At 44.8% G+C, this 144,179-nt stretch overlaps 2 protein-coding genes and 1 long non-coding RNA gene across 8 annotated transcripts; all 3 read right to left on the reverse strand.

Moving 5' to 3' along the window:
• Nucleotides 1–15,391: 15,391 nt before the first annotated feature.
• Nucleotides 15,392–72,475, reverse strand: klhl4 (kelch-like family member 4). 4 transcript variants are annotated; one of them, XM_056286010.1, is made up of 12 exons: nucleotides 72,340–72,404; nucleotides 64,701–65,183; nucleotides 48,876–49,043; nucleotides 47,455–47,591; nucleotides 46,068–46,264; nucleotides 42,786–42,998; nucleotides 38,464–38,650; nucleotides 37,412–37,636; nucleotides 34,079–34,241; nucleotides 27,097–27,309; nucleotides 18,496–18,667; nucleotides 15,392–17,227 (listed from the first exon to the last, which is right to left on the reverse strand). In XM_056286010.1, exons 2-12 carry the CDS (start codon nucleotides 65,177–65,179, stop codon nucleotides 17,168–17,170), a joined length of 2,214 nt encoding a protein of 737 aa, XP_056141985.1. In that variant the 5' UTR covers nucleotides 65,180–65,183; nucleotides 72,340–72,404; the 3' UTR covers nucleotides 15,392–17,167. The 4 variants fall into 4 exon arrangements, with proteins under 4 accessions (XP_056141985.1, XP_056142063.1, XP_056142142.1 ...); XM_056286088.1 differs by having other exon boundaries at nucleotides 27,035–27,309; XM_056286167.1 differs by lacking the exon at nucleotides 64,701–65,183 and having other exon boundaries at nucleotides 72,340–72,475.
• A 4,059-nt stretch (nucleotides 72,476–76,534) lies between these two features.
• ahnak (AHNAK nucleoprotein) lies at nucleotides 76,535–118,121 on the reverse strand. Of its 3 annotated transcripts, none has more exons than XM_056284154.1 (6): nucleotides 117,811–118,121; nucleotides 107,906–107,972; nucleotides 98,358–98,422; nucleotides 97,134–97,290; nucleotides 96,776–97,002; nucleotides 76,535–96,643 (listed from the first exon to the last, which is right to left on the reverse strand). In XM_056284154.1, the coding sequence occupies exons 4-6, from the start codon at nucleotides 97,288–97,290 to the stop codon at nucleotides 77,642–77,644; spliced, it is 19,386 nt and encodes a 6,461-aa protein (XP_056140129.1). In that variant the 5' UTR covers nucleotides 98,358–98,422; nucleotides 107,906–107,972; nucleotides 117,811–118,121; the 3' UTR covers nucleotides 76,535–77,641. The 3 variants fall into 3 exon arrangements, with proteins under 3 accessions (XP_056140129.1, XP_056140130.1, XP_056140131.1); XM_056284155.1 differs by having other exon boundaries at nucleotides 117,803–118,121; XM_056284156.1 differs by lacking the exon at nucleotides 107,906–107,972.
• Nucleotides 118,122–128,614: 10,493 nt separating this feature from the next.
• On the reverse strand, nucleotides 128,615–133,273 carry LOC130125571 (uncharacterized). The gene is made up of 3 exons (XR_008811459.1): nucleotides 132,963–133,273; nucleotides 132,427–132,834; nucleotides 128,615–129,439 (listed from the first exon to the last, which is right to left on the reverse strand). It is a non-coding gene; the product is annotated as an uncharacterized LOC130125571 (long non-coding RNA).
• Nucleotides 133,274–144,179: the final 10,906 nt, after the last annotated feature.

The raw sequence follows: 144,179 nt of genomic DNA on the forward strand, positions 1-144,179 counted from the left end.
CCACCCTCTCTCAAAGCTGGTGTACAATCAACTTTTGCAAAAAAAGAAAAAAAAATATGTTTTTTTACTTCAATCCACAATGCATTCTGCTAAGCTTTTGGGATCCAGAGAGGACAGCCTGGGTCTTCAGATTTGTCTTAGAAAAGAGCTCCATTGTTGCGCTGGGTAGATGAATTGTCCTCTGAAAACATCATCTTTCACATATTTATTCAATTCTTCATACATTTAATTTATTTGCTTTAGAGACGGTGCTATTGACACTACTCCTTCTCGTCTTTTAGTCTGTTTTGCATCGACGTTATTTTGTCGCAGCTCTTTCTATTTTCTTTTCTCTGCAAGGGACTTGGCCTTCACCATTAAGTAGCATACGAGGCACAAAGGAGGAGGCCAGGCTTGGTACAGATCTCCCCACCAAGCCTCTCTCCCTTCCATCTATAGTTCCACTATGATATTCCATCCAGGTACGATGTCATGGAGACGCTTAGTTATGCAGTGGAATTTATTGTCTGCACTGCGGCAGATTACCATTGCTTAACATGCCACATGGGAGACTTAAAGAGGCAACACTTTTTCACAGTGTTGCATCCCGCTGGCGAGGCGGACATGTTGGGGAGCCTGGTGTTTATGCATGGTTTCCTGTTTTCTGAAGGACACAAAGTGAAAGAGGAGAGAGAGTTGACACGCTGAACACAGCATGGGGGCAGGATGGGGGAGTTGCCATCTACTGCTTTTGACTGGTATGATATTCCAAACCTGTCATTATTGGGGTAAGAAGATTGCTTTTACTATTCATACTCTCTCTCTCTCTCTCTCTCTCTCTCTCTCTCTCTCTCTCTCTCTCTCTCTCTCTCTCTCTCTGTCCATCTCTCTCTCCATCTCTCTGTCCATCTCTCTCTCTCTCTCTCTCTCTCTCTCTCTCTCTCTCTCTCTCTCTCTCTCTCTCTCTCTCTCTCGCTCGCTTGCTAATTTAGAGGTACAATCCGTAATGACATGCGCCGCCTTGGCTACACGGCGTACTGCGAGAAACATGACATCTCGTCCTCGGGTCAACGTTGTAAATTTGTTTTGAGAAATGGAGACGACCGAAAGCCTCAGAAAGACGTGAGAGCCGCTCGGCTCCAGCTGGTTTTCTCATTCACAGATAGTAAAGCAGGTCTACGACATTTACAAAACCTGACCAAAAAAAACTTGCAGATGTTGGGCGGACAGCTGCTGCATGCATCAAGTGCAGATTGTACCTTTAGACTCTCATCCAAAACTGAAGCACTAATATTTTCCAACATCATTCATTTTGTTAATCGTCGTGAATTTGGTTCTGTTTCTTTATGATGAAAAAAAAATGTCTTGGATGTTTTATGATACAATTTCCAAGGGTTTTTAGACATGAAAATTTAAATCTGATCACTGATTTTTATCTGACTTTAAAACTATAACAGACATTTAAAAGAAGAATTAACATTTATAGCGACGATGTAAAACTGAACAACTAAGTGTTGCTCCCCCTGCAAGTCTCCCTGAGATGGATGATACCATTATTGTCTCCCTGCTAAAAGCAACGTGCAACTCTTTTTTTAATTTGGATTCCCCCCCCCCTTTTCTCCCCAGTTGTACCCAGCCAATTACCCCACTCTTCCATCATGGTCGCTGCTCCACCCCTTCTGCTGATCCAGGGATGGCTGCAGACTACTACATGCCTCCTCCGATACATGTGGAGTCGCCAGCCGCTTCTTTTCACCTGACAGTGAGGCGTTTCACCAAGGGGACGTAGCACGTGGGAGGATCATGCTATCCCCCCCCCCAGTTCCCCCTCCCCCCTGAACAGGTGCCCCGACTGACCAGAGGCGCTAGTACAGCGACCAGGACACATACCCACATCCAGCTTCCCACCCACAGACAGCCAATTGTGTCTGTAGAGATGCCCGACCAAGGTGGAGGGAACACGGGGATTCGAACCGGCGATCCCCATGTTGGTATGCAACAGAATAGACCACCACGCCACCTGGACGCCCCTAGACATGAATATTTAAATCTGATCAGTGATTTTGTTCTGACTTTAAAATTATAACAAACATTTAAAAAAAAGAATTAACAATTATAACGATGTAAAACTGGACAACTAAGTGTTGCTCCCCCTGCAAGTCTCCCTGAGATGGATGATACCATTATTTTCTCTCTGCCAAAAGCAACTCGCAACTCTTTAGTGGCCTTCTACCTCTCATGCCTGCTAAACACACTGTAGAATAAGTCTGCTGAGTGCAAATTCACCAAGCGGTTACAGCTCGGACTCAATAAAAGACGCGCTTCGCATCTGTGACACTGCATGTCCTTGTTTTATTGAAAGATTTGACTATTCATTAAATATCTAAATCATCCTGAAACCCATTAAAATGTGGGTCACACAGCCAGCAACCAGAGATTTGCTGAAGATGACAATCTGTTATTTGTGAAACAAATCTTGTAGCTGCTCCATTACACACGCGATACGATTTAAATAAGGACGGCGGAGGGGTTAAATTGTGTAATAAGCAAGTGTACAAATCCAACATTTACAGGGTCGACTTCTGTGTTTTGGCTAAATTTACCCTCTGAAACACCTTCAAAGTCGGTGCCATGGTACAGTACTTGTTAGTATTCGATTCCACTACCTGTATAATATAACACGGATTCCTCCTAAATAATTTAAAGCCTCTGCATTTCAAACGGAGGGTTTTAGGCATGAGCCTCAGGACGAATTTTGGAGGGAAACTTCTTTACCAAGCTAAAGGCTACGTAACAAAAGGACTTAGGATACTCTGAGTACAAGAGCCCTTCCTGCAAGAAACTGTGTCGAAAAACGAGGTTTAATCTTTTGAAGTTGTTATCAGTGTGTATATGCGACCAGATTCAGACGGTGAGCTATATGAGGATAAGAAAGCTTCAGCTTTTTTCCGCCATGGGCAGTCCTCTTGGCAATATGGCTGCCGTGTGGGTTTTTTTTTTTTCCTGTATGATGCCGTTTGCCCGGGGTTAAGCAAGAAACAAAATGTTCTGAAAATTGATTAAACCAACCCTGGCTTGCCTCCTTTCACATCCCATCTGTAGGTTGTTGCAGGCGATCGCCCAGAGCTGAGGTGCTGCTCTGTAGCACGGGTGTTCAGCTTTGTATCACAACTTCCTGGGACATTTTAATACTGTGGATCATTCTACTTCCTGTAGCTTCCATAAAGCTGTCATATTGCTCCATTATCCACGGTCGTTTTTACCATGTGTGAAATAGCCCAGTGTAATTCCCATGAAATAAATTTCCCATAGTCAGCCTTTCCAAAATGTGCATTTGAAAGCATACGTCTGTTCCGAACCAATATTTTTACTCGTACGTTGCACTACATAGGATCGATACCCGTAGGCCTGGGTTTTCAAAGTGGGGGCCGCGGTCCCCTGGGGGGGCCCCAGGAGGAGCTAGGGGGTCCGGGAGAGGAAAATGAAAAATCCAGTTTAAAAAAAACTAATAATAAAAATAAAATTAAATATATCAAAAAATAATAAGAATAATAAGAAAAAAATACTAAAAGAAAGAACTCTTGATGAATATTGTAAAGCACAAATGACAATGAATGTTTGGTTAATAAAAGAAAGAATATTGAATATAATACAACTGAGAAATTATTTGAAATGTAAATTAAATTAATATTGCATTCATAAAAATAAGGAAATATTAAGAAGCCTTATGTTTGATTTTTTTATATGTGCCAGTGTAATTAAATTTTTTCTTAAGCCATGTCGCAATAGGGGGGCCCCAGCCAGAGGCTACGGCTATTAAGGGGTCCTTGGCATCGAAAAGTTTGGGAACCCCTGCCTGTAGGTTTAATTTGCACATTCCCTCTTATCAATACATCCATCCATTATCCGAAACCGCTTATCCTGCTCTCAGGATCGCGGGTATGCTGGAGCCTAGCCCAGCAATCACTGGGCGGCAGGCGGGGAGACACCCTGGACAGGCCACCAGGCCACTAGGGACAATTTAGTATGGCCGATTCCCCTGACCTACATGTCTTTTGGACTATGGGAGGAAACCGGAGAAACTGAAGGAAACCCATGCAGACACGGGGAGAACATACAAACTCCACACAGAGGACAACCTGAGACAACCCCCAAGGTTGGACTACCCCGGGGCTCAAACCCAGGCCCTTCTTGCTGTGAGGCAACCGCGCTAACCACTGCGCCACCATGCCGCCCCGTATCAATACAAGGGTTTTGAATTATGTCACCATGTACTGTACGTTTCATTGCTTCATTATGTTCTCACAGGATTTCTGTACAACCCCTGACATTATGTACAGTGCCAGACCCTACGTCGGATAACTGCTGAGCATTCGTATGCTCTCCATCCATTCCTGGCCTTTCTATTATGGCACAGGATGACAGATGCAGATACTGCAGTGCTCTGCTTCAGGCTGTAAAGCATGAAGCCCAACCTTCCATTCTGCAGAAGTAATGGTCCACAGCTTTAATTGTCGTGGGCTGTACATCTTCACCAACAATAGCGGTAAGCAATGGGTCTGGCAAAGAAAGGAAGCTATGTCCGACAATGGAAGTGATTTAGTTCTCAAGGCAGTTTGTAAGTGGATGTTGCAGGGGCAGGGATAATGTTCAGGGAGAAAGATCATAGTGAGGTAACAGCACATCAGACACAATAGTGGTGAAAGTTATAATGGATCTCTTTTTTCCCTCTGTTGTCAAGACTAGCTATAAATTTCAGAATATGTGTCCTTCATGGAATGAAAGTATGTGTTATTGTACTCGGCATTCCATGAATAATACAGTTAAAGGCTTTGAGAGTGAGTTAGACAACGCAAACTTTGGACTGTCGGTCGGTCAGTCAGTCAGAATACAAATGACCCGACCCACCTTATTAAAAAAAAAAAAACTGATATGTTTGTGTGTAACATGATCCTTTTTTATGGCTTCATGTTGCTTTTATTATTAATGTGCTTGACTTCCCGATATCCTTTGAAGCTAAACTCTCCAAAGCCCCTTTTTTTTTAGTTCCACTTTTGTGTTTCTAAATTTTTGATACGGCTTTGCAAAGAGGTTCAAGCTATGTGAAAAATGTGTCATTGATAGGTCGCCACTTTGCTGTTTGAATTAGATACATAAAACAAGAAATAGGCGACTGTAGTTATCAAATTACTGTGTGCTCCCCAGGACAGTTGAGACCCATTAAAATGATAGATTGCACTGCGTCATGGTTTATGCAAAGGGACATTTTACACTCACAAAGCAGTCTAATTGCATTCATTCCTGTGAGAAGTCCACAAATGTTGAATCTGGATCCTCAGGAGTATTGGCAGCAAGCTGCGAGACAGCGGATGACTAGCTTCAAGCAGAGAAAAGGGGGGAGGGATGTAAATCTTGACAAACAGTGAGAGCCAGTGTCCACATCATCTCTCGCTCCAGACAGGTTTTCCCATGCATGAATTCAAAACTGGTAAAACCATGGCTGGATTCATTTTGATCTGACATCCATCATGTGGATCAATGTTGTGGCTTCAATGTACTGTGTCCGTGATAAGCTGTTCTGGCAATAAGCCCATGAAGACTTTCAGAGCCAGTCAAGAGAAACTGTTGCTGCTGGACAATTTGATGTTTTTGTTTATAAATGGTTGTTGTTTTGGGGGGGGCTTTTGCCAGTTCTTAGTCACATGAAGAGGGCTATACAAACATTTGACTTGGATTTTTTTAGATGTAAAAGAAAAACCCTTCCTGCACAAGTGCACAAGTATATATGCAGGAAGGGTTTACACACACACACACACGTGTGTGTGTGTGTGTGTGTGTGTGTGTGTGTGTGTGTGTGTATGTAAAATGTAATAATATGTTTCATCACTCATCTAAGTGACCTCTTCAGTCTCCGCTGACTGCAGGTATCCCCACCCTTAAAAACAATAAAGTGGCATAACAACCAAAAACAACGATCAGTTTCAGGATTGCCGTGACTTGTACATTGGGTAAACCAAACAGACGCTGACCAAGAGGAAGGCACAACACATATGAGCTAACACGTCAGGCCGGGATTCCACAGTCTACACTCATCTACAGGCCAGTGGCCACTCTTTCAAGGATGAGGATGCGCACATCCTTGATAGGGAGGAACGCTGGTTTGAACGGGGAGTCAAAGAGGCCATCTATGTGAAGAGGGAACGACCATCCCTGAGCCCTGTGATCGCAAACATTCCCAAATCCTCTGTGAATAGTACACATGGCCATTTAAACTCTAGTTAATGGTCATGGCAATTTGCATATGAAACCGATCATTGGTTTCGGTCGTTATGCAAGTGTATTGTTTATAAGGGTGAGGATACCTGCAGTCAGCTGAGACTGAACAGGTCACTTAGATGAGTGATGAAACATTTCTCTCTCAATAAACGCTGTGTCCAGATGGGCTGATTAAACCTTCTGTGATTTCCTTACCTGGATTATTGAGCATGCATAAAGACGTTTCTTCTTCTTCCATTATAATTCTGTTATCCTCTTTCAATGTTGTATTGTGTAAATTGTGTAAACACAACATCCATTGCACCTTGTCCGTCTTGGGAGAGAGATCCCTCCTTTGTTGCTCTCCCTGAGGTTTCTTCCTCTTTTTTTTTCTCCCTGTTGAAGGGTTTTTGGTTTTGTTTTTTTTAGTTTTTTTTTAGGGAGTTGTTCCTTATCTGATGCGAGGGTCAAAGGACAGGATGGTGTGTTGCTGTAAATCCCCTTGAGGCAAATGTGTAATTTGTGATATTGGGCTACACAAATAAAACTGACTTGACCTCTTTCGGCTTGTTTCCTGTTCCTCAGGGGTGACCACAGCAGATTTTGCCCCCCATAGCTTTTTGTCAGATGCGTCCCTCTCCCGCAGTCCAACCCTCCTCGATCACGTCCTCCTATATCTGGTCTCTCTATCTTTTCCTTGGTCTTCCTCTTTTTCTTTTGCCGGGTATTTCCAGGTCCAATACCTTCTTTCCTATACAGTCCATCCTCTCTGTACATGTCCCACCCAATCCAATCTTGTCTCTCTCAACTTCTCATCCGATCTTGAACGTCTTCTTTTCTCTTCCGGTCTTTTCTGTTCACTCCCAAGTGACTAGAAATGTTTATAGTGTGCATAAAGAGGTTGAATTCCTAGGAAAATAAGACTCTGTTGTGTCATAGTACAAATCCTACCCATATGAACCGAATGAGAGGAGAACGGACATTGAACTGTTTGCCGCGGTCATTTGAGTAGGTCAAAAGAAAATGGCGACTATCGTTAGTTGCTATGGTGACAACACGCGTCAGCGGGGCCGTAAATGGTCGTTGTTGCAAAACCTCACCTTAGCGAGTCAACGACTTGGGGGGGAAAGAGTCGGCGACTTGCTGCCATCAGTGAATCCGCGACTTGGAAAAAGAAAGAAAAACCCGAAAATATAAGTCCGTAACTTGCCGCAAGTCAGTTGCTTTGTAAGTTAGCCTGCTAAAATGGCAGCGGTTCAATTCAAAATGGCCGCCGCCCTGACCATGCTGCTATGTCGTTTTGAATGGGAATGTCCGTTCTGCTCCTACTGATTGATTGATTGATTGATTGATTGATTGATTGATTGATTGATTGATTTGGGGAATTTGAACGTTGTTCTGTATTCACTTGTTATCGGGGACAACGGACGGCCTGTTGGCTGGTGGCTTGGGGGGTAAATGAATCCAGTGCTCGTGTTTAAAACCACAGGGAGATATGGGCGTCCCACAGCTGCATTAGCGCTAATGACAACTCTCTCTCTCTCTCTCGGTGCACATTTCACAACACAGGCACAACAGGGACTTGTCTGGTGGCTTGTTAGTATCTAACCAGTGCGCACCTGCTCATTCCGTCAAAAAAGAAAAAGAAGAGCCTGTTTTCTGCTAACGTTACCGCTGACGCTTGAAAACGAGCAGCACTACTTTATGCGCCACTTGATAAGCATTTACCGGGTATCACGTCCTTACGCGTCCTTACCTTCTTCTGATGTTAATCCATTTGCTGGTGATGGGCGCCGCTGCCGCTGCCGCCGCGCTACCTGCTAGCTAGCGGAGCGAGTTACACGTGCGCGAGGCATTAGGCAGATGGGCTGTGTCTGATATCTCTCACTCAACATAATGAGACGAGAACAGGCTTCAGTAGTCCCAGGGCCTGTCTGATGGCTGGAGACACAGTGCCCACTCCAACGGAGGGGGGGGGGGACGATGAGGGAGGAGGGAGGGGGGATCTTTCCCCTCTTCAAAGATAATGAGATGACAATGTATTCAACTAACATTAGAAAGAGACAGGCGGGGGGGGGGACATTCTACAGCACTTGTCTGCCTTCTTTGATCAGATGAGAAAAGCAACTGTCTTCTTTTTTGTCTTCTTATATATCTGCGTTGGATTCATGAAAGCCCAGCTAACTATTTATCACCATCGGTGTCACTTATAGGCTATGCTATGTAGGGTAACTCCTGCAGGAGTTGATTTTTTTTTCTTTCTTTCTTTCTTTCTTTCTTTCTTTCTTTCTTTCTTTCTTTCTTTCTTTCTTTCATGCTAGGGAGGATCCCCCCCCCCCGGCTTCATCGGAATGCACAGGTATGTGGTAAGAAACCATTCAGACGGCGTGATATATCGAATTGTTAGCTGTCTCTGAATTCAGTGCGATGACCAAAAAGGGGGGGGGGGTGTTATAGTGCAAACCCAATTTGTCATCACCTGGGAAGAGGCAATGCTTTGCCTGACATGAAACTCCAAAAAGCAAGACGTCAGAAATGCCATGTTAGTAGTCTTACTTAGGCAGGCCTGACAAGGCAATCTTATCCTAAGCTGACAGTATCTCGTAGCACTTCCTTCAACTTTTTTTTTCCCCTGCTTGCAGGCATACCTTTAAAAGCTTCCCAAGACGTGCATGTAGATGGATCCATCCCCCACGCTTTGTCCCAATAGCTGGCATGCTCCCCGAAAGCAACTTTCTTTTTTCTCTCCTTTCTTGGTCTTTCCTGTCACTTTGATTTGACAAATGCATCCAAAAAAAAAATCTATAAATAGCTTTACACTTCCTCTCTTTTGGGCAATCCACCACGAGCGTTCAGCCGCCTGTCTATAGTAAACATTTAACATGATGTGTTGGTGGCAATCTCTATTCATAGCAAGCCATGCTAAATATAGGGGAGCTTATTTGGCGGTAAACAGCATTTTGTTCTTGTGTTTGCTATATTTTATGCGAGGTAATCCATTGATGAGCCATGTATGAAAGCTGTTCAATTTTATTTTTTTAAACCACTATTTGCAGGCAATCACCAACGTGCTACATGCAGTATGTCTTCACAAGCCAAAGTCCATGTTTTGCTGTAAAACCTTCCTCCCTCTTGTCAGTTTCTTTACTCTTCATCACTGAAGGAAAATGTACTGGGCAGAATGTTCTTCTAAACTGTTTGGAAAGGCCATAGACGTCCACGGGAGGTTGGACAAAGTCCAACATTATGTTTATTGCTTTCTCACACAATTGTTGTTGTTTTTTTTGTTTTTTTTTTAATGCTCGGGCATTTACCGTGCCAAGATTTCCTCAAGACTAGATCTTCAATCTTCAATCTTGCAAGTCAAAACTCATCTTGCTCTCGGGCTTTATGCTGCACTTCTTAAAAGTCAGCAAGATGTTCATTTGAAAGAAAAAATTAGCACACAAAAAAAAGGGGGAAAAAAACTTAACATCCAATTTCCCAACATTTCATCATCGTGTCTCAATAATTATGCAGGGTTATTAGCTCAAGTATTTGTCCTTGGCATTCTTAATGCTGTCTGACATTCATTATGAACAGTAATGGTATTGGAGATCTTTGATTTCCCTGATTGTGGCGCGGAAGGGGGGCTGAGCATCTCCTCTACAGTGCAACAGCGCCCTCTATGAGTCTTTCTGTGGTACTGCTCAGTCAACGCCGATCCCTCGTCCATCCCAACCCATCCTACAAAGAAACAAAGAAAAAAGAATAAATACACAGTTCTACCTCATAGTTTCCTTGAAATCCATTGTTTCAAACGACAAGGGTGCAATATCGATACGACCTCCTGATGAAAACATGGAAAACTAAACTGCTGAGGGAGCCGAGCTTATGTGTGGACCAAATTATCCGGTTGGGTGTTTTTGAATAGAATAGAATAGAACAGAACAGAACAGAACAGAACAGAACAGGACAGAACAGGACAGGACAGAACAGAATGAGTGGCTGTTGCAGCTAGAAAAGCGCCATAAAAATGCAACTTGATTGATTGATTGATAGAACAGAATAGAATAGAACAGAACAGTGTTGAATAGAACAAAATAGAATAGAACAGAATAGAATAGAATGAACCGAACAGAACAGAACAGAACAGAACAGAGTAGAATAATGGCACACAATAGAATAAAACAGAACAGATTAGAACAGTATAGAATGGAACAGAATAGAATAGAACCGAACCGAACAGAATAGAACAGAGTAGAATAATAGAACACAATAGTATAAAACAGAACAGAATAGAACATATTAGAACAGTATAGAATGGAACAGCATAGAATAGAACAGAAGAAAATAGAATAGAACAGAACATGATAGAATAGAACAAAACAGAATAGAATAGAGAAGAACCGAATGGCTTCACTTTTCCAAAAGGATCTTCACAAGTAGGTAGCCAGATTAAAGCAGATAGATAAAATGTGCTAATAAAGTATACATACATATTGGATTAATTAATAACATATATGATAATTACGTGTAAATTATAAATATACTAATAAACCGTGCTAGTGTACTAGTATTATCATGCTATTTAGCAATGTGGTTTAATTGGCGGCACAAGATATTCACACAGACAAAACTAAAATGGAAAATGACCATTTTTGGCTTGTTTTGCTCATATTTGATATCTAAACACATCACAGAATTTGACACCGTATAACACACATTGATTTTCAGACTTGTAATTGGGTCACTGCAGCCTAAAAAAAAAAAGTTCTGACCTTGTCTCCATAACCCCTTTCATTTTAATCAATTTGGCCAAACGCCCCTATATATGTAATTTAATCACATTCCATGACTTAACTAGTTTGAAACTAGCAGAGGTTGTCAAAGGCAGAATACATGCAGCTTACTTTAGTGAGAATGTGGGACTTTGTGGTGGTTGTAGTCTCTAAATCAGGACTGCATACATGGGTTTTATTCTGGGATCTGTGCAAAGGATGAACTGTGGGTGAACTGAGGTGTTTTCATCTGAAAGGGGGATCTGTGATCACTTGAATGATGCTTTTGACTCAAACTCAAAAACACCATCAGTGAAAAGAGCCCAGAGACTTCCTAGATATAGATTTAATGTTCCACTGACAAATGCTGAGATGTTAAATAGGAAGCTTGCTTGAAAGCGCTAAAGCATTTCCATGAATCAGATTGGTCCCATTTGAGAATACAGCGAAACATATCTGCCATAAGACATTACGTTTTAACATTTCACCGTAGTTTTATAAGGTGAGTCTTTTTTGAATAATGCTAATAGTTAAAAACTGAATTCTTCCTTCTGGTCCCCTCCTCATGCACTACTGGCGTAAGTATGTGTATGCATACGTAGTACCATAGGCTCCAGCATCCCTGCGACCCTGAGAGCAGGGTAAGCGGTTTGGATAATGGATGGATGGATGGACTGCATCACTGTATTGACATTGCCAAAGCCAAAGCCGACACTGACATTGAAATACACCGTCATCTCAGTTGTGCCAGCCGGGCCTTCTCAAGACCGAGTAAAAGGGGTTATGAAAACCATGACCTTCAGGCCACAACAGAAATTTTGGTGTACAAAGCGGTAGTGCTGCCCACCCTACTGTATGGGTCAGAAACCTGGACCACATATAGCAGGCAGCTGAAGGCACTCGAGGCATACCAACAGAGTTGCCTCAGGAAGATCCTTGAGATCAGCTGGGAGGATAAGCACACCAACTTCAGCGTCCTCGAAGAGGCCAACATGCCTACTATAACTGCCACCATCGTACAACATCAGCTGAGATGGACTGGCCATGTCCTCCGCGTGTCTGACTCTCGCCTCCCGGAACAAGTCCTTTACTCTCGGCTCATGACAGGACGGCATGCCCGAGAAGGGTAAAAGAAGCGATATAAAGATAACATCAAGGCCAACATCGAAAGGTTTAGCATCGACCTTAACACCTGTGAGTAGGCGGCAAAATACAGGGAGGCCTGGAGACTGGCTGTCCGCGAGGGTGCTGGGTACTACAACCATGACCTCCACTGTGCTGCTGAAAACAAGCGCTGACTCAGAAAGGCCCAAACCACATCGTCAACCATTTCTTCTCACCCTTGCCAACATTGCCCCAAAATACGCAGCTCCAGGATCGGCCTTTACGCCCACCTGAAGACCCACAAGGACCTAGAAGGAGGGCAGTCGTATTCGACCCTGAGTAACTGCTGATGAATATGATAATGATGATGATGATGATGATGATGATGATGATGATGATGACTGTGTTGGTTGGTGATAATATGTCGAGTGTTTGCTGTTGTCCATGCATGTATTGTGGTGCAGAGTTTTAATGTGTTGTACCAAAAACAAATTCCACCGGCCTTGGTCATGTGGCTAATAAACAATCTATCCCTCTTGAATATATACACTCACCGGCCACTTTATTAGGCACACCTGTCCAACTGCTCGTTAACGCAAATTTCTAATCAGCCAATCACATGGCAGCAACTCGATGCATTTAGGCATGTAGACATGGTCAAGACGATCTGCTGCAGTTCAAACCGAGCATCAGAATGGGGAAGAAAGGGGATTTAAGTGACTTTGAACGTGGCATGGTTGTTGGTGCCAGACGGGCTGGTCTGAGTATTTCAGAAACTGCTGATCTACTGGGATTTTCACGCACAACCATCTCTAGGGTTTACAGAGAATGGTCCGAAAAAGAGAAAATATCCAGTGAGCGGCAGTTCTGTGGGCGAAAATGCCTTGTTGATGCCAGAGGTCAGAGGAGAATGGCCAGACTGGTTCGAGCTGATAGAAAGGCAACAGTAACTCAAATAACCACTCATTACAACCGAGGTATGCAGAAGAGCATCTCTGAACGCACAACACGTCGAACCTTGAGGCAGATGGGCTACAGCAGCAGAAGACCACACCGGGTGCCACTCCTGTCAGCTAAGAACAGGAAACTGAGGCTACAATTCGCACAGGCTCACCAAAATTGGACAATAGAAGATTGGAAAAACGTTGCCTGGTCTGATGAGTCTCGATTTCTGCTGCGACATTCGGATGGTAGGGTCAGAATTTGGCGTCAACAACATGAAAGCATGGATCCATCCTGCCTTGTATCAACGGTTCAGGCTGGTGGTGGTGGTGTAATGGTGTGGGGGATATTTTCTTGGCACACTTTGGGCCCCTTAGTATCAATTGAGCATCGTGTCAATGCCACAGCCTACCTGAGTATTGTTGCTGACCATGTCCATCCCTTTATGACCACAGTGTTCTCATCTTCTGATGGCTACTTCCAGCAGGATAACGTGCCATGTCACAAAGCTCGAATCGTCTCAGACTGGTTTCTTGAACATGACAATGAGTTCACTGTACTCAAATGGCCTCCACAGTCACCAGATCTCAATCCAATAGAGTACCTTTGGGATGTGGTGGACCGGGAGATTCGTGTCATGGATGTGCAGCCGACAAATCTGCAGCAACTGCGTGATGCTATCATGTCAATATGGACCAAACTCTCTGAGGAATGTTTCCAGTACCTTGTTGAATCTATGCCACGAAGGATTAAGGCAGTTCTGAAGGCAAAAGGGGGTCCAACCCAGTACTAGCAAGGTGTACCTAATAAAGTGGCCAGTGTGTGTATATATGCATATACATTGTCCAGTGCAAGTCAGTTTACTTTCAACATGTTCTTGCTTCTAGCAGATTCACCTCCCTTAACTCGGCAATTCGAATGCTTCTGCAAATTGACCAAACGTATTTCTACCAACTGACTGGCGGTTTTCACCGAATTCATTTGTAAGACTCGAGTGGTGATTGAAAACGCGGTTGGGTGGCTTAGTGGTCAGAGAATTTTCCCTTCAACCATTCAGTTCCTATACCGCCATGCTTGTCAAAGTACCCCTCAGTAAGACACAGTGTACATCTCCTGCCCTGAGGGAGCTGCATGAGCTGGCATCCCCAAGAAGAACGCTCGAGAAAATACACCGAAATTAATTCAAAACAAGAGAGTCAGACTTTTAGAAGTGCAGAACAAAAATGTTTCTACATATATTTCTGAATTAGGCCTTTTTTTCTTCATCGTTGTCATTATTGTTGGTACAAATCCACCGGTAATGAATACCAGCATGAAGGCGTCACCAGGGCAGTTCTCGCTACCATTAATAATATATTTTAATATTCTACTGTATTTACTTATGCACTGGTGTGGACTAGTATTACCTGTCATGGTATACTACATAGGGGCGGCACGGTGACGCAGTGGTTAACACGGTCGCCTCACAGCAAGAAGGTCCTGGGTTTGAGCCCTGGGGTAGTCCAAACTTGGGGGTCGTCCCAGGTCTTCCTCTGTGTGGAGTTTGCATGTTCTCCCCGCGTCTGCGTGGGTTTCCTGCGGGTGCTCCGGTTTCCTCCCACAGTCCAAAGACATGTAGGCCAGGTGAATTGGCCATACTAAATTGTCCCTAAGTGCAGGATAAGTGGTTTGGATAATGAATGGATGGATGGATGGATGTATACTACATACTGTATTCTAGACTAATGCACGAGTTTAATTGGGTCCTTGCAAACTTCAAGTAGTGTAAGCTGTATGCAATACTTAGATGTGAAAACAACCACCCTGTAATCTAAATACACCTTCAAGTAGCCCGGTTCGTTTTAAATCCCCTATAAGACTTAACTAGCATCTGTCTTTAGATCAAATAAACCAGACGTGTCGCCCATAACTTTCAATGCAACAGCCACCAGGTTCCAGCCAGACGAGCAAGAGGTCCTCCTCTCTCCCAGTGGCGACCAGCAAAGCGGGGTTTGATCCATCGTCTCTGCAAACGGCTCTGTGTTCACAGGCACGGCGTGAAAACCAACTAGTTGATAAACAGTGATTATGATGAAAGCGAACAATAGCTTGTTTGTCTACAGTCTGCCCAATCGATGTAAGTGACGTAGCTGGGAAACACCAGCGGACAGCGATTGCTTGCTTTCAAAAACGGCTGTTGCAATAAGAACCAAATCATCGCTGCCGTCTACATCAAAGTGGCCTTCGAGGCTGTGTGTTGAGTCTCACTACAGCCAGAGAAACTGGGATCAGCCCATCAGGGGGCCCTATTCATCTGAGCATGCAGCATTAAACATAGATTTGAGCAAAAAACACTAGCACAGTACAGTGAAGTAGTTTTATTCATAGGTCTGCATGCTGTAGAAAATCATGATAAAAACATAAAAAGCGACATTTGGCTCCAAAACTGTGTCTTAATTACAGTTACAAATTATTGTGTTCTCAATAGGTCTGTGATATTCAACTTTACAACATAGCAATCATTAACATATCTAAAACCAAAACCCTCCGAAGTCACATTAGCTGGGTGCTGTTAAATTTTGTTATGGAGCTGCCTTGGAAATTTTCAACTACTACTCAAAGTCCAATCGTGGACTTTAATTTACATGGGCGGATCTGGTGCCGAGTTGGAGGCATTGCTTTGTTTCTTACATTTATTTTTTTTGGAGAAGTTATTTAATTTGTTGTGTGCCAAACACAGATTAGTAAATATCCTCTATATGACCCCCGAATGCAGTTTAGCATTTTAAACGTAGAACAAAACATGACCGTCCGTATTAACAAAAGGCTAATGTGCAGTGCAGAGCAACCAAAACGTTCACGAAGGTCACATGCCCGAAGATAAAGACCATCGTAGTCACCAGATTTATAGATGGCTGGCTTTGGGCATGGCCCGCACAAAAAGAAATGCCATTTTTGCAAGTTCACAAATGTCTGTACAGTAATGTGAAATATCAATATGATATATTTTTGTATAATTCACGACTCTGTAAACCTTTATCCATCGTGTAACAAGACTTCAAAGACGAGCAAATGACTTTGGTGTTCTTTAGCTACAAGCTCAAAGAAAAAAATACAAAAACATCAATTAGAGTTATCCTGTCAGAGCAACAGTAAGTCGAACGTGGACGATTTCTGGGAATGCACCGATATCGACACTGGTTTTGGCAGTTTGGACCGATACCAGGCTAAAATGGAGTATCGGCATTGGAGAATTTACCCGATACTAAAGTCGTATACCAAAGGCCATGAATAAGGCTGTATTTCTCTCATGGTGAAATAAATGACTCTATTGTTTTTCCCTTTGACTCCAAGATAATGGTCTCAGGAGCCTGCACTGTTCTGCAAAAGTAATGCACTGGATTGGTGCTTGGTATCGGCTGATATTTTAAAGACCGATACCCAGAATCGGTATGGGCAGTGGAAAAGTGATATCGGTGCATCCCTGGTGATTTCCCTCCATCCCTGTTTGGAGCGTCATCCCAAACTCAGCAGCCTCCATATATTCACAGTGGTCTTTCAAAAAACATCTCGCAGAAGAATAAGAAACACGTTTTGACCACCCACTAAGGAAATACACTGTAACATTGTTACATCTATTTATTACAAGTACTTTCTTTTTTTCTCATTTCTGAGCGGCTAAAAAGGGCTAAAATACCCAAAAATATATGTGATGGCACCGATAGGAAAAAGCAGTATAAATGTAAACTACCCCTCGAGTAGATTCAACTACCCAGATATGACACTATCTCTTGGACACACACAGAACTGGTGTAATAAATTGGTACAAGAAAAGCTTGGCACTAGTTTTCTACAGCTTAGCCAAATCAGGGTGACTTTTTGATCACTTGAGAGCGTCAGAAATGAACAGTGCATTCCAGTCATCTGAGCGAGTCCTCCCGAGTGGGTGACCGAGTGCACTAATGATGGAGACGATGGTTTGCGGGCACGGCTCCGCCTGTGTTTTCCTCTGAAAAGTCTGGAAAATAGAGAGTACAAAAAAAAAAAAAGATTCTCGAAGGGTGCATCCTTAGTCTCTTGTCTTGTTTGTCCGCTCGTCTTGGCCGATCTCTCATGTGTGTTTGGCGGGCACTTGTAAGACAAGGCCCTCAAGGCAGCTTCACCACCACCACGCAGGCGCCCGCCCTGCCGATGTTGAGAGGGACCTCCTGCAGGAGACACACAAAGGTTAACCGGCAGTCTGTCATCTCAGTCTGCCCACAAAGAAAAAAAAACATCATCCCACTTCATGCATACAAGAGTGCTACAAAAGGGAGCGGCGGAGTAGTTAATTGTGTGGGGGGAAAAAACAACAACACAAAAACACACACCGGTCTAACAAACACAAAAACTCTCACCTAAACAGTAAAACAAAGTACCAAACTAGATTTCTTTTTGCAAACTCAAACAACGACACAATTCACATAATACTTCTTGTTAAAACTGTATTATTACAAAGTCAAAATATAATACACCCCAAAACTGGTCAAACATTACGCTTTTCTTATATTAGTCAAGTATCTTATATGTATTTGAATCTCTCCAGAAACTGGAAACCTAAGAGCCAAGACTATTCTTTGTGATATCATCAAAAAAGTCACTTAAAAGTCATGGGAGTGGCATTCGACTGTGTCTGCAATCACAATCGTGACTGTATTCATGATCACAATAATCAATAACGTGTTTATAATGAGTACTGTAGTAGGAAGGAGTGATTTATGAACGAGTGATAGGGCACTTATGAGCTCTAACACACTTGCTAACATTAGCATATGCTTAAATATGCTAATAACTGTCTTATAAATGCAGCTTGAAATGTTTTCTCTGGTGTCTTCTCAGCAGACTCGACTGTTCCGACCAAAAGATCTGCCTCCACATTTACCCACATGTCACCTCCAGGCTCAGAAATGTCATTTTAGTTAGTAATTATGTAAACATTCTAAGATATTACTATCCATCCATTTCCATAATAATAATAATGGCAGCATGGTGGCCCAGCGGTTAGCGCTGTCACCTCACAGCAAGAAGGTCCTGGGTTCGAACCCCGGGATTGTCCAACCTTGGGGGTCATCCCAGGTCATCCTCTGTGTGGAGTTTGCAGTGATATTACTGTATTTTAAGCTATTTGCTGATGTTAAACTGTGTTGTAAGAGTTTACAAATGCCCTGTTAATGCTATGTACAGCTACTCATTATAAAGTGAGACCAACTTGTTTCTGATAAAGTTACAAAGCAATGTACAATAAACGTGACAATCATAAAGGTCATCTAAATCTACCTGATTAATATGGATGAAGAAAAAAAACCTATATATATAAAATGGCCCTTGGCAGTTTTTAGTTTTGGGGCACATTAATTATTCATATCAATAAACGACCTTGACGTAATTGTGAGCGACAAGTGGTGCATTGTGATTGGACGATTTCCAGTTCACGTACCTCGGTCCACTCATTGTTCTGCGCATCGTAGGACTCGACGGTGTTCAGGTAGGCTTGTCCGTCATATCCGCCCACGGCATACAGCCTGTCACCCAGCAGACACACGCCCACCGCATCCCGGGGAACACTGAGGGAGGACACCGTGGTCCACGTGTCCGTCTTTGGGTCATACCTGAGATGGGAGTTGGAGGGGTGGGGGTGGGGGTGTGTCAAAGGGCAGAGAGAGTGGTTCACCTACTCTACAGAAAACAAACAAGTCTCTTCGTACTCATCGATTCTGATGTGAAGCCACCACGCTACGTTCAGCATTTGTACATTCAGTTCTCCAGCAAGCCTCTGGCTCAGATTGTGCTCTGACTGAAATTACAATACCCGATGCCACTTGATGAATTGTCAGTGCGTGCATAATCAAATAACTGTTTTTGCTCTGCAGGCGGTTGGTCAACAAATGAACCACTAAGGTGTTTAGTATTTAATTAATTAGCTGTAAACAAAACAACAAGGTACAGAATACTAATGAAGATGTTACCACACGGGGTTTGGATAATTAATGGATTGTAAGACATTATGGGGAGTTCAACAATGTTTTAAAGTGAATATGTATGGAACTTTTAACAGAGCTCTAAACCATTGACTGACTTTTTTTTCCTCCCCAATTGCACTTGGCAATTACCCTACTCTTCCAAGCCGTCCCAGTCACTGTTCCACCCTCTCTGCCGATCCGGGGAGGGCTGCAGACTACCACATGCCTCCTCCGATACATGTGGAGTTGCCAGCTGCTTCTTTTCACCTGACAGTGAGGAAGTTTGCCAGGGGGACGTAGCACATAGGAGGATCATGCTATTCCCCCTCCCCCCTGAACAGGCGCTCAGACGGACCAGAGGAGGCGCTAGTGCAGCGACCAGGACATATATCCACATCCGACTTCCCACCAGCAGACATGGCCAATTGTGTCTATAGGGATACCCGACCAAGCAGGAGGTAACATGGGGATTCGAACCGGCGATCCCCATGTTGGTAGGCAACAGAATAGACCGCCATGCCACCTGGACACCCCCTCGGTGGTTGTGTTATAATTTTTCCATTCAAAAACTTTAGTATTACACGACTGGACATAAAAAGTGTCTGTTGTTTGATTTGAGGAAAGTGTATGGAAACTAAAATGAAGCAGTGCATTGTGGGATGTATATGAATAAAAATGTCTCAGTAGTCATTTTTATATTTAAGTTCTTCATGCAAAAATCGACCTTCAACATTCTGGATGATCTATAATTTGAAAGCTTTAGTACCAGAACACCACAAATATGGAATACCTATGCGTGAATGAGAGGGAGGACAGTGGAATGGTGAGGATGCAAGGAGTGGAGGTGACGAAGGCGTATGAGTTTAAATATTTGGGGTCGACTGTCCAAAGTAACGGGGAGTGCAGAAGAGAGGTGAAGAACAGAGTGCAGGCAGGGTGGAGTGGGTGGAGAAGAGTGTCAGGAGTGATTTGTGACAGAAGGGTACCAGCAAGAGTTAAAGGGGAGGTTTACACGATGGTTGTGAGACCAGCTTTGTTATATGGTCTGGAGACAGTGGCACTGATGAAAAGACAGGAGGTGGAGCTGGAGGTGGCAGAGTTGAAGATGCTAAGATTTTCATTGAGAGTGACGAAGAAGGACAGGATTAGGAATGAATATATCAGAGGGACGGCTCAGGTTGGACGGTTTGGAGACAAAGCAAGAGAGGCAAGATTGAGATGGTTTGGACATGTGTGGAGGAGAGATGCTGGGTATATTGGGAGAAGGATGCTGAATATGGAGCTGCCAGGGAAGAGGAAAAGAGGAAGGCCAAAGAGGAGGTTTATGGATGTGGTGAGGGAGGACATGCGGGTGGCTGGTGTGACAGAGGAAGATGCAGAGGATAGGAAGAAATGGAAACGGATGATCCTCTGTGGCGACCCCTAATGGGAGCATCCAAAAGCAGTAGTAGTAGTAGTAGTAGTAGTAGTAGTAGTAGTAGTAGTAGTAGTAGTAGTAGTACCGGAACACCACAAAATGAATGGGATCAAATGGCGAGCTATGTCAAGTTGTTCTCCCAGTTCTTGCAACAATGCCACAATTTCTAACAATAATAAAAGATAGTACATGTACATCAGCTCTTAAAAGAAGAGAATAAGATGAAGAGTTTACTAGAGGTTGGATTATAGTGACATTTCAAACTAATTACTTTCTTTAATCAGTACTACACGTCTCCAACCTTATGATCAGTCATTCAGCCTATTTAAACAGAGAAAAGTCATCACTGTGCTGTTTGGTATCATTGTGTGCACCACACTGAACATGGACCAGAGAAAGCAAAGGAGAGCGTTGTCTGAGGAGATCAGAAAGATAATAATAGACAAGCATGGTAAAGGTAAAGGCTACAAGACCATCTCCAAGCAGCTTGATGTTCCTGTCACAACAGCTGCAAATAATTAAGGCATTTAAGGTCCATGGTGTTCAAAGCAGGCCGGGTCGCCTGAATACCTCAGCTAGGAATAATGGAATAGGACTCCGGTTCTATTTTGTGGGTTTTCTTCTCTGAACTGGAGCCATGATTAAGAGGGACGGCCGGGGGCATTCGTATTGCGCCGTTAGAGGTGAAATTCTTGGACCGCCGCAAGACGAACGAAAGCGGAAGCATTTGCCAAGAATGTTTTCATTAAGCAAGAACGAAAGTCTGAGCTTCGAAGACGATCAGATACCGTCATAGTTCCGACCATAAATGATGCGGACTAGTGATCCGGCGGCGTTATACCCAGGACCCGCCGAGCAGTGTCCGGGAAACCAAAGTCTTTGGGTTCCGGGGGGAGTATGATTGCAAAGCTGAAACTTAAAGGAATTGACGGAAGGGCACCACCAGGAGTGAAGCCTGCAGCTTAATTTGACTCAACACGGGAAATCTCACCCGGCCCAGACACAGAAAGGATTGACAGATTGATAGGTCTTTCTCGATTCTGTGGGTGGTGGTGCATGGCCGTTCTTAGTTGGTGGAGCAATTTGTCTGGTTAATTCCGATAATGAACAAGACTCCGGCATGGTAACTAGTTACGCAGCCCCGTGCGGTCGGCGTCCAACTTCTTAGAGGAACAAGTGGCTTTCAGCCACGCGAGATTGAGCAATAAAAGGTCTGTGATGCCCTTAGATGTCCGGGGCTGCACGCGCGCCACACTGAGCGGATCACCGTGTGTCTACCCTCTGCCGAAATGATGGGGATTGGGGATTGCAACTATTTCCCATGAACGAGGAATTCCCAGTAAGCGCGGGTCACAAGCTCGCGTCGATTAAGTCCCTGCCCTTTGTACACACCGCCCGTTGCTACTACCGATTGGATGGTTTAGTGCGGTCCTCGGATCGGCCCCGCTGGGGTCGTTCGCGGCCCAGCTGGAGCGCCGAGAAGACGATCAAACTTGACTATCTAGAGGAAGTGAAAGTCGTAACAAGGTTTCCGTAGGTGAACGTGCGGAGGGATCATTACCGGGGCAAAGCCCTCTGTCGGACCCGGGCGGCACGGGCCGTCGGGCGGCGAGAGGCCGTGCCGATCTGACTCTGTCTCTTGCCAAGGTGTCCTCTGTCGCGAGCGCTGGGGAGGCTGGCTGGGCAGAGAGTAAGGTTTGAAGAGGACCGTGGGGGAGATAGGATGCATAGGATGCGGCCGCAGCTCGCGATGGCGCCGGTTTGTTTTTGTTTTTTTGAAACAAATTGACCGGTGTTTTGTCACTGCTGTGCCCCTCCCCTTTCCGTCCCTCTCCTTTCCTTTTCTCACTGTTCCTTCCCTTCCTTCGTCAGTGCGGGGGCCCGAGGTGCGTTGTGTTTTTTTCTCCCCCTCACCTGGAAAAAGAACCGGCGCGTTGTGCAAATGTCTAGTCTGGGCTCTTGCTCCCGACCGGTCTCGTGGGTCCCCTCTTGCTCCGGCGGCGTCACCAACGGAGTCTGTTGTCGTTTGCTTCTGAGGGCTGACAGGGACAGCGGCGGCGACTACTCCGGGAACCGTCGGCTGGGCGGTGGGGGTTCCCCAGCTCCTGACGTCCCCTCCGTGCGCCTCCGGGTACCCGACTCTCGCCCCTCTGCTCTGGGGAGATGGCGGGGGGTTTAATGCCTCCATGCGCTGCGGCAAGGCTCGGAGCGCGGCGGCGCGCCCGCAGTTTCTTTTGGGTTTTTTTTTCTCTTTGAAACGTGCCCCGTGTTCAGATGAGTACTGTCAAATGTGGACATTTGAAAGTGAAGCGTACAACAACTCTTAGCGGTGGATCACTCGACTTGTGCGTCGATGAAGAACGCATTGATCATCGACGCTTCGAACGCACCTTGCGGCCCCAGGTTCCTCCCTGGGCCACGCCTCTCTGAGCGCTGATTTGCCATCAATCGGGAAGGAGAGGGTAACCTCTACCACCCGCGGCTGGGGTGTCGCAAGCCTCCGCGCTTTCCTCCCCCACAAGGGAAGACCGTGTCGGTTTCAGCGTAGCCCTCCCTCTATGCTCCGTTCTCCCACACACGGCCGCCTTTGCCGGCTCCCACCTTCGCCGGACTGTCTTTCGCCGCTGACCGCGTTATGTGTGTGGGTCGAGATTTCCGTGCGCGCTGAGAGGGCTGCTGTCAGTGTCTCCAAGGCGCGCAGAAGAGCAAAGGCAGCTGCCGTGAGCTGTGCGCCAGCCGTCCTCGCACGGACACATGCACGCACGCTATCCATGATTGGACTACGACCTCAGATCAGACGAGACAACTTGCTGAATTTAAGCATATTACTAAGCGGAGGTCCATGAATACTGGGATGGCATCCAGCGTTTTACCTGTGCCCCCGTCCATAGGGTTAGTGGTTGTGTCAGGAAGGGCATCTGACGTAAAATTTTGCCAAATCATTATGCGGACTGACAAGACCGCCATCGGGGTCGTGCCCTCACAGGGTACCGATGGAAACTGTCGATTCCGCTGTGGCGACCCCTGGGAAACAGGGAACAAGCCGAAAGAAGAAGAAGAATCTAAGGTCCATGGATCTGTAGTCAACCTCCATCAGCGTGGCCGCAAAGGGAAAAGAATCGACCCCAGATTGAACAGGAGAGTGTGAATGGTAGAAAGAGAATCAAGGATAATTTCCAAAGATATACAAGCTGAACTCCAAGGTGAAGGTACATCAGGTTTCTGATCACACCATCCGTTGTTTTTTGAGCCAAAGTGGGCTCCATGGAAGAAGACCCAGGAGGACTTCACTTTTGAAAGAAAAACATAAAAAAGCCAGACTGGAATTTGCTAAAATGCATATTGACAAGGCACAATCCTTCTGGGAGAATGTCCTTTCGACAGATGAGTCAAAACTGGAGCTTTTTGGCAAGTCACATCAGCTCCATGTTCACAGAGGGGAAAATGAAAGTTTCAAAGAAAAGAGCACCATACCAACAGTGAAACATGGGGGAGGCTTAGTTATGTTTTGGGGCTGCTTTGCTGGACCTGGCACAAGGTGCCTTGAGCCTGTGCATAGGGGGGCGTCCGAGTAGCATAGCGGTCTATTCCGTTGCCTATCAACACGGAGATCGTCGGGTCAAATCTCCGTTTTACCTCCAGCTTGGTCGGGCATCCCTAATGACACAATTGGCCGTGTCTGCAGGTGGGTAGTCGGATGTGGGTATGTGTCCTGGTCGCTGCACTAGCGCCTCCTCTGGTGGGTTGGGGTGCCTGTTCGGGGGGGCGGGGGCTAGGGGGAATAGCATGATACTCCCATGCCCTACGTCCCTCTGGTGAAACCCCTCACTGTCAGGTGAAAAGAAGCGGCTGGTGACTCCACTTGTATTGGAGGAGGCATGTGGTAGTCTGCAGCCCTCCCTGGATTGGCAGAGGGGGTTGAGCAGCGACCGGGATGGCTTGGAAGAGTGGGGTAATTGGCCGCATACAATTGGGGAGAAAAGATGGGGAAAAACATGATTCTGTGCAGGGCACAACGAAGTCTCCAGACTATCAAGGCATTCTGGAGCGAAATATACTGCCCAGTGTCAGAAAGCTCGGTCTCAGACACAGGTCATGGGTCCTCCAACAGGATAATCACCCAAAACACACCTAAAAGCACCCAGGAATGGATAAGAACAAAATATTGGACTATTCTGAAGTGGCCTCCTATAAGTCCTGAGCTGAATCGTATCGAGCATCTATGGAAAGAGCTGAAAATTGCAGTCTGGAGAAAGCATCCATCAAACTGAGACAGCTGGAGCAGTTTGCTCAGGAGGAGCGGGCCAAAATACCTCCTCACAAGACAGAAGTCTCACTGAGCGCTATAGATTGATTTGATTGCAGTGATTGCCTTTAAAGGTTGTGCAAAAAAATATGAAGTGTCCCATCATTTTTGTCCTTGCCATTTTCATTTGTTGTATTATTTAATCAGAATCAGAATCCTTTTTTAATCCCCGAGGGGAAATTGGGTAATTTTGTAAATTTGGTAAATTTCCAATTGGGAAATTAGAAATTTACAATATTATGTTGAATGAGAAATCAAAAGCAAAGTCTGATTTCTGTGAAATATGAAATAAACAATGGTGGATGACAATTACTTTTGTCAGTTTCAAGTTATTTCAGAGAAAATTGTGTATTATTCATTTTTGGGGAGGGGTGACAACAAATTTGAGCACATCTGCATTTTTTTTACAGATGTGACATATCTATAGACAAAAGTACGTTTGTTGATAAAAACCTCAACTAAACTGACAAATCTCAATCACCGGTGCTCGCACCGATAGGTCAGCCATTGCATAAAAACGTATTCGTATCCAAAATTATTTTTTTGCTTGAATGGAACTCATTTTTAGAACTTATTGCACACACATCATAACCATTAAGTGTGGGGGCGTCCGGGTAGCGTAGCGGTCTATTCCGTTGCCTACCAACACGGGACTCACCGGATCGAATCCCCGTGTTACCTCCGGCTTGGTCGGGCATCTCTACATACACAATTGGCTGTGTCTGCAAGTGGGAAGCCAGATGTGGGTATGTGCCCTGGTAACTGCACTAGCGCCTTCTCTGATCGGTCAGGGCGCCTGTTTGGGGGGGGGGATAGTGTGATCCCCCCCACGTGCTACATTCCCCTGGTGAAACTCCTCACTGTCAGGTGAAAAGAAGTGGCTGGTGACTCCACATGTATCGGAGGAGGCATATGGTAGTCTGCAGCCCTCCCCGGATTGGCAGAAGGGGTGGAGCAGCGACCAGGATGGCTCAGAAGAGTGGGGTTAATTGGCCAAATACAATTGGGGAGAAAAATACACACAAAAAAAACCCCCAAACATCCAAGTGTGCAAGAAGCATTTCCATCAACCAACTCAAAGAGGTCGCTATACTAACACTCCACAGACCTTGTCAAGGGCGAAGGAGGTGGTATGAATTCTTCCTCTCATGATTCCTTATGTGTTAGTGACTACATTTAATACTAGGGGGCATTGCTTGGTGTGTGACACGTGATGATTTTGACAAATGTTAGCCTGCCTTCAACAGCTTCATAGCATCCTTGAGAAAATTAACGGGGAAGCACCACCTTTGTCATTACTGGTTTTTATAGAACTACCTTGACAGACATGTCAACACTACCGCACACCTATGGCAGAGAGAGACCAGCCGCAACTAACTCCAGTGTTGGCTTATTTTTCCTTTTTTTTTTTTTACAAAAGATGCCGTTATTATCACATTTGCATAGAAATGTTGAGATTTCATCCCAGACTGCTGTCTATCATTGAGCTGAAGGCACATTTTTCAGTTCACTTCACTCAAAAAAAAACTAATTTCACGTGCAGTTACTCTTTACGAAACATCATAATCAGATACAGGATGCTACCATAACCACCAGATGGCGCCAGATACTGTGAAATAAAAACGTCCATGGAACGTACGACAACCTCCCATTCAGCGTCACATAGAACAATGTTTCCCAATCCGGTCCTCCTGGAGACCCTGCATACGTAGGCCTGTTTGTACTTACTCAACCAATCAGCTCTTAATTATATCAGATTTGGCAACCCTGGAATAATTAGGGTCTATGATATGATCGGTTGGGTATGCAGGGTTACAATGAAAATCTACAGAGCAGGGGGGCCTAGAAGCTGGAGGGGGGACTACAATAACTGCCTTTTAGTACAGCTTGGAATGTTGTATCTAGTCTTCTTCATGTTTTTTTTTTTAATCCAAAACTAACATCTTCTTAGGAGCACTTACAGTCTAGTTATCAGACTAAAAGATCTTCCCTAACCTTAAATTAATCTCCAGGTTTCAGAAACCTCAGGTCTAAATTCTAATGTCATTTTGTTTTTAAATGTTCTTTGTTTTTCTTGTAATGCTATTATTAAAAGCCATTCAACAATAACAGTTGTTAACATTTTTATGCCATCGGTTAATTGAGTTGTAAGTGTTCATAAGCACCCTATTTACTGCTGCTCATTATAAAGCGTGACCGAAAGTATGTTTTGTTTTTTCCTTTTGTTTGACAGAAGTAGTATAACCACAACTCACACGCTACTGAATTCCATCTCTTGGCTTCTAATCCTCACCAGCTCTCATGAGATCTTTCCGTTTGTGGGTTATTGGCAGAGGAAAAGAAGTATTCACAAACCTCTCAACACAGTCGGAGAGTCTGGAACAGTGGTTGGAGGCGGGAGCATCATGTCCCCCCACAGCGTACAGGAAGTTGTTGTATGTTGCCACACCCACTCCTCCGCGCCTCTTGGCCATGGGTGCACACATGCTCCACTTGTTGGTGTGCGGATCGAAGCACTCCATCGACCTTAGGCAGGAGCTGCCATCTCGACCTCCCACCGCAAACAGTCTGGAAAAACACACACATAATGTGTAAATCAATGTGTTGAAAAACTTATCATGCCTTTGGGCAGGATAAGTCCAGCCATCCATCCATCCATCCAGACGCCTGCAAGATATTTTCTTGAACTTGATCCTGGCACAAATAAACCCATGCTGCTTTTCACACCACTTTTAAGTTGCCATACATGGGGTAGAATCAATGACAGAATACTAATGGTGTGTCTAACATTAAAATTCCAGATTCTGCAGTGCACAGAAATTACAATAGCCATTTTCCAGGAAAGCATCATCTCCTAGAGGGATCACATGGCCCCATACCAGGAAAAGTGTAGGCGGGGGAAAGAGCTGCTGTCTATTTTGGACCTTGATACAAAGAAAAACCCCTCTATATAGACAAGTTTACACGGCACTTCCGGCCCATTTCCGCATTCGAGACACCCTATGCTTTTCTTTTCTGGTGTAACGAGTAGCAACCTGGTTACCACAGTTCAGGGAAAGGGTTTTCTTTGTTTGGCTTTTTGGCAATGAAGTGATGGGAACAAACAAAGATGTTTTTAGGTGGTTTCTTCAAATTTAAAGCCTTCAACCACATCTGTGATTCGAAACCTGCTGTTGGTTTTCTGTGGAAGGAAAACAATGGAATGCAGGGACATTGCCGTTTTGTGGCAGGTCGATGGGCAACACACTCTCTATCCAACCACTCATTCAGGCGTTTCCGTGTATTAGTACAGCCACGCACCGCACAATGTGTCCCTGAACCATTTTTTGATTTTCTAATGTCCATTTTTAATGTTTAATGTTGTTGAAGTTATCGCAGATCTAGGCATGCATGTTTACATCCGGCTACGGATGTTTAGACCGGAAGAACAATGCATCCACCCCGGCGCCCTAGGTAAGGGCGGGAAAACTCGTCTATAATCTCCTCACTTTTAACAATGAAGACTAATAGTAGCCTCCTCCTTCTTCTTCTTCTTCTTCTTCTTCTTCTTCTTCTTCTTCTTCTTCAGTAAGGCAACGCAAGCTTATTTGTAAAGCACATTTCAAACACAAAAGCAATTCAAAGTTCTTTGCTTAAAGGCACAAAATAAGACATCAAATATGGGAAACAGAACAAGGTAAAGAGATTAAATAACAAGAATGCTAAAATAGAAAATAAAAAAAAGAAATTAAACTCTAGCAAGAACTGGCTAAATGATAACAGCTAATGACAACCTCCCAGTTAAACCCACTGAAATTCAGTTCCTGAGCGCAACTGGCTTTACCAGGGACACCAGTACAACAACAAATGTAAAGAATGTTACATTATTGATTTTCAAACGATGTTGCACGGCATCCAATCTCCCAAAAGTAAAATGCTGCACTCAAAGAGAGTCTGGATTATTCTGTGTAAATATAGCCCTACTGATCAGGAATCAGGAACACTTTGTCATTTCACTTCATGCACTTGCATACATGAAATGAAACGAAATGCCATTTCCCCCAGCCTACAGCAGTACAACACAAAGACAAAAACACATCCAAAAACTACAAGAACACACATATCCAAACTAACACATATATCAAAACTAAACAAAAAAAATCACTGTCCAAGGGAACGAACACCACCTACGACGAATGTCAGAACCACCGGTCTACATGGTAGCAGTTAGCTTAGTCCACTCTGCTTCCGTGTCCCGTCAGACCGCCCTCGGTGTTTCCTTCTCAGGCACAGCTCCAGGCAGGGCCATGGTTCCTGGGCCCACCGGACGAAGTAGACTAAGCTCTCCCAGCCAGACACCCATGACACACCTCCCGGCAATCCTCACGACGACATCAAAACACCACAGTCAACACCAGGCGAGGCCGTCACCAGACCGCCCTCGGTGTTATCGGAACTGCCAGTCTAAACGGGGTAGCAGTTAGCTTAGCCTGCCCCGCTCTCCCAGCCGATCCAGTGGCAGCCCTCCCAGCCATCAAACCAAGACAAAACTGAGACGCAGACGTGGACAAAGACACTGCATGGACGGTACTGGGTGAGGCTGCCGCAAATGTGAATTCGCGCCGCCATCTTCCGACACCAGCACTGGGTGAGGCCGCTGCAAACGCGAATTCACGCAGCCATCTTCCCACACCAGAAGCGGATACGCCCTCCTTCTAGGAAATCTATACCACATGAGGTTTAATGCTGTTGCTGAGCAGAGAAGGTGATGAGCAATAACCTCAGTCTGCTGTAGATTACTTTACACAGCCGGTGTCGGCGTCATGGGCAGACCTTGGGGAGGAGGGGGGTCAAGGCCCGTCCAATAAAGTCACTCTGCCCCTTCAGCTGAATTCTCTCCCTGACGAAAAAAAAAACAAAACTGAAATGCTTTTACAACTATACATAAAATTAATTCCAAGGGGTGCCCGAATAGCGTAGTGGTCTATTCCATTGCCTACCAACTCGTTTGAATCCCACGTGTTACCTCCAGCTTGGTTGGGCATCCCTACAGACAGCTGGCCGTGTCTGTGGGTGGGAAGCCGGATGTGGGTATGTGGCCTGGTCGCTGCACTAGCGCCTCCTCTGGTCTGTCTGGGCGCCTGTTCAGGGGGGAGAGAGAACTGGGGGAAATAGCGTGATCCTCCCATGCACTACGTTCCCCTGGCGAAACTCCTCACTGTCAGGTGAAAAGAAGCGGCTGGCGACTCCACATGTATTGGAGGGGCATGTGGTAGTCTGCAGCCCTTCCCAGATCGGCAGAGGGGGTGGAGCAGTGACCAGGCGGCTCGGAAGAGTGGGGTAATTGGCCAAGTACAATTGGAAAAAAAAAAGGGGGGGGTCAAATAAATAAATAAAAATTAAGTCACTGAATTTGGTAATGAGAGACTTAACACTGTAATGCAAAATAAAGTATAAAACTGATAGTTTGCATTCACGAAACCATTTCCTACTAAACATAACAACCCAGCCAAGCCAATTAAAAACTAGCATATCCGCATTGTATGACCAGCCAATCAATTACAAGGTTGTGTAGAGACGTTTGGGGGGGTCGGCACTAATGTGGACATTTTCTTGGCAGTAAACAAAGCTAAAACTCAGCGATGTGCAACTTAGCCATCGTTCAATTAATACGGTCGTACGAAAGTGGTTTGGAAAAGCACCCACATTGGCAGGAAGGCATGACAGTGACAACCAAGCTCAAGCTAATGATTTGGCTGATGTTAGCTCATTTCTGCACTCGCAGTTGGCGACTCCAGCTGTTCTAGTCGTGAGTTTATAAATCCACTTAGTCACCTTGGGAAAATGTCTCTCTTGGTTGCACACTGTGCTATTTGAGAGCAGTATTGTTTGCGCTATTGTAATTGTGGCTACGTTTCCGGCTGAGCGCGCATATGGTTGTATAATTATGCATTCCGGTTCTTGATGTGGCCTAAAGGATGTTGTTTATCCTTTAATTTTTTTTATGTAACCTGTGAAGGTGATGGCCCAATGTATAAATTTATTCGTTACGTAGAATTGCATCTTGCAGTAGGACGGCATGGCTCAGGAGGTAGAGCGGGTCGTCTAGTAAACGGAAGGTCACTGGTTCGGTCCCCGGCTCCTGCAGAGAGCATGTCGAAGTGTCCTTGAGCAAGACGCTGAATCCTTAACTGCTCCTGATGAGCAAGTTGGCACCTTGCATGGCAGCCTCCACCATCAGTGTATGAATGCGTGTGTGAATGTGAGGCATGCATTGCATAGCACTTTGAGTGGTTGGAAGATTAGAAAAGCGCTATATAAATGCAGTCCATTTACCATTTCCACTTACCATTAACTGTATTAAATGCAAGATATTTAATGGATTTCCCCGTGCATCTTAGTGTACAACCTCTGGTTTTGTGGACGTAGTGCGTGCAGCCTGTGCACATAAGTGTCAGTATGTATGTACGCCTCTCTGTCATAGTTTATTTCTTTCATGAAACATGATAATGTTAATTATACACTTAATAAAAGCTATGTGAGGTTAACAAAATGCCCCCCTGTCAAAGTTGATTGCTCGTCCGCTCCTTATGCCCTGGCGCCGACCCTGTACACAGCCAACATTATTTTGCATGACAGGGAATATATTATGTATTAAGTATAAAGTACATAAGTACGTATTGGGTTCACTGTATGTCATATTAATAGTGGACTCAAGTTGCACAATGGCCTTTTTTCCTGGGTGGTCTGCATCGAAAATAAATGAAACCATCCTCAAGCTGTGATGGTCTATGCCAGAGGTGCCCACAATTTTTTGAGTCGTGAGCTACTTTTAAATTGACCAGGTCAAAATGATCTACTCATATTAAAAATAATAATAAAAATACTCAATACATGTTTTACATATATGAACATTTATATGCAGTGTGTGTATTTATATACATGTTGTGTTACATATACAGTATTGCAATGGATTTGCATTTATATTGAACCTTACACAGGCAATACTCACACCAAGCATTTGCTACTACACTATGTTGAAATTGCATCACTGCATGAACCTTTACAGCTGTGGTAAATAGATTTGTGATCTCTACCTCTCTACTCTGAGGATGACCTGCACTGGAGGTAGTCAGACAGGGTTGCATAGTTCAGACAGTAGCTGCTGGTAGCCAGCCTCAAGCAGGCCTCCAAATGATCATCTGTCATGGTGGAATGGTATTTGGACTTGATAATCTTCATGTGAGAAAGGGCTGACTCACACAAATAAGTAGAGCCGAATAATGCCGTCAAGGAGGTTGCGCATTTCCTCATGTTTGGTACTTGTCCTCTGTAAGTAAGTTCCAAAACTCTCCATGCGCCCTGGACTTAAGCTGAATGTCAGCCTGTACTGTCAGCATCTCATCCTCCACTGCAGACGAGTTCAGGTGAAACAGTGTTGCCATTTTTGAGGCGAGGGAATCCACCTCTGTATCTTCCCCAAATGGGTAGCACATAAATGTAGCGATTGGCTCAAGCAAAGCAAAGTCTTGAAACCGTTTGTCAAAGTCTGACCGGACATTTTCAATCTGCTCTGTGTAGCGTGCACTGTCAAGTTGCGCACACGCCCTCCCTTGCTTCTCCAGCTCTGCTGCAAGGTTTCGCAAGTTTCCCAAATCACGGCGCTGCAACTTTTGAGGACAGAAGTTGCATTTTCCGTTTGAAAGCGTTAACTGAGCTGATCATGTTTACCATGCTTTTGTCTTTTCCTTGCAGCTCTAAATTAAGCTCGTTCAACATGTTGGTTAAATCAGTTAAAAACGCCAAGTCTAGCAGCCACTGATTGTCATTAAGTTGCTTGTGTTCCGCATGTTTAGTGATAAGGAGAAACTCCTTAATCTCCGGACAGAGCTCTCGAAATCTCTGCAAGAATCTCCCTCTACTAAGCCATCTCACGTCAGTGTGTAGCAAGAGGTCAGAGTAGTTACAGTCAGCCTCTTCCAAATGTGTACCAAACAACCGTCTTTGAAGAGACCTCGCTTGAATAGAACAGGCGGGTTTGGTTGCCACATCCATGATCTCTTTCATGTTTAGCATTTTTGCGCATAATGCTTGTTGGTGTATTATGCAATGGTAATTAAGGAAGTCCGGGAAAGCATCGTCCTCCCTGCACTTGGCAATAAATCCATTGGAGCGGCCCACCATAGCAGGCGTACCGTCCGTGGTGATTGACACCAGTTTACACACTGGGAGCTGGATTTTATCCACAAAGTTTTTGAAGATCTGAAAAATGTCCTCTCCCCACGTGTGTTCCTTCATGGCTAGTATTGTTAACAGCTCCTCTTTTGCGGTCATATCTTGAAACACCATGCGAATGAAAACGCACAATTGGGCCGTATCACTGATGTCCGTAGACTCGTCCAATTGTAGTGAGAAACACTCGCAGTCCACGATGTCCCTCCAAAGCTGCTGTGTCAAATCATCGCCCATCACTTCACAGCGCCTTGTGACGGAATCTCTTGATTACTGGAGAGCTTTGATTGAAGATACTGATTTGTTTTTAAAGTCCCGAAACAACGAATCTGCTGCCTCAAGGAAGGCCTCTTTCATCATCTCTCCACCTTGGAAGGCCTTCTTATGCTTAATGATGGAGTGACTCACCCGTAAAGATGCTTCAGTGGCTGCCTTTGCCTTTGAATTCGGCTGCGGGAAAAGTGACTGCTGGGCGACTAACTGCGATTTTAGTTCCCTCACCTTTCTCTTTCTCAGCTCGCTTTTCGGAGGGAAGTCATTGTCATAGTTTTTATGAACAGTTCGAAAGTGCCTCTCCACATTTCCTTTCTTTGGGATAGCAATGCTAGACTGACAGATGAGACAAACGCATTTGGAATAAGACATGGTGAAAAAAAAGTCCTCCTCCCATTCCACATGGAAATGGTACGTTTTTTGTTTCTTGCTAGGTCCGGCTCCCCCACTCATTTTTGTTTTGTTTCACTTTTTAGTAGAATTTTTTTTTTAGAGTTGAACTAGCTAGCTCGATACAGTTCTGCATTAGCTCACGTTGTGGGCATGTGAACTGCAAGGTACGTTCGAGAAGGGCTCTGGTTGTTATGGTAACCTAATGTAACAAAGTTTTAGGTTCCGCTCTAGAATCTTTGGTTTTAGGCAACAGCAGACTGGCCGTCCTTTACGTCAATCAAAAGGCAAATGCCAAATGGAGGACAGATGATAGGCTAATTAATGTCTTGAAAAAAAAAACGTTTTTTTGGAACGTCATGGAGATCTACCAGCACTGCCTTCGCGATCTACTGGTCGATCGCGATCGACGTAGTGGGCACCCATGGTCTATGCTAGTTTTAATGCAGACACAGCGACTTACTTCCCATTGAGCGCGGTGACTCCCACAGTGCTGCGCGGCGTGGACATACTGGCCACATAGTTCCACTGTCTGGCTTGGGGGTCCCAGCGCTCCACTGTGTTGAGATAACTCCAGCCATCATGGCCTCCGACAGCATACATAGGGCCCTCTAGCACAGCAATACCTGCACAGGGAAGAGATGGAGCCAGGCGGTATTTGTTACCCGTTTCGCCTGTAGTTTATTCCAATGGTGGAGTATTATTTGAAATGACAGAAAATTAAAATGGCCACGAATTGTTCAAGTGATTAAGTTGACGAGTTTTATTTGCTTTATTCTCCTGTAATAGTCAGTGTATGGAGATAATTTATCAGTGTATGGAAACTGAGTACTAAGCAGCAACAAACTGATTTGCATATGCAGTTACGGTAAATACATAAATATTTCTTCCTTTGACCCAATCAAGTAGTGTACTTACCCATACAAATACATAATGTATCAGGGGACTTTTAATTAACTGCAATGGTAATAATGTATTGTCAGTACTAATACACTGAACTAATAAAATTAAATAATTCATTCATTCATTCATTATCCAAACCCATTTATCCTTACTCAGGGACATGGGATGCTGGAGCCTATCCCAGCAGTCACTGGGCGGCAGGCAGGGAGACACCCTGGACAGGCCGCCAGGCCATCACAGGGCTAACAGACACACACACACACACACACACACACACACACACACACACACACACACACACACACACACACACACACACACACACACACACACCTAGGTACAATTCAGTATGGCCTATTCACCTGACCTACATGTCTGTAGGAGGAAACCGGAGCACCCGGAGGAAACCCATGCAGACATGAGGAGAACATGCAAACTCCACGCAGAGGACGACCCAGGTCGACTACCCCGGGGCTGGAACCCAGGACCTTCTTGCTGTGAGGCGACCGCGCTAACCACTGCGCCATCGTGCTGCCCAATTGAGTAACACTATTGTTAAATTTTACTATGCCACCCACATAGTGACTATATAACATTTATGTATTACAGCACAAAAGCATAGCGGTCCAGTTTCGTGTCGTGTAAGTTTAGATATGGTAGCAACTACAACTTTCATTTGTAGTTGTCTTCAATTATGTTGCTGGGAGCAAACATGTCCTGCCTCCCTTTCTGAGTATGCAGAGGTCATCGGTTTACATCAATACAAAGGCGTTGAAAGACAGAGACCAAATTTCAAGTCCAAACTCTCTCTCTCTCTCGCGCGCTCTCTCGACACTTCCTGGAGGCTAGATTGCTCACTTTTGAATCACTGCAGTTGCGTGGGGCAGTGTGAGTCACTGCTATCAAGCTGACCAAGTCTATTCAGCAAACAGGAAGTTTATAAAGAAGTATGCATTGTTTTTCGTCACACTCTGGTTACAGAGAAAAATGGATTTTTCACCAGCTACAACGCTGCGGATGTTTTAGCACAAAGGCTTTCTAAGCCACTGCTTTTATTTCCTTTGGTGAGCGTCCAATTATCTCCAGGGAAAATCGACGCAACGGGCATTCGGGGACACCGAAGTGACAAAAACACAGATGGAAAGAAACATTTTGCGTTTGAGGAACCACCCTTGGTTTCTCACTTACTCGTTTCTGAAACAGGAGGATAAAAAGAATTCTTTCTCCTCGTTTCTTTTTTCTTTCTTTTTCCTCGTGCAACTCACAGCAAGCCACCGCCTGGCAGGCATGTAGGCAGAAAATAAACACAGATATATTCAGACTCTAAATAAAATGGTGCTCACCGCCAGTGAGTCGGAGAGACATATTTGCTACTGGGAAGATCAAAGCTGGCGCAGGTAAACCATACGGTGTAATCTCCTGGGCGAGCAGGCTTACAGATACCTCCGACCACACCGGGGGAGTAAGCTGAATACTTGACAAGACTCCCGGCTCTGCTTACCTAGTGCCGTTTCAACTGTGAATCAAAACGCCTCTGATACGAGGTTTATCGGGCAGGGAAGGGTAAAGAAGCGCTCGGCCGGTGCAGACTCGCCAGCTTTGATATGGGAATGGGAAAATATCAAAGGTGCATCTGAAAAGAAACCAGCGAATCTTCCCCGCATGCCGACCGCAGCCCTTCCAAGCGTGAAGCCAGTGATTTGTAAGCGTTCCGTAAGATCCTGGAAGGTGAACCGGGCTGAACCCGCCGTTACTAAGAATTAAATCACAGACCAACATTTCCAGTGCAAATCCAATGTCCGCTGGTAGAAATACTAAAAAACAACTATTATTACAGTTATTTTTAACACTATACTACAAATTACATAATCACATATTGATTTGGGAAGAGTACAGTGTGATGGAAACCCATATTTATGGCAGTTGTCTAGGTAACATCACAACGGCATGCAATATATGTTAGATGGCGTGTTAAAAAACAGCAGTAGTACTGCTGTTTTCACTACTTGCTGTTCCCCTATAGCCGTACCCAACGATAGATTTTTTTTATTATGCAGTCATAATGATTTTTGTACACAGCTATACATCACATATCCCATGATGCATTGTGTTGTAACAAAGCTCATAACCAATAATATTGTTACAATAAATCACAGGATAATGCTGTTATAGCTTTAATGACTAATATTGATGTACCTAATATCAATGTCACATTAAAAATTTAGTTGAGGACAATAAAAGCCTTAAATCAACATTAACTATTTTTGTCAAATTTCACCATAAAACAATATAATTACATGCTCTATAGGGTTGGAATATTACCTAGTAAAAAGATTGTTAAAAATGGGACCTGTTACAACACTAGCAAAAGTCACACTGCTTTCTGATTTTGTGGAGTTAGAAATGTGATGATTCAATATTGACAGATTAGCTGCCAGATCGATTAAATAGCTATACATTATAATCTGCTTCAAATGTTGTTCCTGTGCAATGCATCATGGGATGTTGTCAGGAACATGAGAAATCCTACCCAAACTACTTGTTTTACAAAAATAAATATTGTTCTAACACAATATGGTCGTATGTAGCCCAGTTAGTAGCTCACCTGGTTTTATGGCAACATATGCCATGGGCATGGCACTAAGACTACTGAGGGTGAGGGGTTTGATTCCTACTGAGACCTCCTTGAATGTGATACAGTCAATTCATTGTAAAGCAGTTTGAGTCCTAGGACTCATTCATTATTGATGTGGTCTTCTTAAAGTAAAAAAAAAAAAAAATCTATTTATTTTACATTATCCATCCTCAAGGTCTATGTTTTAGGTTCAGGCTAAAATGATTTGTATTTATGGAACAGACTAAAATACCAAACTAGAAAGTGCGTCAGACTCACCAAGTCCATGTCTGTGTGTTGACATAGGGGGCATAGTGGACCATACTTTGCCGACTGGGTTATAGCATTCCACCATGTTGGATGTCTTCAATCCATCCCTCCCTCCAACCACATACAGCTTGTTGTCGATCACTGCCACTCCAAACTGGAGTCTGCGCCCATTCATGATGCCAACCTGGATCCAGGTGTTAGTCCGCAAGTCATACTTCTCTATGGTGGTAGAGCCTCGAAACAGAAAAGCAGCAAATGTTTAATTAAGGTACTTATCATTTCCTTTCTGGTCATTCAAAGAGTGGATCCACATTGTAATTAATTATATCACAGCAGCCTTAAGACCCCTACATACAGTCCCAGACATATTTTCAATATGAGGACAAAACTGTCATCATTAACAATGGTCGGGTGTCTTCGGTTGTTCAGTGCAACAGGGTTTAGGACAGGCAATGGAGTGCTGAACCACAAAGTCACAGGCGCCGATCAAGTTCTAGCAACAGAAATTTTGGGCCGTGATTGTGTGGTGTGGCAGGTGCTATAGGGCAGTCTGCTTGTTGTTGGCCAACATAAGACGTAGCGTCATCGTTCAACCTATTGCACAATGTGGCCGTAGTCTCATTTCAACTCGCAGTCTGACAAGGTGGATAATCAATATTTTACTCCTTTTTTTTCCCCCTCGCACAACATAACACATAATAAATGTGTAGGATGGCAAACTTTGTAGTGTGCAGAGGCCCTTGGGCTAAAGGCAGGGAGACACCCTGGATAGGTCATCGGTCCATCACAGGTCTCACAGACCCAATCACTCACACATCATTGACACATATGGACAACTGAGGGTCACCAATTCACCTCGCATGCATGTGTTTTCTCCAGTTACCCCGGAGCAAACCTACACAAACTCAGGGTGGACATGCAAACTCCACACAAATGGACTTCAATCTTTCCCAGGACTCTCTTGCTGTGAGGTGACAGTTCTAACCACTAAGTCACAAAGTCAGTCCATTAATGATAGTAATTGTCCAAATGTGCCATAGGGAAATAACTATGGACTGTACCTTTGGTAGCATCCATCCCTCCTACAGCATAAAGTGCACCGACAGTTGATTTTCTAGGTTTGGTTCTTGGGCTCTGAAACATGGGACGTCTCTCAGGCAGAAGATGGTATTTCATGGCCTCCATGAGAAGCTTTTGGCATTCCAGATCATCAGAGAACATCTTGTTGTTTTCCAGATCTGCGAGGAGCTAGATTTTAAAGACAACAGGACAGAGTGAGTACATTATCATAAAGGAAAACCATCTCTGAAGTGATGTGAACCTAATATCTAAGGAGATACTAAGGGTGAATTCAAACTGGAAGCGATGAACAGCCACCGCAATTCACTTTCTGTGAACTATGATGGGATAATGGCACATCCATGACAAGCTTGTACAAAAGAAAAAGTTGAAATCAGTGAAATTTGACCCTGCCGTGGAAGAAATTCGCTTAATGGCAACCAATCAGATATGAGAAAGCTCTGCTGCTAAAAATGTTCCATTGTAACCACTGCAATGTCTCAACTAAGCGGCACCCACTGGGGGTGGAAGTTGAAGCTAACGCGAAAGTGCCTTAAATTGCAGTTCCAATAGGGCCACGAGGTGGTTGGCTCCAATTCCCAGTCTGATGTAAGTCAATGAGAGAATTCACAAATTTTACCATCAAATACAATGTCATTAATTTTTCCTACACGTAGTTTGGTCTCAATCGCTAATTTCGAGTCTCACATACAGTGTGAGGGTGGCTATTTGAAAATTATTGTTCCGGGAAGAAGACATTAAGAGGGAAGTTGAGGTGTGTCTGCCTTGATTGACAGCTCTGTCAACCTGTCTGCCACATAGGTTCTACCCAGCTCTATGCATGGTCTGACCCCATTGCCCCAATTTGGAATCTCTGGCTCCAACAACTTGACAAGATGGTGGCAAGCATAAACCCAAACTTTAGGCTTCAAAATGCCCCTTCACAAACCAATGGGTGATGTCACAGGTGCTACCTCCATCATTTTTATACAGTCTGTGGTCCCAACAACATGCAGGCCAAGCTAAATAACTGTGTCGGGTTTTCTAAGCTCTTCTGCCGATGTACAGAGGCAGATGAAATAAACGCTAGTTGGTGAAGTGCTAGAAATTTTCATCATTTCTTTTTTTTCTCTTGAAAACTTTATTTTCCCGAATTTCAAGTTAATGGAATAGGTATACATGATACATGAACACCCAAATAAAAAAAATTATGTAGAAATCCCCCCTCCCCCCAAAGGCTCAAGAAGAAGAAAGAAAAAAACCGACTATGTAGGGACTTCTTATTCCAATTCCACAAGATAACTTTTTGAAGACAATATAACAGTATACACATACATCTGTGTAAATATTGTAGTTAAAACCAGGTACAAAGTACATTCAATGGAAGGGAAAACCTTCAATAAAGCCTATGAAAGGTCTCCAGGTCAAAGCAAAGTTTTTGCAGGTTTCATATATTTTATATCGGCGCTTTTCTAAAGATGGAAAGGAAAGCACCTCCCTTAACCACTGCAAAAAAGAGGAGTCTTTATTCAACTTCCAATTAAAAAGAATAAGTCTGTGAGCTAGCAATGAAGCAAATGCTAGAGTATTTGCCTGCAAAGTTGTGACTTTACAGTTAGGGGGTGGTATGCCAAAGACAGCTGTGTGAAAATCAGGGGTAATGGTCTGTTTACAAATATGTGAGAATACATTAAATATATGTCCCCAGTAACAGTTGAGGGAGGGGCATGCCCAGAACATCTGTCCTGCCGAGGCTGGACTATGGCTGCACCTCGGACAGCCAGGGTCTGTGGTGGAGAAGATTCTGGCAAGCTTGTCCCCTGAGTAGTCAAGACAGTGAAGCACCTTAAATTGAATTAACCAGTGTCGTATACACAGTGAGGAGGTGTGTATATGAGTTAAGCTGTCCTGCCACACCTCTTCAGAAAGCTCTACACCCAAATCCCTCTCCCATGCAGTTTTTGTCTTGTCCTTGGATATCTGTTTTAATCCCTTTATCAGTGTGTAGATTATAGAGACACGTTTCTTCCTAAAGGGATCTAGCTCCAAAATAATGTTTAATTAGGGATCCGCGTAGCGTAGCGGTTTATACCGTTGCCAACCAACACAGGAATCGCCGGTTCAAATCCCCGCGTTACCTTGGTCGGGAGTCCCTACAGACACAGTTGGCTGTGTCTGTAGGTGGGAAGCTGGACATGGGTATGTGTCCTGGTCCCTGCACTAGCGCCTCCTCTGGTCGGTTGGGGTGCCTGTTCAGAGGGGAGGGGGAACTGGGGGGGAATAGTGTGATCCTCCCACGCACTACGTCCCCCCGGTGAAACTCCTCACTGTCAGGTGAAAAGAAGCGGCTGGCAAAGCCACATGTATCGGAGGAGGCATGTAGTAGTCTGCAGCCCTCCCGGGGATCAGCAGAAGGGGTGGAGGAATGACCAGGACGGCTCGGAAGAGTGGGGTAATTGGCCGCATACAATTGGGAAGAAAAGGGGGGCAGGGAGAGAATAACACCTAATTGGCTCCTGGGTGGCAGATAAGGAAATGGGGGAGTGACTTTTTTGGCAAAACTACAAAATTTTCGCCATTTCTGATGTGTAAATTAACTTACAAAATGGTTTTACCCACATGCCATGAATGTCTTACTTATCTTAGTAAATTATTACTCTTATGCAGGTTATTTTCACTTATTTAATTTCATTCAAACTTGGTTAAAACTATACAAGAATTACATCAATCCACAAGATAACACACTATCCACAGTCGGGGGATAGTAGTGGGAGGAAGCAGTGCAAGGTGGTGTTGTCGCTTCCGGCATCGGTAAATTACTATTAAGTAAAAGACTGGCCAAAGACTAAAATGTTAACCTAATGCAATATCTGGTTGAGTTTTGTAGAATTATCAGCTTGTAAAATCATATCTGGGAACTTTATGTAAGAAACATTAAATTAAAGTTATGGAAATTAAAAATAGACGAGGTATAATTAAAATGACTTCAGGGAGACAGATGAACTCCAAACACACAGCACAAGGAATAAATTTATCTTGCTCATCCTAAAGTGCAGTTTTAAGGAAAAACAGCCCTGCCTTCCATGATAATCTATTTCTTTCTCTCACCCCGAGGATCAATTCATCAGTCTGATGCTCTAGTGAGCCTTTCCACCTGATAGCGCATGACGCAGCCACACAGCACTAACGTAATTAATTTTGATCCTCATATCTTATAAACTGTATATGAAACCTAGAAGCCTCTTTGTTAAGGTCTTAGAAATATCTGATCATCAGTCTTTCCCGTGAAACAGATACGTATCTCCATTGACCACTGCACTACAAGCTAGTGCAGAAGCTTTGCACAGAGCAACTTTTTGTGTTTTTAATCAAATACTTTGGCGCACATTCCATACTGATGAAGGTGAAATATTGCAACTTAACACATACTGACTTTGTGAACAGCACCAATCTGCCCATTTGGTTTATTCTCTTTACAAGAGGAAGAGTAGTTTTGACATTTCAGTTGATAAGTGTTGTAAAAAAAAAAGGGGGGGGGAAGAATTGCCCAAGCCATTGCAACAAAAAAAAAAGAAAGAAAGAAAGAAAAAAGAAAAAAAAGCTTGTTTACTTTTTTTTAATTTTTTCACATCTTGTCACGTTTGTTCTTGAAAAGAAAATCACCATAACTGTTATCGCCATAGTGAATTAATGGCTGTGTTTTCGCCTTTTGTTCATAAATTGCATAGTATAATTGGTAATTGCGTAAACAAGTTAATTTAAACAACAATGCTTCCAAGAAGTAATCTGCCAGAACAAACGTTTTCATTAACAGTAAAAAGAGATCAATTTGCATACTCTGGAACAATCTGAGCTCTGACATGCATCGGACACGTCATGTTTGGGCTGCAGTCTTCAAAAACAGTGCAAACAAGCGAGCGAACTGAATACAGCTACACATCTACACCGAGACAGAGGAGACACAGCCCGCATGGCAAGCTAGAACGTTCTTGCAGTCTGATCACATAGATGACATTCTGCAGAATGAGATCAATGTGAGCAAACACAAAATTCGTCTTGCTTGCCTGGCTGGAGCAGACAATCTCGCAGAGTGAAAAATGTCCTAACTGTGATGAATGTCAAAATGTGAACAAAGTCAGTGGTGTCAAAATAGTGGCTGAAAGGGGATTCTATACCCCATCAAGTGCCTTTAAGCAAGGCACTTGTTTGAAACCGCTAATTAGCCCAGTACAGTTTTTCAACAGACAGTAAGACATTTTTTTTCTTTGTAAAGTGAGTGCTTCCAGATGAGAATGTTGCAACCCTATGATTATTTTGTCCTTACCTGCGGGGGCAGAAGAGGCAGGCGGATGTTGGCCAGAAGCACCCCAAGGTCCTGCTGCCGCTGTTGGACGTCGTATCTCACCCACATCATCAGAGCCTGGAAGATGGTCTCCTCATCAGGTACGTTGATGTCATCACTGGAGAGTAGTTTGACAATCTCTGCCGTGGGGAGAAGGAGGAACTCCTGGTTCTGTATGACCTCTAGGAAGTGTTCCTGGAACAGACAGAGGAGAAATGGAGGAAGTAGATAATCATCAGTCATTAGCAGGGGGGCACACAAGTCAGTAAGTGTGTTTCTGTGATCATGTTTGTGTGCGTGCGGGTGTGCATGTGTCTTTATGCCCTCCAAAAGCTCTTGATGTGTCCACTGAGTAAAATAACTGCTTGCTGACAACTGAGCAATCCCCCAGCTTGTAACTTATAATGTATTCACTGTCCACTCAATTTAATGTACCATTCCAGCTTTTATTTATCAAAATTGAGCTGTGTATTTAAAACTTCATTTGTGAAAAATCGTTTTGGTGTGACACTTTCTCCAAAAGGAATTGCCATCAAGCATTTTTACACCACGTCTGTATCGGCTTCCACGACATTTGTTATTACTCACCATTTCTGAAGTGCTTTCATTGAAAATGTAAATGATCAGAATTGAGCTAGGAAGTGAAATATTCAAGTGGGAGCACAAATTGGATCTGTAGACCTCAGCGGTGAGTGTGTGGTTGGCAGCTGGTAATGATTCACTTTCATGCCAACAGTGAAACGCTATGGCGGGTGTTACTCTTGCATCAGAGGGTAGCGGCTTAAATCAGGTGCCAGTTGGTCTTTTTGGTTAATGGCTTTGTGAAGCAAACACAACAGCAGAGATTAATTCAGGCCACTTCTTGGAGGCTTCACGTACGCTTGGCTCTGAAATCCAACGTTCCTGGAGCGTGATCAGGTTCCCCATTCAAAATTATTGATCAGTGCCCATAGCAAAGTGCTCTCCATTAGAAACAAGCTAAATCAAATGGGATTCTTATCTACTTCAGTTGGGTCAGTGGATCAATACAGAACTATTGTGTAATGAGCAACACAGTCGAAAATCTGTAGAGGCTGCAAATATAACACTGTCAAATGTATATCTTTAAGTTTATATCTTTATGTGTTAAACGCAGATTTTAATTAATGACGGTAATCTACATCACGCAGTTAGCCCGGTGGCGTGCTATGTTTCGATGAAACGTCAAGCCAGCACAACCATCGCACTAATATAATACCCGGCCAAGGGTTTAGACTGGAACCATTCTTTATGAAATGCTTTCCTAAAGATTGATCCACCATTTACTAGCCAAAAGTCCAGGCACTATTACAGCTCTGTGCGGCCACCTCCTCAAGGACATTGTCACGGGGCAGATCCATTAGAGTTGGTGCTGTAACACGGGGGTGTAAAACACTCCGCTCTTCCCTTCTTTTTATACCCAATATTAAAGCACATAAAAGACATGAGGAGAAATCTTTCACCCGAATAGTGCCCCGCATCCCCTTTCAGTGAGGCCGCTGAGCGTTATTTATTACGCGGCCAGAAGGCCTCCGACAAATCAAGCGCCTGCTGTAGTGCCGCTGTGTTAACAATTAAGAAAAACAAGCAAGTTATTGATCATCAATATGTAATAAATTACAGTGGCTGGAGCAGATCTATCACAAGAGCGGGCTTTAAGAGCTTACCACAACAGCTCTGATGAAATGAGGGACACCCATTGATCTGCTGTGGAATTACTGAGGGAGACGTGGCAGTGTAGCATCCAAACGTTGTTCTGCACTGATTATTTGCAATTATATTCCTGAAGGAGTGACACCAAAACTAAATACATTTACTCAAACCCCTCTCATTACAGAACCATGTTAAAAGTAAGTGCTCTCAGATACCGGCAAGCTCACTGCTCAGTTAGCCACTTGGAAAACAAGATAAATGTGCGGTGAATGTGATATATTTAATATATGCAAAACAGGGTAAATATAAAACAAGTTTTTTGAGGGTGAGAGAACTATTATTCAAAATACGAAGGCTGTGAGAGGCGCTTTTTTGTTGTTGTTATTTTGCTACAGTCCTTTTAAACCATAAAACTAAATTTTAGCCCACTGAGATACATGAAAAAACAACCTTCTCCAAAAGGAAAAGGATGTAAGAGGCGGCTCTCGGCTGCCGTGTTCAAGCAGGAAAACAAAAGCTTATCAAAACAGAACCTGCTCCCCTCAGAACCCAGAGGACGGGGCTCCAGGAAGTCCTGCGTTCTCTGTGTTCATTATTGAAGCGATTGAACAGGAAGTTGGCCCTCTCGTGCTGTTCGGTGATTAGATTAACCTCTTGGTGCTGAATGGGGCCTATGTAAACAGCCCGAGCAGATGTCCTTCAGGAGATAACGCCTGTCTCACGCTGTCACTTCTGCACCGCACAGCAAGATGTTATCTGGTAAATATATGTATGGATTTCAATCCCATTGCAAATATTTTTTTGGCACAGGAATATACAGGAATGGCATCCTCACAAGTCCGAAGGTTGTAATAACCAATGTGTTGCAATGCGGTATCGCATAGCGACAGCCATGTAACCAAATTAGATAAACCGAAAGCATGAAACCATTCAATTTCTATTCAAATGTGCACATCATGCATTCCTCTGCTGAAATCACGTTCCATAAATAACCATGACACCCAGGATGCAGTTCATCTCCACAGGTACATCACTATTCAAATTAACAGACCTCAAAGCAGAGGGTGGTCACAAACAATCCACTTCTTGTGTCTTTACTCAGACGTGGACCTTTGCTGCATTTTATGCGTAGCTTACTTCTGTATAACTGTCACTATTATAGGGTTGCAAAAGGAAAAAATTGGGGTTTTTTGCAACATATCTAAATGCTTCTTGGCTTTCTAAACAAGAACACACACCATGCTGTTTCTTTCCTTCAATAGCCTTGCAAAAATCAGGATTTATTATTTTGATCAACATTTGGATCTGCTCTCTACAAATCCTGACATTGTCTTGGCTAATGTGGAAGTTCATTTGGTTTGCTATATCGTAAGCTACCTTACATTTGGAAATGAAAATAGTCGCAATTAAATCAAACCATAAAAAGCGGTAGTGACAATATAGCTTTCATTACTACAGCCATCTTTGTGCTCCCCTGAAGTTGTTGATGAACACTGGAAGGTCACTTTGAGAATGCCATCCCTTATTGCAAATTATAAAAAAAATAATAGCCTGTCCATTATTATATGGTATAGGCTTTGACTCTTCTCCTACCATGGTGTAGTTGTGAGCCACGTTGAGCAGGTCCACACATCCCTGGGCATCCGCAAAGGAGCGTATCCCCAAACAGTTGGAGGGGTGAAGCTGTTTCATGAGGAAGTTGCAGCAAACCTGGATGACTTGTGATAGCTGGAGGAGGCAGGCTGCTGCCAACAAACTCTCAATGGTCTCCTCTTTCAGCTCCAAGACACCTGCAGTGATGAGAGAAGCAAGAAGAAATAGAAAAGTTTTTGTTTTTTTTTTACATAAGAGGTGAGTGTGATCACAAAAGTGTGCAGGGAAAGAAAAAAAAATACGGTTTATGTTTTACCGCAGAAGGTTCCAAGTACGAAAACAGCTTTATCTTATGAAAGAAGTCACTAAATTGACAGGAGATCAGTTAAAATTATTTTGCTGGCCCACAAGTTTCTAGACTTCTTTCTGTATATTTAGCTTGCAAACATTAGCTTACAAAAGCTTCATGAGGTGAACTTATTTGGAACAAAACAGGAATGGTGATGAGGCCACAGCTTGTCAACAATCTGATATTCAGAAATAACCAACCACTTCCTGCTTTAACTGGCCAATCAGAATCGAGAACTCAACATAGCGTTGTTATAATGAACCATACAGTCAGTGTGTTATCAAATGTGACTTTGTCTTAAGACAAACTGACCAGATTTTTGGGGCTAAAACTGGAGGCGTTTGTAGTAAACCTCCACCCCACCGCCAAAGTAAACCCCCACATATACATCCATCACTGCTGACCATTTCTCTGAGGCTTCATCTTCAGTTACAGGTCAAATTAATGAGAATTTTCTACCTGCAGTTTGTCATAAAGACAACTTTTTTTCTTTCTTTTTTTATACAGCCATTGCTCATCTTGGCAGCATTGACCTTGTGAGATTTTAACGTTAGGGGGTGTGCGCCAAAATTGAGTCATTCTTACAGTGGCTTTCACGTAATTTTAAATCAGAATGAACAAATTGGACTGTTAATGTCCAAGTCCGTCCAAGCGGGCTATCCAGAGACATTTGCCGGGACAGCGCCAATGACATCTGGAGCCAATCCAGATTGCGAACGTCTGGTCATTTTAAGCCCTTGGGCTCGAGAGGGACACAAGGCCTCAGAAGGAATTTCTTTTTCATCTTAGCAAGAAATATAATGGAATAATAGAGTGGCAGACATACAGTAGTCCACAGAAGTGATGGATGAGATGGATAGTATGATCCTAAAATACTCAATGGACTATGCCGTAAAATGAGCAGGTATCGTCCTGAGGTTATTCTTGATCCCACCTCGCCGTGATATACTCCTTTATTGATCCATTTTAATCATGCTTGGAGAATGGAAATCCTATAACAACTTACAAGAGCCAGTGAATGGGTTTATGAGCACTTACCAGTGTAGGCAAAATTAACCAATGATCTGAGGGCCTCAGGATCGACTCCCTCCATCTTGATCTCTTCCTGTTTCGCTTCCCTCACATCGTTGGTGAACATAGCAGCAAAGTAGTCTGACACGGCACTGAGGACCAATCTGCCAACATCAGAGTACAATACATTAATGTTTTTGTGCGCTTATCTAAACGTCTGTCAAAGCTATTGTTTTCTCTGTACACCACTGATTTGGGGTATTTCCTAAAGCGATCCTGAGGTTGTGTTTCATGTCTTCAAACACGGTTTAGTTCCACTGAAAATGGGAAGCATTGCCAAAAACTTAAAATGTACAATGTCGCAGTATGCTCTCGGGGTAATAATTACTTGTATTCCTTTTTCAATATTAATTTAATGTGTTTGGATGGTTTCACAAAATGTTGGGCGGCTGTTAAAGCTTTGGCCGCCAAACAGCTTCTCTTCTCCTTTCTGCATGACTTCATCCAATTTGTCAATCTGTACGATGTATTAAATTATTCCACAACAACAATATTATGTGTCTAATCACTACAAGTCATAGTTCTAATTGTGTTTGTGGATTTGTCTGATTCATATGACATGTTGGTTAATTCATGAGAGCAAGGGGTGATCTGACGCTATTACAAGGAAATGGGTTTGCTCAGGTTAAAGTTTACAGGAAGACACAGGGTCTGCTTGTCATGCCGACGAACAAAATATTACCATAATACGGCAGCTATCAATGAATTTAATTATTGAGTAATTTGCGTATGGCAATTTTAGCGCAACCATGTCAGAGAGGCCTCCTGTGGCCCTCCTTTAGTGGACTGCAATAACCCATCCTGCTAGGTCAAGGTAGGTCAGTAATTCATTTTTGCCCCATGGCCAAGCTGCCCATTCCTCGTTTCACGGCTCTATTGGAAAAGACAAGTGAAAAGACACGCTAGCAAGCACACACATGTGCAAAACACTTCAGCATTCAAGGGCTGTTCAATCAACCATCTAACCATGGGGGTGGATAACCAAACATTGGCATCCCAGTGCACTGAAGAGTGTCACATATGCCCTGTATCTCATATACTATAGTGTGGAGCCATAAAAGGGCAGATGGAAATTTGGATCAAAGTGGGGCAAGCAGATATAAACCAGCTAACCCTGGATCGCATGAGTAAAAATGAAATAATAATTACAATCTTGTTTAGCCAGTTGAGATTACTCGTCGAGTTTTCCTCGGATAGATCCAAGAAACACAACTCCAACTGGGATGTGCACCATGAGCATGCACCGTTCCATCCCACTGCACCATAAGCATGGTGCAATGGGGCGCCCATAACGACAGCTTGACGAAGGTAATCCAAATGAGTCTCTTTTGGTTAATGCAGATGCAGGTGTGACTAATCAAAGCAGACAGTCACACGCACACACCAACCTGTGAGCCGGTATCTTATGATCTCCTGCTATCAAGAGGACGTCACACAGCTGCTTGTGTTGGAGGTACGTCTCCATCTTACGGAAAGTCTGTTCTGCATGATTTGTGGCTTGGAAGAACTCATCGGAGCAGTTGGTACTCATTCTGGAGTAGGTGCTGAGAGTCAACCTGTGAGATGGGAAGAGAGGGTTTAATGTGACTAAACTAGTGAACTGAATTTGTGTGCATATGTTTATGTTTTTTTGCATCAGCTGTTGTCCGATAAAGACGGTAAGAAAAACCAAAACACGCTTATTTTAATGGCGAGAGTGCAGTGCTTATCCGCATTACGTTGGATCTCTTAACATTTAAATATTTTAGTTGGTCTTGTTGGAGTATTTTTTTGTAGTGAATGTGTAGCCACAAGACTGCATAACACACAAGGTTTTATCAAAATAGGCCTAAGGGTATGAGCTATAAGGTGGAAGCATTTACTTCATTTCTTGGTCAAATTTTCATCGTGGACAATCGTAACAATAACTGTAGCAGCAAAACAACAGGAGAATTTTCATTTACAGCCGCCAGTTAATCAATTTCTCCCAGCATTGCTCCTCCATTTTCATACACCACGGTGATTATGACATTACAAAAAAAAGGTGGGCTGTATTCACCATGATAAGGAACAAATTATGAAGGACAAAATGGGGTCGTATTAGGACACATGGCGCTCCTCCATCTTCCACTCCCTGCAGTGTGTCTGCATCATTCTTGCCACTCTAAACTGAAATTAAAACTGTTGCAGACTACACTCCATACATAAGTGGGTAGATAAGTATTGCAGTCCAGTGGGACAAGCCATGCCTTAATCTGGACAATGCAACCTTCCAAACAGAGCTTTTGTGCCGTGGAGTATTGTGTTTGTGTATGTGAAAGGGCATGTGCAAAGTTGTTTATGCATGTGTGTGTGCGCGCGCACATCTGTCTGTGTGTGCACATCTGTCTGTGTGTGTGCAAGTCTGTGTACAAGTCATTGAAAGAGAGGGACTCTGAATGCAAGCAAGCCTCTTCTTGAAAGTATTGTGGCAATTCTGAATCCCTCTCCCTACAGGCTGCCAGATTACACGCTGTTTTACAGGCATCCAAGTAATCCTCCAGACTCATGGCAAAATAATGCAAGCCAGTCACTTTGGTGTCCTTCACAGTGCAAATCCACTCATTGACATTTAGGGTTGTTTGTTGGACTGCATAAACACGCCCGCGCTGTCTCTCCTGGGGAATTAACTGGCATCTAATGCCCCTTCTGCAGTGTAAAGATTGATAGTCTACAAAGTTTTTCTGGAGAGGGGTTGTATGATGAAAGCCGAAAAAGAAATGTCACCACTATTTAAAGTCTAGCTTTATGTCCTCCGTCTTTGCCACTCACGCGTTGATTTAACAGCGGCGGCGGCTAAGGTTGTACAGTTTGATGTCAACACGAATTAATTCAGCCGTCTGCAAATGTAGTCCGTGGCGGTGCAGAGTATACATGTTCTGAGAGGGCACTGACATTGAACGTGCACGCCCGTGTGATGAATTCAGAATATCAAACTGAAGGAGAGAAAGGGGAGGTGGTGCTTACTGATGTCCTGATTAACACACTATCATAAAGTTTTTAGCAGAGTTCGTGACTTTCTCTTCCTTGATTACCAAGAGCAATGACATTTCCCCACTGGGACTTGTTTATGTAGCTCTGTGGTCACTGCCAGACCCGATAGTAAAGTCTTTATTGGTAAGAGGAGCTTTATGCTAAATACGAGAATAATTTATAACCTTGTCATGATCATTCCCCGCTGACTCCGGAGTCTGGGAGAGGAACACCAAACGAGACTGAATAAGCAATGCGGCTGTAAAACGGAGATGCATTACCTTTGTATTGGCTCCAAGGCATGCCGTAAGGATTTTTCATGCCTACCAATCTCTCCGACACTAATTGCTTTGGTATCACATTCTGGGGAGCTGTAAATTTCTCTAAGGTGTTTATTTTCTTTTCAGTGGTGGGTGGTGTAGTTGGTGGTATGGCCCAGTTTTATTGAGGCTCTAAAACCCCTGGCACGCCTCACCCCAGAGAAAATGCTGCCTGGACAATACGTTACATCCTGTGAGCATTATCCCAATGTAGTTGAGAGAGAAGAATGAGCTGAAGGAGCCTGGAGACTTCTGCTGTAGTCAACAAGCTGTTTCAGAGTGTCCAACTTTACTTTATAGAATTAATCTGCAATACAACTTTTATACACTGCCCTCTACGGATATTATCTTATAAACACAGAGCTCCCACCCCTCCCAAACTACCCTATATAGTATAATATAGTATATGTATATATACATAAAGATTAAGATTCCTTAATATTTCACTCCTCATTTGTTGAGCACTTTTATCAACACCATTGAGTTTCCGAGAAAAAAAAATATATACTATATATATATCCCCTCTAGACAGATAGATAGATAGATAGATAGATAGATAGATAGATAGATAGATAGATAGATAGATAGATAGATAGATAGATAGATAGATAGATAGATATGACCCAAATCATCTTTGCGTTTTGTTTTGTTTTATAGAATAGACAGGTGTACGTTTCCACCCTTCTACACAGCATGTCCCTTTCCGTCTTGTCATCTGCTCTCCCTCTGTAAGACATCAAATCACAGCATCAGCTCTGAGATGGGAGAAGAGGCCTCATCCATCCATCACTCCTCCAGCCCTCTGACACTCAGTCACAACGTGGCTATGAAGCTGTCTGGAGCGCTCCTCTCCACAGTTACTGCAGATTTGTACATACTTTTCATTAGTTTTTACCTTCGTTTGGTTTTTAATTTTTGTTTGCAATTCCGTGTAGTTTCACTTAGTCTCCAGAGTGGGTTTGCTTATTTCATTTTAGTTTTTGTTTAAAAACGTTTCATTTTAGTTTGGTTTCTATTAGTTTCAGTATTAGATTTCTATTATTATGTGGAGGGTGTTTGTCAGGGGTAATGACACAATACAAACGCAACACTTTGTGCACCAATGTCTCCTCATGCGTGTTGTGTTGACAAATGTAACAAAGACTAAAACTAGACATTTTCTTTGTATTTTAAATTTAATTTAGGTTTTGCAAATACACAATATCGTTTCAGTTAGTTTTCTTTTTTCTACAGTCTACTTTGTATCTTTTCTTTGGTTAACTAGAATGTTTTTCCCCCCACACCTAGTTTTAGTTTTTAAGTTTACTTTTGGTTAACTATATAATAACCTTCCTCTACTCTCTCTATGCTGTTCATGTGAACATAACATGACATGAAAAGAAACATCCAGACCTGTCACATATCAAAAAAGTCCAGATATGAAATTCTCAATATTCACAACCTTGACTGACTCATGTTGCTTCCTGTCCTCTAAAGCGGTCTCCTGATCTCCGCTTGTTCACCGTTCCTCCCATCCTACCCTGCCCTCTGAGATGACCGGCCGGCTGCGCCATTTGAGAGGCGCCTTTGTCGGCCCAGATCCCTTGCCCAGCGGTAAAGGTCATGAGTCAGACGTGTTACTGAGAATCTAAGACTTATTCCAGCTAGCGTCGACTCCATCCCTCTTACAAGAGGGAGAACCGTGTCTGCCTGGGCCAAATGGGAAATGGCTCTTTCAGATTGGATTATAACAGCCTATTGTCCCCCAAGGCAGTTGAGCAGCTTGCTTGGGTGGAGGATCCAGCTTCCCAGACAAAGCCCCATGTACCATGTGCCAAGTCTATAAGCACCATGAGATCCTGCTGTCTCTGTGTTTTCACACCCGGTGTGCCGGCATTCAGATTTGTGCGAAGAGAAACGTATAAATTTATTTGAAAATCACTGATCCCAGCAATGGGACTGAGACGATTGCTCTGCACATGAGCATGTCTTCCCCCCTTCACACTATCCTTACTCAGCAAGGCTGACTTCTGTCCCTGGCTATAGCAGGCATACCAAATCTTAAACTTTATCTTGACAGATAAAAAGCAGCTGTGCACAAGAAGTCTCGTGATGTATGAATTCCAACAACAAGGAGAATATTGCTACCGGCCTCAAAAGGGAAGTGGCACCTGAGCAAACATATGGAAGCCCGACACATGCTGATGTGTAGAATGTTCTGGTTTTAGTTAAACAGGTCAAATCAGATATGACGGGTAAGTATTTATGAGAAAGGTCTATTAATCGAAATAAACAAATCTTCATCTTTTGGTTTGTTCCCTGTTTCTTAGGGGGTTATGGGACTGTTAAATGTTTGTGTTCGGATTGTTATAGTTTATGTGTTCAAATGTTTGGTTCGTGTTGGGATGTATTGTTTGTTTGGGGGTTGACTCGGACAGGGTAAATGACTATGTTACTGACTAATGGACCGTGACTAAAATTACTGTGTTCGATAACGACCTTGTTAGGGGAAGCCATTGTCCAGTAATCATGGGGAGGGACAGAATAAACAGCACTCCCGGGGTTGTGCGGCGTATGGGACACGAAAGTTGCGAATAAGAGATCTCTACCACTCTATTCTTCCACGTCGGCTTGCCACATTGGTGCAAGATGTGGGATTGAGCGAAAAAATGGAGAGGGAGATTCAATTCAGAGACTGGAGCAGGACATCAAGCAAACCCTTTGGTGTTGGAAAACCTGGCATAGCACAAGATGGAGCCCACCAGATACCAAAAGGTTTTCCAGCCCAACCTGATGGCTCCAGTGCTCCGCGGCTCCACCGCCCCCTGGAGGTCAGGAGGACCTGCACTGGGAACGCACGCTGTCTGCCGCTGCCAATCACCCCCTGAAGGCAAGGAGGACCAGTGCTGGAGAGAAGCTTCCTGCCACTGTTGATCACCACCGGGAGGACCAGCGCCAAAGCGCAGCTTCCCACCACCTTTGATTGCCCCTGGGAGGCCAGGAGGACAAGCACCAGACAGCAGCTTCTCGCCATCGTCGATAGCCCCCTGGAGGCCGGCAAGCCAGACGCCACTCAGAGCCCCGGTGCACCATTGGAGTACCGCTGCTGCCAGCTGCAGGAGCAGAGCCAGATGACGCCAATGGCGGCAGCCGTCCAGACCACCAGCAACAAGGAGAGGTTGTTCCCATTGACAACACAGCAGCAGGAGGCAGACGTGGCCCTTGTGCTGGTGAAGGGCTGGCTGGAGACAGGGTGGCACCCTGAAGGAATGGGGGGGTGTCAATGCTGGGGCCCGAGGTGGGGGCCTACCACTCGCAGTGGGCAACTTTGAGCTCCATGGAATACCGGAGGTGGCAAGCTCCCAGACAAGGGAGTGACACCTTGCAGCTACTGGTGACCCGTCAGCTCCGTCCCCAAGTTCTCCAGATGGTCCATGGTTCAGTGGGGGTGGGCACTATGGGAATGCCAAGACCCTCCACCGCCTCCAGGGGCAGTTCTACTGGCCTGGCTGTTGACGCGACGTGGAGCTGCACGCACACTGCTGCAACTCCTGCAACCACCAGGCTCGGGCCAGCTCCTGAGTGTGGCGGAAGAGGGCCTATGGCACACGGTGCTTTGGGCAGCCTGTTTGCCGGCACACGGTACTTTGGGGGGCCTGTTCGCCAGCAACGGCCCCCTGGATATTTGAGGGGCTGTGTCTTGGGTGATGGAGTCATTGGAAACGACTGACCCCTCAGGTGGGGGCTATGTAGCGACTACTGGCCTGGCTGTTGACGCGACGTGGTTCTACTGGCCTGGCTGTCGATGCGACATGGAGCTGCACGAGCCCTACTGCAACTCCTGCACCCACCGGGTTCGGACTGGCTCCACAGTGCGGTGGAAGAGGGCCTATGGAACACGGTGCTTTGGACAGCCTGTTCACCGGCACACGGTACTTTGGGCGGCCCGGCCGCCAGCGACGGCCCCTGGACATTTGAGGGACTATGTCTTGGGTGATGGGGTCATCGGAGACGACTGACCCCTCAGGTGGTTGGCTATGTAGCGACCGGGGGAGGCAGTCACTCCAACTGTCAAGTCAATTTTTTTTTTTTTTTTGTATAGCCCAATATCACAAATTACAAATTTGCCTCAGTGGGCTTTACAGCAACACAACATCCTGACCTTAGACTCTCGCATCAGATAAGGAAGAACTCCCTAAAAAACCGTCAACTATACACTGGGGAAGCGCAACGGATTAAGGAACTTTTTTTTCCTCCCCAATTGTATCCGGCCAATTACCCCACTCTTCCGAGCTGTCCCGGTCGCTGCTCCAACCCCTCTGCCGATCCAGGGAGGGCTGCAGACTACCACATGTCTCCTCCAATACACGTGGAGTCGCCAGCCGCTTATTTTCACCTGACAGTGAGGAGTTTCACCAGGAGGATGTAGCACGTGGAAGGATCACGCTATTCACCCTAGTTCTCCCTTCCCCCGAACAAGCGCCCCAACCGACCAGAGGAGGCGCTAGTGCAGCGACCAGGGCACATACCCATATCTGGCTTCCCTCCCGCAGGCACGGCCAACTGTGTCTGTTGGGACTTCCGAACGCGGGGATTCGAACCGGCGATCCCCGTGTTGGTAGGCAACGGAATAGACCGCCACGCTACCCGGACGCCGGATTATGGGACTGTTAAACGTTCGTGTTCGGATTGTTATAACTTTATGTGTTCAAATGTTTGGTTCATGTTAGAATGAAAATGAAATTTGTTTGTTTGGGGGTTGACTCGGACTGGGTAGACGACTGTTACTGCCTGACTTACGGTAGGACCGCGACTAAGATTACCGTGTTCGACGACGACCTTGTTAGGGGAAGCCATTGTTCGGCAACCATGGGGAGGGCTGGAGTAAATAGCGCTCCCGGGGGTCGTGCGGTGTATGGGACACGATAGTTGCGAATAAGAGATCTCTCCCTCTTTCCGTTCTTCCACGCCGGCTCGCCACAATACCAACCAGCGATCCGAAACATCAAAACAATGCTTCCCGAACACGCCGACGTTCTGGTTCTACAACTTAACAACCACAGCTAAACCATCATGCCACGTAATGGCTAATTTCTTAGCATACTTTGCTAGTAACACCGTTAGCTAGCTAGCTAGCATACTGAAATTAGTGCCTTAGCTCACTGAACACATTTTTACCGCGATTCGCTTCGCTAAACAGTTTCTACAACAAAATTAGTTAAATTAGTCTACGCGTTGGATAACGTGTGAATGATTATATGCGAGTTTCACATTTTACGAACCTGAGCAAACAAAGGAAGCCCGACACATGCAGACACGTAGAACGTTCTGGCGGTCACTCGCAAATCCTTCCTACTTAACCGGAACCAGAGACCTTCTGTGGGCGTAGGTCGCCATCTACAGGACTAACTGTGTAATGGCCCCTAAACTAGACCGCGGATCTAATCAGCGAATAGTGAAAACGAACGTGGTAAGCAAATAAACATGAATTAAAGGAAAATACAAAATGAAATAGAGGGGTGTCTGTCTTTATAACCCAACATTTTCCGGTCCTCTACACCAGTGGTTCTCAACCTTTTTGGGGTCCTGGACCCCCTGCGTATTTTTGATCTACCCTGAGGACCCCTCCACCTGATCTTGGGGGAGGGGGGGTTGCAATTTGATAGAAACAGTAGAAACTGCATTTTAAATTGCATTATAGCATTTATTCACTCTTTGGGGCAAAAATAAGAGCTTTCAGTTGTAACTTAGATATAGTTAACAAAACAGAATTCTTATGCAGTAACTTTCAGATATATGTAACAAAACAGAATATGTATTCAGTAACTTTTAACAATGCAGAGCGAGATCTCTTATTAAAATACAATAAATTACACTTGTGAAACAGATGTAATTAGAGAAAAAAGTCCTGTTACCCTTAGGTAGATAAAGGTCTCAGTCACATTTGAGTAAAATAATCCTATTTCTATAAATGTCGTAGGATCTTTTTTTAAAGATATTTTATTTTCACGGACCCTTGCAATTACACCACGGACCACTAGGGGTCCGCGGACCCCCGGTTGAGAAACACTGCTCTACACTATCAAGTTTTAAAAAATGGCCAAAAGGACCCCGGTGATAGAAAAGTGCAGTACAAAAATAAATAAAAAATCCTGCAGCTATTAGCAGGGATGAAATAATGCCTTCCTATATCTTTATCCCTCTGCTATAACCAGACCCCACACGTGGGTTGGAAGCACTGAGGTTATGAAGCTATGTCAGCACAATTTCACCAACTAGCCTCGCTAGTGCGCAGCATCTCCTGTGAAATATTGATTTACACGCTGAATATTGAATGCTATGTCAAGTGGGGTTGAATCTTGGTGGGCAAAAACGTAAAATCATCAGTCAAAACATCTGTAAAATTGATGGTTTTATAATGGGATTCTCTGTCGTTGATTTACTGGGGTCAGCAGGGCTCCCTCGTTCACTTTGTGGTGATATTGCAAGCAGATATTAATGTGCTTCGAAAATAAATAGCATGCAGGGTTGGGGTTTTTTTTGTTGTTTTTTTGCTCTTGCTAAAATCGCAGCCTATTGCAATGTGTAGTGTGCCGGAAAAGACAGCGAGGTTGTATTTGCAGTGGTAAGGTACATTTTAAAGTCCTGGTTGAGATTTTGTTCTCGCTCATAGATGAATCGTGATTCCACTGCTGAGATCGGCACTCTTAGGGCTGAGGAATTTGGTGGGAAATGTGTTGTGTGTGGGGGGGGGGGGTGTTAGAAAATGTGCAAGTGGTAGCAAAAAAAGCTCCTCGCAAGTTTGCTGGCGGCAGTTTGAAGCACAATGTGTGCGAGTGCGACCATCGCTGGGTTCCCCATAATTGGACGCCACCTGATATGGACCAGTCAAACAGATAAACACACGTGTTAATCGGTGGGCGGCGGATAAATAGGGTGCACTCTTACATCTGACCCCGCTTTCTACAAACTGACAGGCTAAAAGCACATACGGACTGCTAATGCATAGCTCTTGTCATCTTACTCTATAGCACAGATAGATGCTTCACACCGTTTCACATCAACGCAGATGCCTTGCGGTGGCACCCAGAGCATAGTGCTGACAAACGATCTCCATTTGCTCCGTTTCACATGACTGATTGTGATGAGAACGGAGAAGGAGACACTACTGTTAATTGCAATGGGGTTTTTTTTCTTGAAAAATACTGTGGTGAATTCGGGGGACAACGCAACCACAGGAACTGCCGCGGCCGGGAAGCGAACCCGTATCGCCCGCACCGCAGGAGGCGTCGCTAACCGCTCGACTAAAGGACCAAATCCGCCAGCAAGCGGCCAGCGTGTCATCTTATCCATGCACGTTACAATATCAACCCCAAAGATTACAGATATGGTATAGATATTTGTATATACTGGAACATTTTCACCAGCGCACATCCCCGGAAAAATTAATCGCCTTGAGATCCAGTTTCTTCACATCAAGTTGGTTGGATTAGTAGTACAGAAGATCTGTGTGAGCAATGGAGAGTGGTTTTTGAGTATTTTCTCTCCAGTGCGGTGCTATTCTCTCTCTCTCTCTCTCTCTCTCTCTCTCTCTCTCTCTCTCTCTCTCTCTCTCTCTCTCTCTCTCTCTCTCTCTCTCTCTCTCTCTCTCTCTCTCTCTCTCTCTCTCTCTCTCACTATACGGGCACATTTTCAGCTCTATCACTGTTGACCAGGGCCCCGTGGTTCTCTTACAATTCAAATGACTGGGTGTGAGCGCCCGAGGACACTGATTAACTAAGCCGTGGCCCTCATTAATAGCACGCATGCAAAATTCATGGAAAGCTGTGTCAGGGATTATTTTCTTTGAATCCGGTCCGTTTGGAGAAAAAATGATTGATCCTCATTTGAGCAGAAACGAGTGTCCAGCCAATTATGCTGCTTTATCTCTTCTCAACATAGTTCAAATAAGCTGTTTTTCTTCTGCCGGAATACAAAGAGGGGGCCGCTAAGAACTGCTGTTTTGGTGGAGACCGGTGCAAAACGGCGCAAAACAGATTCGGCAAATGCTGGAAACCACAACAGCCTTCAGAATCAATTACATCTGATCGGAAGATCTCCTCGCCCGGGAGGATGCCGTCCTTCAGATTGCATAGGACGGGTGGGGGGGGGGCTGCTGGGTAATTTATTGCGTTTTAAGGTTGTCTCCATCCTAAGTGTCACGCGCAGACCGAGACCTCATAAGCCTCGCGGTGCTCCGAGGCGTCCGGTGAGAACGTCTGAATTACTGCCGCTGACAGGAGAGAAGGTGGTGGTATTTCTTTTCCGAGGCAGTGAAGGGGGAATTGAGATATCATTCAAACTAACAACCCACTGGATCAAGCCTCTGTTAGTGTTTATGTGCGCAGGGGTCAAGGTTTCCATTTCATTTAGGTTAACTTGCCGCCATATATCCTCTGCCACAGATGGGGAGAGGTTATCTGACTCACAGCCGTGAGGGCAGCACAATTATACGCTGTTGGTGTGGACTCGGAGCAAAGGCGGCCGCACTTGATTATTTCCATTTCAGTTTTTCCAGGTTTAGTGCCTTTTTTTTCGCCATTTCAGTGACGAGCTGTTTGGTAAATTGCTCGAAACACCAAGTGTGAAGCAGAGAAACATCAAGCCTCACGTGTCAACCGTTACTACGGTCAAATTTGTGCGCGCGCACCCATGGGATTTTTTTAGCCCTGAAATTTGTCTCACAGACTCAGTGTAGAGCCTGGGTGACCCCCGAGATTTACACACCGATTAGCTGACACTGATGTCTTTGCAGGCTTGGGCGGTTGCTCGTTGCAAGAGGTGAACAATCAGCGCTGTGACGCAATCGGCCTTCGAACGCACCCTCCGAAGGAGGCAGACCCTGAATTGGGACTAGATGTTAGGGGGTTGGAATTACAAATAAGTCTGTGAATGTTCTCATTAATCCAGGTCATGGTTATCCAAAGGAAGTGAATCAAGTGCAGCTGGACTTGCTATATATCCGTGAAGACGTTTCGCCTCTCATCCAAACTTACTATACTAGTGTAGCCGGTTATTTTCTTGCCCGGTGCGGGATTCGATACGGGGTGTGCTGCACCACAAGGCGACATCACTAACCGCTCGGCTAAAGGGTCAGACCCGTTAGCTAGGGACTAACGTGTCTTATTAGTAGTTTACACTAGCTTGGTCTAGTCAGAAAGGCACGAACTGAGGAAGCCTCTTGGATGAGAGGCGAAACGTCTTCACGGATATATACCAAGTCCAGTTGCACTTGATTCAACTCCTTTGGATAATTACAAATAACCATCATGCTTTGCTTCGACCTGTCAGACACTCTTGAGGGCTAAAAAATTCCATGGGTGTGCACGCGCAAATTTGCCCATAGTAACGAGTGATACATGAGGCAGCAGGTCCACTCACGTCGGCGTCGCCAGGTCATCTTGCCGGGGCTTAAGCCTCGAACGTTTTGAGTGTAGCCCCGAATATAATCTTAAATTTAAGCCCGACAAAAACAAAAACGTAACGTCTGTGAATGTCCGATAGTCTTTGTAAAATAACAGCCTGTCAAAATAAATGTAGGTCTCTAAACTAACTCCGCGTGGGCGTGCGCGCCCACCGCGCATGTGCAGGAGGGTCAGCGCAGAGTCACGTGACACAAGTTAAAGCGCGGAGAGACGAGCGGAGGAGAAATGGCGGGCCGTGCAGGAAAAAAACAAACTCAAGCCTTTTTGGGTTTCTCCAAAAGAGAAGGAAGGGTAAGAATCTAGCCTGTGTGTTAACTTGTCCTTTAGCAGGGTTAAATCGAATTTCCATATATTAACTAAAACAGTAATGACTCGTTCATATTAATTACTAACAAATGCTAATATTTTTAACATCCATCCATTATCCAAAGCGCTTATCCTGCTGTCAGGGTCGCGGGGATGCTGGAGCCTATCCCAGCACAATGCATGGTTAATCTGGGGAGTAAACAACACTTTTTGAGGTACATATTTGAATTTTTCAATGGTTAAGACACATACGTTGAATGTAAATAAGGTGCCAGAGTGCAGAAAAATTATCAAAATAGAGCTTGTTTATAAAAAAAAATTCCCGGGGGAAGGATTTCCCGGACCCCCCCCCCTAACAGAAGTCCGGGCTAAGCCCCGAATGTCCTCAAATCCTGGAAACGCCCCTGTCCACTTCTGAGACACTACACCAACCAAATGAACGCTAAGGACCACCATGGAAAATAGTTGTTGACTTTTTTGGTCATTTTGGATTAAGCTTTTGATATGCAGGAGTCTGTTTTTCTGAAATTATAATTAACATTTGTGTGTGTGTGTGTGAGAGAGAGAGAGAGAGAGAGAGAGAGAGAGAGAGAGTGAGTGAGTGAGTGAGTGAGTGAGTGAGTGAGTGAGTGAGTGAGTGAGTGAGTGATGTCGGCAAGTGCAAGAAGCTGCTGTGTAGTGGAGTCAAATTCCTCATGCATATAGGCACACTTGGCCACTGAAGTAGATTCTGATTCGGGTTCTGGTTCTGATTCTGATTAAACTGAACCATGCAGTAAAACCAGAGCACAGCTACCCTCTTAGTATTTCACAAAGTACACAATGCTGCAGCCAAAAATAATTGCTTTATATTTCATCCTCTGGTGGCTTTCACAATTAATGCTAACACTTAAACGTAGCAACATTCTGATTGGATAATATGATACTGTTGGAGTACTCTTCAAAAAGACTACGTTTGTGGCGTCCGGGTGGTGTGGCAGTCTATTTCCTTGCCTGCCAGCATGGGGATCGTCAGTTTGAATCCCCGTGTTACCGCTTGGTCAGGCGTCCCTGCAGACACAATTGGCCGTGTCTGCGGGTGGGAAGCCGGATGTGGGTATGTGTCCTGGTCACTGCACTAGCGCCTCCTCGGGTTTGTCGGGGCACCTGTTGGGGGGGGGGGGGGCTGGGGGGAATAGCATGATCCTCCCACACCCTATGCCCCCCTGGTGAAACTCTTCACTGTCAGGTGAAAAGAAGTGGGTGGCGACTCCACATGTATCGGAGGAGACATATGGTAGTCTGCAGCCCTCCCCGGATCGCCAGAGGGGATGGAGCAGTGACCGGGACGGCTCGGAGGAGTGGGGTAATTGGCCGGCATACTTTCTGCCTCTTTGGATGGGAAGAACTATTTTGATTTGACTTTTGCTGTCATACCAAAACAACAATTTATCGTTATGAAAACAGAGGCCAGGACCTAAACCAGCGACATAGTGGTGGATGGGATGGATTTATCCAAGAAATTGTATGCATGGAACCAGTCATCCAGCGGCCTAAATCCCCAAAATAAGAGACAAATATTCAGGCTACAGAAAATGGGCTAAAACGGGTATTTTTCACTCTCGGCAGCGCTCCTTTCTAGATATAGCCTGAGAGATGGTGACAAATTATGTGTCAAGGATTTATGATGTGAGACGTAATAGGGCCACCCAGCTGGTGGAGTAAATGAATGTGCATATCTCAATGACATCCACACATCTGCTTAGCCCACGATGAACATGCGAGCCGTGCTGAGGCACTCAGACACTGACCTGACACGCTGCTCAGTGCTCACCCTAGCAGATCCAAAGACACATAACTGTATTTACCAGAGGTACGTGCACCATTCATATTCACTACCTCATCCCGTGCCAGTCGCTGAATGAGCGACTGCGTCTTTGCCGAACACAAGCTTGATGGGAAAGTATCTTATAGAAATGCATTGCACTTATTGTGAAACCCCATTATGCCGCCATTCCTGCCACGCTTGGCTGATCTAATAAACGCTGTGCCACCGAATCTTAAGAGAAAAACCACCTCCCTGATTCAATAATTATGCAAAGCAGATGCTGACAGGGCAATCAATTCATTTTGGACGAAACGAGGGCGACATGGAGGCATCTGCCAATATGTGGAATCATTTATAGTCATTCGGAATAAAATATAAATTCCCGGAGAACATTTTTACATATTGATATAGTCTTGATTGGGTGAAACTGGCTGACAGGGAAGACGGGCCAAAAAAAAAAAAAAAGCCTGCAAGTCAAATTCCGCCATTGATTATAACATGGATATTCCAATAATTGAGCCGGGAGGGTTTTGCCATGGATCTCATGCAACGTGATCCAATGGAGAGGAGCCGGTTTAATAATTCAGCACGTTTGTCAGAATATGATGGCGGCGCTGTAATTTACATGGCCACTGTGAACTCGGGGACCCCCGAGAAGGAGGGAGTCACACGTTTTTTACTGTGGGGCGAATCTTTTATGCATGCACTTTTCTCACACGGGGACCCCTAAACGTGGACATCAGCCAATTATGCCCACGCGAAGCACGGAATTTGCAGCTGACTCCGAAACCGCTGCTTAATTTAGAATAATTTATGTTCTATCTGGGGCAGCCGGCCATCTACTCACTGTGACATTTATTCAATCCAAACCGACATGCCTTTGGCTGTGAGTGAAGAATACATACGGGCTAAAGATAGTGATCTGTTTAATCACGTTAGGATCTGGACAGAACTAAAAGGGACGGGTTGGCTGTCATTCGCCTTTGCCATTGCCCAGGTGCATAGAGCAGAAGCACCAATGGCTCTAACAGGAAGACTACAGGAGGACCAATCACCCCAGAATGCCACAGACTAGATAAAAGCAGATTCCTTCTTTTCATCCTGCTTTTAGTGATCTGCCACACATTACCCCCCCCCCATCCCCCAAACACACACACACACACACACGTCTCTAGCAACACAACACCTGTTTACTTCCTGGAATGAAGACACATGATCACATGAAAGGGCGGGGGGGGGGGACAACAACCAGGGAAACACATGCGAGGGGGATTGGGGGAAAAAATGTCTGCAAAGTAGATTGTAATATCGATGCTCGTATAAAGATTTCTGTGGAAATGAACTTAGAAACCCTGCAAATCTACCGGACTGTTGTCGCTGTTATGGTGGCTGCAGTGCCAATAATTAATGTGGTTGCCGTAGCTCCCCTGTCTCATCGCTTTCTGGGGCCAGTGCATGTTTTGCATGATGTAATCGCTTGCTCTCTCTCTCTCTCTCTCTCTCTCTCTCTCTCTCTCTCTCTCTCTCTCTCTCTCTCTCTCTCTCTCTCTCTCTCTCTCTCTCTCTCTCTCTCTCTCTCTCTCTCTCTCTCTCTCTCTCTCTCTCTCTCTCTCTCTCTCTCTCCCACCAGCCACTTCTAACTCCGTGGATGAATGCATTAGCATGCTGTGTAAAACTATACTCTGAGGAATCCCGCAAATATGCCTCCTGTGCATGTTATCTGCACCACAACACAGACGGGGATGCAGGGAAGACTTGGCTTTCCATCCAATGAATAATTAAGCGGGTGTTTTATTGGTTGGCCTGTCTTATCACACAGTGGATGTGTATTGTCCCCAGGTGAGTCATGGTGGGAGCTGCCTATGCTAGAGTTGATTTGCAGGGAAGCAACGACGCCTCATGTCGTCTTTGCTGAGAATAGTCATCAACTGCAGCAGCGGTACCAATGTTGATTACATTTGAAAAGATGTAAACGTGCGCTTTTTATTGTATTGGGGGATATTTCTATAATCTATAATCAATACTATGATTACAGATGACTTTGACGTCAACTAAGCATACGTATTTATCCGGCAGGACTGTGGTTATTATTCCTAAACATTAAAATGAATTCCTTCTTTTGATTACAGCGATGCTGCTTCAGGTTTCACGCTCTTTTTACCTCAGATGGGATATTTTACTGAAAAAAAACACAACATTCTCTACATTTACTATCATTTGATATGAGGCATGCTTTGGCTAGCATATGTTATACAATAGCCCTTAATTTTCCTTCTTTTTTTGCAAATTCAAGATGCACTGCTTTAGCTCTGGCCCCTTTGCTTAGCTAACACCATAAATTCATACCTTTCTCTATCTTCCACCTCTGCAGGGTCTTCAGTGCTGCCTTTCACGTTCTCCTGGCCACTGTTCGCATCCTCTTTCCTGGTGGCGCTGGGCGAGGAGCAGCTCTTGGGAGGCTCCTCACTCACCTGGAGACTTTGGATGGTGTTTTGCTGCTGATGCGGTGATTGATGACCCACTCTGACATAGACAGGTGTTGGCCCCGGCGTTGGGGCCAGGATGCTGTGGACAGGGCTGTTGTTCTTCCGGAGCCCTCCACCGAACCCCAAGCCTCCTCCGCCACCCCTGTCCCGCGAGTGACTCTTCAGCCGGCCCTGGACGGGTGTCCCTCTGCCATCCAGACCATCCTGCTGGATATAGCCTCCCATCCCGCCGCCGCTGTTCCCGCCGCCGGCCGAGCCCTGGGACGAATGGCCGAACCACCGCCAGCGGAGCCTGAGGATCTGCTTAACGTCAAAGTCCTTCTTCCCCGACACGGACATCCTCCTTTGGGTTTGGAGACGAAGGCAGAGGAATGTGGAGTCCCCAAAAACATGGAGGGGAGCAGAGGAGAGAAGAGCCTTGGTTTCAGTCCTCACTGACTACAACGTGCCTCCCCTCCTCCTTTATTGTCTCAGTACTATAACCACCACTCCTCCTCCCCCTCCTCCTCCTCCTCTTCCACCTCTCACTCCTCTGTTGTTCTCTTAGTGGAGGTGTAAGAGAGATCGGAAGAACAGTCCTCTGCAGCTTTTGTTCCTGTGCCTGGGATTATTACCCTCCCTATAACTCTCGCTCTCTCTCTCTTTCTTTTTTCACTCTCCCTCCCTCCCTCTCTCCCTCTCTCTCTCTCTCTTTCTCCCTCTGTCTCTGCCTGATCTGGTGCTGCTGTTCTGCTGTTTCTGTTTGCTGCTGCTGTGCCGCCGGAGCTGAGTTAATGCACATGCATGAGCTACCCTCCCTTTCTCTCCTCTCTCTCTCCCTCTCTCTCTCTCTCTCCCCCTCTCTGTCTGTCTGTCTGTCTGTCTGTCTGTCTGTCTTTCCCTCTCTCCCCTCTTGTTCCCCTGCTTGTCTCTCTCATGCACACACACGCACACATGCTGACAGACAGACATATATATACCCTGGAAATGAAATGAGAAAATCTTCCAAGCCCTACCCATTCCCCTCTGCCTCTATGTGTGTATGCGTGCGTGCGTGTGCCATTGGGGCTGCCTGCTCTCTTACTAAAGGAGGAGGTGGGGTACCATGGAGCCGGCATGATGAGGTCACACCTTAGGCAAGTAAATCATCGCTTGCCGAAGGAGGGAAAGAGACAGACTGCACACTACTACTACTCTGCACTATCTGTACTTACTCTGTTAGTAAGAGGTGATCAGGACCCATACATGAATGTGGGCCGATGTGTGCATAATTGCACAAACACCTACACAAACACACGCACACACACGTGTATACACATGCATGCACGCACATGCACTATGACACAGATGTATTAATACATTAATAAATCTCTCTGGCGGACACTGTGCCAAAACCCACGTATTCATACACACAAACATATTCACACACTGACAGTGTTATAACGGTAGACACTCACATACGCATACACACGCCCACACACACCGATACATGTGCACAAAGCATGCACATACGCACACACGTGCACATCCTTGGAGTCTGCTACTCTCACATCAAGGCGAATCCCGCGGGGGAATGTCTCAGCATAGGTAGCCATGCAGAAAAAATATTCTCCCTCAGTCCTGGTGTCTTGAAAAACCCCCTGTGACTGCAAGTGAAAAACTACATACTGATGAACCTTCAAGGTCAGTCAGTTCACAGCTCCCCCAGTCAGGACTTCAGAGGATCCAGTCGGTACTTAACATTTCAAAAATAGATTCTCTTCCTGCGTAAGCTTTATATTGCCCCATAAAATGTTTGCATCACAGCAGAATGGGGCGTATTGGCCGTAATATAAAGCTTAACTCAGGGTTTAAAGCCAACGAGACACTAGAAAGACCCATGAGGTAATCTGAGGACATTTGATTAATGTGGGCAACATTGCCAGCATATGGAAGTAGGGGTATGAGGGTATGCTATGCTGCATGCTGGGAGCTGCAGGGTATTCTGTCAACACTATTAGATCTGGGTGTCTATAGCGCTTTGTTATAAGTTGGTTGTCTGAGGGAAATGTGCATTTCCCCGGGGTTTGACTGAAGTAATTAAATTTTGAAATGGACTGTGAACAAGTGGCGCTTTGATATGTAAAGAAAAAGAATATCGCAACACAACAAGCCCTGTGGACTTGCCTGGTACAAGACATTATCCAGTTGTGTGTTTTTTTTTTTTGCCTTCCGAGGTGCAAATGACTTGAACACTGTTGGACTGTATTCTCTGGGTTTTTTAATTAATCAAAAAATTAATTGTTATTTAATTTAATGTGATTTTTTTTACATTTTTAATTGTTTTTTTTAATACAAACATCACCTAGAGAGTTGTGATGTGTGCGTCATCGAAGCCTCTAATGAAACATTTCAAATGGGGGAATGCATTGCTGCATTAATGCGGAGACGTGATTAAATTCAGCTGCATATCTTCCACGAGCAACGCTGTGGCGTGCATTTTGACTGCTATTACAACGGTGAATTTCAGTATGCTGCAATTATCTCATCCATCTCCACTGCCTCCTACCACATATAAGGGATGCGGAAGTGTGTACGATGACTGCTGCGATTAATGGTTTATTAATCTGCCTAATTTCTGTCACGTGACTGTTAAATTAAGGGCCCAAGATTTGATAAGCCATCAACGTCTGGCACGGCTCAAATCTGTCTTTGCTGAGCCTTTACTGTGCATTATTTTGCAATGTGTACTTATTTCCTACTTAATGATGAATAATTTATTGTGAACCCAGCCTGCAATGCATGATTCATATTCTAGTCATTCACTAACACATGCAGTTCACCCGTAACAAGCTTCATTTAGCTCCCAATATCAAACTAACCAGACCTCCATCGTTGGCTGAGGTTATCACCTGCACAATTTACGATCAGTCCCCGAGTTCTTTGAGCTCCTTGCACATCCCTTACGCATTTTCAATGCGCAGACAAATACAGTAAAAGATAAAGTTGAAGATTACTTCAGAGACGAGGATCTCCTTGTAATTGCAAAAAGATTAAGGGGATACACGTCAATGCATTATTCAAATAAAATGCATGTGATAAACCACAGGCCTGGTCCGTGTTTGTCTTGCCCAGTAGCCAGTCAGGATGGATATTAAACCTGGGGACTTATCTCTGCACCCACGAGGCTCAGAACAAATTATTAACGGATCTCCCTACCCGTGAAGAGATGTTTTTTTTGCACGGTGTTGTGTTTTCAACCCAAGAGTATCCATCTACAACAGCTAGTCAGTGCTGCAAAGTGTGATAATTGAAATGGTTTGCAGACACACTGCTGCCACTTCAACGCTATCGAGCTTCCCTATTGTGTAAAAGGGGAGGCCATGTTGCCTCAGTATCAGAACGCCTTACAACTTTGTTTACTGCATGGATAGAAATGTGGAGTGTGTCTTTGTAAGCCCGTCCCGAGTAAACATGTTATGACAGAGATAGTAATGATGGTGTTTCCTCTCATAACAGGAAAGTCAACAGGAAATACTTTGTCCCTATAGGCTGTAGAATCTCGTTGTTACTGTTGTTTGATGATTGGTGGATCTGCTATTTTCTTGGATTAAAACCTGTTAGATATATCTAAATTGTTATTGCTAACAGATTTTATATAATATGTTGCATAATAAGGTCCTTGGAGCCGGTGTGCTAGATAAGGAGCTCACAATAAAGTCTAACAATGTACAGTACATCAAAGAAGGTTGAATCAGTTCATGTGGATACAATGTTTATTGACGGACATGTTTCATCACTCAACTAAGTGACTGCAGGCATCTCCACCCCTTATAAACAATACAGTGCATCTGTCACCGTCTTACAATGCTGTGATTGCAAACATTCCCTAATCCTCGGTGATTAGTACACATGGCCATTGTAAGTCTAGTTAATGGTCACGCCCATATTTGCATATGAAACTGGCCGTTGGTTTCGGTCGTTATACATCCGTCGCCATCTTACAATGCTGTGATGGCAACAACATTCCCTAGTCTTGTGTGAATAGTACACATGGCCTTTGAAGCTCTAATTAGTGGTCACGCCCATATTTGCATATGAAAATGGTCGTTGGTTTTGGTCGTTAGGCAACTGTATTGTACTGTATTGCAACGAATTTGGGGGCGGGGGCAGCCCGGGATCGCCTCAGCCGGGACGCGAACCCGTATCTCCTGCACCGCAGGCGACAACGTTAACCAGTCGACTAAGGGGTCCGATCCGTTAGCCAAGGGCTACCGAGCCTATTCATCGGTGATCGTTACACTCAGCACTATCCGCTCCCTCACGCCTCTCCGCTGTATTTACGCCCTCCCGAATTCAGGGAGGGGGCAGCCCGGGACGCCGTATCCGGGACGCGAACCCGTGGCTCCCACACCGCAAGCGACTACGTTAACCAGTCGAGGAAAGGGTCCGACCCGCTAACGTGTCTACTTATTCGTGTACGTTACAGTATTGTGACTCGACTCACCCGTTTTTCGTTTTCCATTACTGGAAAGTAGCGGCATTACGGTAACTGTTACCACTTTTCTGGTACCACCTTTGCCGAGGTTCCAAAAATAAAACTGGAGCGGGTACCAGAATCAACACAGACCTCTGGTTGGTCAGAGAAACGCGTCACTGCGCCATTTTTGTGTCACTGCGTCATCAATGCGCGCATGGGCTATCACCCGGCATTTTTGAATACCGAAGCGGTCGAAGCGGCGTTATCTTAAAAGTACAGTTTGAAATTGAAAATAAAAAAAGGGGTCGCTATGACGACCAGCTACAGTGTTGCGGTAATGGAAAACGACACAGAAGCGAGTGGCGTGGAGTGGAGTTGAGCCGGTACCATGTAGCGGAGAAGGGGCGTTAGATGAGCGGTGAGACGTAGTAACTGTCAGTAAACGCTGGATCCAGATGAAATGAGTCCACCTTCTTTGATTTTCTTACCTGGATTATTGAGCATGCATCCAGGCGATGTACAGCACTTCTTAATGTACGGGCAACCGAACATCATTCTAACGCTCTACAACTGGAGTACAGGACTCATCATTTGTGAAACTTATCGTAAATATATATCCATCAGACTGGACACAGATGAAAATAGAGGTTACACCCAATACCCTGATCTTATTTTTGTCCCTGGGCTAATCTAATGATCTGCTTTTGCAAGTGTCCATATCCAGAGGAGGTATCTATCCCCCATTAGTGCATGCACTGGTGCAGTCATTAATCACGAAATGTCATTACCGTTGCCTAATCTGCTCAGGTGGCCATTGCGGTTTAGATTAATTGATGGAGAAGGGAGTGAGTGCGACTTTCACAGCCCTTTACTGTTTCACTGGCATTATTGTGTGTTCAAGCCACCATTTTTGAATTAATATCCGAGAGACATAACGTTCTCCCTCACAGTTTATACTGCTTCAAGTCTGACAGATTCAGAATGTGGCTTTGATCGGATTCATTTGAAATGGAGTTTACAGAAGGGTTATATCCATTTTGGCCTATTTTCTATCAATTACCATTTCCTATTCCTCCCACAGGCCCCGACAGAAATTAATTGCGATTAGATTATTTCTCTGTATTATCGCTCCCGCTAATCATCAATAAAAACGTGCCCGTGCAAAGACGTATACCAATGTTATTCATATTCTCGTCTAATTAGCGTTAATGTGTCATCTAAATTCACAATATGATGGATTTCAAATTGTAAGCCACTGGGTGGGGTAGTCTCTGTGTTGTTATGCCACTTTTACCAATTTAAGGATACATTGTAAGAGCCTATCAAGACTGGTTGCATCATCGCCATAAAGCCCCGTTCCAGTGACTTATGCATGGTAACAAGTCATGCGGCTGTGTAACCTCTTTTATTCTTGCAGGAGTCAAGGACACCATCTGGCTATGCTCCCCGCATGACACATGAGACGTCAGTCCACACGGGTGCAGTAAACTACATTATCTTTCCACAACCCGCCATTCCACCCGTTCTGCGGAAGGGGGGCGATGGTGAAGGTAACGGCATTTCTGTTTGTACTGCCAATAAAACTAGTAATGTGTTGTTTAGGTGTGTTATTACACATTTTGGTATGTTTGTCATATCATACATGATAGATTGAACAGTATTGTGTGTGTTTGTGTGTGTGTGGGGGTATCTATTCAAAACATACAAGAGCTGGGGGTGTAGAAACCTTATTCCATGCTGTATGCTTAATGAGTTATTGTTGCAGCTTGACAGTATGATATGACAGTATGAAATTAATCATATGTATTGCTATATTGCTTCCTTTTTGACCATCAGATTTCGCAAGGCATGGTCTGTTGACTAGTTAGTGGAGTGACATTACAGTTTTCTTTGACAATAATAATGTCGTGCTGAAGACTGTCCAGAAAGATTTGTCAGCAGTACAGAAATGCAAGATTGATAACCATGCATGAAGGGCCCTACAATGACTACCACTGCAGGATTTTAGAACGCACACCAACTGAATTCCCCTTTGAAAGATGAAAGGAAGCGGTACCGTGTCAAGATTCATGCTGCGTGTGCCTGTTTCAGGGTATAATTGACCAATGTCCATATTCATGAGACTCCCCAAATTAGGGGCGTACGGGTCAGCAAATAATAAAACTGCAATCGCAAACCACACATGCACAAACATCCTCATGAGTTGTGGGGCCATCTTATTCTTTGTTGTAACATCCCTGACCTGATGTTGTCTATGACCGCGGTGCAGCTACAGAACCACCATGAAGCCTTGGCAGAGAACATTCCCTCACTGGAGGTCATAAGGGAAGGGTTGAAAATTTATGGGAAAATTACTTTTTATGTGCTGTATCTGGCTGAGTCTGCAGATGAGGTTATCTCTTGAATCAATAGCATGTATTTAGAGACAGTGGTAGGCAACCAAGGATACATAGCAGACAAAGTGATGATATTTGTTCTGAGGCAGATATACTGCATGACTGGCGATCATTTTACTTATTCTTATTTTCTTTATATGGTAAGTACTGTACTGTATATTAGGACTGCTGCTCTATAGAAGGGAATATTTTCTGGTTAATAACTTCATGCATGGCAATTTCATAATGAAGAGACCAAAATTATGTCTTTTTACCATGCCTCCGGGTGTGTGTTTTTTAAAAAAAATTGTCTTCTTTTTTTCCCAAAGTGGTATGGAAGTGTGCATACCCTTCTTACACGGCACCAGGAAAACCATCATGGTTGACAAAACATGTATTCTATAATCTGCAGAAACATTTTCAAATTGAAAAGCAATCACTATCAGTGGTAATCAATACTGAGAGAGGAGAGGCATATTATTACCAACCATTCAGTACACACCATTCTTCTTAAAAGACGAGAGAACGAAAAAAACTTGTAAAACATAGTAAAAGTATACAGAAAAACAGTAGGAGAACCGAAAACATTCAAGTTCATTTGAATCCCACATTTAGACGTAAGCATGGTCAGCAGATTACTGGTTTGAGGAGCCACATGATGAGGAGTTTCTTAACTTTACACCTACCTGGAAAATGGATCCACGGTGCTACTTCTGAGCCTTCCAGCTGTGCATGTACACTCGACTGTAAATTCTCCACTGAAAAGGGTCTGCATGTAGTCCCAAAAACGCAAACATCACAAGTTTGTAGGAATGTTCCAACTTTTTTTGTCTCCTGTGTCTCTCTGTCAGCGCAGAAAATATTTGCCTCTCCAGAAAGGAAAGGGGCACTTTCCTCTTTTGAAGGAAACTCCTGATATGTTCCTTCCTGTGCGCTACCCCAACAATTGCGTTCAAGCAACCAGGAAAACTGGGATCACTTCCTGTGTTCTAGAAAAACAGTTATTTTACTCCGTAACTGAGCCACATTTCCTTTATGTGGAAAATCTGAGGATGACAGTTTCAGATTTTCAGCATTTCATGTGAGTTTTTTTATTCAGAAGGTTCATAAACGCCAGAAACAGATGGCTCAAAGCTCAGCTGGGTGGACAGCACAGACCTTTCAAATTGGCTGATTATTATTCAATGCAAATATTTTAGGTAGCAAATTTGTCTACCTAAGAGCCAGGAGAAAAGAAAACCACGCAACTAACCCAAAGCCTAAATCATCCCTTTAATTTCTGCTATCAGATTTTCTGATAATAATCTTTTGAAATTTGTCATTTTATACATTTGTAGCAATGATAGTTTACTGTAATTCAGGCAATATGTGCTGACCGCTAAGTGTTATAGAACATATTTTCACTTTATTTCATTATTTTTTATCATTTTATTATTTTAAGCATGTTGGGTGTCTAGAAAAGTGCTTTATTTCTTTCTTTTGTGTTTCCTGTTTTACATACTGTAGAGCCGGATCCAAACTATGGACCTGAGGCACTATAGGGCAGATGTCACTTGATTGACAGTACTCGTCGTAATATGTGGGCTGTTCCGAGTAGGGCAATTTTCTGGACTGCATGGATGTTGATGTTGCTTGGAATATGGTTGGTTAACTTTTCCATTCCCTTCTTTATGAGTCCTAGAGCTCCGATGACCATTGGTGTTGTTTCGGTCTTCATACCCCACATCCTGTTGATTTCAATCTCCAGGTCTTTGTACTTGGTCAGCTTCTCTGGGACTTTCACTGAGGTGTTTTTTTTTGTGTGTTTTTTTTTCAGATGGTACTGCCATGTCAATGAGCATGAACCTCTTTTCCTTCCTGTCCTTGATAACGATGTCAGGCTTGTTGGCTTTTATCTCTCTGTCAGTGTGGATGGGCGTGTCCCAGAGGATTACATTACATTACAGTCATTTAGCCGACGCTTTTATCCAAAGCAACTTACAATAAGTGCATTTAATGTAGGAAATCAGGAGAACTAGGTGGTCATAAGTGCATCTAAACAAGCATCTAAGAGCAAAACCCGTGCTAAAGTAAAAGCGCAAGAGATTTTTTTTTAATGAGTGAATACAATAAGTGCTAAGAACAAGTAATAGGGTAGTAGTTCTTAAAGAGGTTAGTTTTCAACCTGCGCCGAAAGATGGGCAGCGACTCCGCTGTCCTGACATCAGTGGGGAGTTCATTCCCCCACTGTGGAGCCAGGACAGAAAAGAGCCGTGACCGGGTCGATCGGCAGCAGGGGCCTCTGAGCGACGGGGCAACCAGGCGTCCCAAGGCAGCAGAGCGAAGTGGTCGGGCGGGGGTGTAGGGCTTGACCATGGCTTGGAGATAGGAAGGAGCTGTTCCTTTCACTGCCTTGTAGGCTAGCACCAGAGTCTTAAACTGGATGCGAGCAGCTACTGGGAGCCAGTGTAGGGACATGAGAAGGGGAGTTGTGTGGGAGAATTTAGGGCGGTTGAACACCAGACGAGCTGCAGCTTTCTGAACATGGGCCCACTCTATGGGCCCACTCTTGCACTATTCAGAAATGTGAATGTATTCCAGAACAAAATAATTATTGCAGTGATCCATAATGGGTCTTTTCCCTGCATTAGCTGTAACGGATTAAGATTTGTAGATTGTATTTTGACAAAATTACCTCAGGTAAGGTCATGTTGTGCATGAGTTGGTGAGCTACATTGATCTACTGCTACCATTTTGGAGGCAGGCAGCTGACAAAATGAGGCGAGAAAGTATGTAACTACAGGCACACATGAAAGTACATTCCTGACAGCTCTACTTTTGGAGCTGGAAGATTTCCCAGCTGCCAGCTCACTAACAACTTTGATGACCAAAGTGTGGCAGTAATCCCTCGATTTATACAGTCACACCTGAGACACAAAGCTTTGTTGCACAAATTGCATGGAAGGTACTGAAATTTAAAGCATGTCATCTCAGTAACTCAGCAGCAGTGCAGCGATTAAAAGAAGCAAAAATAGGATAAAGGTAGGCACATCAGGAGAGTTTGTGGTCAACTTTGACCTCAGGCTTAACTCATTTTAAGCATTAGATTCCATGACATTTTTCATCTTTATCCTTGGCATCTTCAGCACATCAGTGTTGTAGCACACAAACAACAACCCTTATAACCAATGAAGAGTAAGATCTGCTGAGACAGCCTGCTGATTGCGAATGAAAGAACTACCATTTTCAGTTGCAAGGTAGATAGATGTGAACAATATAACTGCTCTGATGAGGGCCAAAAAGCCAAAATGCTAGCGGGTTTGTTTGGTGAGCAAGCAAAAAAAGAAAAGAAAAGTGAAACTGAGGTTTGTCTTTGATTTTCAGCTTTGTGAGTGCTGCCTTGAACATTCTGCATTAGATTTGAGCAAAGTCATTTTAAAATTCAAAAATGTTGCATTGTCACATTAAATTACTCATATTTGTTGAAATATCCTGTCCGGCACATCCTGGTTAAACCACATAAGTGTGTACTATGACAGCTCAGGCCGAGGCACAACATCCTGGATTTGAACACAGCTGAGGACCTTTGTCGCATCTCTTCCCCTCACATTCACATTCCTGTCCTATTAAAAAGATACGCTAATGTTGTTCCAGGTTTTAGCTAAATAACTACAATTTGCATATATTTTACATTACTACATTTTCCAAAGCATAACATAGTGTTTTAGAATTCTGTTTTTCCTGCCTTCCTGGGAGTAACTTGTTTCCATTCATTTCATGTTAGTGTAGAAATGGTGTGGCTGATATATCAAATCAATGCACTCACTGGGAATCTCATGTTTAAATGGATGTAGCTAATTTAAAAGGTAAAATAATGCTGTTTTTCATGTTGAAATGACTATGCATAATATGCAGGGTAGTCCTACCCCAACACACATGTAGTTTCTGAATAATTCAGCATCAATGCAGTTGTGTTTTGCAACTTGAAGGATAATGTTAATATTTTCATCATAATTAATTTCAACCATTATTAGTAAAAGCAACATTAGTTGCAGCCTAATATCGCTACTGACATATTTCCTTAATCGTACAATTGCTAAACTGTATCGGAATGAATGAATGAAATGAAAGCCACTTTATTTGACATTGTATTCTTACATTGAATTTGTTCTCTGCATTTAACCCATCCTACTGTATAGGAGCAGTGGGCAGCTGCAGCACCCGGGGACCAACTCCAGTTCTTCTTTCCATTGCCTTGCTCAGGGGCGCAGACAGGAGTATTAACCCTAACATGTATGCCTTTTTGATGGTGAGAGGAAACCGGAGCACCCGGAGGAAACCCACGCAGACACGGGGAGAACATGCAAACTCCACACAGAAAGGGCCTGGGATGGCCTAGGGTTTGAACTCAGGGCCTTCTTGCTGTGAGGCAACAGTGCTAACCACTATGTCTTCATCTAAAATGCCTGCTTCAAACCTGTAAAACAAAAACCCGAAATTGAATGTATCCTTAACAAAATCTGCTTGCGGCACTTACAGGGTCCATGATTAACGGACGACAGCTGAAGGCAGTGAAAATAACCATTGCCATCAACATGGATAGTATTTACAACTTCAATGATGGGTTTACATGGTTGAATATTGGCGGGGGGTGGAAAAAAACCAAAAACAAAATGTGCATAATTGGATGGATCTGTTGGCCATACTGCCCATTTACATTTCCAAAATATGATGCCACTGTAAACTGGCATTCTGAACCAAAAGGGAAGTGTTATAAATGATCAAGATATGAATATCAGAACTTTCCAATTCATTCATTCATTCTAATCAAGAAAATAGTTAAATTATTAAGACAATTTACTTTCTTAAAGTAAAGGCGTCAGGTTTCACAAAAACCAGAAATATTACTCAACTGTTTATTTGATTTTTTTGCAGAAGGCACACAGACAAACAAGCTAGATCCAAAAGAATCATAACCCCATCTCTATCAAATCATGTCAGAACTATGCAACTCCTTTACCTTTACCTCAAAAAATCAACCCTGATTTCTTTTAGCAAACAACTGACATGAGTTCAGAGTTATTGCTCACTTGTGACATTTTTACTGATAGTCATGACATTGCCTTGCATAGTCAAATACCACAAGGAGATTGATGTACAAGGAGAGATGAAGACAGTGAAAGAAATATACAGAGGACCAAATAAACAAATAAGAGTGGAAATGAAACAAGACTGAGAAACTTAAAACATTATTACAACCATATGAAGCAAGTGCAAAGTTTTGTTTTGTTTTTTTTTTTTGTTTTTTTTTGTAAATGGAAGAAAGTATATGGGTGCACAGACTCATAAAAAAATGAATGACAAAGTATTGACAGCAGTTTATAGAGTTGGTAGTTTCCAGAGACACTGATTGTCTTTGCAATTATGGTCTTTACAACATTCATGTTATGAAAGGCCAGCTCTACAATGAGTAAATATGTTTTGGCACTGATTATATAATTTCAAAGCTTCAAAACAAAATGAATTATTTCATACATAAAAACAGGTAGACTTATATTTTTGCTTCGTGCCTTGGTGTAAAAAAATCTTTTTCTTAGAAATAACTATTGTAACTATATCTTATCTAGCACAACCTGGATGCAATTATACCACACCTTTTCTTAGAAACATTCATTTAATAGAATGCAATAAGACAACTGGGCAAACTATGCAAGACACTGTATGTGTGAATTTAGTGAGAAGGTATATGTTCAATAAATTTTGACTATGTACAAAAACAATATTTAATATTACAATACAAATTCATCTTATTTACAGTTGATGGGATTTTAAACGATCTCATGTACTCCTGTGAGATGAATGAAATTTGGAAAGTTACAGTGAATTAACTAAAATAAGGTGAGTGTGAACATCTTCAACACTTTTAATACCTTAACTGTTAAGGATTAATAATTTCTGGAAGAGGGTGTGGAGGTGTACATGAGAGAGTTTAATCAACCTCATAATTCATTATTTTTTTGGTGACACGGACAGTTCAACCCTTGGGAATCGGAAACCCCCTCTAGACCCACTGTCACTACTGGAGGATGAAGACAGTCTAGATTTTTTGGATGGGAGAGAAACACCTGCACCTCCTTCTACATTTGCTTCACTGTCTTCCCCAAGTGTCACTTCATATGAGCCCTTTGACTTTGAACCAAACCCACCAAAGGTGCCAAACTTCAACTTGCCTTTCTTTCCTTTAACTTTGGCACCCCCTAGATCTAAAGAAATGTCTCCACCCTCTGCTTCTAGGTGAGCCGATGGTGAGCTGACAGCAAGTCCTCCCTCATCACTCAGAGAAGAAGATCGATGTCTTGATCTCTTAAATAGATCCAGTGAGGCAGATTTTCCCTTAGGTGACACGCTGAACCCAGAACTTCCCTCTACTTCTAACTTTCCACTCACCAACTCCCCAGAACTTAAACTTAAATCTTTAGAGACTTTCCCAGCCTTTCCACTGCCACTCAGTTCTACATCTGGTCCACCAAGACTTAAATCAACTGCACTACCACCTTTTGCTTTTGATTTGCCAAAGAATTTAGGCATCTTGACCTTTACTTTTCCTTCACGGTGCTTCAATTCTGGACTAGGAACTTTATTTATATGGCAACTAACAGATGGAGACTGTATGTTTACATCTCCACCAGCTGCTGCTTGTGACTCAACATTTGCTGCATGTTCCTGACTTTCTACCTTTGGCAGAGCAATCCCAAACTTTGGAACCTTGAGTTTGGGAAATGTTATAGAACCCTCTGGATACTGAAGGTCAACAGATGTGTTGCTCCCTGAACCATCTCTTTTAACATTTAGTTTTGGATCTTTCAAACCTGCTGACATGGTCCCCTCTACATTTACATCAAAATCAGGGACATTTGGTGCTTTGACCTTAGGTGTCTTTAGTTTCACATCTGTACCTTCCAGACGAACACTTGGACTGTCAATACCTGAACCCTCAATGCTTGCATTTAGACTGGCTGATGGCAAATCTGTTCCAGATAATTTCAATCCCTCTGATAAAGCGCCATCAGCTTTCACTTTGGGTGACTTGATATCAAGTTCCACATCAGGAAAATGAAGTTTACCAAACAGATGCTTCTTTCCCTTTGTTCCTTTTAAATGAACATCTGATGTGTCCACATCCAAATCTACTTTTGGTGTTTCGATGTCAACTTCAGGTTTCTTTGCTTTTCCTTTCACTTTAGGAAGTCTGAATTTGCCCTTCTTTCCCTTGACATTGATGTCCAAGTCAGGAGCATCCACACTTGCCTCAACATCTGGGAGACTAACTGAGGTTTTGGGGCTTTTGGCTCCGATATTGAACTTGGGTGTCTTAACATCGAGCCCTTCAGATTCTGGGGACTTGATTCCAAATTTGGGACCTTTAAATTTGGGAAATGTAACACTAGGTTTTTCAATGTCAAATGTTCCCCCTTCAATGTTGATGCCTGGAGCTTCTATGTTTACATCTGGAACTTTGATATCTCCCTTCACCTTAGGACCTTTCAGGTTAATGCCAGGCACTGTAATACCAGGGCCAGATATTGATGGCTTGTTGAATTTTGGTCCTTTGATTTTACCCTCTGGCCCTTTGATGTCAATTTCAGGTCCTCTAATGTCAATGTTTGGAGGACTTATGTCAATATCCCCTTCAGGACTCCTAATGTCAACTTTAGGTCTATGGATGTCTATGTCCGGACCTTTGATGTCTCCTTCAACCTTTGGCAGTGACAAATCCACATCCCCCTTAACCTTAGGACCTTTCAAGTTGATATCAACACTGGGCATGGAAAGTTTAGGTCCTGATATTGATGGCATTTTGAATGTTGATCCTTTGACTTTTCCTTCAGGGTGCTCTACATCAATTTCTGGGCCTTTGACATCAAATCCAGGTGCTTTAACAGCGATGTCAGCTTTGGGAAGATTGATGTCAACATCAGGACCCTCAACTTTTGGACCTTTAAAGCCAAATGATGGCATCTTGAGTTTAGGCATTTTAAATCCACCCTCTGGACCCTCAATGTCAACATTGGGACCTTTTAAGTCAACTTCAGGTGTCTGAAAGTCACCCCCAATATTTGGCGCTGACACATCAACGTCTCCCTTGATCTTTGGCCCTTTCAAGTTGATGTCGATATCTGGCATTGAAATCTTGGGTCCTGATATAGATGGCAGTTTGAATTTGGGTCCTTTGACTTTGCCTCCAGGTCCTTCAACATCAAATTCTGGTCCTTCTACATCAATACCAGGTGCTTTGAAGTCAATGTCAGTTTTGGGAAGGCTGATATCAACATCAGGTCCCTCAACCTTTGGACCTTTGACACCAAAGGTTGGCATTTTGATTTTAGGTATTTTGAATCCACCTTCTGGACCTTCAATTTCAACCTTTGGTGCTTTGATGTCTCCCTCAATCTTTGGCACTGACACATCCACATCTCCTTTGATCTTTGGCCCTTTGAGGTTTATATCTAAATCAGGCATTGAAATCTTTGGCCCTGATATTGATGGCATTTTTAATTTGGGCCCTTTGATTTTTCCATCAAGTCCTTCAACATCGATTTGGGGACCTCTGGCGTCAACTTTAGGTGCTTTTATGTCAATGTCAGCTTTGGGGATATTGATATTGATATCCTGACCTTCTAGTTTTGGACCTCTGACATCAAAAGATGGCAACTTTATCTTTGGCATCTTAAATCCACCTTCTGAGCTTTCAATATGAACATCGGGAACTTCAATATCCACTTTGGGTGCTTTGATGTCTCCCTCAATATTTGGCAGTGACATATCCATATCTCCCTTCAGCTTGGGTTTTTTCAGATTTACATCAAAATCTGGCACTGAAATATTGGGTCCTGAGATGGATGGCATCTTGAATTTAGGTCCTTTAATTTTACCTTCAGGCCCCTCAATATCTATTTTGGGTGCATTGATATCGATACTGGGTGCATCAATCTTAATGTCACCTTTGTGGAGGCTAGCATTCACATCTGGACCTTCCACTTTTGGCCCTTTGAAACCAAATGAAGGCATCTTCATTTTTGGCATCTTGAAACCACCCTCAGGGCCTTCAATGTTAACATCTGGCCCTTCAATGTCCAATTTAGGTGCCTTGAAATCGCCTTCCACTTTTGGACCAGACACACTAAAATCTTCCTTAAGTTTGGGACCCTTCAAATTCAAGCCAACGTCTGGCATAGAGATTTTTGGGCCTGATATTGTTGGCATCTTGAATTTGGGCCCTTTGATGTTTCCTTCAGGACCTTCAACATCAATTTCTGGGCCTTGGATGTCAACTCCCGGGGTTTTTATATTGATGTCACCTTTGGGAAGGTTGATGTCAACATCAGGACCCTCAACCTTTGGACCTTTAAAGCCAAATGATGGCATTTTGAGTTTAGGCATTTTAAATCCACCCTCTGGACCCTCAATGTCAACATCGGGACCTTTTAAGTCAACTTCAGGTGTCTTCATGTCACCCTCAATCTTTGGTGCTGATATATCAATGTCTCCCTTGATCCTTGGCGCTTTCAGGTTGATGTCAAAATCTGGCATTGAAATCTTGGGTCCCGATATGGATGGCATCTTGAATTTGGTTCCTTTGATTTTTCCTTCAGGGCCTTCAACATCAATTTCTGGGCCTTTGATGTCAAGATCAGGTGCTTCGATATCAATATCAGCTTTGGGGAGGTTGATGTCAACATCAGGACCCTCAACCTTTGGACCTTTAAAGCCAAATGATGGCATTTTGATTTTAGGCATTTTAAATCCACCCTCTGGACCCTCAATGTCAACATCGGGACCTTCTAAGTCAACTTCAGGTGTCTTCATGTCACCCTCAATCTTTGGCACTGACACGTCAATGTCTCCCTTGATCTTTGGCCCTTTAAGATTGATGTCAAATTCTGGCATTGAAATCTTGGGTCCTGATATTGATGGCATCTTGAATTTGGGTCCTTTGATTTTTCCTTCAGGACATTCAACATCAATTTCTGGGCATTTGATGTCAACATCAGGTGCTTTGATATCAATATCAGCTTTGGGAATGTTAATGTCAACATCAGGACCCTCAACCTTCGGACCTTTAAAGCCAAATGATGGCATTTTGATTTTAGGCATTTTAAATCCACCCTCTGGACCCTCAATGTCAACATCGGGACCTTTTAAGTCAACTTCAGGTGTCTTCATGTCACCCTCAATCTTTGGCACTGACATATCAATGTCTCCCTTGATCTTAGGTCCTTTCAGATTGATGTCAAATTCTGGCATTGAAATCTTGGGTCCTGATATGGATGGCATCTTGAATTTGGGACCTTTGATTTTTCCTTCAGGGCCCTCAACATCAAACTCTGGTCCTTTGATGTCAACATCGGGTACGTTTATGTCAATGTCAGGCTTAGGAAGGTTAACATCGACATCAGGACCTTCCAGTTTTGGACCTTTGAAGCCAAATGATGGCATTTTTATCTTTGGCATTTTGAATCCACCTTCTGGACCCTCAATGTCAACATCTGGACCTTCAATCTCAACTTTAGGTGCTTTGATGTCTCCCTCAATCTTTGGCACAGACACATCCACATCTCCCTTCATTTTAGGTCCTTTCAGATTGATATCCAAGTCTGGCATAGAAATCTTTGGTCCTGAGATGGTTGGCATCTTAAACTTAGGTCCTTTGATCCTACCATCAACACCCTCAATGTCAATCTCTGGACCTTTGACATCAACATCAACTTTGGGAGGACTTACATTCAAATCTGGTCCTTCCAGTTTTGAGCCTTTGATTCCAAAAGATGGCATTTTTATTTTTGGCATTTTAAAACCACCATCTGGACCTTCAATGTCGATATTTGGCCCTTCAATATCAACTTTTGGTGCCTTTATTTCTCCTTCTACCTTCGGCAAAGACATGTCCACATCTCCTTTTAGTTTAGGTCCTTTAAGATTAAAGTCCACATCAGGAATGGAAATTTTAGGGCCACTGAGTGATGGCATTTTGAACTTTGGCCCCTTCATTTTACCTTCTGGACCCTCAATATCAATTTCAGGTCCCTTGATATCCCTGTCAATCTTTGGCAGTGACACATCTACATCTCCTGTCAGTGTTGGTCCCTTCACATTGAAGTCAATATCCGGTGTGGAGATTTTGGGGCTCTTTCCTTTAAGCCCCTCAATTTCCAGTTTGGGTCCTTTAAGGTCAACAGATGGAACTTTGACATCAACATCAGCTTTGGGAAGGTTAACATCAACCTCTGGCATTTCAACCTTTGGGCCTTTAAACCCAAATTTGGGCATTTTGAATTTTGGCATTCGAAAACCAGAATCAGAAGTCTTTACATCGACATCTAGAGAACCTCCATCAATCTGAGGAGATTTTATATCAGCTTCAGTGGAAGGAACAGAAACATCGAGGTCACCTTTGACTTTCGGCCCTTTGATATTGATATCCATATCAGGAGCTTTTACCTTTGGACCTTTGAATCCAAATCTTGGCATTTTGAACTTTGTCTTTTTTGGTGCAAGTTCGGGACTGTCAATTGTTATATCTGGCCCCTCAATTTCCTTCTTTGACATATCAATATCACCCTCGATGTCTCCCTTCAGCTTTGGTCCTTTGAGATTGAAGTCAACATCAGGCAAGGATATTTTAGGCCCAGTTATTGATGGCAGCTTGAACTTTGGCCCTTTGAGCTGTCCCTCTGGAGATTCGATGTTCACATTAGGAGCTTGAATGTCTACCTTGGGTGTCTTTATGTCACCCTCAACACGAGGCACTGACACATCAGCATCTCCCTTAAGCTTGGGAATTTTAAGATTCAGGTCAGGCATTGAAATATCTGGTCCTGAGATGGATGGCATCTTGAATTTGGGTCCTCTGATTTTACCATCAGGGCCTTCAATGTCAATCTCTGGTGCTTTGATGTCAACATCAGGTAAATTCACATTAATGTCAGCTTTTGGGAGATTTAGGTCAACATCAGAACCTTCCAGCTTTGGACCTTTGAAGCCAAAAGATGGCATTTTGATTTTAGGCATTTTAAATCCACCCTCTGGACCCTCAATGTCAACATCGGGACCTTTGATGTCAACTTCAGGTGTCTTCATGTCACCCTCAATCTTTGGCACTGACACATCAACGTCTCCCTTGATCCTAGGTCTTTTCAGATTGATGTCAAAATCTGGCATTGAAATCTTGGGTCCTGACATTGATGGCATCTTGAATTTTGGACCTTTGATTTTTCCTTCAGGGCCTTCAACATCAAACTCTGGTCCTTTGATGTCAACATCAGGTGCTTTTATGTCAATGTCAGGCTTAGGAAGATTAACATCGACACCAGGACCTTCTACTTTTGGACCTTTGAAGCCAAATGATGGCATCTTTATCTTTGGCATTTTAAATCCACCTTCTGGGCCTTCAATATTAACATCTGGTCCTTCAATGTCTACTTTGGGTACCTCTATGTCACCCTCAATCTTTGGACCTGACACATCCAGATCCCCCTTTAACTTAGGACCTTTTAGGTTGAAATCTAAGTCTGGCTTTGAAATCTTTGGCCCTGATATGGATGGCATCTTGAATTTGGGTCCTTTAATTTTACCCTCGGGACCTTCAAAATCAATTTCTGGTCCTTCTACAGCAACACCAGGTGCTTTGATGCTAATGTCAGGTTTGGTAAGGCTGAGATCGACATCAGGACCCTCAAGTTTTGGACCTTTAAAGCCAAATGATGGCATTTTCATTTTAGGCATTTTAAATCCACCCTCTGGGCCCTCAATGTCAACATCTGGACCTTGGATGTCAACTTCAGGGGTCTGAAAGTCACCCTCAATATTTGGCACAGACACATCGAGATCTCCCTTGACTTTGGAACCTTTAAAGTTGATATCAAAATCTGGCATTGAAAGCTTGGGTCCTGATATGGATGGCATTTTGAATTTGGGTCCTTTGATTTTGCCTTCAGGTCCTTCAACATCAAATTCCGGTCCTTTGATGTCAACTTCAGGGGCTTTCATGTCAACATCACCTTTGGGAAAGTTGATATCAACATCAGGTCCTTCTACTTTTGGACCTTTGAAGCCAAATGATGGCATCTTTATCTTTGGCATTTTAAATCCACCTTCTGGGCCTTCAATATTAACATCTGGAGCTTCAATGTCTACTTTGGGTACCTCTATGTCACCTTCAATCTTTGGACCTGACACATCCAGATCCCCCTTTAACTTAGGACCTTTTAGGTTGAAATCAAAATCTGGCATTGAAAGATTTGGCCCTGATATGGATGGCATCTTGAATTTGGGTCCTTTAATTTTGCCTTCGGGACCTTCAAAATCAATTTCTGGTCCTTCTACATCAACACCAGGTGCTTTGATGTTAATGTCAGTTTTGGGAAGGTTGAGATCAACATCAGGACCTTCTACTTTTGGACCTTTGAAGCCAAATGATGGCATTTTGATTTTAGGCATTTTAAATCCACCCTCTGGGCCCTCAATGTCAACATCTGGACCTTTGATGTCAAATTCAGGTGTCTTCATGTCACCCTCAATCTTTGGCACTGACACATCAACGTCTCCCTTGATCCTAGGTCCTTTCAGATTGGTGTCAAAATCTGGCATTGAAATCTTGGGTCCTGATAGTGATGGCATCTTGAATTTTGGACCTTTGATTTTTCCTTCAGGGCCCTCAACATCAAACTCTGGTCCTTTGATGTCAACATCAGGTGCTTTTATGTCAATGTCAGGCTTATGAAGGTTAACATCAAAATCAGGACCTTCTACTTTTGGACCTTTGAAGCCAAATGATGGCATCTTTATCTTTGGCATTTTAAATCCACCTTCTGGACCTTCAATATTCACATCTGGTCCTTCGATGTCAATGTTTGAATCTCCCCCAATCTTTGGACCTGACAGATCCAGATCGCCCTTTAACTTAGGTCCTTTAAGGTTAAAATCTAAATCTGGCATTGAAATCTTTGGCCCTGATATGGATGGCATCTTGAATTTGGGTCCTTTGATTTTGCCTTCCGGGCCTTCAACATCAAACTCTGGTCCTTTGATGTCAACATCAGGTGCTTTTATGTCAATGTCAGGCTTAGGAAGGTTAACATCAAAATCAGGACCTTCTACTTTTGGACCTTTGAAGCCAAATGATGGCATCTTTATCTTTGGCATTTTAAATCCACCTTCTGGACCTTCAATATTCACATCTGGTCCTTCGATGTCAATGTTTGAATCTCCCCCAATCTTTGGACCTGACAGATCCAGGTCCCCCTTTATCTTAGGACCTTTTAGGTTGAAATCAAAATCTGGCATTGAAATCTTTGGCCCTGATATGGATGGCATCTTGAATTTGGGTCCTTTGATTTTGCCTTCGGGACCTTCAACATCAAATTCCGGTCCTTCTACATCAAAATCAGGTGCTTTGATGTCAAAGTCAGTTTTGGGAAGGTTGATATCAACATCAGGACCCTCGAGTTTCGGACCTTTAAAGCCAAATGATGGCATTTTCATTTTAGGCATTTTAAATCCACCCTCTGGGCACTCAATGTCAACATCTGGACCTTTGATGTCAACTTCAGGTGTCTGAAAGTCACCCTCCAACTTTGGCACAGACACGTCCAGATCTCCTTTGACCTTGGGCCCTTTGATATCGAAATCTGGCATTGAAAGCTTGGGTCCTGATATGGATGGCATTTTGAGTTTAGGTCCTTTGATTTTTCCTCCTTCAACATCAATATCTGGACCTTTGATGTCAACCTCAGGTGCTTTCATTTCTCCCTCAATCTTTGGAACTGAAACAGAGATGTCTCCCTTTGTCTTTGGACTTTTGAGATTGAAGTCGACATCTGGCATGGAAATCTTAGGACCTGATATTGTTGGCATCTTGAACTTTGGCCCCTTGATTTTAACACCAGGACTTTCAACATCAACTTTTGGTCCTTTGACATCAATATCAGGTGCTTTGATATCAACATCAGTTTTGGGAAGGTTGATATCAACATCTGGACCTTCTACTTTTGTACTTTTAAAGCCAAATGATGGCATCTTAATCTTTGGCATTTTGAATCCACCTTCTGGCCCTTCAATATTAACATCAGGTGCTTTGATATCTACTTCAGGAGACTTTATTTCTCCCTCAATTCTGGGACCAGACACATCAACATCACCCTTGATCTTGGGTCCTTTAAGGTTGAAGTCCACGTCTGGCATTGAAATCTTAGGTCCTGATAAGGATGGCATTTTGAATTTTGAACCTTTGATCTTTCCACTGGGACTCTCAATATCAATGTTTACTGGTTTAACGTCAATTTCAGGTGTTTTGATATCAATGTCTCCTTTGGGAAGGTTGATGTCAACATCAGGCCCCTCAGCTTTTGGACCTTTAAAGCCAAATGACGGCATTTTGATTTTAGGCATTTTAAATCCACCCTCTGGACCCTCAATGTCAACATCGGGACCTTTTAAGTCAACTTCAGGTGTCTTCATGTCACCCTCAATCTTTGGCACTGACATATCAATGTCTCCCTTGATCTTAGGTCCTTTCAGATTGATGTCAAATTCTGGCATTGAAATCTTGGGTCCTGATATGGATGGCATCTTGAATTTGGGACCTTTGATTTTTCCTTCAGGGCCCTCAACATCAAACTCTGGTCCTTTGATGTCAACATCAGGTACTTTTACGTCAATGTCAGGCTGAGGAAGGTTAACATCGACATCAGGACCTTCCAGTTTTGGACCTTTGAAGCCAAATGATGGCATTTTTATCTTTGGCATTTTGAATCCACCCTCTGGACCATCAATGTCAACATCTGGAGTTTTGATCTCAACTTTAGGTGCTTTGATATCACCTTCAATCTTTGGCACAGATACATCTACATCTCCTTTGACCTTAGGTCCTTTTAGGTTGAAATCCACATCTGGCATAGAAATCTTTGGTCCTGTTATTGATGGCATCTTGAATTTGGGTCCTTTAATTTTACCACTTGGACTTTCAAATTCTAGCTCCGGACTTTTGATGTCAACATCAGGTGCTTTTATATCAATGTCTGCTTTGGGAAGGTTGATGTCAACATCAGGTCCTTCAACTTTGGGACTTCTGAAGCCAAATGTTGGCATCTTTATCTTTGGCATTTTGAATCCACCTTCTGAACCTTCAATTTCAACACCAGGACCTTTGATCTCAACTTTGGGTGATTTCATGTCTCCCTCAATCTTCTCGACTGAAACATCCACATCGCCCTTGAGCTTTGGACCTTTAAGGTTAAGATTTACATCAGGCACTGATATCTTAGGTCCTGATATGGATGGCATCTTGAATTTGGGACCTTTCAGTTTGCCCTCAGGGCCTTCGATATCAATCTCTGGTCCTTTGATGTCAACATGAGGTGATTTTATGTCAATGTCAGGTTTAGTGAGGTTAACATCGACATCAGGACCCTCCACTTTTGGACCTTTGAAGCCAAATGATGGCATCTTTATCTTTGGCATTTTGAATCCACCTTCTGGACCCTCAATGTCAACATCTGGACCTTCAATCTCAACTTTAGGGCCTTTGACATCTCCCTCAATCTTTGGAACTGACACATCCACATCTCCCTTAAGCTTTGGACCTTTAAGGTTGAAATCCACATCTGGCATGGAAATTTTTGGTCCTGTTATTGATGGCATCTTGAATTTGGGACCTTTAATTTTTCCTTCAGGGCCTTCAACATCAAACTCTGGTCCTTTGATGTCAACATCGGGTGCTTTTATTTCAATGTCCGGTTTGGGAAGGTTAACATCGACATCAGCACCGTCCACTTTTGGACCTTTGAAGCCAAATGATGGCATCTTTATCTTTGGCATTTTGAATCCACCTTCTGGGCCCTCAATGTCAACATTTGGACCTTCAATCTCAACTTTAGGACCTTGGACATCTCCCTCAATCTTTGGAGCTGACACATCCCAATCTCCCTTGAGCTTTGGACCTTTCAGGTTGAAATCCACATCTGGCATGGAAAGTTTTGGTCCTGTTATTGATGGCATCTTGAATTTGGGACCTTTGATTTTTCCTTCAGGGCCTTCAACATCAAACTCTGGTCCTTTGATGTCAACATCAGGTGCTTTTATTTCAATGTCTGCTTTGGGAAGGTTAACATCGACATCAGCACCATCCACTTTTGGACCTTTAAAGCCAAATGATGGCATCTTTATCTTTGGCATTTTGAATCCACCTTCTGGACCCTCAATGTCAACATCTGGACCTTCAATCTCAACTTTAGGGCCTTTGACATCTCCCTCAATCTTAGGAACTGACACATCCCAATCTCCCTTGAGCTTTGGGCCTTTCAGGTTGAAATCCACATTTGGCATGGACATTTTTGGTCCTGATATGGATGGCATCTTGAATTTGGGACCTTTAATTTTTCCTTCAGGGCCTTCAACCTCAAACTCTGGCCCTTTGATGTCAACATCAGGTGCTTTTATTTCAATGTCAGGTTTGGGAAGGTTAACATCGACATCAGCACCCTCCACTTTTGGACCTTTAAAGCCAAATGATGGCATCTTTATCTTTGGCATTTTGAATCCACCTTCTGGACCCTCAATGTCAACATCTGGACCTTCAATCTCAACTTTAGGGCCTTTGACATCTCCCTCAATCTTAGGAACTGACACATCCACATCTCCCTTGAGTTTTGGGCCTTTCAGGTTGAAATCCACATTTGGCATGGACATTTTTGGTCCTGATATGGATGGCATCTTGAACTTGGGACCTTTAATTTTTCCTTCAGGGCCTTCAACCTCAAACTCTGGCCCTTTGATGTCAACATCAGGTGCTTTTATTTCAATGTCAGGTTTGGGAAGGTTAACATCGACATCAAGACCTTCCACTTTTGGACCTTTAAAGCCAAATGATGGCATCTTTATCTTTGGCATTTTGAATCCACCTTCAGGACCCTCAATGTCAACATCTGGACCTTCAATCTCAACTTTAGGTGCTTTGACATCTCCCGCAATCTTTGGAACTGAAACATCAACATCCACATTTCCCTTAACATTAGGTCCTTTTAGGCTGAGGTCTATATCAGGCATTGAAATCTTTGGTCCTGATATGGATGGCATCTTGAATTTGGGACCCTTGAGTTTTCCTTCAGGGCCTTCAACGTCAATCTGTGGTCCTTTGATGTCAACATCAGGTGCTTTTATGTTAATGTCAGCTTTGGGAAGGTTAACATCAACACGAGGACCCTCAAGTTTTGGACCTTTGAAGCCAAATGATGGCATCTTTATCTTTGGCATTTTGAATCCACCTTCTGGACCCTCAATGTCAACATCTGGACCTTCAATCTCAACTTTAGGTGCTTTGACATCTCCCGCAATCTTTGGAACTGACACATCCATATCTCCCTTTAGCTTTGGGCCTTTCAAGTTGAAATCCACATCTGGCATGGAAATTTTTGGTCCTGTTAATGATGGCATCTTGAATTTGGGACCTTTAATTTTTCCTTCAGCACCTTCAACATCAAACTCTGGTCCTTTGATGTCAACATCAGGTGCGTTTATGTCAATGTCAGGCTTAGGAAGGTTAACATCGACATCAGGACCTTCCAGTTTTGGTCCTTTGAAGCCAAATGATGGCATCTTTATCTTTGGCATTTTGAATCCACCTTCTGGACCCTCAATGTCAACATCTGGACCTTCAATTTCAACTTTAGGTGCTTTGATGTCTCCCTCAATCTTTGGCACTGAAACATCAACATCCACATTTCCCTTAACATTAGGTCCTTTTAGGTTAAGGTCTATATCAGGCATTGAAATCTTTGGTCCTGATATGGATGGCATCTTGAATTTGGGACCCTTGAGTTTTCCTTCAGGGCCTTCAACGTCAATCTGTGGTCCTTTGATGTCAACATCAGGTGCTTTTATGTTAATGTCAGCTTTGGGAAGGTTAACATCGACATCAGGACCCTCCAGTTTTGGACCTTTGAAGCCAAATGATGGCATCTTTATCTTTGGCATTTTGAATCCACCTTCTGGACCCTCAATGTCAACATCTGGACCTTCAATCTCAACTTTAGGTGCTTTGATGTCTCCCTCAATCTCTGGTACTGAAACATCCACATCTCCCTTGACTTTAGGTCCTTTAAGGTTGAAATCCACATTTGGCATAGACATTTTTGGTCCTGTTATTGATGGCATCTTGAATTTGGGACCTTTTAATTTTCCCTCAGGACCTTCAACATCAATCTCTGGTCCTCTGATGTCAACATCGGGTGCTTTTATTTCAATATCGGGTTTGGTAATGTTGATGTCAACCTCAGGACCCTCCAGTTTTGGACTTTTGAAGCCAAATGATGGCATCTTTATCTTTGGCATTTTGAATCCACCTTCTGGACCCTTGATATCAACATCTGAACCTTCAACCTCAATTCCAGGTGATTTAATGTCTCCTTCAATCTTTGACACCGATACATCCACATTTCCCTTCAGTTTATGTCCTTTAAGGTTGAAATCCATATCTGGCATTGAAATTTTTGGTCCTGATATGGATGGCATCTTGAATTTGTGACCTTTGAGTTTTCCTTCAGGACCTTCAACATCAATCTCTGGTCCTTTGATGTCCACATCAGGTGCTTTTAAGTCAATAGCAGGTTCGGGAAGGTTAACGTCGACATCAGGACCCTCCAGTTTCGGACCTTTGAAGCCAAATGATGGCATCTTTATCTTTGGCATTTTGAATCCACCCTCTGGACCCTCAATGTCAACATCTGAACTTTCAATCTCTACTTTAGGTGCTTTTATGTCTCCTTTAATCTTTGGCACTGACATATCCACATCTCCCTTGACATTAGGTCCCTTTAGCTTGAAATCCACATCTGGCATGGAAATCTTTGGTCCTGAAATGGATGGCATCTTGAATTTGGGACCTTTGATTTTTCCTTCAGGGCCTTCAACATCAAATTCCGGTCCTTTGAAATCCACGTCTGGTGCTTTTATGTCAATTTCTGTTTTGGGAAGGTTAACATCGACATCAGGACCTTCCAGTTTTGGACCTTTGAAGCCAAATGATGGCATCTTTATCTTTGGCATTTTGAATCCACCTTCAGGACCCTCGATGTCAACATCTGGACCTTCAATCTCAACTTTAGGTGCTTTGATATCTCCCTCAATCTTTGGCACTGAAACATCCACATCTCCCTTAACTTTAGGTCCTTTCAGGTTGAAATCCACATTTGGCATAGACATTTTTGGTCCTGTTATTGATGGCATCTTGAATTTGGGACCTTTTAATTTTCCCTCAGGGCCTTCAACATCAATCTCTGGTCCTCTGATGTCAACGTCTGGTGCTTTTATGTCAATGTCAGGTTTGGGAAGGTTAACATCGACATCAGGACCCTCCAATTTTGGACCTTTGAAGCCAAATGATGGCATCTTTATCTTTGGCATTTTGAATCCACCTTCTGGACCCTCAATGTCAACATCTGGACCTTCAATCTCAAGTTTAGGGCCTTTGACATCTCCCTCAATCTTTGGGACTGAAACATCCACATCTCCCTTGAGCTTTGGACCTTTCAGGTTGAGGTCTATATCAGGCATTGAAATCTTTGGTCCTGATATGGATGGCATCTTGAATTTTGGACCTTTGATTTTTCCTTCAGGTCCTTCAACATCAATCTCTAGTCCTTTGATGTCAACATCTGGTGCTTTTATGTCAATGTCAGCTTTGGGAAGGTTAACATCGACATCAGGACCCTCCAATTTTGGACCTTTGAAGCCAAATGATGGCATCTTTATCTTTGGCATTTTGAATCCACCTTCTGGACCCTCAATGTCAACATCTGGACCTCCAATCTCAACTTTAGGTGCTTTGACATCTCCCTCAATCTTTGACACAGACACATCCACATCTCCCTTCATCTTCGGTCCTTTTAGATTAACATCAACATCTGGCATTGAAATCTTTGGTCCTGTTATTGATGGTATCTTGAATTTGGGACCTTTGATTTTTCCTTCAGGACCTCCAACATCAATCTCTGGTCCTTTGATGTCAACATCTGGTGCTTTTATGTCAATATCAGCTTTGGGAAGGTTAACATCGACATCAGGACCCTCCAATTTTGGACCTTTGAAGCCAAATGATGGCATCTTTATCTTTGGCATTTTGAATCCACCTTCTGGACCCTCAATGTCAACATCTGGACCTTCAATCTCAACTTTAGGTGCTTTGATGTCTCCCTCAATATTTGGGACCGAAACATCGACATCTCCCTTGATATTAGGTCCTTTTAGGTTGAAATCTACATCTGGCATGGACATTTTTGGTCCTGATATTGATGGCATCTTGAATTTGGGACCTTTTATTTTTCCCTCAGGGCCTTCAACATCAAACTCTGGTCCTTTGATGTCAACATCAGGTGCTTTTATTTCAATGTCTGCTTTGGGAAGGTTAATATCGACATCAGCACCGTCCACTTTTGGACCTTTGAAACCAAATGATGGCATCTTTATCTTTGGCATTTTGAATCCACCTTCTGGTCTTTCAATGTCAATATCTGGACCTTCAATCTCAACTTTAGGACCTTTGACATCTCCCTCAATCTTTGGAACTGACACATCCAAATCGCCCTTGAGTTTTGGACCTTTCAGGTTGAGGTCTATATCAGGCATTGAAATCTTTGGTCCTGATATGGATGGCATCTTGAATTTGTGGCCTTTAATTTTTCCTTCAGGGCCTTCAACCTCAAACTCTGGTCCTTTGACGTCCACGTCTTGTGCTTTTATATCAATGGCAGGTTTGGGAAGGTTAACGTCAACATCAGGACCCTCCAGTTTTTGACCTTTGATGCCAAATGATAGCATCTTTATCTTTGGTATTTTGAATCCACCTTCTGGACCTTCAATTTCGACCTCCGAACCATCAATGTCAACTTTAGGGCCTTTGATGGCTCCTTCAACGTTTGGTACTGACACGTCTACATCTCCCTTGAGCTTTGGACCTTTCAGGTTTAGGTCCATGTCCGGCATTGTGATCTTTGGTCCTGTTATGGATGGCATCTTGAATTTGGCACCTTTGATTTTTCCTTCAGGGCCTTCAACATCAATCTGTGGTCCTTTGATGTTCATTTCAGGAGCTTTTTTGTCAATGGCAGGTTTGGGAAGGTTAACATCACAATCAGGACCTTCTACTTTTTCACCTTTAAAGCCAAATGATGGCATCTTTATCTTTGGCATTTTGAATCTGCCTTCTGGGCCTTCAATGTCAACCTCTGGACCTTCAATCTCAACTTTAGGGCCTTTAATGTCTCCATCCACGTTTGGTACTGACACATCTACATCTCCCTTGAGCTTTGGACCTTTCAGGTTTAGGTCCATGTCAGGCATTGTAATCTTTGGTCCTGTTATGGATGGCATCTTGAATTTGGCACCTTTGATTTTTCCATCAGGGCCTTCAACATCAATCCCTGGTCCTTTGATGTCCACGTCTGGTGCTTTAATGTCAATATCTGTTTTTGGAAGGTTAACATTGACATCAGGACCCTCCAGTTTTGGACCTTTGAAGCCAAATGATGGCATCTTTATCTTTGGCATTTTGAATCCACCTTCTGGACCCTTGATATCAACATCTGAACCTTCAACCTCAACTTCAGGTGATTTAATGTCTCCTTCAATCTTTGGCACCGATACATCCACATTTCCCTTCAGTTTATGTCCTTTAAGGTTGAAATCCATATCTGGCATAGAAACCTTTGGACCAGATATCGATGGCAACTTCATCTTGGGCCCTGTGATTTTGCCATCAGGACCTTTAACATCAATTTTTGGTCCTTTTATGTCAACATCAGATGCTTTAATGTCAATGTCCATTTTAGGAAGATTTATATTAACATCAGCAGCTTTCACTTTTGGACCTTTAATCTCCATTTCAGGAGATTTTATGTCTCCTTCAAGCTTAGACACTGATACTTTCCCATCTCCCTTCATTTTGGGCCCTTTCAGATTGATATCAATATCTGGTTTTGAAATTTCAGGCCCTGATATTGATGGCATCTTAAATGTTGTTCCTTTGATTTTGCCCTCAGGAAATTTAACACTAAACTCTTGCCCTTTCCTGTCAACTTCAGGTGCTTTGATATCAATGTCAGCTTTGTGAAGGTTAATATCTATATTGGGACCCTGCACTTCTGGACCCTTCAGCTCAAATGATGGCGTCTTTATTTTTGCAATATTGAATTCACCCTTCCCATCTGGTCCTTTGATTTCAACTTTTGGTGCCTTTATTTCTCCTTGAATGTTTGGATCTGACACATTAACATCTCCGCTAATCTTTGGACTTTTGAGATTAATGTCCACATCTGGCATTGAGAGCTGAGGTCCTGATAAAGATGGTATCCTCACCTTTGAGCCTTTCATTTCACCTTCTCTTCTTTTAATTTCAATTTCTGGTTTTTCAATGTTTATAGCGGTGTCGACTTTGGGTGCCTTGATGTCAGTGTCAACATTTTGGGGAATGATACTGACATCCTGACTTTCAACTTTGGGCACTTTCATACCAAATGATGACACTGTGAATTCACCCTTACGACCTTTGATGTCCACATTTGGCCCTCTAATGTCTACTTTGGGTGCAGCAATATCTCCCCCGGCCTTTGGAATGGACATATCTACATCAACAGTCAGGTCACCACCTTTCAGATTTGCCTCAGGCATTGAGATTTTTGCCTTGGATTTTGATGAAGTCTTGATGATTGGCCCTTTGATATCAATTTCTTGTCCTGGTACATTTACTTTAGGTGCATCCAAGTTAATGTCTGTTTTAGTGAGTTTAACTTCCATACCATTTCCATCAATTTTGGGTCCTTTCATCCCAAATCTACGTATCTCTGTTGTTTGCATTTCAGAGCCTGAAACACCAACCTCCTTCTGCAACTTTGAACCTTTAAGGTTAGTATCTACACCTGGTATTGAGATCTTTGGCCCTGCAATATGTACTTCTGGTAGTTTAATGTCTTGTTTTAGTCCAGGAGCTGAAACATCTGCATTCCCTTTCACATTTGGTAATTCTATTCCTGTCTTTGAGGAAATACCTGAGGTATCAATGTCTACTGTTGGGGCTTTAAACCCTTCTGCAATCTTCCCTCCATTCAGTTCAGTGTCAAAATCTGTGAAACCCCCACCAAGTCTTACACTTGGAATACCACTAATTCCTGACCCCTTTGTCTGTTGGTGACTGATCGTAATTCTAGATCCTTGGCTACCCACCATACCCCTCTCGCCCAAATGAATCTCTGCATTTCCCCCATCTACTTTACCAACTGATGTAGAGGAAATATGTGTGTTTTTTCCCGGTAAGGACACATTAATTGACCCTCCTTTGACACCAGTGGAGGGTATTTCCACTCCTCCTAAACTTCCTACTGAAACTTGTTTGTTGCCTGTGTTCATACTGTCTCTTACTGTCACATTCATGCTTGACTGCTGAGTGGTGCTATCTTCATGCTCTCCACTCCGGCTTGAAATTCCCTTACTCCCTGATATTCCAAAGTTTGCCCCCTTAAATCTCAGTCCTGCACCACTATTCCCCTCCATCTCTCTGGTAATTGTTGTTGTCTTGACTCCTCCAGTGCGCCAGTGTGTTTCTGTGGAGCTAACTTGTGGCCCAGTGACAGAAACATTGCCTAACTCAAAAACTCCCTCTTCTGCATCCCCTTTACCTGAGGTGCTTCCATGTGTAATTATTATACGAGGGGAGCCCTCCCCTGATTCATGTCTTAGCCCCTTGAACTCTGGGCTTGAAAGTTCAACCTGCTCGCTTATGTCACTTGGCATATCCATAGTGTAGGTAGTGATGCGACGGGTGATGGTGGTAATTGTGCTGCCATCACTGCTTGTACTGCTGTGCCGCTCAGTGCGCACATCTACTCCCTCTGCAAGGTCTTCAGACTTCAGCCTTGGTTTAATCTTTTTTGTGTATATTCTCTTGTAGTCCTCATCATCTCCACTCTGTTGACAGAACCAGTCAAACAATATTCATATGAAATATTATTCAAAGGAAAATGTTATTTTACAGTTGAAATTGTTAGCTTATTCTGAAGATTCCTAAAAAAAATCTCTATTTATGATTACTGAACTCACAAGGACAATATCTGGACTGGAGCCGCCAAAATGGCTCCTCCCCTCCCATGTCAGTGTGCCAATAGGTGATCGACAAGGCGTGCTCAAGGGGGAGCGGCCAGGAGACTTGTCCCCTTTGTTTTGTAGTTTCAGTCCAACCTTGTGGCGATTTAAAGTCTTAAGTAGGTCAGCTGTTTCTTCTGAGCTCATGTTGTCAAAATAGATGGTGGCACCCACAATCTGGTCCCCTATGACCGTAAATTGGAGCAGAAAACAACATTGTAATTGGTAGGTAGGCAAGTGACAGAAATCTAATTCAAGCACCCATTCAATGTAATTCAACCACTCATTGATTAGGGATGTTGATTTAATACTGCACCTTCATATACTTTTCCAGACCGTGCTGCAGGTGACTCCCCTTTCACTTCTTTGACAAAAATTTCTCCTTCTCCTGTCTGCTCTATGGTCAGGCCAGTTTTGTCTGGACCCTCCCAATCTGGAAAGAGCACCTCCCTGGTTTCCTCCTCCTCAGCCATCTGTAATTATACAAAGACAAAAATAATGAGAGAAGTCAAGTCAATTTTATTTCTACAGCCCAATATCACAAATTTGCCTCAGGGAGCTTTACAGCAACACAACACACTGTCCTTAGACCCTTGCATCGGGATAAGGAACAACTCCCTAAAAAAAAAAAAAAAAATCCCTTTAACAGGGAGAAAAATATAGGAAGAAACCTCAGGGAGAGCAACAGATGAGTGATCTTTCTCCCAAGACGGACAAACAATGGATGTTGTATGTACAGAATAATACACAATTTACAGAATACAACACTGAGAGAGGATAACAGATTATAATGGAATTGTAAGAAAGAAAAAGAGAGACAGCCAACCCCCTCCCCGAAAGAAACGTAAGATAACCACAACCTGTATTTTCAAAGTATTTTCACATCATATGAATTAATTGCAGAAAGTTGAATCAGTTCATCTGAACACAACATTTATTGAGAGAAATGTTTCATCACTCATCTAAGTGACCTCTTCAGTCTCAACTGACTGCAGGTATCCCCACCCTTATAAACAATACAGTGGCATAACGACCACAAACAATAATCGGTTTCATATACAAATATGGGCGTGACCATTAACTAGCGATTCAATGGCCATGTGTACTATTCACTGAGGATTTGGGAATGTTTGCAATCACAGCATTGTAAGATGGCGACTATTCCCCAATCCTCTGTGAATAGTACACATTGCCACTGTATCTCTAGTTAATGGTCACGGCAATTTGCATATAATATGAAACCGATCGTTGGTTTCTGTTGATATGTCACTGTATTGTTTATAAAGGCGGGGATGCCTGCCGTCAGTTTAGACTGAAGAGGCCACTTAGATGAGTGATGAAACGTTTCTCTCAATAAACGCTGTGTCCAGATGAGCTGATTCAACTTTCTGTGATTTCCTTGCCTGGATTATCGAGCACGCATAAAGACGTGAATTAATGTATCAGAAACTCATGCAAAAAACTAGGGATTGAATAAATAATAACAAAAACAATAATCAGAATTATAATAATCATAATTCCAGTAAAAATCGATAAATACCGTGTGGGTCTTGATGTCCTTTTCTTTTTATGCCCTGGTGTGATGAAAAGTCTGCCTTGATATTACTGTGAAAAGAGAGGATAAAGCAATTTAACTAAATTATGACAACACACATGACTACACCTTGTGACACTGACAAACTAGTCTATTCATATTGAAAACAGGATATTCTTCTTTTATATCTTCAAGGAGTTTTTCCACCTTTGCATAAATTCGAAATATTTGGCTGTGTACAGTTAAGACGGACGATTCATGGGTTGCAGTGTCCAATGGTGAACACTAGATGGCACTACGTTCTAATAAGAGACTGCCATCTTCAATAATTGCGAGCTCTCCCCCTCCCTCCTGTACATTTATATACACGTGTGTGTGTGTGTGTGTGTGTGTGTGTGTGTGTGTGTGTGTGTGTGTGTGTGTGTGTGTGTGTGTGTGTGTGTTGTGGAAATTTGGTTGGAGCTGGACCACACCCTGCCCCGAGGAAAGCAGCCCAAGCCCACGCCTACACCTCCGCTCCAATGTCAACAGAGAGAACAATGCTGGTTTAAGATGCCTTTCTTTCTGAAAACATAGAACCACACATACACATGCACACATACTAAGCAGCACAACACTTGGACACTGACACTCCCCCATCTTTCCACATATTATAGACTTCCGCACACACACACACACACACACACACACACACACACACACACACACACACACACACACACTATAGGCTATAACTTGTCACTGAAGGCAGAAAACACTGTAACATGCATTTGCAAATGAGCACATACACACATACTCACACAATGCTAACACATACAACCTATCTGTCCATTTTTTGTGGACTAGTATTCCTTTTGGAAGATTTGACACAAAGTGGACAACCTTGTAGGTATTCTCAAGCTTCAAAAATCCCCTATAATGTCACTCAAGAACAATTTAGCCACTTTAAGTAGCAAACCTGACGGGTAGCGCGATTTGATTTCACTGGGTTTCAATAACAAGAACACTGATACTTCATCTGGCCATGACACAAAACCACTTTGACAAAGCAAACAGTGGGGCAAGCAGCAACCCATCTAGTTCCATGTGTTCACAACAAGTCACTCTAGATTTTGCTACCCTCCAAAACATGCACTTTTATAACTTGCAGAGAATTACAGAGTTTTCCATATTCATGTGCACTGTAACTACAGACCATAGCAAATATATAGTTACTAGCAACAACAAGGTTTGTTTACATCTGTCCTTCTGCGGGCGTTCGGCCTCTTCAAACATGCTGACTAGTTCTACCCACTCTGCTCTCCGGAACAGACAACCTATTGTTTCATTAATACCAACCGCTCCATAACCCAAACCTAGCTAGCAGAGGCCTGCATCTTCCCTTGCCTTGGTGTATGAATGAACACTTCATATCAATTGCAACTCACAGACGACTTTGAATGACGGCGAGCAGTAAGAAATGCCTACTATAAATCTACTAGTTTTAGACTACTTTTAATTGTCATTGCCTTACATACATGTCTCATACATACAAGGGAACAAAATTACGTTTCACAAGGACCTCAGTACCACATAAAAACAAATAACACACAATAAATATTAAAAGCAAAGTGTGCATTAAAAACAAGAATGACTTCACAGACCTAAACACCACAAGCACACCTGACACGGACAGCGAGTAAGACGGTCAGAAAGTCATTTTATCTGTCCATATGCCTATAAAACCCCGGAAGACAACTTCTGGATGGTCAGCAGTGTTTCCCCTATAATTGTATAGGCTCGGGGGGCAACCAGGCCACAAAAAACAAAACATTTTTTATGCCAAAAATAACGGAAAATATCCATTCCTTTGGAAATCAATAAGCATGTGTGTTTGGGAGCCTCCCTGCGGGACTGTTCTCAAACGTCAGTCAACCCGTGTCGTCGTTCAAGTGCACCTGGCGGCAGCCTGCAGAAGGGGGCGGAGTTCAACGGCGAACGTTTAATCCCACCCATCCTTTGATTTGATTGGTTTAACTGTCGAATTTGAGTGAGTGGGGGGGGGGGGTTCAGCGTCGATATGGTCGGGGTTTATCAACGATTTCATTGGTTTGGACTTGGGTTTGGGCGGGGTTAAACAGGGTAGGAGTTGGGGTAGACGTTGAACCCCGCCCCTTTCTGGAGGCTGCAGCCGGGCGCTCTTCTCGTCGCCCGGAACTGACGCGATGCCAGGGCCGCTGGTACCGAGAGGCCTTTGGGCTCCTGCGTGGCAAGGGGCCGGTCAGCTAACGTGAGCATGGCGCCGCCTAAAAAGAGGAGGAGCTCTAACGCGGGGAACGGACAACCAAATATACTGATGTTTTTCTCCAAAAACTCCGGAGCCGAACCGAATTCGACCGTGCCAATAATGACGGTAAAGCACACCCTCGAGTGTAATATTGTGATTATGCGATGGTTACCAACAAAATATATAATCAAAGTGTGTTCATAATGTAGGGAAATGTGTGCTAAAAAAAAAAGAAGTTTTTTTTGCTAGCGTTATTTCCATTCCCTGGAAATACATGGGGTATGACTAATACCTGGAAAACAATCGGACACATCGGTAGTCTCCTGCGTAATGAAACCTAGTTCAGTACTCCAGCAAGTACGCTGACCTTGTTGAGTCAGCTAGCTAGCCAGCCAGCTTGAGCTAACGCTTTCTAGAGATCGTACGATTTCCCAAACTGAATAAATACCACACATATAACACATAAAACTGCCTTGCTTGGCTCAATCTTGTTGCAACCGAGATATCTACTAAAAGGGGGGGGGATGTTTACCCCCTTTTAAGCTACTTTTAAGTTAGCAGTCAAGGTAGAGGATGCCAGAGTGGGAGGAGCTTCCAATAGCGTCGAAGCGGAACAGTTACGTATTTATTAAATACGTTGTTTTCATCAGCATTGATCGGTAATTTGCTGGTTTGTAAGACATACAACCCATTTTTAGGGGGCGTTTTTCTAATCAGCTTTTCGGGTTATTGTCTTAAGTTACCTTTGAAATCAAACATCTTTCAGATTTATGCCATTTAGAATACAGTTACTAATCAAGGAGGGGCTAGTTGTAGAAATTGATTTGCATACTGCCATTAAAGGAACGGCTGTTGAAACAGCTGTCCATAAAGTCCATGCTGCATCTCCGCCGTTTAGCAGGTGGCATGCTGTAGAGTTGTTTGAGGCCTCCAAATGTCTGACGCTTCCCCAGCTGGCGCATTGCCCCACCATGTTCTGTTATGTTGCCTTTCAAATACGCATACTTCTAATCAATGGCGGAGTAATAGTTATAGTGATGAGGCGTTTATCATTTGAGCGCGACGAGGTGTGCTGTCATGCCGATTTGATCACGTTCTTGACCAATCAGATTGCTTGGCCAGAACTACTACCTGTTGTATAATATGCCATCCTGCTTGCCTTGTCTGTTCAGGGTTTTTTTTTCCGGTGTTTACCACCAGGCCTGAAAAAATGTCTTGGGGAAACACTGGTCAGTGAAACAATTTATACTTGATGGGGTGCAAGTAGGTCTTTTCCCTCTCTGTACACAAATGTCCTGTACTGTTAATGTGACCTCTTTCTGTTCACTTGGCTATATTGGTTCCATGTCTGTTACCCGCATACCATTACTTCAGATGACAAAATGTGTTCAAAATGTAACATGAAATTAAACCAGCCATTCTGTGGAATAAGTTAGGACACACAGAATCAAATTTAGACTTATATTTGTCACGTTAATCATGACGAGTCGTTTTATTAGTTTCAACCAGTACCATTCAGCAAACTTTGCTGATATTTACTCAATATATTGTGCTTCCTGAAAGCCAACATGTTAAACATTGCAGTTTAATAGCTCTGTTATATAGACTTGGTAAATGGAAGAAGAAGAAAAAAACGCTCAGTGGTGTTGTCAGTGTTTGGCTCATTGCTGTTGGCGACAATCCACGCTACTAGATGGAAGTACTGTCAGTACCTTAACTCTATCTCCCCTTTCAGATGGCAAAATATGAGCAGTAGCATATCAATTCACTATGTCAAAGGAATGCGTAAAACAAACCTTTAGCATTGACATCACGGCACCTCAATTTTTTTTAAACTATCTTTGGGGAGAATACAGTATAGAATAGAGAATACAGGGAGTTAGAGGAGCCATACTCTGTGAAAGAGCTCACCGCCTTTTTCCTCTGGTATGCACTATTTTTGCACTCTATAAATAACATAATTGCAGCAGAAGTAGCCCACCATATACGACATACCAAGAGTAGAGTGAGTGAAGGGTGAAGGTGACCCCCACCCCTTTCAGACAACACCACCACCCCGACACCCCCCCCCCCCACATAGTTAAAACCGTTGTGGCTATTATGGTAGCACGCTCCACCACACTGCCCTGCAAGATAACGGCATGCTGAGAGCGAGAGGAACCCGGGGAAATGATAAAGAAACAGCTGTTTCGAAGGGGACAGCATGTGGCCTGTGCCAACCGCCACTGCAGACATCCTAAAGTGACATTACATTCCCTAAACATATCATTTTAATCAAACAAGGGGCAGTGAGAAGAGATTGCACTACCTGATGCCTTGGCGTGTTCCTTGGGAATACAAAAAACACACACTGTACACCCAGTTTGTATAGGTGGGGCTGTGTGTTTGAGTGGCCAAGTGTGTGTGTGTGTGTGCGCGTGTGTTTGTGTTTGGGGCGGGGGGGGGGGGTGCATGAACTTGTGCATATTTGTGTGTATGTTTCTCAGACAGGCATTTTTGTTTATATATATATATATATATATATATATATATATATATACCCCAATCTATTTCTGTCCGATAATATTTGTGGTTTCTATGCGGTCTTAAAGGTAGAACGAGTAGGATTGGTCGGTTGCGGTTTGTAAACACAGCGCTCAATGTTGGCCCCGCCCCCTCGGCTAAAGACCAGAAGGCCACGCCCCCCCTGACCGCAGTTGCCAGAACACATACCAGTGCGCGGGCCAACTCCGCGTCCCTCTTCATCCCCATCCTCTCCTTCGGTGCTCGCCAGCGGGTGAAAGCCAACCCCAGATTCACTCTCGTTCTGGGACGAGCTTCGTCCGCTTGGCATTTTGCCTCTCTCACTATATTTGTGTCTTTTCGGCGCTGGGTCCGCCATTGTCGTAGCTTCCTCTTGGATGCGTGCTTACGATCTCGATCTGGCACCTGGTCGCAACGTTTTTATAGAGTCCCGCTGCCCAAAGGTTAACGCCCTGTAATGTCCTGTACACAGGAAAATGAGAAAATCCTGGCAGAGGACGGAGTATGTAGATACAGACAGCGCCACTCACGTCTAGTGGGTCAGAAGTGTTGACTGAGAGGGATTGTTTTGGTACGAGTCTATACATCGATTTTTAGGAACGTCCTACTCATTCTACCTATAACCCCCCCCCCCTCCTGTTAACAACTGGGGTGTCAGCATGCCTCGTCTCTAATCTCTCCTAATCAGACATTACAGTGCTGCTCTCTCAGCCACATGCAGTGACAAAAGCTGATTTTTTTTTTTTACAGGGACATGACGGTCATGAAGTGTTGCTTATGATTATTGTGCTGTAATCAATTAATTCGTAAATTTAATCACATAAAACACACACAATGTATCTGATGAGATTCGACAAAACAGAATCTGGCTCCCACCAGAGAAGAACACCCGTTGTTATTCAAATTACTCCCATCGGATTTGGGCCCCATATTTTCCCATCAATGATTTGGGTGCCTGACTTGCACCAGATCGGCGGGACTCGCTCGTGCCATGATCAACCGTGTGTATGCAGGTTGTCTTCCCGACCCAACAGTACAACGTCTGATTTCACTGTTTAACACACCTTCAACAATACAAGGGAGGACTAATAATAATAAAAATACTATGATGGCATGGCAGCCTGTCCAGAGTGTCTCCCCGCCTGCCGCCCAATGCCTGCTGGGATAGGCTCCAGCATCCCCGCAATCCTGAGAGCAGGATTAGTGGTTTGGATGATGGATGGATGGATTGATAATAATAATGATGATGATGATAATAATAACTTTATTTATATTTAATCAACTGGTGTATCGTTGGGTTGGAATGAAAACGTGCGTAAACGTGGCCCTCCACAGTACTTGGTTGTGTATCATTGCACCAGACTTTTTTCACAGTAAAAATAACTTGAACCAACATAGGCAAAATGTGCAAGTTGCAGTGACCGAACCCAAGCAGTACAGTGGACAGTTCGGAATGCAAACTGGACTCCTTGCCGTTTGGAATATGTCCAAGGCCACATTACAAGCCATAGACCAATTAACACAAGGCAATAAATAGAACTTGGTCCCGCATGATTGGGAATATTGGAAAATGCATGCAATGCCTTGAGGTAATATGAAGCCCCTCTTTAAAATAGCCTTTTGCAGGCTTTGAGGGCTGAACAGCAAGCGCCAGTGCTGTTGGGAGTGATTATATAGTAGATACACACAGACAGCAGACACCAACACAGGAGATATAGACAGTGTTTATGCTACGGATGACGCTATTCGTTGGCTGGCAGCTCCACCCTTAACTCTACCCCCCCTCGCCCCCCCCGCCCCGATGGTGAGCCTATCCAAATCTCAAGAGTCACTTTTTTGCCAAAGTCCTTCATGTCCATTAAACACAGCCAGAATGTGTAGTGCAGTCTTTAACAAGCCAATCGGCAGTGTCTCGGATCTGGCTTAATCCAGCTAACTCGCGCTGATCCTATTTCACTCATGTCACCTGACACACGGGTCACCTAACAGTATCCGAAGCGGGCCCGACCATCTCCTCTGTGGGCCACATGTGGGTGGATTGAGCCAAAAGCAGAGTTTTATTCACACACAGAAACGCCACACAGAGAGGATCTATCGTAGCGCTTGGTGGCTGGGCCTGTCTATATAACCCAGTTAGTGAAGAGAGCAGGAAAGCAACCACACCATTGTTCTGTTCACAATGTACACACACACACACACACACACACACACACAAAATAAATGGTTTAAATGTTTCGAGCTTTGAAAAGTGAATGAGAGAATGAAGACATCTCTTGACCCTCGCACAAGGAACACTGTTATCGTTGGCCTCAACCAGCCCGCCTCACCGAGGGGAGGGAGGAAACAGCCAACAGTTGTGTGTTTTCATCAACTCCCTTCAAGCGAGGGAGGAAAAATAACTGCCGCGTTATTCTTCTTTCCATCTCTTGACACAAAGGGGATGACCTGAGACCCCACCCAAACCTCTCTCTCTCTCTCTCTCTCTCTCTCTCTCTCTCTCTCTCTCTCTCTCTCTCTCTCTCTCTCTCTCTGTCAACCTATACTCATACAATTCTTTCACCTATACTTATTTTGCTCCTCCTCTCCCCCAAGCCCTCCCACCCACCCCACCCCTCTCTCTGAGGCTCTCTGATCTGCAGTGAACTATTTGGGCTGTCCTTGCTCTCACAGCTTTGACATGTCCTTGGCAGTGAGCTGCAGGGAGGGGCGGGGGTGGTCTAAGAGCGATGAGCGAGGGAAGGAAGGAAGGAAGGAACGAATGGGAGATAGGAAGGGAGATGGAGAAAGAAAGGAGAGAGTGTGAAAATTTGGAGATAAAAAAAGAGAGGGGCGGGTCTGCAATACAGATAGGGAGTTCTTGTGGAATGTAACCCTACCAGTTAACAGTGGGGGAGGATAGGAAGGGGGGGGGGAACCCCAAAAAAAAAGCAGCCGAGGAGAAACGAAAACTCAGCCCTGATGAGCGGCGAGCCTCCTTGGAGGTGCACAAAGGGACCGTTACGCCATGGATATCATATCTGTATGAAGAACCCGCTTAATTACGCAACTTTTTTTTTTGTTGTTTTTGTTTGTTTTTTCAGGCCCAATCCATCATATCCAATACACACTTATGCTTTATGAGCGGTGAGTAGTAGCCGTGAGGCATGAAAGGAATGTTAAATGGCCCCATATGTAAAACAAGGCTCAAGTATGGGAATTCCCCCCCCCTGTAAATTCACACAATCCCAGCACTTACCATATGCTCTATGATAGCGTAACGTATTTATCAGGAGGCAGCAGGCCGGCGAATTAATATAATCAAAGCAATATCATATGATCAGATATGGATGGCGGAGTAAACAAACACTACATAGTGCAGCCTCTGTGTTCAGGGGGATCATAAGACAGCAGGCGGCCGATGACACCAGACAAACATGCAGCTGCAGCGGTGCAGAAACCCTTCCCCTCCATCTCTTTCATTTCTCTTGCGAGGCGGAGGAGTGACATTCCTGACAACACATGCTCCTCAATGAGATTAGCGGCGTTGTCAAATGCACCTCTGTGGGACAAGGAATTAGATTTAGGCGCAAAGGTTGAAAGGAAATGTGTGTGTGTGGGGGGGGGGGGTCAGGAGGGGAAAAGTGAACCGTTTAAGCTCCGTCTATCATCTTTTTTATTGCAGCCTGGTATGTGTGGCGAGAGAGAGACAAATTGCCAGGGGGACGTGGGGACAGCCGACCAGACAAAAGCCTCTCTTAACCAGCCGGCAACCACAGGACATTTCTGGATACGCCTCCCTACTTTCAGTCTGCCAAAGGCCTACAAGGACCGCATACTGTTCGGTTTGCATATCTCGTTCTGCTAACCCCCCCCCCCCCCCCCCCCACAAAGAGAATATGCCTCACAGCCACTGGCAACGAACAGTTAAAACAGTGTGAGCTTGGCGGGGTTTTCATACAGGGCTGTTTCATAAGACGGGAGGGGGAGGGAGGGGGGAGGGGGGTTGAGCGGAACAGGTGGTCGAGCCGTTGCGCTGGAGGGCCAAATAGGAGGCATAGCGAGCAGAAGCAGCCAAGTGTCAGGTTACGACAGGGCGGGCTTTTCACAGCTGAACAGTGACATGACCTTCCAGGTTCAAAAGAGGACTCACGACAAACATTCCACAAGTGTTTCGGAGTCTGGCATCGGACCCGCTCAAGTTTTGTTTCGCAACCAGATAACAGCGTGTGGCTCTGAGGTGACATCAGCAGGGGTGGTTTGAAATGAGTGCGTAAAGGATTTTCTGGCCTTTCTTTTTGTTTGTTACTCCCCCCCCCCCTTTTCTCCCCAATTGTACTTGGCTAATTACCCCGCTCTTCCAAGCCGTCCCGGTCGCTGCTCCACCCCCTTCTGCTGATCCGGGGAGGGCTGCAGACTACCACATGCCTCCTCCCATACATGTGGAGTCCCCAGCTGCTTCTTTTCACCTGACAGTGAGGAGTTTCACCAGGGCAACGTAGCGCGTGGGAGGATCACACTATTCCCCCCATTCGCCCCCCCCCCCGTACAGATGCCCCGACCAACCAGAGGAGGCGCTAGTGCAGCGATCAGTGCACATACCCACATCCGGCTTCCCACCTGCAGACACGGCCAATTGTGCTTGTAGGGCCGGAGGTAACACGGGGATTCAAACCGGCGATCCCCATGTTGGTAGGCAGCGGAATAGACCGCCACACCACCCACACGCCTTTGTTTTTACTGTTGCCGTTATGATTGAGAGATACCATCAAGTGAAGACCACACTTACCGCGGGGCTGCTCAACCAAGGCCAAGAGTTCTTCCCCCTGAGGCCTTGACTCCCGTCGTCTTGATTTCTGTTGATAGAAACACAACGAGAGCGTCGGGGACTTGTCAGAGTGATTAACAACTCAATTTGATGATAATGAGAACTGGCACGTTTAAAGGCCCCACTCGAGACCTCGTCGTGTAGCTCTTCTCTTATCATGCGCGAGACAAAACAAAACTTGCATGAATTCCTTTCCTCCCTGCGCATGCTGCTCGCTGACACGGGAACACACTGTGTCTTCCAGCGTTAGACAGAAACAAATTCCTCTGATAAGACACATGCACACACACTTGGTGTTTAATTGATTACATCTTGACACACACACACACACCTCGCCGTCCTGCGATGATGAATTCCACGATGAGGCCTCACAGATTTTAATGATTAACCGAATTGAGTGAGCGCTATTGATGCTCTCATGCTCACCACTCCCTAAAATTAAATAACAAAACCAGCTACTGGTCCGGTAGCGCCCCCCCCCTCCAGTTCCCCCCACAGAGTTGCTTTTCAAGTCAGCCAAATAAGAGATGACTTTAAAGACACTTTAACTTTGCAGAATTCAGAGCAACTGAAGGGGAACTGAGAGAAAGACAGGACAGAAAAAGAAATAATAATAATAATAGTAACCATACCATATACAGCATTCAATACACAATTCTACTTCTATGTCCTTGTTGACCAAGCCACAACTGGGCCCCAGGTAAGCTCAAATTAGTCCATCTTGTCCAGAAGAGAGTATGAGACCCTCTTGGAGCTAGCCAGCTGAGCCATATGTGCAGCCCACTCTTCATAGGGAGGGGGCGGTATTTTTTTCCAGGGTCTCAATAGTTTACGTTTGGCAGTTGTGGTGGCCGGGATAGTCCGCCTCTTTTCAGAGGAGGAGAGGGCAGAGTCCTTGAGTTTCAGTTGTTTTCAGTTTCTGGTGCAAAAGTCAGAACTTAGATCCAAACGGACAACTAGATTGCTCTGTAGCTCTTTACTGGTTGTGCGGTGACTGAGGGGACTGGCTTGCATTGCACAAAAATGTGGAATATGGAGTTGAGAAGCCACAGCAGTCACTTTGGGACTACACAGATGGGAACATACCACACAGCAAAGATACAGGGCACAGGTCATTTAGCTGCCTCGAAATGCTGCCAAAGCAAGGCCCACCACAAACTTGCAAATATCTTATTATGGTGTTTGCAAGACTGATTGGGATCCTGCAGACACCGCGAAATGGCGTTTTTTTTCCCTCCCCTTGTTGATTTCTGCATGCATTCATAGAAATCTGCAGAAGTCAACAACACAAAAATTGTACCTTACGCTACAGGGAAGCGTTTGAAACCGCACCAAAGTTCAGTGCAAGTACGATTTGCAGCTCTGCTAACGATCAGCGATGGCGAAGCTTGAGACAATGCGGCATGTCGTCATGATTCAAGCGGAGACAAATGCTTGGAAAACCACTGCCATATGTCTGGTTATGTAACGACTGAAGACACAGTGAGGATACGAGCCCCCCCCCCCCCCCGGTCCTGCATGTGTGCATCTGGAGGATCCACTCTCCACTGAGCACCACTGCACATTATTATAGTAAATTATTTGCGTGCTTCATTTTTTAATAAGCTCTCAAAGGTAGGTCCTCACTTACCTAATTTACAGAGCGCTATTAAACACAACCACATTGGACTACCTTGGCGGTATGCCGGCGATTACTCTTAACGGATGGTTGTTTTTCGGTCGAAAGATGTCTCATTCAGCTTAACTCGCACCGAAACATAGATATATATGAAAGGGAGTTGACACGGCAAGTGAATCCTTCTTAGCTTTTACTCGCCCGAAATCCTGGAGGGTTTTACAAGGATTACCGCTTCCACCCCAACAGCACATTGTGCAACAAAGCCCTCTCTTCTTCTTAGCGCCGGCTGCCAACAAAACCAGACTTGATGTGTGCAGGGACAGGCTTCTACTAGTGAGAACACGTCCCTCAGAAACATTCTTCTGAGAGACGTTTTCAAACCCTGTCATTACACCCCCCCCCCCCCACACACACACACACAGTTGTTCATTGGCCTAAAAAACCACCCGTTACTTGAGAGACAATTATGCCAAATAACTGTTTGTGAAGCTCTTCACTACTTCTAGACCCACCCCCAGCCACCCACACGCGCACATACACATGCACACACACACACACACAGACGGCTAACTTTTTAAAAATGTGTGTCATTTCAGAGACAAATGCTGCACACATGTGGGTGAAAGCAGGTTAAGTGATCATAATTGCCCCCCTAACACGGGTTTCGTAGCTCGCGAAGTGCTTGCGAGGCTTCGTCCAGCAACACAGCGTATCGTTCCACTCGCTAGTCTGTGCAAAACCTACGGCACACGAACCCAGCCTTTCGCCAATATGTGTTGTTAACAGAAAGGCGGTGATATATCACTGGTGGTCAGGCAACCTGCAGGGGTCCAGGGGGGCTAACAAATCTCTACGTAGCTGCAATTGCACATATACGCTCGGTGCTTTATTGTGCGTCTTATTTCTGTGCTGGAACAGGTCCCGTCCTGTAATAGACGGGACGTGCTGCAGATCCCAGTCGATGTGTGGTAGTCACTGTGTTTGCACAAAGGGACTCGCCGCATAGCAGCTGTGTATACTTTATGGACGCGTCACCCCTGGGAAAGGGATGTGTCCATTAGACGTGCCATGCAGAGAGGGATGGAGGCGGGAATCAGCAGAGGTCATGTTTCCAACCGGATCGGTGCGCCGATGAAAAGGCGAGATATCCACGAGGGCCAGACGGAGATAAGCGTCGGCACACAGCGGTGGCAGGGGTCGCATTACTGTTTTCAAACACCCGTGAAAAAAGAAAAATGGGAAAAAAACTTCTGGAACAATTTCGAGTGCTTTCAGAGCTACTCCCCTCCCCAGTTCACATGCACGATTAGCGTGATTGCAGCTAATGGCTCGTCACATTGCAAGTTATCGCTACTTACTCTATAACAGGGAGCACAACTATGGACCCGCTGTAACTCCCAGAGGGGTGTTAGTGAAGACAGAGTACGGCACAATCCACGACTCAACTCTCACAACAGTGAATGGGTTAACGATCAGGATATCCGGAGGCCCACAACATGTAGAGTGAATATCAGCAATGTCAGTATCATTATTTATCACCTTTCAGTTGAACTGTATAGAGATGACATTTGGATGTTGTCATAGCATGATACACAGTTCCCCTGGTCTAAATGACTGATAACAGGAATCCATTACCTAACATTTCTCACAAAATGAGGACTGAAATACTTGAGGGAGTATTGTTTAAAAGCTAGCCTTGGTTATATGTTGTACTATACCAAACACTTCAATATGATGAACCTCTGTTTAATTCTTAAACACAGTGGTTTTGTATGTGTAAGCAGACATCATATATATAGTTTAAAATTCCCCATATTATTATGATAATATTTTCCATATCACCCAGCGCTACTGAAAACATCCCACTTCTGTTTTCATCACCACAGAGAGAGCACTCACCCGCTCACACACACACTCTCTGATGTACACACACACACACACACACACGTACATGTCAGTGGGGACAACACACAAACGAAACACACCACACTGAAACACACTGTACAGGGAAAACGCCACCGCACCGCAGCCCACGAGGTGGCCGCTGTTGTTTCTCCATCGCCGCTCTGCTTGCCCAGGGTGAGCCCCTGCTGGGCGGCCCCACCCAAGCCTCCAGTCACACACATTCCTTGATAGAGCTGTCAGGCAAACTGGAAGGGTGCCCAGCCTCTCCCCACGGTGACTAACTCCAAAGAAATGCTCCCTCTCTCTCTCTCTCTCTCTGGCTCTCTCTTTCTCGCTCTCTCTCTCTCTCCCCCCCCTCTCTCTAAATCTTACTCCAGCTGTATTTTATACCCTGCACCCCTCACCCTGTCTGTCTGCCCCCCCCACAGCTATTCCACCCAGGCCTTGACTCCCAAGTTCTGCCCCAATAAACAAGCACCCCCCCACCCCCACCCCCACACACACACACACAAGAGCTGAATGATAGTGAAAAAAATCAACGATGCCATATTTTGGGGGGCTTTCCGAGGTCCGTGTGTTTATGTTAAATAGTACAGTTGCATAGTTTCTCTAGATACATGCAGTGTTTAACTCTCAAAGCTCCATTAGCAAAGAATTTATCGCTCTAGCTCTCAGTTGGGTGACTTTAGAAAGGAGGGGGGGGGTAATGCCGTTTTCCGGGTAGCCATAAAATTAGATCATTATTCGTCAGATACACTCGAATAACTCTCCTCACGAGTTGTCATAAAAAAAGCAGACCTTGCGAGATTTCCTTTTCTGTCAAGCAATAAGAGGTTTTAGCCTAACATGATAATAATGATAACACATTTTATTTGCGGGCGCCTTTCAGAGCACTCAATGCCACCTTACAGAACACAGTGAAAGACAAGCAGCACTGTGCCGGGCAGCATACAATCAAAACAAAGCAGGGCAGACAATAAAAAGTTAACGCAACAGATGAGTATAAAATCCTCATCTGCACGTGACTACACGGGCCCAGTTCGCCTTAAACCACATCCTTCCCGCTGTGACTAATAGTGTCGCCTCTGCCCTGCACTGTCCGCCCCTGCGCCACACGGCTGCACCCGGGGACGCTCACACTCGTGCACCTTGTGTGGGGAATACAGCGAGCGTGCCGGCACAGGCTCTGCATAACAGGATTCATTCACGTCAGAGGCTTGAGCAATGTCAGTATTCACCATTATCTTCGTCGTCATCATCACCATATTCATCATCATCATCACCACCATGCAGACGGCCCTCCCTTTGTCCCCTGTTTGTGCCCTTTCCTCCCTCTCCCACCTCCCTTAAGAGCCCGTCTTCAACTCTGCTCCCGGTCGGTGCATACCTGGTCTACGGGACAGTGATGGTTTGTGCTAAAGTAGGTCAGAGCGCCCGGGCCTCCTGTTCAAAGAGCCCCGAGTCGGTCCATGTGGTCAAGCGCCTCGCGTCAGTGGCCTACAGAGCAGGAGCAGGGTGACCATGATTACTGATCAAAGACGTGAGCGAGTCAAGTGGACTCGCGGAACTGGCGAGTGGGAAGATTAGATTATGGGGGCAAATAAGGAGCCCTCAGTGCAGGGAGACAATGGAAGAGGGATAGGGCGAACAATAGAGGGACAGACCAAAAGCCAGGCCGGTTATAGTAAAACAGAATGACCTCCCTGTTCCTCACCCTCTTCACGGGACGGCAAAATCCATACTGCTGGAGACATCAAGACGCACAGCGCACCCCTGGAAAGCACTGATAGGACATGGACATGCGTGACGCATGCGAGAGGAATGCGCCGTCAAAATAAACGGCTCTGTTCAGCGCCCGGCGGTCCACCGAGGCCTAAAACCAAACCACAAAGTCCTGCAGAAGACCAACGCTCGCCCGCTGACGCCAACTCGGCCTGTTGCTGATTAAACCATTGCGACTTTGGCAGGAGCGGCGCACGAGCGCAGGGTGGAAAAAGTGAAGAAAACGCTTTCAAACCTTTCTCTCCCGGGTTTACAAGATCACACACAAGAGCAGGGCTGTGTCCAAAGGGAACTTAATTGCCCTCTGCGGGGCAGAGATTCATTGACTTGCACACAAATGAGCACAAAAGGACAACACGAGCAGGACGCCTCACTGTGCGGAGCAAGGTGAGCGGTTTTCCCCCCGAGTTTGGCTGCCGGGACACAAAAAAAAAAAAAAAACGTAACACACAAAACAAATAAATAAAGGGGAAATCATATGTTGGACGTGGTTGGAAATGAGAAATGATCTCAGGCCTGGATCCTGGTGCGACTTCATAGCCAGGAACATTAAGCAACCGGCTCCGGGGGTGAGTTAAGAATCAGAACGAGGGGAGCTGAAACTCACATTTGGCTGCAAAATGGAGGGCAGAACCGTGGATCTGACTATGCAAATATCCCCAGCGGAACAACTGGTTACGCAACAGAAACGGGGGGAGAAGTCCCTTCAGCACCACCGTGGAGATGGTCAACTCCAGAGGCCTCGCCGCCATGCGTACACAGAGCTGTGACGGAGTCCCCCTTCACATGTGGAGCGCCGCTTGCAGACTCTTCATCGTGTAACATGTGAGTGCCCGGCACCAGGCGTCCAAGGGCGGTTGGGTCGGGGTTCACTCCAGTCTGGACGGGGTGCTGTTCGGACCGTTGGATTTTCCCCGATTCCAGCCACAAGGCCAGAAAGGCGGAGGGGTGGAGAGGAAACCGAGCTCTCATAACTGTGCTCTGTGTGGTGGGGCGGCGTGGAGGGGAGCGCAGGGTTTCGAACAGGGCGATAAAGGGAATCTAAACAAAGCAGAACATCTCCTCTGTATTTACATTCCGGGCCGCGCTGCCCTGGCATTTTGGGAACGCTATTCCAAATACTTTTTTTTTGTATTCTTCAAATGCCACATGCCGTTCCTTACCCAGAGCAGCGTGAAGTTGGGTGGGTGGGGGGGGTATGGTGGGTGAGAGGAGGGGAGGGAAGTCTTTTTTCTTTTTTTGCAGTACACCTATAGTTATGTAACAGTGTGCGTCGAGTTTGGCATCCGTTTTGTAAGATAGCAGAGAAAATCAAAGAATTACAGTTTCCCCCTTCTTCTTCTTCTTCTTCTTCTTCTTCTTCTAGTTTCTGGAGCACACCAGCTGCGTGATTATGCTCTTGTCAAACGAGAGAAACGACTACCAGGCTAATTAGATTCGACGAGACATGCTGAAACAATATTCAGCTTTAAGGTCTTCGGGCCCTGGTCATATGAAATGAATAAGGCGCTTTGCGGACAGTGGAAAATTCAAATAGGCAGGATGGCTCGTGTGTGTGTGTGTGCGCTTGTGTGTGTGTGTGCGTGCGCGTGCGGCTGTGACTCACGGGGATGTTAGCGCAGACTTATGATCACGTCTAAATCATACCTCTGAAAGCAGTATTTCCCAATAACAAGGCTAGCAATAAAACGCGAGGCGTCGTACCAGGGGCATACTTTAAACGCGCCGAAATGCCGATGAGGTGCCTTCATAAGCAGCGGCGGCGGGCGGACGCGAGGGCGGGGGCCGCTGGCCGCGCTACCTTGACAGATGTGCGATAGCTGCACGGGAGATAGGGCGGGTTTACTTTCAGCTGGGGAGCGACGAGAGCTCCGAGTACATGGACTCAACACAACATACAGTAAGCCCCCCCCTCCTCTCCCTCCCCTCCCTCCCTCCGCGCTGTCACTCCCCTCACCCCCACAAGCGCATGAGGAAATGACAAAGGAAGTGTGCCATGGTCCGGGCTCTTTCCGTTCTGCGTTGGCACGCCAGGGTAACGCCACCTCTCCCCTGCCAGCAGGGGCAGGACTATCTGCCAGTTCTCGGAGACCGCTGTGGTTGAATTACTCACCACAGGCGAGCTTAAGCCCTTGTGGGTTCATGAGGCAATTCTTGGGAGAAGCGAGAGATGATTTTTGCAACAGATACCAAGGCGTCAGTCCGAGGCCATTTTGAGTGACGGCGTGCCGTACGGACGGCGAGCCTCGACTGCGTCACAGCTCAGCGTGACGGCTGAGGGTGACGTGGAAGATCTCGAGCGGCGATAAAGAAAACCCCCTGAATTCTGGCTTCAGTTTGAATGCGACACCAACCGAGCGGAAGCTCCGCGTTGGCCCCACCGACCGACGGTGTCCATGCTGTTTATGAAGACAGACCGCCTTGGCCCAAGAGAGCGAATGGCGCCCTGTCAACCCACATGTCAACAGGCGACCCAGAGCCTGTTCCGAGAGTTTGACGGCCTCAACGCGTTGTCTGTATTTGCCATGTTTTTATTTAAAGTGTCCCCTGCCGTTGTTGGTGGAAAAACCTCCACGTCCATGGTGCCCAACTCTCCCCCCCCCCAAAAAAACCAGCAGAAGTCCTACGAGGCCCGGCTGAAACGCTTGAGCACCGAGCATACCTCTGCAGACAGCCTTCAGCGAGCAGCATTTGAGCTCTGTGTCACCATGTGGCTCTTTAAAGCAGACGGTCTGTGCCACCATCAATCACCCTGGCAGCAGCAATTTGGGAAACGCCAGACTTTTACGGCCCTGGGCCTGGCTTGAGCATTGTTGACAAGTCTGTGGAGAGCACACAAAGGAAAGGAGCCGTTCTCCCCAACACATTTCAGGGTGTGGCAGGAGGGAGGTGCGCAGGCCAAGGCGGCCACATACTGTGAAATGTAAATTTCAACCCAGTTATACAAACTGGTGCATCTGGTGCGCACTTCCGGCTGACTTCTGTTGCCTAAGCCTTGTCGGTAAACTAAGTCAACGCACTGGATCGTGTGGGGGGGGGGCGGATGGGATTTATTTAATTCGCATTGATTCAGTTTGGATCTACACCTGGGTCATACAGTCCCCCCCCCCCGGCGTTAAGGCTTGGTCGTTGGTGTTAAAATTAAGCCAGCCCCTTTCTCCGGGGCTGATAAAATGCTCCTTTCTCCCTAAATGCACTGAAAAGTCCCGGTTCTCCACTTTCTACGCCTCAAACCTGGTTTCAATTAGCTTGTCTTTCCAAACCACTACATTCCATTACTCCGCCCCCACCCATCCCCCTTGCTCTCGCTCTCTCGCTCTCTCTCTCTCTACCTCCCCCTTCATTTCACCCCCTTTTCTCCTCCCCTACACACCCTGGCAAGAAGCCAAGATTGAGACCCGAGGTATATAAAAAAAAGAAAGTAGGAAAAGAGAAAGGTGAAACGTTTCCACCGCGCGCAAAGGGCGCATAACGGTGTTAGGAGAGGCCGCGCGTTCGTGTGATAAACCGACCATTTGCGCCGCTTTGGGTCGTGCGCAACCTCCGTGGCGCTGGGAAGGGAGGCGAAATATTGTTTGAAAAAGCCTTCGGATGATTACAGCCTATGTGGAAAGTTTTTTTTTCTTCTTCTCCAGCCTTTGGGTGCGCCCCGTTTAAAGCGGAGAAGTAAAAGTTTTGGGAAGAGAGAGAGAGAGAGCGAGCGCGAGGGGAGGGGTGGGGCGATCCACACCCAAGCCCGTTTCTGCAGAGTCGCTCTCGTGCGTTGACATGTTAAATGACAATTTTAAAACCTGTGATTACGTCAAACATGATTTAAAAGCCAAAGAAAACGGTTAAGCGATGGCGTACCCCTCCGAAAAACCCCCTCTTTATTTCACTTTCCGACTCTTCCTCCAGCCGACAACCCCTCACGCGCGCGTGCCTTGGTGTCTACGTGTTATATGGGGGGAATCCACGTTGCAGTCAAGTTAAATCACTTGTGGAAGGAAGGATCATTTCAGATCTGTTGCTCCCTCACAGACATACCGATGTGAAAACTCATCTCCCCCCTAGAAGGGGGGAATTGGGTAAGGCTATGCGGCGCTCGCATCGCACGCACCTCCGGCGACCACCTAAAGTGCGTAGCGAGAGAGAAAAGAGCGAAGCGTCCCGCAGCTCTCCGCCGTCTCCATTAACATGCGGGGTGTGGGCACACACACACACACACACACACACACACACACACCCACACACCCACTTCTTCCCGTCTTAAAAACTCAATAGAGCAATATAACAACGATAATCCTACTTTAAAGCGACCCACGACCGCGCTGAAAACCAGCCGGCCTGTTTAATAAATCACTTCCCAGTGGCGCAGCCACAGCCCGCTTTCTGAACTTTATCCAAACTTTTATCAGCTCAACAAACTTTGGCCAAGCCGTTAAAAATCTCACATCTGTCTGGTCGGACAGCCAACACTGAAGCCACGGAGAGCAGGGTATACGCTTTATATGGTCAACAAAAATCGCCACAGTTAAAGATAATAATGATAATAATAAAATGATGATAAACACCTATTTACCTTTGCGCAGTCTTTGCGCCAACTCTCTCACACCAGCTTGAGCATCCTTGGCAGTTGGTCTCTCCCCTCCTGTCCCAGCCCAAGTAAAGCACTTCTTCCCAAGATCAACGTGGAGTCTCTGAAAAGCCTCTCTCACTCCTTCAGTATTTCTCTATCAGCAGAGTTTCCAGGGCGTTTTCTCTCCCCCTCTACCCCCTCTCTCTCTCTCGCTCTCTCCCTCCCCTTCTCTTCTCTCCTTCTCCTCTGAGTGCTTTTCACTTCTCTCCCCTCTGCGTGGCTGTGACTCAGGGCTGAGCAGAATGGTTGGAGAATAGGGTTTGGCTCCTGGTAGCAGACTGAGGGGAGGGGAGCGGTGTAAGGGAGTGGTCGTTCACTGCCGTATGATTTAGCCCACCCACTGCTCGCCATGCAGGCCTCCAATGACATGCAACAGGAGTCATCTCCACTTAAAAAAAAAAAGAAAAGAAAAGAGAGTTTACAAAATGAGGCAGTCTTTATGGCCCGCATTGTCTAAATAACTCAAGCTCTGCACGGACCACGGCGACACAGTAAAAGGAGTTCAGTGAAGCATTTAGATAATTCCCTTTTAAGCGTTTGTAGTTTGTGTCGTACCTACACGTGAACAATCATGGCATGTGATCGGGGTCGGTTTTGACTTGTTATTTGACAGTTTGTTTTTATTATTTCACATTTCAAAACTGAAATGCATATACGCTACAGATGAAAAAAGAACATAGTAGAAGTAAAGCACATTGTAACATATATGTTACAATGTATCTGCTTACAATATTACAATGTATATTGTAAGCATTGTACCATTGAAGCATTGTAACATTGCTTACAATGTTACAATGTATATGCTTACAATGTTACAATATTGTAACATTGTAAGCATTGTAACATTGCTTACAATGTTACAATGTATATTGTAACATTGTAACATATACATTAAACAGTAGCTTTCATGGCTATACCTCGCAGCCCACCACTAATGTATCGCTGTAATGTCTGTGAATGTTCTCATTCATCCAGGTCATGGTTATCCAAAGGAGTTGAATCAAGTGCAACTGGACCATATATACCAAGTCCAGTTGCACTTGATTCAACTCCTTTGGATATCGCTGTAATGCACAATGATATAAACATGTTATTACAGCTTTGTCCGCGTGACCTCTTCAGTCTCGACTGACCAGCCCCACCCTCGCAATAATCCTGTCCAGATGAACTGATTCAGCTTTGCTGGGTTTCCTTACCTGGGTATTACAGCATGACTCACACTTATCATCACCAGAATGATTCAGGAGTGGGTCCCTTACTTCACTGAAAACACTGGTGGAGTTGCGCCCCCCGCCCCGTGCCTCTGTTCTAAAAAAATAAAAAACCCGCAGAAGTTCCCTCTTGGATGTTGCTATGGCAAATAAAACATGGTAAAGTGCCCTCTGGGGCGGCACGGTGGCCCAGTGGTTAGCACTGTTGCCTCACAGCAAGAAGGTCCTAGGTTTGAACCCAAGGCCGTTCCAGGCCCTTTCTGTGTGGTGTTTGCATGTTCTCCCCGTGTCTGCGTGGGTTTCCTCCGGGTGCACCGGTTTCTTCCCACCATCAAAAGACATGCATGTTAGGGTTGATGCTCCTGTCTGTGCCCCTGAGCAAGGCAGTGGAAAGAAGAACTGGAGTTGGTCGCCGGGCGCTGCAGCTGCCCACTGCTTCTATACAACAGGATGGGTTAAATGCAGAAAACAAATTTTGTTGTAGGCTATGACAAAAATAAGGGGTTTTTCTTTCTTTCTGTCTTTCTCGAGGGTGGCCCAGTGTGCAAGACAACGTGATGAAGTGCCTAGGCTGCCCTTCCAGTGGACAAAACGTGATGAAGTGCCCTCTAGGCTGCCCTTCCAGTGGAGAAAACACAATGCAGTGCCGTATAGGCTGCCCTACACGCTGGAAAATTAGTTGGCCTCACACGCTCCTACCCCTGTTGTTTTTTTTTTTGGCTTTTCTTAACAAGGGCTTTTAACTGTTTCGCCATAAATGCGTCACAACTTTCTGCACGCTGGTGCCCCTCTGCATGCAGCTGGTGCACTTTTTATTCTTTTCACCCCTGCGTCTCAAAAAGCCTTAGTCTGCCACTGACTGAAAACATGTCGAGAGCCAAAAAGCCAAAGTCTGTGTTAACACGGCTCAGTTAAAAGTAGGTTGTTGCATTATCAGCAATGGTGATATTCCCCCCCCCTTTTTTTCTCCCCAATTGTATCCGGCCAATTACCCCACTCTTCCGAGCCGTCCCGGTCGCTGCTCCACCCCCTCTGCCGATCCGGGGAGGGCTGCAGACTACCACATGCCTCCTCCGATACATGTGGAGTCGCCATCCGCTTCTTTTTCACCTGACAGTGAGGAGTTTCACCAGGGGGGACGTAGCGCGTGGGAGGATCACGCTATTCCCCCCAGTTTCCCCTCCCCCTCCCCCCGAAGAGACGCCCTGATCGACCAGAGGAGGCGCTAGTGCAGCGACCAGGACACATACCCACATTCGGCCTCCCAGCCGCAGACACGGCCAATTGACCCTTCGCTAAGCCACGCCCCCCGAAACGCAGACTGGCCAGTCACAGCGCAGCACAGGACAGAGGGCCGACACTTTCATGGCGGCGCTCCGTTGACTCCGATGCAAAAGTTTCAGATTTTCTTCATTTCCGCGCTGGTTTTGTGGACTTTTAGCTAGTTATGGTTAAACGTTGTGCCTGGGGCAACTTGTAACAGTGACCCTCGTTACCCGGAGAGGTTGGAAGGAGATGCACGTTTTTTTCCCCTTTCCAAAACCAAAATCAAACCCTGAGAAGTGTAGGCTGTGGATAAAGCTATGTGGACGTCCTCAAATCCAGCCGAACCCCTCAAAGATCAACAAGCACAGCTTTTTCTGCTCCAAGATATGCAATTACTTTTATTAACCGTAAAATAATGTTAAAGCTTGACGGACTTAGCAACAGTAGCGAAGGGTCTGTGTCTGTAGGGGCGCCCGACCAAGCCGGAGGTAACACGAGGATTCACCGCGTGTTGGTAGACCGCCACGCTACCCTGACGCCAGCAATGGTGACATTTTAAGGTTTTATCTATAAAACAAATATATTCAGGTATATCCTTTTTTTTAGATGAAAACAAAACACGTTGTTCAAGCCTTCAAAGTACAAATCTCATCTTAAGATAGCCAACCAGTGACAACAGTAAACAGCAGCTGTCTTGTACGACAGTCTGCCCAGAATGTTGGATAGATTTTGTAACGAAAACCTTAATTTTCCATATTTTCCCCAGGAAACTGCCTGTAAAGCGGTCAGATGGGCCGCAGACGGTAAGTTCTGCTATTCTTAGCACAGTTTCATGAAGAGGCGACGTTCCTGTTGCAACGAAGTTCCAGTCTGCAGCTCATGTGCTCACCTGCTTTGCAGTATTTCTGTAGTAAGCAAGCAGAAATGTCGGTTTCATTCATGCGTCTGCAGCCCCTCAGCACGTACTCGTGTACGTCGTCCTTGTGCATGCATACAGCCTCTCGGGTAGGGTGGGGTCAAACTCACCTGCCATTAACAATAACTGGATGTTGTTCAACCCGGTTAAAGACATCAATAAAAGAGGCCGGGTGTTTTTATTGGCAGTATTTTTATTTCACTGAAAACCAGCGCAGATAAAGCACGCATAGACCCTGTTTACACTTGGCTTCAACAGGCGTTTTGGGCGATCGGATCGGAAGTGGACAGCGAGACTCATCGCCGTTTACACCTGTGTCTATCATGCGTCTCCAAAATGCGTCCTGCTGACCGCTTGTGGTCAGATTTCGTTACTCCGAAGAAAAGAAGAAGAAGAAGAAGAAGAAGAAGAAGAAGAAGAAGAAGAAGAAGGAGAAGATCAGATTTCGTTACTCTGAAGAAGAAGAAGAAGAAGACGAAGACGAAGAAGAAGAAGATTTCCTGGTACGTCCTTGTCGGGGACGCATCAGGACGCATTAGCGTTTGAGCTACAAAAGACATGTGGTCAAATGCGTCCCAAACCACCTCGGCAAGTGGTTTGAGTAACCGGTTCTCAAAACGTTTTGGTGGTTGTTTACACTTGTATTAAGCGCTGTTCGCTTATGATCCGATCGCAAAAAAAAACGCATTTTAAAACCAAGTGTAAACGGGGCCATAACAGCGCGATCTTGAATTGTGTGCTGTAACGGCCCAAGATCACACGGTTCTGGGTGGTGTCTGAGACACCAGAGCAGCAGACAGGTCTCAGACAGGTTCAGCCAGTGATTACCATTTAATCTAGGATCAGAAAATGGAGCCCATGCATTTTTTTTTTTACCACGTTCATGTGTGCCGTATGAGTCGGTGTTTTGCATGCCAGCGTTCAAATTCGGACTTGTCCTTGAGAGACCCCTTTGCTCCCTCTTCACGAGTGACGCCCCTGCCTGGCGACGCGAACAGCAAACACACAAGGAGGAGAGCAAACACAGAGGAAGTTGTTGCGTGGCTTTGTAAGGAGAGGGGAACAGGGAGTGGCGCACAGACAACACACACACACACACACACACACAGATACGCATGCTTGTACACACACACACACACACACATTACATCATTAAACCACTATGAGTCGAGAGCACTCGTTTTATTTTGTGTCAGATACAGGGCACAGTCCTTTTACAAGAGGAGCCTCACTGTATATATATGGTGTGTGTGTGTGTGTGTGTGTGTGTGTGTGTGTGTGTGTGTGTGTGTGTGTGTGTGTGTGTGTGTCGGCATGCACGTGTCGGTTCATTCATGTTGGGATAAAAGTAAAGGGGGGGGTGGCGAGATAAACAGCAAGCCTGGAGGTCCCTGTATGAAGGTATTACGTCACCTTTTGGACAGTAACACCGTTTTCAACAAACAGGGCGAAAGCACCATAAAATGCCTGATTGTTTCTAAATTATATCAAGGGCCAAGCCTCTCAGCTTACTTTCTGACACCGAGCCAGGCCCGGAAAGGGTCCAGCGCTCTCTATGACACATATCACTTTCTTGCAGCTGCAAGGATAATTTGTCTTATTGCAGGACTGGATAACAGAGTAACATCATTCCCATTTCCAAGTGAATTTCGCCCAGCCGGGTACCCATAAGACACGCAGCCTGAGCGTCAGTATTTTTGCTGTCTCACTGCTCAACAGACCTGTTTTTAACTTGCATGACACCGTCCCCTGTTTGCTCAGCTCCCTGTCGATCTGACTCGTTGCCGCCTGGGTGTGGCCGTTGTTTCCTTTCAACTGCATTTTGCAAATTTTGCAGAAAAAAAAATTTCGCAGTTCCTAAAACTGGTAAGAATTAATTTTTTTGCCATGCACATCTACGTTTGGTAACGAGGTCATTCGAGGCCTAATTAGTCGAGACAACTTTCTCCACATTTTTCCTTTCTCCAGGTGAAAAGACGTCGATTGCCACCATCTTATTTCCCCTGTTGTTGAATGTTCTTCGTGCTGTTTCTCGACGTCCCCCCCTCCCCCTTCCCCTTCCCCTCCCCCCTCCCCGTGTCCCTGCTCCCGAGCCCTTGCACAAGAGTGTGTTAACATTTTTAACATACTGCATCCTCTCTGGCTGTTCACTGTAACATTGAATACAAGGATATGTGGGAATGGGTGTGTTTCCTGGTGCAAGGTGTGTCACCCAGCGAGCACCAGCACAAATAACTTGGCTTAGACTCGCGTGTGAGTCACAGTCTATGGCCACAGTGCAAACAGAGCGGCTCCGGGCTGCGGGGCAAGACGAAAATCACAAGATTAAGTGAGTACAGGCGGTTGAAATGTGACGGTGGGTGTATGCTTTGTGAGGCCGCGTTTGTGTACAGGTGTGTGTGTGTGTGTGTGTGTGTGTGCGTGATTAATATCTCAATGGATAAGAGAGGTTTTACTGCTCTGGTCTGAGTAATGGCGCAGATTGTGTTCTGATACTAAGAAACCGATCACCACACCTAGTATATCTTGAGCGAATTCGAATACTATCAGCATCTCGAACCTGCGGTTGGCCATGTGCAGGGGTTCGAGTGCCAGACGGGTGGGATCTACTCATGGGATGGGATGACTCATTTGCCTAAGCTGGAATTAATTAGTCACAGAGCAGCATCCGCATCCGAGCAGAGAGCGGGGCAACTTTCAGGGGGCCAGACGAAGTGACAGAAAGTTAGACAGCCGTCAGCGGAGAGGACATTCCTTCCCTCGTTACACTTCTGAAAATGTCAAGATAGCGACAAGAATTCTTCCCTCCATTCAAACAATACCAGCAGTGTACTTGGCAAGCGGCCTGGCTTTGTGAGTCATCAAGCTCGCTTACCAGCACATGAGATACAAGTGAGGGTTGTCATGCCAACCAAGTGTTTCTCCATTCTGCTTTTAAATATAGAGGTAACAGGCGGCACGGTGGCGCACTGGTTAGCGCGGTCGCCTCACAGCAAGGAGGTCCTGGGTTCGAGCTGCGGGGTAGTCCAACCTGGAGGGGGAGGTCGTCCCAGGTCGTCCTCTGTGTGGAGTTTGTGGAGTTTGCATGTTCTCCCCCTGTCTGCGTGGGTTTCCTCCGGGTGCTCCGGTTTCCTCCCACAGGCCAAAGGCATGTAGGTCAGGTGAATCGGCCATACTAAATTGCCCCAAGGTGTGTGTGTGTGTGTGTGTGTGTGTGTGTGTGTGTGTGTGTGTGTGTGTGTGTGTGTGTGTGTGTGTGTGTGTGTGTGTGTGCGCGTGCGTGCGTGCGTGTGTGTCTCGGCCCTGTGATGACCTGGCGGCCTATCCAGGGTGTCTCTCCGCCTGCCGCCCAATGACTGCTGGGATAGGGTCCAGCATCCCTGCGACCCCGGTTGGGATAAGCGGCTTGGATAATGGATGGATGGATGGATGGATGGATGTAGAGGCAACATCCAATTTGAATAGCGAATAATATTGATAATACACAATAGTGCGTTTTCACGCCGACTGAGCAGGTGTCAGATTTTTCAAGGCGTTAATATCGTGGCCAATTCAGGGGCGGCCCGGTTCGCTTCCCGGCTGCCCCTGTGCTGACCAGTCAACTAAAGGGTCTGACTCGTTAGCTAAGGGCTAGCGAGTCTGGTCATCCGTGGTCGTTAACGCTATCATTTTGGAGTTTAAAACAGACAGACACACACACACACACACACACACACACACACACACACACACACACACACACACACACACACACACACACAGTGTGTGATTTGTTTACGTTTGCTGCCACTGTTGGAAGGTGCGGCGCAGGCCGGGAGGAAGCGGATTCAGTGGTCCTACTTTAATCAAAACCCGGAATGCCTGAAAAGCAACCTCTGTTTTCTTCCTCAGGAATGTTTCTCTCGTTTAAACGGAGTTGATGTGCCGATGTTGTGGTCACATACGAAGGTTGACGTGAATGGTTGTTGTTGTTGTTGTTGTTTTCTGGAGTGCAGTTTGCATCTGGTGTTATAAATGAAAATAGTCATTCATTCCGTCAAGGCTGCCATTGCATGCGACATGGAATAGAGACCTTTATCTTGCAAATGTCATTACAGTAGTCTAGTGCCCCGCCCTACACACACACACACACACACACACAGCTGCATTCCATGAAATTAAGAAATTCTTTAAAAGGCATTTTCCAGAATAATTGCCCCCATGAATTCCGTGGACCAAAAAGGGCTGCAAATAATGCCCGCTGGAAGCACTGGGCTATTAACATTTCATAAGATTGAGAAAAGCAAATAGGCCGCGGCTTTATGTCCACTGAGTTGTGTGTGTTGATTGTTTTCCTCAAAGTCCGAGCTGTTACGGAGATGCAGTCCCCCCCCCCCCCAGTTTACACCGACTGTAGGACCACACATGCAGCATCCCACGCAGGTTCTTGCATTAAATACGTTGCATTTGTCCATGGCGTCATCCAACCAGAGCAACATGCAGCACGCGTCATGCAGAATTCTACAAAGAGAGTTCATCATATAGAATAATGTGATATGATATCGATACATGGAAGTACTGTGAAAGTCTGAGATTGCAGTACGCTGCATGTGCGTGTAAATAAAACCATGCCAGTAAAACCTGCCAATGTCACACCGCCTAAATACATTGACCATAATGAACATTTACAGCATGCTAAAGCTATTTGGCAATAAAATATTGTTTTTTCAATGATAACAACAATTTCCTTGAAGTAAAGGTCATTTGTAGAAAGGACTTTTGCTTTTTTTCCACCCCTTTGTCACTAAAAGCTACAAACTGTAGGTGCAAATGTGTACTCAAAGTAAAGTGACAACGCTAACTGGTTAGCGACTCGGGTCTCCGAGGACAGAGGGTCTCCGAGGACAGAGGGTCTCCGAAGACAGAGGGTCTCCGAAGACAGAGGGTCTCTGAGGAGCTCACAATCGAAAACAACCCTTGTCCTGCATACTTCTGATTACAAAGTTAAGGGGTGGCACCATCCTGGTGATTAGCTCTCTAACCTAATCAGGCCTCCTGAGTGGATCTTCGTCTCCTCTACGGCGTATGTCAGATATCAAACCCGTCTTGTTAAAAGTCCAAACTGGGGCGGTTGCGTAAACATTTACATAGTAATGGATACCACACTTCAATAATCTCTTATCTATTGTAACACTATTACCAAATACCATCAGCTTTCTAAGAATACTACCACATGTTTGATATGGGTGGTGGTGGTGGGGGTGTGTGTGTGTGTGGGGGGGGGGTAATTGTGACCTTTGCCAGTCAGCCGAGCTGAAACGGAAACTTTTCGGACCCGAGTGGATTTACAGTAAGCGCTGAGGCCGGAATAAAGGCCATGAGCAGAGCGGCTTTAAACAAGAAATCACAACTGAAGATACTTTGTGACACCCACGGTATCTTGCAACACGCTCATCGGGTCATCAGGCCTGATATTTTCCGTCGCCATAGCAACGCACCACACCACACTGGTCTTCCTCATGGAATTCCCCCTCAGCGGCACACGCGCGGGGTGCGCACGCGCACACACACACGCGCACACACAACATAATCACACACACATAAAACATAATCACACACACAAACATAAAAGATAATCACACACAAACTTAAAACATAATCACACACAAACACACAAAAACATAAAATAAACACACAAACACGATCACACGCAAACATAAAACAATCATACACACACGCAAACATAAAACAATCATACACACACACAAACATAAAACAATCACACACACAAACATAAAACAATCACACACACACAAGCACAAATACGATCTCTCTCTCACACACACACACGCATACACACACACACACACACACATGCGCAAGCACAAATACAATCTCTCGCTCTCTCTCTCTTTCTCTCTCTCACACACACACACACACGCGCAAGCACAAATACAATCTCTCGCTCTCTCTCTCTCTCTCTCTCTCTCTCTCTCTCTCTCTCTCTCTCTCTCTCTCTCTCTCTCTCTCTCTCTCTCTCTCTCGCTCTCTCTCTCTCGCTCTCTCTCTCTCGCTCTCTCACACACACACACACGATTGAGAGGGGCAGGCTGCTGTTCTGGTAGGGAAAAGAATGTGAAGGAAAAAGGGGAATGAGAGACAGATTGAATTGTGGTTTCCCCTGCAAGTTGTGAGTCACGCACACGAGGGAGGGACGGGGGGGGGGGAGAGAAAAAGACTATTCTGGGATGGTTGCCATAGCAGCATAATAAGCAAGAGGGCTGGTTCTCGCAAGGATGTCTCCATAGCAATGCCCCGTGTGTGTATAGATAAATAACACGTGCCAAAACATAGCGTGTACCGTAGTAACAGTACGCTGCTGACGAAGTTTTAACCGGTTTTAATGCGACCTGTGAGGGGGCCATCTTGCCTTGTTCCTCTTCTTTCTTTTGAATGGAGGGAGTGAGATATCGAGGTCCGTGCGCATCGAGGGTAAGGATGGAGCCAAACACCCGTGACGGGTCCCTACCCAGCAAAGTCACACCGCCCATTCAGGGCAATTAGTACTACTCGGGAGTTTGCCTCGGGCGTGTGAGTGTAACTCCACCTACGCCCCTCCTGGGATTTCGACATGCTACGCAAGAAAAACAAAAATCAGAAACTTACTCTGTTTTTTTTTCTTTTTTCTATCATGATAAGAAAGGAAGAAAACACAGATTGCACAGTGGGACTTTGTCCACCTGTCGGGCTTACTCAGGTGTGCTCAGGTGTCAATGCCATCGATTTCCCAACAGGGTGCACCGATGAGTGACTGTTTCTTGATGTCAACCATTCATCCAGAAGGGAGTCGGGAGGGATTTCGCAACAGATTCTCCTCAGATCCCCCCCCACCCCCACCCCCACCCCCCATCCGTTGTGTTTCAACACAAGCGGATACCTTCCTGAACTCTGCATTCCAGTCATAACTGTAAATGTTCTAACAGTCCAAGCCTTTCTTTAGGTTGGATGGAAATCTCAAGACAAGTCGGTGCACGAAACGGCAATCAATGCGCGTTTCAAAGCGGAGTCGGGGTACCTGCCTGTCTTGTCGAGGGAGCTCCGCGGGCCTGCACCGCCCTCCGGCTGAATTCAGGCTGCAGCCGCCGACGCCGTCGCTCCCCTCCAACTCGTCTACGGACGCCCCGGGGATTTGAACGTTTCCAAATTCCCAAGTCAAAAACCACGATATAGTATGATGATTATGCAGAGATAATAACTTTGTATAAATAACTTTTTCTTTTCTTTTCTTTTTTTTTTTAAAGGAGGACTTGCAAAACGTTTCACAATAAAACTGCAGCGCGTATTATCGAGGAAGCATGAGATCAGCGGGCAAACGGCAGATCTAAATACAGTCAATAACGGAATGGAATACAGCGCGGGCCAAGTGAATTCAGGAGTCAGGAATCTGATTTATTTGTCATTTCACATCGTTTCCCCTCCAGCCCACGGCAGTGCAACACAAAGACAAACACACGTATCCAGACTACAAGAACACATACTACATCCAAACTACAAAAAAACAAACAAAACACATATGTCAAACATAGCCCCCCCCCCAAAATAAATGAATGAATAATTCCGCTGCCCGAGAAAGCGAACACCAGGAATACTGTTGGAACTGCCGGTCTGCATGGGCTAGCAGCTAGCTTCGCCTGCCCCACTTCCGCGTCCTGTCAGACCCCCCAAGGTGTATCCTCTTCGGGCGCAGCTCCAGGCACGGCCGTGGTCCCTGGGCCCACCGGATGCAGCAGACCAGGCTCTCCCAGCTCAACGCCAGCTCGCCCAGCCAGACACCTTTGACACACCTACCAGCACTCTAAACGGTGACACCAAAAACACAGTCAACGCTAGGCAAGGCCGCCGCCAGACCGCCCTCGGTGTTATCGGAACTGCCGGTCTGCATGGGCTAGCTGCTAGCTTAGCCCGCTTTGCTTCCGCATCCTGTCAGACCGCCCTCGGTGTTTCCTCTTCGGGCGCAGCTCCAGGCAGGGCCGTGGTCCCTGGGCCCACAAGACAGCGGATCAGGCTCCCCCGGCCGATCCAGCGCCAGCTCTCCCAGCCATCCAACGAAGACAAAAACTTAGACGTGGACAAAGACACTGCATGGACCGTACTGGGTGAGGCCACCACAAACGTAACTTCGTGCCGCCATCTTCCCACACTGGAAGCAAAAAAAAAAAAAGACCAGAGAGACAAAATTGGGAAACGATAGACAACGAGGTCATAAAAATGCTTTCTGATAAAAATGGGTCTTTAAAAGATGACATGGTGTCAGCCAATGCCAAAGTTTAGGGGCCTTCACAGCGAGAGCTCGCTCACCTAACCCCCCTGTTCATCTCGAGATCTATTCGAAATAATACAGCCTCCCGCCCGGCTGCCAAGCAAATGAAATGTGGTTGGATCTGAGTTGTTTTTTCAGCTACTGGTGACATATAGTACCTGTTAGTAAAGGTGTTCTCTCTAACCTTGGTCTGAGATACTAGCTAGCCGACACTACCACCTCATACTCACTGCTACCCGCCGTCTTGGCCACCTATTTATTTTCCCCAAGAAGGGTCCATTGATTTGGGGATTAGCTACTGTTTAAAATGTACCAGGATGGCAGAGAGAGAGAGAGAGAGAGAGAGAGAGAGAGAGAGAGAGAGAGAGAGAGAGAGAGAGAGAGAGAGAGAGAGAGAGAGAGGAGAGAGAGAGTGTGTGTGTGTGTGTGTAGAGAGAGAGAGAGAGAGAGGAGAGAGAGAGAGAGAGAGAGAGAGAGAGAGAGAGAGAGAGAGTTTGTGTATGTGTGTGTGTAGAGAGAGAGAGAGAAAGAGAGAGAGAAAGAGAAAATTTGTGTGTGTGTGTGTACACACTTAGGTAGCCAAGGGCATTACATGTGTATATATATGTAGATGTATTAAAAAAAACTTTAATACATAGGAGTACAAGCCTGTTTCGTGCGTCACGCACTCATTAGTGTGTGATGAGTGCATGACGCACATCATTATATTATTATATAATATATATAATATATATAATTAGATATTATGTCTTATATTTTGATTACATCTTATATATATTTCTTATATATTATATATTAGATATCTTACATTTTGATTACATGTCTTCCATATATTATTATAATATATATTATTATATATTATATGTCTTATATTTTTGATTAATTAGTATAATTTATCTGGCTAAACTCCCTTTAAAAGTGCCTTGACATCTGGGTAATTCAGCAGAATGTCCTGTCCGCTTTTCCTCTAGTCTATACTTCCAAAGTGAATGCTCTCTTCTCAAACAGTACGCAACAACCAGCATTAGGTCAGAAAGAGACCCGGTCTTAAATCACATCAGATCCCCGAAGACGTTTCATAACAGAGATCAGTTCGTCTCCACTCGTTCATCACAGCAGTGAGTATTTTAGTTTTGTTTTCTCTCCTTAGTTTGACACATCACGTCCAGTGCCCCACCTTTACACTCTGGTAATATGAGCCAGGAGAGACGATGGGGTTTCAGTTCCAAAGCTGCAGGGGCTGTCTGTTTTCCCTCTCCCATACCTCTCCTCCCTTTCTTCTTGTTTCTCTCTGTCTCTGTCTGTCTGCCTCTCTGTCTGTCTGCCTCTCTCTCTCTCTCTCTCTCTCTCTCTCTCTCTCTCTCTCTCTCTCTCTCTCTCTCTCTCTCTCTCTGTCTCTCTCATCTCTCTCTCTCTCTCTCTCTCTCTCTCTCTCTCTCTCTCTCTCTCTCTCTCTCTGTCTCTCTCTCTCCCTCCCCCCCCCCCTCTCTCTCCTTCCCCCGGCAACACAAACGAAGCGAGCAATAACTAATAAATAAGCACTTAACCAAACACCGACTCCCCTCCACCCATGTGGAAGGAGGTTATTTGCGGGCAAAAAAGAAAGAGAAAAAGGAAAATCTAGCAACGCCTGTGCCTGGTGACTGCTCCGTGTCATCTTGCCTTCCCCTGCCCTCTTCTGCTATTTCCTTTCAGCGCCATCACCTCTGACCTTCGTGATTCCATTCAAGTGCTGAAATACTATGCTGCCTTTTAGTGCTGCAGAGAGGAGAAGCGGGGCGCATGACCCTTTGAGTGCACACGTGGAGGTAAATACCCCTGGAAAAAAGATAGTGTAAAGACTTAACAATCCAAAGGTTGTTTCTGGCCTCACAGACGCAGATAGACACTCGGGTGTATAGATAATGCATTTGTGGCTTTCGCGGGACACAAACGCGGCTTCTCGAAAGCCTGCGTTCTGGGCACAGCGGCTCGGTTTTACAACTCTCACTTCCACCTCCTCATTCTGCAGGAATTCCAGATTAGGATTCCCAGGATGGATCTCCATGACATAGAAAGATCTGCCTCCCTGCCCCTGTGTCATTCCGACACATTTGTGTGTGCACATGCGTGTGTGTTTGGAATGGGGTGGGGTGGGGTGGGGTGGGGTGTGTGTGTGTGTGTTTCAGATGGGGCTGGAGGTGGGGGGGGGTGTACATACATATGTGAAACATACTGAGGAATCACACCCCGACCCCAGAACTGCACCTTAAGGAGAATCACAACACTCTTTCGCAGCGGTTTTCAAACTTTTGTTTCCCAGGGGCCAAACTTTCCAGAACAAGTTTTCTTGAGATCCCAAACTGATTTTTACAAATGATTGTGTTGGCCAATAGGACCACATTTATCGTGCTTTTATCATGTTAAACTACTGTCCTTATGTGTGTTATTCATCATGTCTGTTTTCCAGTGTTTTCCCTGAGAAGACTTTGGCTCCATATGATACCTCTAGAAAATAGTTTGGGGACCCATTTGAAATCTCCCCCGACCCACACTTTGAAAAACACTGCTCTACGGGTAGGACTGTAGTGTGTGTGTGTGTGTGTGTGTGTGTGTGTGTGTGTGTGTGTGTGTGTGTGTGTGTGTGTGTGTGTGTGTGTGTGTGTGTGTGTGTGTGTGTGTGTGTGTGTGTGTGGTGTGTTACAAGTGCTGAGCATGTCAGCCAGAGACATCCTTCCAAAACTGATTAACAACACTGACACACACTTGCATTACCCATGAAGTGCGGACCTCCAAGCCAAACCATAAACATGTTAAGAGTGTGGAAAATTCCTTTCCTGAGGACTCGGTGGCCACATCCACAACTTAAAAAACGCCGCACAACCTACCATGTCATCATATCTCGGTCATTCTTGAAGTAAAGTGGCTCGAAACCTGAAAAATAGAGCAGCTTCCATGTTGATAGTGTCTGTAATATATCAAGCTCTATTCGCTCCCAAAGCAGGAGAGCGAGCCAGGCCAATTGGGATGGATTAGTCTGAAGGAGCGCTGGAGAATTTCTGGGTGAGGTGGATAAGCCTCAGTCCGGACTCCACCGGCGTGTAAAGGACAACCTGGGTCTTGGTAGTATTTTTGCAGTGGTGTCTTGCAGGTATGATATCATTTTCCTCATCAGCTTCGTTGTAGAGATTTTGGCGACAGGACCGCTGCTGGATGCGGCTTTACGACGGCCTCTTATGTGGCAAGGGAACACCAGCGTCGCACATTTTTCATCGAGTTCAATTTAATCCACTTATCTAAAGTACATATTTGGAAGTGAAAACAAAAGTGCAAGTTAAAAGCGATTTCCCAACATGTCCAATGTAACGGGCACTGATGAGCCACTTCCTGGTTCAATTTGCAGGAATTACCCGCCAATAGTTACCGTGGGGAGTAGTAATCATCCACAAACCACCCAGCCAGCACAATGGAGAAGTCATGGGACATCATGTACGCAGTCTAACCGAGGCACCGAGTCTTTGCTGTTGTTGTAGTTGTTGAAAGAACAGTTTTAAGACTTGTGTTCGATCGCCCCGTGAGACACCATTGCAAAGCTGTGCCCAGCGGTGGTCCAAAATCGGCAAAAATTAAGCCGATGAGTGAGAGGATATCATAACGGATATGCACAATGGCGCAAACTGAAAATAAAACCAAGGTTGTAAAAATAAAAAAAAATAACGGAATTTTCCTTTAATGCTTCAGATCCCCATTCCAAACACTCCGCACTGCCTCGCTCTTTTCCAGATGTGTAACTCTGAGCAGATGCTCCGCACATGAGCACCGGGCTTAAAGCCTCTATAGGGGGTTGATAGCCACACAGGGACCTTGTGTAGTCAAACAATACAGCCTCTCACTGTGCTTCTTCCTCCCCAGCGCTCTTCACCAAAAGTCCATTTAGAAGAGAGAGTGTGAGAGAGAGAGAGAGAGAGAGAGAGAGAGAGAGAGAGAGAGAGAGAGAGAGAGAGAGAGAGAGAGAGAGAGAGAGAGAGAGAGAGAGAGAGAGAGAGAGAGAGAAAGAGAAAGAGAGAGAGAGAGAGAGAGAGAGAGAGAGAGAGAGAGAGAGAAAGAAAGCTTCCCTGCATGAACAAAACATGTCCGGAGAGCAAAGGAAAAAGGTGAGAGGGAAGGAAGAGAGGAAGGAAAAAGTAATGTTGAGTTTGAGGCCAAGAAAGAAATAAAGCCGGTGGGGGTGGGGGTGGGGGGGTAGGTGTTGGCAGGACTGGACAAGAGTGTTGCCGTTGGCATAGGGCTGTGTATTGTTGTTGTGGTTGGCTTGGGGTTGAGTTTTTTAACTCTGAAGTTGCTAAGCGTACGTCGGGGGGGGGGGGACCGTATTGTATTGCAATAGCTGGTAATTGTCCGAAAACCCTTGGCAAGACTCCAGCCCTTGAAAGTGTGTCAACTGCTGCTCCTCCACACACACACTCACACACACACACGCATAAAAAAAATTAATACAAACTATGAAATTGCAGTTGCATAACACCCTTCCCCCAGCACTGGAAGGGTTATCCATCAGTGCTGTTGGAAGTGTTGCGACGATGCAGGTAAAGTAACTGGCTCAAGTTACAGCCCTCTTCCACCATGATCCACAGGATGGGTGAGTCATGCGTTCAAGGATTTGCCTCACTGTTGTGGGAACATTTCCATTTTCTGATTTCCATGAGACCACTGAACAAACTAAAATGGCCGCCCTGATTCAACGTTGGGGTATAAAACCGCTGTGCCAAGATTATCTCGAGTCACGTGTTGTCTAGTGTAGTTGGAAATAATGACACATCTGACTAACACTTGGATGAGATTCCTTTCTTGTGTATCTTTCTTTCTTCCCCTTCTCCCCCCCCCCCTCCTTAGTGTATGTGTGTGTTACTAAGAGAGAGACACACACACACAGACACACACACACACACACACACACACAGATAGACAGAGAGGAGGGAGAGAAACACAGAGAGGGAGTGAGAGAGATAGACAGAGCGATAGAGCGATAGAGCGAGAGAGACAGAGACACACAGTGAGGGAGAGATAGAGAGGAGGGAGTGAAACAGAGAGGGGGGGGCGAGAGAGATAGACAGGGGGGGGAGGGAGAGAGAGACAGGGAGAGATTTGATTTTTACAAAACCCTTTATTAAGTACTACAACTGGTATACAGACAAAAGGACATCAACTACAATAGTGCAAGTGAAAACAGGAAAACATGAGCCAACAACACAACTAGGACTTTCCCTCGTTACGCCAATTAGAAAGCGAAGACCAGGTCTTCATCATCTCCCACTGAGCGCAATACTCCCCCTATTGCCCATTTAAGGCTGAAAGCCTCTTGTCTACAGTTTTGTAATAGGCATGCTCCACCCTGAGCTGAGCCTTCAGCAGTCCTGTAAGAACCTGCACGGGGTCCACACAGCCCACCGCCCGGTCCCCGTTCTTACGACTCAGCCAGATGGCTAATTTGGCAGCAGCTGATATGAAGTTTATGTGTGTCTACCTTTCTCCCTGGCTAGGTATTTGGGACCATAAACAAACAATTGAAAAGCTAAGACTCCCCCACGCCCAAAAAGCCAACCGCTCAACAACTCAAACACACCCACCAACCTAGGACACAGGACAAATAAATGTGTTAAGAGTTTCAGACTGTGAACAAAAAAGACACGCCTCCCTGTGTGCAGGATCCAGGTGTGCTCTGTGTCTGTTCGTGGCTATCGCTCCGTGCACAATCCTCCGCTGGAGGAGGGCTTGTCCGGTAGGTTGTACGGGGACTGCGAACAGCCTTTCGGGGGAGAGCCTGGGCCAAAAAAAACTCATCCCATCTCCACACTTTCATGGCCTGCAGAGACTGAAAGTGCTTCACCTTCATACACAGGATGTAAGTTGCCTTTTTTTCCCAGGTCCTCAAACTCATCCAGCTGTGGGGTCGTGAAGGAAAGAAGTCGGCCCTCCATCTCCTGCCACTCCCCCCACATTAGGAGAGGCAGTCAACTGTGGAAAGCTATGTTACACATTCTCCTCCCACTGGCCAACTAGCTAGCTCATGGTTCTCCATCATAATTGTCCTCAGGTACACACACCCCCTCAATAATATGATTCAACAACCTGGGTCTGATGTTGGTGCGTTGTTGCAGGGTCCCAGCAGGCGTCAGCAGATGTCCCAGCTTCACACATCCGGCCTCCTCCAGAGAAGATCTTATGCTGGCTGAAGACAAGGTCCAGGCCTGAATGAAGCTATTGCAAAACAGTGGCTCCTCAAGCACCCATAGACCAGCCATAGCAGCAGGCTCCCTGGAGGCCTTCGGGATCCTCCATGCATCCAGAACAGAGGTGTAGAAAGGCAACAGGCCTGTCAGATCTGCCTCCTCCAGCCTCAGCAGAAATAGTTGTTTACTGTATCCCAGACGACCAGCTGTCCGCAGGATGAGCTTGGCTGTGTCTAGCCACCGCACATCACAGTGGTAAAGAAGTCTCTGTGTAGTCTTCAGCCTAAAGGCCATCAGTCAACAGGTAATGTCCGCAAGACCTTGTGCTCCTACTTCCACTGGCCAATATAAGGCAGGGGCTCAGGTCTAGTGCTGCCCTGAACAGAAAAAGTCCACTATGGCCCACTGAACGTCTTCAATCAGGCCTCTTGGTAGAGGTAGAACAATCAGTCTGTGCCACAGCGTCGAGGCAACCAAGTTATTGGCAATCAAAACTCGACCCCTATACGACAGATGGGGTGGCAACCATTTCCATTTAGACAACTTGGCACACACTTTCTCCATCACACCCTACCAATTCTGCCTCTGACAATCCTCTGTGCCTACAGGTACCCCCAGCACCTTCATACCTCTCCCCCCCCCACTGCAGACCTGCAGGCAGACTGGGTGCTGCCCTGTCTCGCCACTGTCCTACCTGTAAGGCCTTACTCTTTGCCCAGTTTACTTTACTGATGAAGCCTTCTGATACAAGCCCAGACTGTCCTGTAGTGCCTCCACGTCCCCCTGATCCCTGAAAAACACATTTAACACTAGAACGACCAAGGCTGTCATTTTGACGGTTTTGGATTCTCAAAGTTTAATAACTTTACGGGAAAAAAAAGATACAGACTTGCCACTCTGTGCATGCTCCTAAAATTGCATATATTTGCATTAAAATTAGTTTAAAATGAGCAGTTAAAACGACCATGAGCCGTCAAAAAGACCGCTCATAATTTGTGCGTGATCATGCGCGTCATGTCACTATTTACGACGTGTGTTGGCCGCATCATTTCCTTTGCAAAGTTCACTGCTCTGTCCTAGAAACACACTAGCATTCTTCAGTGCAGAGTAATAGTCTAAACTTGATTTTTGATTATTGCCCACATGTCTGGTTACAGTCGCCATTTCAGACGCACCATGACCACCACCGCGACGTTGCAGTATTTACAGGCGTTGAACAGCGGCGATTTTAAATTGTTTGAAAAATAGTATTAAAGTTGTTAAAATGTTTATTTTGGTGTCAGTCTTTTCTTAACAGACAGACTAACATATGCAATGTATTAATATCTCAATTGGGTATTTGTCTTGACAACTGTGATCTTGACAAACCATGGGCCTTCATTTTGATGGCCCATGGTCGTTCTAGTAGTTTTTAAGTTCTGGTCGTTGTGTGGGACCGTTTCAATACTTATTTTCAGTTCTTTTTTTTTTTTTACATTTCACGTTTTACAGGCCTTGTTACATTTGTTAGATTAGCAGTATATGTTTTACGTTTCATTTTTCAGGTAATATTTCACTTTTTCAGTTTTGCTATTCAAGTTCGACCATGTCTCTCTGAAGTTTAAATTGTTTAAAAATTGTATTATAGTTGTTAAAATGTTAATTCTGGAGTCCGTCGTTTCCTAACAGACATACTAACATGTGCAATTCATTAATATCTCAAATGGGTTTTTATCTTGGCAGAATATAGAGTTTAAAATTTTGGTAGGAATGAAAACCCGGTCGTTCCAGTGTTAAATCATCTGCATAGGCAGAAACTCTCAAAGGTAGGTTGTGTTGTGTGCCCCGCTGAGACGGCTTCTCAGCCTGCACAGCTCAATAGCCAGACTGTAAAGCTGCCCTGAGATGGGACAGCCATGCCTTATCCCCCTCTGCACAGGGATTGGTTGGCTCAACCATCCCCCCAACCTTCACCAACCATTCAGAACCACTGTACAATAACCCCACCTATGATACAAAATGGTCACCAAAACCAAAAGCTTTAAGTACTGAAAACAAATAGCCATGGTCCACCCTGTCAAATGCATTTTCTTGATCTAAGGAGGGAATACCTATGTCAAGCTCATAAGGTTTACATGGGTCAATCACATCTCGGAAAAGAAAAAGATTGTCCATTATTGTTCTGCCCTGTACACAGTATGTTTGGGCCATATGAACAAGTAAATCCAGGTAGTCTCTTAGCCTGTTTGAAAGTGCTCTGGAAAGCACTTTATAGTCCAAGCATAAAAGAGCCTCCAGCTTTTCAGCAAAGCTAAATCTCAATTTTTAGGGAGCAGGGAGAGAACTGCCCTCTTACAAGAGACAGGCATTGTTCCCGCACATGAGCACTCCAAGAGTATGTCATGCAGGTCAGGTCCAACAGAACACCAGAAATACTTATAAAAGTCAGTGACGAGCCCATCTATTCCCGGAGCTCGTGCTGAAGCCATCTGACCAACAGCTACAGTCAGCTCCACCAAGCCGAGTTCTCTGTCCAGGTCTGCCTTTTCCTCAAGACTGAGCTGAGGAAGCCCCTCCAACGCCCTGCAACACTGTCCTGATCAAACTCCTTTGCTCCAAAGAGAGAAGTGTAAAAAGCCAAGGCATGACTCCTCATTTCCTTTGGATCAGTCGTCGCCCTACCACCAGAGAGCTTTAGGGATGTCATCAGCTTGCTCCTGGTAACAGTCTTCTGAAGAAGAAAGAGCTCAGAGCATCCATGTCTTTGAGGTTGAGGAAACGAGACCTAGCGAGGGCTCCTTTCACTCTCTCCTGTCTTTTTCCTGCAGCAGGCCATCAGCAGCAAAGACTGGATTGCTGTTCATAGCACACTCAATGTTCTTAATACTGCCCTCCAGCTCCTGAACTACTGCTTTAATCCTAGTAGTGGAGTGAGATGTATCCCCCTGGAACTCTCTCCCCAAACACATCAGACTGCGCCGATCTGTATATTCAAATCACTAATCAAAACTCACCTCTTCAGAATTGCCTTTAATGTGTGATTAATGTTGTGTGTTTCATGCTTTTGGTGTGTTGCTTTTATGTTTATTTTATCATATGTAAAGCTTCTTTGGGTATTTTGAAAAGTGCTGTGTAAATAAAATGCATTATTGTTGTTATTATTATTATTTCCCTGTGATGGTCTGGCGGCCTGTACAGGGTGTCTCCCCGCCTGCCGCCCAATGACTGCTGGGATAGGCTCCAGCATCCTCGCGACCCTAAGAGCAGGATAAGCGGGATAATGAATGGGTGGATATTATTATTATTATTATCGTTATTTCTGGCAGCTTATATAAACCTCTCCAAGCAGGTTTGACATCATCTCCCAAGTGCAGAAGACCTCGCCAAGGACTGTCAACATGATTGTGTAGTTTACTCTTATTTAGACATGTAACCGTCATTTTGTATAAAACTTTACCTTTTACCTCTTCCAAATTTAGAAAAGTATGACTTTTCTCATCTAAAAAAGAACCAGCACAGTTATCAAAACTAGGCTGAATACCTAAATAAGGAAAAAGATCCTCTCTATGAGGCACAATCAAACCATTACTCTATTCATTCAACAGGAGGCATTCATGTCCAGTCAGACAGCGTTTCCAATGTTTAAGTAGATGGCTGATGATGATCACAGATCGCACTGGCAGGCCAGCTGCTATAGCAGCTGCATTGTCCAAGTCAGGTCCAGCAGTGTTCACTACGGATCCAATCCCTGCTCTACAGAACACTTCTGTAACTGCTGATCCTGCCCAGCAGGGGATATCCAAACATCCTCCATGCACCACAGGCTCCCCCAACAACCAGTATAAGGAGTCACTTTGCACTATCCTCTCCTTCGCTAACATTTTCCACACTGTGAAAACCCCATGGTAGAAAAGTGGCAAAGTCTGGAACTTCAGAGTTTTTAAATCCATGAAAAACAGTGAGTCATGAATTCCCAGACCACTAAACTGCTGCAGAACTGTGTGTGCCAGTGGTCTCCACACCAAGTCTCGAGGGCCAAACAGCAGTAGACGGAAGTAAACGGAAGGCGGGAAGCAGCTCCTCTACTGGCCAAATGTATAAGTCCTTGTCCTCCTCCTTTCTTTGGAAGAAAAAGAACCGCCTGAGGAATCCAATGCAATTTATCCCAAACGAAATCAACCAAAATAGCTTGAATTCGTGAAAGCAAGTTTGAAGGGGGATCCACACAAACCAGTCTGTGCCATATTGAAGAGGACACCAGATTGTTAGTTACAAGCATCGTCCCTCTGTAAGACATGCTTGGCAAAAACCATTTCCACTTTTTAAGCCAGCCTTCTATTTTTTCTAAAGCATTCTCCCAGTTCTTTTATAACACAGTTTATTTACCTAAAAACACACTCAAGTACTTTATCCCTCTTTTTTTTCAAGTTAGCCCTTCTGGTAAAACTAAATGATCTAGCAACCTTTTCCAAACCATCACGGCTTCACTTTTTTCCAGTTCACCTGAGCAGAGGAACTTTTATCAAAATGACATATCCATCCATCCATTATCCAAACCGCTTATCCTGCTATCAGGGTCGCGGGGATGCTGGAGCCTATCCCAGCAGTCATTGGACAGCAAGGAGGGGAGACACCCTGGACAGGCCGCCCCTCCAAAATGTTGATATCTCTTTGTTTGTTAATTATTACCATAGCATCATCTGCATATGTCAAAATTTTAACAACTGAAGCACAAACTGGAAAATAAACAACTGAGAGTTTTTCTTTTCACTTTTCTGAGTTTGTGTGGCGAGGGAATACAATATCCTAGAAAGAGTGTCCCTTCTCTACCCCCCTCTGTACATTAAAAGGCGCAGCCAAGCCACCGTTGCTTTTTAGCATACTCGCAATATCACAGTACAGTACCTGGATATTTGCTATGAAACCTGGGCTGAACCCAAAAGCATTTAGCGTCTGTAACAGATACTGGTGTTTAACCCGGTCAAAAGCCTTTTCCTGGTCTATGGAAATAAGACCAGTATCTATACCCATTGAGCCATAGATTTTCAAAACATGCCAAATTAATTATACTATTGTCACTTATAAACCACACTAAGTCTGGTCAACATGGATGACCTTACTCATCACCTCTCTAAGTCTAGAGACTAAAACTTTAGAGAGGATTTTATTGTCCCAACACAGCAGAGATACAGGCCTGCAGTTCTTCAGATCTTATAGAGCTTCCTTTTTTGGCAACAACGTGATAACTGCCCTCCTACAGCTCAGGGGTTGCTGTCCTTTACACAAACTGTCACAAAGCACCTCCAAAAGATCTTCACCAACCACTGACCAAAAAGATTTATGAAACTCAATTGGCAGTCCGTCAATGCCAGGTGCTTTTCCATTTCCCAGGCTCATGACAGCAGTATACAGTTCCTTCAGAGACAGTTCTGCATCCAGCACTGCATTAGTGTCAGCTTCCATCTGTGGTAGTCCCGCATAAAAAGATTCAGCCAACTCCAAATCTTCCACATACTCACTTTAAAAGAGCTCTTTGTAGAAGAAAGTGGCATATCTCTGAATCTCAGGGGTTTCCATTATTGTGGATCCATTTTCAAAGTGTAAAGAGTGAATGATCTTTCTCTGACCATTCTTTCGCACCAAACTAAAGAAAAACTGTGATGGGGCATCCATTTGAGATAGCTACATTCATAAAATGTGATCGGACTAGTGCTCCCTGTGCTGATATGCCCAACAAATTGGCTAAGCAGTCTTTTTAGATTTAAGGGCTTCAATATACCCTTGATTTCTTGTAGAATTCACCAAACTGTAATTCTACTACTTCAATCTCTAGGTCTTTAAGAAACCCGGTAATGTGCTTGGTGACATTGCAGATATACTGCTGACAAAATTGTTTTATCTGACTCTAATATTCCACAAAAATTAGATTAGCTTTTTCTGTGTGAAACCCATGAAAATTCAAAAGCCCCTCTCAAATATGTATCATATAAAAGGCCAGTATCAAAATGCCAATATGCCTTGAGTAACTTAATGTGACCAGGGTACGGGGGGGGGGCAGACTACAAGAACCCAGAGAATAAATACCCAACGAATACACAGGTTCTTTGGTAAAGAAAAGGAGCAGAGACGTGAGTTTCAAGTTCCAAACAGAATACATTTTATTTAAATTCAAAATAATCAATAATTGATGCTTTGGTTGGTAAAAGTTGCAATAGGGGCCCAGTTAAAAGTAAATGTCTTTATTACAAAACATATTCTATGATATCAATACATTACTTTACTACACCGACAATTCTACCAGTACAGGAGAGGGTGCCAGCGAAGCCCACAGGGAGGGGAAAGGTTCCAGAGTGCTTCACCACCAGCAATACTGTGAGAAACAAGCACACAGTTGCTTATACTCACACTACAAGATAAAAAAAGAAAAGAAAAGAAAAAACTAAACAAGAGTTTAGGAATACACAGCAAAATAGCATGCAATAGAAACACAAGAAAAAGGGAAACATCCACCCAGTAACCAACCACCTGCAAAAATATGGCAACCCAACAGTCCTGATACCTGAAAAAAACAAACAAAAAAACAAACAAGAAACCCAACAATATAACCCTCCCCCTCCCTTATTTACCAGCATGGCAATTGGTTTACACGGAAACAAAACAAACACACAAAAACACTGTACACTGCTCTCTTCATGTAGTGCTGTGCAAGCATAACAGGGGAACGCTAACACTACCTCCAGCTAGCTCTGGTCTGACTGCAAACGTCACCTACAAAGATGCCAGTGACATACTTAACATGCACAGATAATATCTACAGGAAAAACAGGTGAAGCGCATACCTTAGTTTGATGTTCATCTCCCTCAAAAGCAATAACAACATCAGGAAAGAGCGAGGCAACCTTCCACCTTGCCGTACACGACTCCTTTTAAAGGGGTTGCTGGACTAGTAGTAAACCTGATCTCAATCAGAGTGATTACAAGGTAGGGCAAATTTTATGGGAGAGAGTTATTACAATCTACCCCCCCACACTTTCTATCAGCATCCTGCTGATAAAACAACAAAGCAAGGACCTAGGGCAGCTAATTCCAAAGCCTAGAAATAGCAGATATCATATTACCTTACCCAGGAATCTGAGAGGTTGAAGCCCCTACCCCTATTCTCCCCACTGCCATAGGAAGATGGTGAAGGTTTGTGTGCTTCCCTGCTGTCTCACGCTGGCTTATACGAAGGGGCTTTTACGAATCCAGGCCCTTGGCAGGCGGAAGGGCTTGAAACAGGCCACACAAGGTCCTGTTGAACCTCTCACACTGACCATTCCCCTAGGGGTGGTACGAAGTGGTGTGCATCTTCTGTATGCCATAGTGATTGTAGAGTTGCTTGAGCAACAGGCTCTCGAAGTTCTGGCTTTGATCTGAATGTATTTGGGACCAGCACCCCTGCTACTGTGGACACTCATTGATCTCTAGTAGGTACTGCTTTTGTGAATTTGGAAAACACATACATCATTACTAGAACTTGTTCTCTGCCATCACAAGAGCGTTCTAAAAAGGAAAAAATGAATGGCCAGAATCTGATTTGGTGGGGAAGCCAACAGATGACCCGTAGGTGTTCTCACAGTAAAGTGTGCAGGTTTGGCCAGGATGCATCGGTCACACTGCTGACACCAGTTCTTGACACCCTGATATAACCCTGGCCAATAACACTGTTGTCTCACCAGATCAGTCGTTCTCTCCAGTCCCTGATGTCTGTGACCTTGGTGTAGTTGTTGGAAGACCTCCTCTCTCATGGAGGCAGGTAACAGTGGCTGGTAAATCCAGTCATTGGATACGGCCGTACTGGAGACCCTCCTTCTCCACCACTCAATCCCACTGACGTACCAGTTCCCGGACTGGTTTTGAAAGGGTCTGGTGCTCCCTCTTGTCAGGGACATGGTTACAGTGCCAAAACTGAAGAAAAGCGCCCAACACAGGGTCTGCATGCTGCAGGGTAAGAAGATGGTCAGGGGAATAAGAGGGGAGGACAGACATTGGCATTTGGGTTACCCATAATGGTCTTTTGGTCTTCCAGCACCTCAGGGACTCAGGAAGGGTGGTTCCAGAAAGGGCTGTTCCAATGTCTGGGAGTGTGCTGCTGGTTTGGTACTGCCTGGAACGGGCATCAGCGTTAGCATTAGAACGGCCTGAGCAGTATTGAATTGAGAAATCAAAGGCGGCTAGCTGGGTAGCCCATCGCTGTTTTGTTGCACCCAACTTTGCGGTGTTCAGGTGACTGAGCACTTTTGGCCCAGGAAATACTCCCGAAACTTTTCAATCATGGGCCATTTTAGAGCCAGAAATTCAAGTTTCATGGAGCTGTAGCTGGGCATGTTTCTTTCTGACTGGTTCAAGGCTCTGCTAGCATAAGCCTCACTTTGCCATTGTGTTCCTGTGAC

The sequence above is a fragment of the Lampris incognitus genome, chromosome 1, assembly GCF_029633865.1.
Source record: "Lampris incognitus isolate fLamInc1 chromosome 1, fLamInc1.hap2, whole genome shotgun sequence".
Taxonomy (NCBI): Eukaryota; Metazoa; Chordata; class Actinopteri; order Lampriformes; family Lampridae; genus Lampris; species Lampris incognitus.

Bases quoted from the DNA above. Each gene is read 5' to 3' on its own strand.
- klhl4 (XM_056286010.1), bottom strand. From the start codon at position 65,179: ATGTCCGTGTCGGGGAAGAAGGACTTTGACGTTAAGCAGATCCTCAGG. The intron at 38,651-42,785 runs GTAAGGACAAAA...TTTAAAATCTAG, and splicing joins TGCCTCTTCTGCCCCCGCAG to CTCCTCGCAGATCTGGAAAA. The intron at 34,242-37,411 runs GTGAGTCTGACG...TTCCCTGTGCAG, and splicing joins AACACACAGACATGGACTTG to GTATTGCTGTGCTAGAGGGC.
- ahnak (XM_056284156.1), bottom strand. From the start codon at position 97,290: ATGGCTGAGGAGGAGGAAACCAGGGAGGTGCTCTTTCCAGATTGGGAG. The intron at 97,003-97,133 runs GTGCAGTATTAA...TTACGGTCATAG, and splicing joins GTCTGGAAAAGTATATGAAG to GGGACCAGATTGTGGGTGCC. The intron at 96,644-96,775 runs GTGAGTTCAGTA...TTCTGTCAACAG, and splicing joins CCAGTCCAGATATTGTCCTT to AGTGGAGATGATGAGGACTA.